This window comes from Macaca mulatta, chromosome 4, assembly GCF_049350105.2.
Source record: "Macaca mulatta isolate MMU2019108-1 chromosome 4, T2T-MMU8v2.0, whole genome shotgun sequence".
In the NCBI taxonomy this organism is placed as follows: Eukaryota; Metazoa; Chordata; class Mammalia; order Primates; family Cercopithecidae; genus Macaca; species Macaca mulatta.
The window spans coordinates 94,826,500-94,970,678 of record NC_133409.1 but is presented as its reverse complement, the minus strand read 5'-3'; the positions used below and the strand labels follow the sequence as shown (position 1 = coordinate 94,970,678).

The window sequence follows — 144,179 nt, the reverse complement described above, 5'->3', positions numbered from 1 at the left end:
TTTAATTCTTTGTTTATTTTCACCTCACTTATTATGTTTGCTATCTCAAATATGTCTTTTTATTATTCTTACTATGTTTTCACCAATTCTGAGTCCCCTTGTATTGCTTCCACTCAGACATTCATTGTTATGATTGTCCACATCATTTCTCTACACCCACCCATATAGACATACTCACTACACGTTTTCTTGACACAGGTTTTCTTCTATGTACTCTTTTATTAAGCAAATTATTTTGTTGGATTTTGAAAATTCAAGGTCATATTTTTTTACTTGCTTATTACTGAGGGTTGTGTGTGTGGGGGGGCGGGGGCATATTGCATCTGCCATTTCTATTTTCAGCATTCCATAATTTTTCCTTGTGGTATTGTGTAGCTTCTTTGCTCATTCCTTTTATATTATTTCTCATTCTTGACTACAGTTTTTCCTTAACCATCTACTGCAGGAAATTCACGGTAAGGAGTGGCCAGGGCTAACTGGAATTCTTCCTATGGGATGTGTGTGTGTGTGTGAGAGAGAGACAGAGAGAGAAAGAGAGAGATTTTATATACACTCCAAGGTTGTTCATATTGCCAAATCTTTCCTCTTTTACCACCGCCAACCCCTGTCCCTCAGACACACCCCTAGAGGCTGAACCAGCCTCTTGTTCTACTTTCTCAAGACTTTGTGCCAAGTGAGATCAAGTGAAGTACTGCCTCTAGTCTCCACTGTCTGTTCCCACTGTTGCAAATATATTATTTTTGTTTGTTTTCTTTGTATTGTTTTAAACTTCAGTATCTGCCACTCTCAGATTTGTCCTTGGCAAGTTTTCTCTAATTTCTATAGCTTCTCTTCCCACATGGTTTTTTGAACTTCAGTGCTTTGCTAGGGTTTTCTTCTATTTTGTGATTCAGAGTTTCAGGCATGTCAGATTCACTGGGGATGGTGTATGCACTGTTCTCTCTTCTTCCTCATACTGCTTTAAAATGAGTTCCCACAGAAGAATGGAAAAACATTTAACTACATGCGCTTATTTTTAAGTTATAAGTCGTACTTCAAAATTTTCCTTATTTTCTCATTAATACTTTTCAGATATGTTGATATTTTATTTTGTTCTCCCTTAGGTAGACATAGGGAATCCTTGATATTATTGGTCCCTTTACTTTTTCTTCTTCCTGCTAGATAATTATACTTCTCTTGGCCTTTTCTCATAGTGACAAATTAAAAATTCTGTTGGTTTACTGTGGAAGCACTTATAACAGTGTATGGCACATATTTAGTGTTCAATAAATGTTAGCTTAATCTGAATCTCATTACAGTTTTTTGTTCTTATTCCTAAAGAAGAAAATAACCTACAACCTAAATTAAAATTTAAAATTACTTTATAATTATAAACTATGTTTTCTGAGATTATGCACTGAGTTCTAATGATAGAAATGTGATGGGTATTTCTTTGTATCTGAAATATTATGCATCCAGTGAGAGAGAATGTGAACTACTAAAATATACTTAAAGTGAAAAATACATCTAGAGTTCCATATAATGAATTATGAATAATTTTAATTTTGGAGTCACTTGTTTATTTTTTAAAATATATTGCACTGTTATTAGGTACTTGCTAAAACCTGAATAAGAATCATGTGGCCCTATTATTTTTCCCTAAAGACCAAACACAGTTTAGATAGGATACTTTTTCTGCTTTATATTTTGGTCTGAAGCAGTGGTAAATAAAACACATTGTAACAATGAGGCCGTATTATATAGATTACACTGGACGTGATATGATATGATAGTAATTGTCATATGTTATTAGAGTATTCTAATTGAACTAAATTTTTAAAGCTAGTCTTTAAAAACTAAATTTTAAAGCTAGTCTTTTCTGCTAGTTACTGCATTTATGTTTCCTCATTTGGCTTATTTTTTCTAAGTTTGTTCTTGAATAACTTTTCCTTATTTTATTTTCTTCGAGTGACATCTTAGATGTTAAATTCCCAGTTGGCAGGAGCCGTATCTATGTTTTATCTAGCCCGATGCTATGATTAATAAATGTTTTTGTGATTAGGATAATCTGTTACCTTCTGCCCTTTATCTCTGTTCCTTTTTCTTCCCCCACTGTCTTTGTACACATGTACGTAGTCTTTGCTGGACTTCTGTGCTGTTCATTTTTGCTGTTCTATCCAGGTCTGCTGGTGGCTATGGAATCTTTTTAAAGTGATAATTCTATTTTCAGTAGAAAAAATCAGTTAACAATTCATTTGATGCAATTTCAAACAGTCCTCTTTGGCTGCCTGGAGTAATCTGGCGAAGTATGAAAGTTCTAGTATCATTCAAATCTCTTAATTTGGACAGTTACCATGATGATATTATTCTAAGGGCAAATCGAACTGCTTTCCTCCTGGTGTCCTTTGTAAAGACAGGAGCCTTGCAGCTATCTGGGACAGAGAGCTACCTCATTTATAATTTAAGTCCTGGAACATACTATCCACATTCATGGTACTATACAAATAAAAAATAAAGAATGCCACGAGACAGCACAAATAATCAACTGTTACCAACTGTGAAACTCTAAAGGGGTGAGGAGGAGGATGGGAAGCAAAATCTAATAAAAGTTATGTATAAACTGTTCCATGAAAGTCATTCTTTATTACAAAAGCAGTAACACCTTTCCATCAACTTTGTACAACAATTTTAATAACTTTTAGTGAATGTTAGTAAATCATATTGACCCTTAAGGTCCCTGGATGGCTAGAAATAAACATGCACAGATTAACCATGTTGTTGCTCTTCAGCTCTGTTGTGCAAACAATTATAAACAAGGTCAGACCAGGGCACCATTGGTATTGTTTGCCAACCAATTTATTCCTAAGACCCTTGACCTCATTTTAATGTGTGCATTCAAAAGAATACTCCATTCAATATTGCAAGCTGCAGCCACGCAAAATTGGGAAGTTGGCATGTTTTTCTACCAACAGGGGGTTGGAAATTCTGTTAGAAACTCATTTAATGCAGTTGAATGTTCATGCATCATTTAAAAAACTCTGATTCACTCAAAATGCTTTTATTTGTCATGTAAATGTAATATGTCAGGTCTGCTATGAAACTACATGGAAGAGCTAAGATTGGACCTGGTAAGTGAAGTTTTCTTTCTTTGTAAATTTATAGCAACCTCAACTAATTTTCCAATTGCTTTATACCTTGGTCTTTTAAATTCTTTTTTATTATTTTTTTTAATAATGTGCCTTTTGTCAGATTTCAAATACCGTTGACAGCTTTTATTCTAAATATTACTTAATTTGAAGGTTTAAGCTTTTAATTTAAGAGCACATGGTTTTAAATGAAAACAAAATTTTTTGGAACTAGTTGGACTGAATAAAAATAAGCAAATTCACATGGTAGTTCATTTGAGTTATGGGTATATTGTTCAGGAAGCAGGAAGTGACCTGAAAGGTGAATACAAAGAAGAGAGAATGAATCATAGGCAAAAATTTAATCTAATGTGCTTTAAAGCCAATTATATTTTTAATACCATCTATCCTCATTGGGCCCTCAAGAGGCATACACATATTGCTAGAGCTGTCATTAGGATTTCTGGAATGACTTTAAATCTTTCTATGGCAAATATTTCCAATCATTTGTAAATTTAATTATCAAGTTAGCAAGCATCCAGATTTGATTAACATGTTTGCAAACATGATTATGCACCAGAAACAGCATCTACACTTCTTCCCTCAGATACCCCTTTAATCTCTTCACGGTGCAAGGCTTGTCTGTGCTCAAATTAAGAATCTGTATTAGAAGCCACAGAAGCAATATCTGTATATTATAGTAAGAGAAAAGACAAGGTTTGTTCTCAATTCCCCTTGCTGTTATTTTCTACCTTTGTAAATTATTGAAGGCAACACATTCTCTCAACTTATATTTTATGTAAGTCTCAAATGGTATCATAGATAGTGTATGCACAGACATATATTCCTGTATTAGACAAAAAAATGATGCTGCTACTAAAGTTTGGTTTAATGAATTTCTAAAGCTCCCTGTTAATTCTATGTCATGGTAGCTTTGCATTTTATGGAATTTGAAAGCACAAGCTCTAATTGCTAATATCCAAATTAATATAAGTAAACTAGAGAGCTCGGTGCTGCTCTTTGCCTTATGGTTGATTCATATGAAGTCAGTAACATCTATATTTTCTGTGCTTCTCTAGTATACCCTTACTGACACATTCATATTAATCAATTTAAAATACTAGATTTCTAGTCTAGTCATTGTTACACAATTGCTATTAATAATATGATCCTCAATCCATTTTATTATTTCCACGGTTTTCTAAAGATGAAAATACCCCTGAGTATTGTGCCACATATCTAACCAACCTTATTGCATTTAATAATTTTTAGTCTCAAACAGGGGAGACTAGATATATTTTTCTCTCTGGGTAGCTCCCTGAGACCCTATCTGAACCCAACTTGCTACCTGGCATGGTTGATGTGCCTCCATGGACTCTCTTGGAGGTGGAAAAGGCACATACTTATCATTGGTATGCTTTCTATTAAGAGGACAGCTTAGATCAAAAAGAGGTTTCAGGGGAACTATTAAGAGTGCTGCTTCCTTCTGTCACTGGTCCCTAAGCATTTTGAAAGGAACTAAAAAAAAAAAGATAGATACTTTAATTTTTCCCCCCAAAAGCCTTGAGATCACTGATGTTAAGAGTAGGGAGGAGTAGGTGATAAGAGTAAATCTCCAAGTGTATGTGTCTTTAGGGAAGGGATTTTGTGGTGATTGCTGACAGTGCTCTGAAGGATTACCCAGGGTAAGCTATGATGTAGTGTATTGCTGAGGATACTAGAAACTCGTGTATATGCCTGTTTTTCTAAGAGACCCGAATAAAGCAATCCAGGACTTCTCCTTCACCTTGAAACTAAAGCAAATAGTCTGCTCCTCCACTGAATAATTTTAGTCTTCAATTTAGTTAGGCTCATTTTAATTTGGCAAATATTTATTAGCAGATGAAGTTTAGGAAGATCTCATCAAAGTAAAACAAAATAACAAAGCAAAGCTTATGATTTAATGAAACAAAAGTCTTTAAGAAAGTCACAGTGAAAAACAGAACCTCAAAAATTGTGTAGAGAATTTCTAACATGAAGTTGCCTCTGAGTTTTACTTCCCCAAGAGATCATCTCACATCTTGTTGGGGGATAGCTGGCCCTCTCCTCACTCAGAAAAACAAAACAAACCCAAAAATCTGAGTCTGAGGACAGACAAAGGCCAAAGGTTAGAATTTCCAGCAGGATTTTACTTAGAGAGGGGACGTGAAAGTGATTTTGCTATGACATTTTTGTTATCAATTAAAAACTTTGCCCTTTATTTTGAATTTGTCCTTGGATACTACCTCCTGGATCACCCTCCTTGGCTTCATTTATCACAGCTAGCAAGTAAGTCTTTTCTTATCTCAGCCTATTGCCACAGCCTAGCTTGAATTTAGAAGTCTAGGTGCTTTGCTTGGAGAGGCATTGGATATCATTCTTTGAAACTCAATTTTTCATTATCAGGTAGTCCCAATGGTAAGGCAGATGCCTTCTATAAGAATTCAAAATACCAAAAGGTACAAGGTACCACTTCTGAGAATCTCCTAAAAAGTTCTGACTACCCAGAGGCAGCTAGCCCAAGGTAGATACTAAGCTCAAGAGAACAACAGTTACCTCATTTCTAAAAGGGAAATAATAACTCAACATATCTCATAGTGCTATTGTAGTGTAGAATGAGGCATGGAATGCTGAGGCAATTGCCACTCTCACATGGGTGAGAAAACCTTTCAGATCCTTAGGTTACATGCCCTAAGTCCACCACCCACACTGATACCCAAACAGAGCACATCAACCAAGCAGATAGGGACATTGTTGGTAGCATGATTTGTCCCTTTATCTTGCTATGGGATTATTTGTATATAAAATATGCTACAACTTTGCAGCTAGGATATCATATTTCACAGTTTCTATTTCTCATATGTCCTTCTGGCTTACTGATGCTCTAATATCATCAGTACCCAGGAAGTTTTGGGCCACCCAGATTGACTCTGAGGCCACTGTCTTAGTCCATTTTGTGCTCCCATAACAGAATACCAGTGACTGGGTAATTTAAAGAAATTTATTTCTCACAGTTCTGGAGGAGGCTGGAAAGTCCAAGGTCAAGGGGCTAGCACCTGGTGAGGGCCTCCTTGGTGGATCATTCCATAATGGAAGGCAGAGGGTGAGAGCACATGAGAGAGAGACAGAGAGAGAGAGAGAGAGGAGAACCTGCTTTTATAACAAACCCACTATCCTGAGAATGTTATTATTATCTCCATGATAATGACATTCTCAGGAGAGAATCAAGGAGATAATAATGACATTAATCCATCTCTTAACGAGCACACCTTTCAACGTTGTCACATTAGGGTTATGTTTCCAACCCTTAAACTTTGGATGGCACATTTAAACCACAGCAGTCACTTTCTGGATTATCAAGAGTTACATAGGAATTGTGCTCACTTGCATAAATCCTAGAAAAAGGCATACAAATAGAAAGGATTTTTGGCTCTCCTCTTATCACTCTGTGCCTAAGGAAACCTAAGGATTATATCCTGGAATTCATTGAGGGTATAAATGTATGGATCCTGTGGCTTTCTGATTCTAGCGGCCCCCTTTAAACTTTTTCATCGATGCTCCTACTGCGCTAAACTCCATTAAGTTCATTTCATTTCCGCTTAAGCAAGATCCCTCAGGACAGGAAATACAAATATTATTTTTATTTTTATTTTTATTTTTATTTTTTGAGACAGAGTCTCTCTCTGTCACCCAAGTTGAAGTGCAGTGGTGCGATCTCGGCTCACTGCAACCTCCACCTCCCAGGTTTGAGCGATTCCCCTTTTTCAGCCTCCCGAGTAGCTGGGACCACAGGTGCAAGCCATCGTGCCTGGCTAATTTTTGTATTTTTAGTAGAGATGGGGTTTCACCATGTTAATCAGGCTGGTCTCAAACACTTGACCTCAGGTGATCCACCCTCCTCGGTCTCCCAAAGTACTGGGATTACAGATGTGAGGCACCATGCCCAGCCCCCTACAAATATTTATTTAGAGAAGTTCTGGCTCCTATCAGCACTGGGGCCAACATCAGTAATGAGTCCCCCAGTAAGCAAAACAAAACAAAATACATTCTGCATCCAAAATGAGTTAGGATTATCCATTAACCACACAAAGAAATCAAGGAATGTTAGGCCCCAAGAATGGACCTGAGCAAAGCAATGATGCTCTATGTCTAAGTATGTTTCTCATCTTTTTAGATGTATTATCTGGACGAATGGTGAATAAGTCAGACTAGTCTAATTTATGTTGCAGTAAAAAATAACCCCAAATTTCAGTGATTTACATCTGTAAATTGCTCATGCTATGTGTCCATTGTAGGTTGGCTGCAACTATCTGGAACTCTGTTGGTCTTATGGCAGAGATGACAGATGAACTATGGTAGACTACACCCATGATCTTAAAGCTTCTATCTGAAAATGACACCTGTGACTTTGGCTCATATTTTATTTGCCAGAGATATAGTCGCAAGGCCACCTCAGACATCAAAGCATAATCCTTCTCCAGGGATGGGCAGCTAATATTTTGAAAATTAATATAACTGATAATTAGGTAGTTATTTGCTTTAGGGTTTTTGCTTAGAAGATGACTTTGATTATGCACTCCATTTTCATATACTATGTCCCAAAAGACAAGTTTGAAGGCATTGCAACCTTCATTCTGGAACAAATACCCTGTGTTAGTCTGCTTGGGCTGCCATAACAAAATACCATAGACTGGGTGACTTAAACAGCAAAACTTCATTTTATCTCCACTTAGTCAACAGTTCCAGAGGCTTGAAGGCTGAGATCAGGGTGCCAGCATGGTTGGTTTCTGGTGAGGGCTCTCCGCTTACGTGGAAAATGACCACTTTCTCACTGTGTGTTCACGTGACCTCTTCTTTGTGTAAGCACAGGGAAGGAGCAGACTCTCTGTTGTCTCTTCCTATAAGGGCACTGATCCCATTATGGAAGCCTCATTTCAGGACCTTATCCAACCTTAGTTACCCCACAAAGGTCCCATCTCCAAATACTATCACATTGGGGGTTAGAATTTCAGCATTTTAATTTTGGGAAGACACAATTTAGTTCATAGCATACCCACTCCCACCTCTTGCAATCAACTTGGCCTCTGGAGCAGCAACATAAATGTTTAATTTCTTTTTTGGGTGAGCATGAGCCATTGGGATTTACTACTCAGGCTCCCATTGTTTCCAGGGCATTCCTGACCGTAAGGACATCTATCCATTCCCAGCTTGATGTTGCTTCTTTTGGGTGAACAGTAGTTTACTCCTTCCCCGGAACTGAGCCCCTCATACCAATATTCCTCAGTGATATAGTTGGATAAAAATATTTTCTAATTCACCCTAGAAAATTTTCTGTTCCTGAGCCTCCTTTCATGTGCCCTACAGTTAACACTGATTGTTTTCCCTGCTTTTTTCTGTTGTCTCTATGTCACAGAACCCTTGTTAATTCCACCAGGTGGGAATTCACTCAATTATTTTCATGGATGGCTGCCATATTTATCTTGTTTCCTACTGACTCTGTTATCTTTATTCATTCCTTTTCTTTTATGTCTAGACAAGAAAGTCATTTACAGTTATTCATGGCCTTCAATTTTCCTGCTGGTCTTCTGTTATTCTTTTCCTATTACACATTCAGATGATTTTACTCCTCTGTTCAAAGCTCACAAGAGGCAACATCCCAAAGCCCTTGGGATAAAATCAAAATGCCTGACCATTCCCACAAAGTGCTGCAGGACCTGGCTCCAGCCTTCCTCTCTGACTGCACCTCATATTATTCCCTCTCTTTGCTCACTCTGCTTGAGCTGCACAGGCCTTCTCTCTGTGCCTTGAACAAACCAAGCTCTCTGTGCTTCTGGCTCTTTTACTTATTGTTCTGTCTTCTCCTAGCTTTTTCCATGGCTGGCTGATTCCATCCTCTGCTCCTCACTGAGACTTCCCTGGCCTCCTAATAAAGGCCTCGTTCAGTTACAGGCTCTCACAGCACCCTGATCACATTCTTTATAACCATAATAACTACTTATAATTTCTTTATTTGTTTTTACATGTATTGATTTCCATCATCAGAATATACTGTAAGGGCAAGAGTTTTGCCTTTAGCGTTGCTGTGTGCCAGAACTTTGTATACTGCCTGACACTGTGGTGTGTTTCCTAAAAGAATGATTAAAACATCTTAGCACTGTTACATTAAATAAAATAAAAATTTATTTTTTTCTAACTTCTATACAGAAGGCCTAGTTTGATCCTCGGGGGTCTTACAGAATATATCTAATCTGCCTTCCATATACCACATGACACTTTATTAAATATTACAAGATTTTTGGGTCCTGTGTGCATTCTTTTCTATAGACTTAACATCTTCAGCTCCCTCAGCTATTTTTCAGGTAAAATGTGTTTATGACCTTTCAACACCCTGTTGACTCTGTCTTTGATTTATGTTAATACTTACTAAATTCTTTCTTTTGACATTTGGGACATTATTACAGCTACACCACCCATTTCAGCATCCTCAGGGGGACATAAGAACAATGTAGATATTGAGAAATGGTTTCAGTAAAGTGGGACCCGGTCTCCCCAGCCATAATCATGGGCTGTTTCCTGGAAATGATTAGCCCTATTCCTGCTTAACCATTCCGGCTTGTTTGTCATGTTCAATGGGCTAAGGGAGAAAAATGTGAAGGGACATAGGAAGAGGAATGCCCCTCTCCCTGCTCTAGGGCCAAACAACTGAGATCACCCTTTTTCAGCCTTCTCTCAATGGAAGTGGGGGAAGTTTTCTATCTGCTTGTTCAGCACTAAGACATTATTTAGTCTGCAATTACTAGCAGGTATAGTCACTGTACTTTAAAAAGCACAAACTTGGGTTTTTACCTTGCTCTCCTGAACTTTTCCTTCCTTCCATGTAGTTTATTTATCTGCATCTCTGAGTCCTTGGTTACTTTTCTCTCTTTCTCCATGTGGCTGCATTAGTTGACTCAGATAGATTCTTGAGGCCTAGCAAGCTTTCACTTTCTCTTAAGTGGAAGCATAGATAGTCCCATGTGGATCCCAGTTCTCCTTATCCTTCATCTGACATCTGCATTTGATTTGAGGATACTTACATGGCCATCAGTATGTTCCTTAAATAAAGATAGCCCATTAGTTCAATCTGCTAAAATCTTTTTTCTTGTTAATTCTGATTATTTTATCCCACATATTAAATCATATTCCAGTTATACAAATTTTTCAAATGTTACCAGCAGACTATCGATGTCTTTAATAAAACTTGTTCAACAGATATAATTGAGTGCAGAACCTTCTATTATGCCATTAGACTCACTCAGTGTACCAACATTCCTAACCCCGATCTCTATGTTTAATGCTTTGTTAAGTCAGATCTGCCATGTGAAGAGCATTCCTCATGTATATTTATCTTTAGCCTAAGACCAGAATCTCCATGTTGAATGAACCATTCATTGTGAACCTACTCATCTCAGTATTGATTCATCTTCTTACAAATCCATAATATATAGATTGTATCACATACATTATGCAACAATCCCTTAGCCGTTTGGAATCAATCAGAGAGACTTTGAGTATATCTTTAAAGTGCTTTCTGATAATGAAATCTATATAATCTTTTCTTAACTTTTAGGTTAGAAAACTCTGAAGCAAATTACATTTGAAGTTTAGGCCCAATGTCTGTGCACTATTTTGTGGGTAGTTTATCTGAGTCCTCCTATTATTCATGGTTCTGTATTTTATTCTTGATGGAATTGATACAGAAAGGGGGCAGGGAAGTGCTGGGAAGGGAAGGGCGTGGTCCCCGACTAGGGCTCTACCCCTGCGCCCGTGCCCATGGACCTAGAGGAGGACACGCACTCCTACCTTTGTGCCCAAATGTTGTATTTCCGAAGGCCACCCTGGCCTGCCACACTCCTATCTTGTGCCTATTAAAACCCCAAGACCCTAGCAGGCAGACACAAGTGGCTGGACGTGGAGAGGGACACACTGGTGGACAAAGACACAATTGGCTAGACGTCACGAGGATGTCGAGGGTAGCACACTAGCAGAAGAGCACACAACAGATGCCGTCAGGCCGTCTACCAGTGGAAAAAGGCAGAGTTTGGCCAGGGCAGTCGGAGGAGAGCCCAGGCCGCCAAGCTGCCGGACTCCAGGGACTCCAGGGGAAAACCATTTCCCTTCTGGCTTCCCCATCTTCTGAGAACTATTCCAGTCAGTAAAACCTTGCATTCATTCTCCATGCACACATGTGATCTGGTTCTTCTGGTACACCAAGACAAGAACACCAGGGCACGGAAAGCCCTCTGTCTTTGCGATATGGCAGGGGTTTAATTGAGCTAACACAAGCAGCCTATGGACAGCTAAACTAAAAGAGCACCCTGTAACATACGCCTACTGGGGTTTCAGCTACAAACATTCACCCCTAGACACTGCTGTGGGGTCAGAGCCCCACAGCTTGCCCATCTGTATACTGCCTTAGAGGTTTGAGCAGCAGGGCACTGAAGAAACGAGCCACTCCCCCTGTCACACGCCCTGAGAGGGGACAAGGGAACCTTTCTGGTTTCAGAATGATGTTGTCAATGGCCTCCAATCTGTTTTGGATAGAAGAAGGAATAAATTAAAAATGTGTTTGTGGGTATGTACTTAAAAATATTATTAGCCTCTGTGTTACTAATTCTGGAAATTTTAAACTGAAGTATGGTTGTATCAGTTCTTCATCTAAAGTTAATCCAAAAGCACTCTCTAGGAATATTTGACTCTACCAAATAAGAAAGCACCCTCTGAAATTGCTTTATCATCTCATTCTTTTAAAGAAATAAAATTTTCATGAATAAATTTAGAAGAATATAGATATAGGTATATACTTTGAACTGTGGTACCAATACACTGACTATCAAATCATCAGCATCCATATTCTTTATCTGGATGAACAGATTGTTAGTGATTTATCATTGCCTAGTCTCATTCTTACAGCAGTGATTTTTTTGGGGATATGAAGGAAAAGGTTAAATGGGAGTATCTTGAATTCTCTTCTCAGTTTACTGAGCCTTAAGGCATGAATCTGTTAAGGAATGAGTCCTTAAATAGTTCTTAATATGATCTTCTTTCTTAACCCCGTGCTGAACAACCAGCAAATATTTATGAATAGGTATTATGTGCTACATATGGTTTTAGGCACTGGAGACAGGCAGGTAGGACAGAGCTGTGGATAAACCATATTTAGCTTTGATTGTCCCTTATGTAGAGAAATGGATTAACCTCAGCTGATGGCAGCTGTTGCTTCCTTGCCATTTGAGTTCCCAATACTGTATCATGCAGAAGTTAAATAACTCCACGTGTTTCTAGAAATTTCCCTAGGGAATGCATGTTTTCATGATTACTACTACTGTTTGTATTCATGCATGCTTTTAATGCTTCCCCTTAACCTAGATATAAAATCCAGTCTCTTCCAGTTTCAACCTTTCCACTGTCTTCCTCATGTTGAACACATACATACACACATATGTGTGCACACACGTAACACATCCATACTGAGAGTAGATATTTCTGAGTGTGTATTTATTTATTTGTGGGGAACCAGATGAGAAATAGATTGCAATGATATAAACAACCTCAAATTGAGCATTTCTTCCTGTTGACCACCTCAGAATTTAGTGGCTTAAAACAATGATTTATGGTTCTTTCTCATAGTTCTGTGGGTTGATTGTGATCATCTGAGAGGTGATCACACTTGAGGTGTTTCAATGTGGTTGAAATTACAAGTCAGCTAAGGTGCAGTCGTTTGAAGTCTGCACTGACATGGACAGCAAACATAGCTCATTCACATGGCAAGCAGCTGATGCTGGCTGTTGGCTGAGAGTTTATTTGGGGTTTTCAACTGAAGCACTTGCAAATGGTTTTCAAGTGGCCTGGCATTTGGTTATGGCAGTCCAAGCAGACTAATATAAGGAGTAGGTTCCTTCACCTGCTAAACCACTGGCTAAAGTTAACTTCTTCAAAATTCGTATAAATTGTACTCCCTCTCACCTGTAAAAATAAGATACTTTATTATCTCAGATATACTGGCCAGTTATTTTGTTAGACCTTGTTTAGAAATATATGTGCTACCTTTTCCCTCAGTAGCCTAAAGTGCAGGGCTGGGGTTTCTCAAATTAATCCTTTGTGTGAAGAATGACTTAAGTTTAGACAGTTAGGTATGTTAATCACTGATGTTCCCAGTTTCATCTTATTGATGAAAGTGTCAGAATAGCTTGAGGATGTTTTCAGCAGTATCAAATCATCATTAACTAATACAACAAGTAGAAGTCATATATGTAGGCAGGTTTAGACACTCAATATTTTAATGTTATATTTCTATTTTATACACACACACACACACACATACATGCATGCACACACACATGCACAAACACATAGTCGGCCATCTGTGTCTGTAGGTTCCCCATTTGTAGATTAAACCAAATATGGATTGAAAATATTAACAAAAAATTGTGTCTATACTGAAAATGTATAGTTTTTTAATCATTATTCCCTAAACAATACAGCATAACAACTATTTACATAGCATTTACATCACATTAGGTATTATAAGTATTCTAAAGATGATTTAAGGTATATGGGAGGATGTGTGTAGGTTATATGCAAATACTATGCCATTTTATATCAGACACTTGAGCATCTGTGGAGTTTGGTATTCTTGGGAGATCCTGAATCCATGGATACCCAGAGATGACTCTCTTTCTTTCTCCAAAGTAGAAATATGAATGTAAATTAGAAATATACATATATATATTAGAAATATATATATATATATATTTCTAAGTATGTCTCTAAATACTGCTGCTAAAGTCATAACAAGAGGAAAGGATCTCATGAGATGTTATTCCAAATTATATCAAACAGGTATCTTAATGCTGCTCTTTAAAAATCTTTATTAAAACAACTTGATAAACAACTCAAGAGACCTGGGTCTGTTTACTGTAAGCTATATAACCATCATTTTGAGGCACAAAACAGATATAATTCACATAATGTTTTAGAGCCAAGCTGGAACTGTGGTTTTAGAAATTCCACCATATTTTGATGGTATATGAATAAAAGGAAATTGGAACTGTAAAGGATATTGAATGCATAGTTATCCCAAAGAGATTTCTTAAGATTGACATTCTCCCTTAGGCAGAGGGCATACTTTATTTTTAATGTTAGCTTGTGTTAGTCAGCAGATAACTTACTTAGGTATTTAGGGATGTGTTTTGCAGGTAAAATACTTTTGTTGACTCAGTGGCTTGTTTCATACTCAAACTATGTGGTAACAAGCAAAGACCCACTGATACTTCTTCACTTTATTGAAGGGAGGAGACAGATGGATTAAAACATTTTCAGGCTCAGGTTCTATCGTTCTACTCTGTATGATGTAGAAAGGTAGGTCACAATGAATCAACAGTAAAGAAATATGAGAAAATTTATATATATATGTATATATATTCTGCATAAAAGTACATGCCCTCTGGCCTGAAGTAGATGATGATCATGTTGTATTTGTAATTAGGGAGAAAAGCGGATTATAAAACACTGTGCATATTATGACCTTACTTCAGTTAAAACATAGTAGTACATATAATCGTGTAAAAATATATTGAATTATTAACTCAAGGGAGGTCTACAATTTCACTTTTCATATAACTGACTAAGGATTGTGTGTTTGCATATGTGTGTGTGTGGGTGTGTGTGTGGTGGATTTATATGGAAATCTTTGTACCAAAATAAGCTCTCTTGGAGTGGCAGGATTGTAGGTGACTTGTGTATATACATTGTTTTATGTCTCAATTTTTGAACAATGAGCAAGTACTGCTTTTCTAATATGATAAAGTTATTTTTTAAAAAGTAAGCCATCTGTGTTTTAAATTTGTCTCTTAAACTTCCTCTATAGTTCGTTTGTCTCTATTTTCCATTTAATCAAGGATTATCTTTCTCTATATAGTTAGATTACCAAAAGCAGGATGTCTAGACTCCATTACATCAGACTTTCACAAGAATGCCTTCACTGAATTATGATAAAATGGTGTGCCCTCTGTTGATGTGAGACTTGTCCTCTTGCCCATTATATTTATGCCTTTGGTAAAAAAATGTAATTTTTTGATATTATCCATTGTATGACTGTGTATTTATACAAGGATTGTTACCATAAATTCCTTCATGAGAACAGTTGCAAAAGCAGATTTCTGCAGATGGAAGTTTTATTCTTTTTGTTATTAGGGTAATAAAAACAGTGTAATACAACAGGTTTCTCTTTTACCTTATCTACTAATAAACTTAGTGTTGAATCAATTGTCCAAGAATTGTAATTTTCTCCAATTTAATTACTGAAAGTTCTGCTACTTTTGGGTGTATTCAACTTATTTGAAATACAAATGTTAGGTTGCATTGTGTTTAAATATGTGAGTTATTTTACACACTTTCAGATGTAGTTGTTGTGAAAAGCTTATAAAATTGCTGTTAAGGAAAATGATGTACAAAACTACTACCTATACACTGCATTCATTCTTTCCTTTATTCATGTGCCAGAACATCATTATATGGGAATGCATCAATAAGAAAAACAGAAAAAGATTTTTACCCTCATGGAGACAAAAAGGGAGCTCAGATAATAAGCATGCTGAATAAATAAATTACATATTTTGTTAGAATATGAAATACGTTATGAAAAAGAAAAGTATGGTGTGAGGTATTAACATTATTAAAAATGCTTTATGCCACAGTAGTAATAGGTAAAATACCCTTAGTTTCAAGAATCTCAGTTAATAGTGCATATGCTTTCATTGGAATATTGTTTAAAATGTGTTAATTTGTCATTTTGGAACATGGTATTATTGAGCAACTATCTGCCAAGCAATGTACTAGTTGTTGGAGATATATTGGTAATATGACGGATGTGGTCTCTGCTCTCATGGAATTCTAATGTGCAGTGAAGGCAGATATAGCTGTTGGATACTATGAGAAGGAAGATGGGATGGGGAAGTGCAAGTTGTATGCACGTGTTGAGGTAGGGCCCTTGACCTTGTTTGTGGGAACAGGAAAGGCTTCCCTTGATGAAACAATTATAAGATGAAAGTTGGAGTGTGTGCTGGCCAGGAAAATAGTGGAGATCTCATCCCTGGAAGACGGAATCTATATCTAAACCCACAGAGGTGAAAGAGAGTAGGACAGACATTCAGAGAAATAAGAGGCTGTCATTGTGGCTGGAGCAGGGAGTCTGGCGGGGACGGGGAAGGATGGCTTCCCAGGAGAGAGCTAGGCAGGTGCCAGGTTAGGAAGGAGCTTTAATTTACACTGAAGGGTTTGAGTTTATGCTAAAGGCAATGGAAAATGAATGAAGGATTTAGAGCATAAAGGCTTTTGGAACAACTGATGGACACTCACTTGAAACAATTCCATCTTTCTCAGGACTGTCCCTTTCCAATCAGCTCTGTGGACTAGTGTTCTCTCTGTTGTTAGAGGCAATCTCAGCCAGTTTCCATAGATGCTCCACTCACTCCTGGTCAAACCTCTTATCTGAAATGATAATGCTTCAGCTCCTTCTTAGAATTCTACCTAATGAAATCTGATGTCTGCACCCACTTTCACACTGAAACTTCCCATTCCATGGTCATCCATGACATCACTCTTTAAACTTGGCTGGCTGGTATTCAGTATTTATGCGACTGATCAGTAAGTTGTGATGTTTTCAGCAACACCTCCTTATTGAAATGATCTCTTCACTTGGCTTCTCTGATACCACATTTTCCTAGTTTTTTTCTTTTCATTGCATTTTAGGCCATTTATTGTGAGTTTTTATTTGCAAATTAGCATTCCCTTCTATTAAACATCAGTTAAATTATTGGTGTTACTTGGAACTATTTCCTGGGCCCATGTCCTTCTCACTCCTCGCATTCTCCCTGGACAAATGCATCCACTTCCCTAGCTTCATTTACCGACTATATGCCAATAACCCCAACATCTGTATCTCAGACAGGCATTGTCTCTTCAGTTCCAGAATGTTTGAAATAGCTATAACGGAGAATTGGAAAGAGTGCCAACCAGAGAAATATAGCATTATATTTGGACAGTGTTGATATTGGTGACTGTTATTTAATGTTGGCAACAATCTGGCTTGTTTAATAGACACTGAATTTTCTATATTTTTCCAGGTGGGTGGACAGAAAGACAATAGGAAAAGGAAATTGATGACGTGGTCGACAACACTTGTGGGGTGGTGGACTAGCCTGCATAGGAAAATAAAACCTATAGGAAATTGATTAAAAAATAGAGAGTAAAGATTGGCAGGTGGTTTGGAGATCCTAAAAAACAGCTTATTTGTAGTAATGTATAAGAATGCTGGAAGGTTACTACGTTGTGGTGGCAGAATATGAGATGTCTGAATTTATTTCAGAAGTGGAGGAGTCAGAGTCTATGATACTGGCATAAAGTGGATGGCTGCATATGAGTGCAAGAGAATGTCTCTGGAGATGGAGATGACAAGGAACCAAGAAGCCACATTATTGAATGAGCCATCATGTGCATATTGCATCTTGTTTGTAGGATAATACCAGATCCTGGGTTGGAGATAGACTTGAGAGGATGAAGAATGACCCAGAGGTCTGGAGATGACATGGATGAATTTGTTGCATTACTGATACATAGCAGCAAATGTATCGTGTTATGCAATATACAGCCAAGAGATTTTTCAATTTACACATATTCCATCTTTTTCCTCTATTTTGTTGTGGTTGGTAAGAGGATAAAGTCAGAGGAGTGTGATATTTTTCTGACCATCTTAAAATTATTGTCATGTAATTAAGTACTGCAGTTTCAGAGGTCTTTGCACAATGCACAAGAAAGTGTAAATAGTTTACTGGAACTTCTTTAGAATCAGTATTTTTAAAATATTGACAGTATATATCATTCACCTGTGTTTATGCTTTCCCAGACTTGTGAAGTGATGATGAAATGGTTTCTCTTTCATACCTAAACCACAAGGGTTAAAAAGCTATGATGTTGAGGAAGAGAAAAACTTTTAGGATGTGCTGTAGTAAGCAATTGAGATTTTTTTTTTTTTCCAGAAATTTATTTAACAGTGTTGCCTCAAAAAATATGGGTAACTTTTGACTTTTTTTTTTTTTTTTTTGACAGAGAGTGAGGTAAGAACCTCTATTTTGAGCACTGGCAAAGGAGAAATCCAAGGTCGGTGTGGTTTTCCTATTGATCATGTGTTCCTGGGCACACTGGCAGACAGCCAAGCTCATCCTGCATTCTGGCCATTTGAGTCTTCGTGAGGGAGGGAGCAGTGTGCCCAGGAAGCAGGGCAGTGTTTCCAGCTGGTGGTAATAGTGGGGATCACATTACAATTTTAGGAAAATCTGATACACTGAGGGAACCACATTCCTGACAGCAAGTACTATACTTTCAATAGAGTACAGTGAGGTGTTAGGATTCTCATTTTCCTGGTAAAGGTTTTATGTAAACTGAAATGTCTTTCTGTGTATCTATTCACCTAACACTGCCAAGAGAGAGAAGAGGATTGAAACATAAATCTCATCTTATTACCACACCTAAATTGTTCCCTCTGATTCTGTCTTGATGCCTGACTCTTGCCTTGTTCCCCTGGCATAATAAATTTCTTAACCTAGATTCTCGATAAAATCCTCCATAATTTACTTTTATCTTAGAAGTTGTCATAAAAATTCACTGACAACGCACAGCGCAAGGTGGTGTGGAATGAGCTACCTTGATCTATTTGTATAGATAGAGATACACAACTGCTCTCAGATGGAAACATAGTGACTTTCCTGTTTGTTCCCATAAAAGAATATCTACCAATTCCAGTGAGGTTTCAGAGTGGGAAAATATGTGAAAGCCTTTTTACATATAGGAATTGGGAAATGGAGCTGGATAAAAATTTATTTATCTGTTAGTATGGTTGTTTATTTCATTTTGTGCACGTCTGATATTAATATTTAAACAACTAAGGAAATCATGTAGAAATGAGACATTCACATATAAATCTGCTCAGATGGCACAGTTAGGATACTATTTTTAGAATAATAAGCCTAGTGGTTAAAGTGTCATGCACTGAAGATTAAGTACTGGAGGAAATTAATCGGGAGACAAGCACAGGGTTATGCGGAAGAAATCTCAGCCTCTCATTAGTGGAGTCAATCAAGAATTTTCAAGGCACAGTTTTTATCCCAGGCATAATCTTGGGGTCCCTATCTTAAACTTCAGGGAATTCTTCCACATTTGTTATATTTATATCCTTTCTTAATTAAAGTTCTCAAGTCTTGAAGGATACAAAATTAGAAAGCATCTTTGAGGTACTCAGTACCTATGGGATGTCTCTATATTTCAACTGAGCGTGTGTGCTTTCATTTTCAGGCACCCCTCAAGTGAGAATATGTCAAATGAGATGTATCAGTAACTGTTGTTGACTTGGCTAAGTACCTTGAAAAGAGAGAAAAAAAAAGAAGAAGAACGAAAACAAAACAACAACAACAAAAAAAAAAACAAACAGCAACCAGACTAACAATTGTTTTTTTCCTGGAGTGTGTTAAGGCAGAAAAGTTTGAGGAAGAAGTAAGGCAGGGGGAGCTGATGGATTTGGGTAGAGAAAAAGACTTTCTATTTCTTTTATTGCAGAGTCTGAGGTAATATTTTTCTCCCTGATTCTTACTTTCAAAATGAAGTACCCAGCAAATACTTGAGGGGTTTCATTTGGATTTCAAAGCTGATTAAACATTCTGGCCCTGAGAAAGAAGTGGGTAATTGTGAAGAAACTGCTGAATAAAGCTGCTTAAGCCCCAGTGCCCTGTTTACATGGATGGATCTTTTATGAACAAGTGCTTTCGTATAGAAGTCATTGATGGAAGCCACAGTGTGAAAACTGAAAAATGAGGCAAAGAAATACATGTATACTGCTTCAAGTCAGGCAGCAGGACAGAATGAGAACAGTGAGGGTGGAGAGGTGGCTGCCACAGATTGCAGGGGCCATTATAGGCTTGGACAGAGATCTCAGGGATGCCTGCTGTCTCCTGCCTTTGGCTCCCAGGGGAGCTGGTCATGGCTCTCCTCCAGCTAACCCATCCCATGAAGCAGAAAACTGTTTATTTTTCTGTTGCCAAGGAAGAAAACAGAGTGAGCGGAAACAGCTAGTTAGGGGAACATCTCCAGGAAATATAACATCTTCCCCCAACTTAGTATAGCCTTGAATCAGACTTTCCTGATCTCCATTATCACCTCCTTATCTTATACCATATTAAGTTTCCTAACTGGTCTCCCTGCTTCTGGTCCCTCCACTTTAAGTGTATTCTTCATCCCCCCACCAGAGACCCAGTTAAACCATTTTATTTCCTAACGTAAAATCTTACAATAGTCTTTTTTGCCTGCAGGAAGGAGGAATCTTCTCAGAGAAGCTCCCAACGTGTCCCCCTGTTGATGGCTCCTCAACCGTTTTCTCACTGCACTTTCCCTACTTCCCGCTCCGTCACATGAACACTGCAAAAGGCTGTGCCTCTGTTCTCCATAGAATTCCCTTCCCTTCTCACTAATAACTGCTCTGTTTCCTTCAAACCACAAGGGCTAGTGGCTTCCTCCAGGAAGTCTTTCTTAATCTCTTTACCGTTTCTCCCAACAGGAGCCCAGTGCCGGTCACCTGTGCTTCCCCAGGAGCTTGTCTGCTACAAACAGATTACTATGGAAGAACTGGTTTCCCCACTGTATAGTGAAACCTGGAGGGCAGGCAGGGACTTTGTCTTTTTTTTTTGTCTGAATACTTGCTTTATCTGGCACAGAGCAGGAACCCTGTGAGATAGTCAATGAAAATAGATTCATAGAGGCATGCTTTTGGTTTATGGCTGTAGCTGTTATTTTCCAAGCCTAGCATTATTTGCAATTCTTCCTTTTAGGCAGACACTCTTGATTCCCTCACTGAAAATTAATAGCTACTATTCCTAATGCCTTCAGGCGAAGTTTTCTCTGTACTATAATTTCTCAACATTTCATAACCAATTCCCCATTATTTGAAAATTCATAGCAATGTATCTGTAGGTTTTCTTCTGTCTATAGTAAGACAGCTATAATATACTGTCGGAAAAATTATCTGGAATGTAGAAATAAGCAAAAGAGAATACTGGGTGTTCTTTCAGAACAGAATTGAACTTGATTTTTTAAAAAATTATTGGGTTATTTTAAAATCATATATTGGCAGAGGTTAACTTGTAGATTTTTGTCAGGTAGAACCTATAACCCCAAAAGCTTTGGTTTATGGCTCTGTTAGACACTAACCAGTTTCATATCTAGCTCAGAAATCTGTTAAATTGTCTATGTGTACCTAGCTTCTTCAACTCTCTTTGGACCAGTTTTATCATCTTGCTGGCTACCTCATTAATTAATGAGTTATATTCAACCCTTGACATGTATTCATTTTATGTTTGTCTGAAAGTTGTGATTATACCCTTTTGACAATTATTCCTTAACAATAAATAGTAGAAAAATACTAGTCTTTTGGAGAATCGAAAATTTAATTCTGAATCTACTCTTACTGGTTTTATTTTTTTGTCAGTCACATGAAAGAGCCTTAGTTCTTTATCTGCAAAATGAGGATGCTTGGCATTGGACAAGAGTTAAATATCACATAAAATAAATTTGCAAACTCTAAAATGAAACAAAAATAGTACATTATTATTTTCTATGGAGTTGCTATTTATGTATCTTGTTGTAGACTTCTTGTGTATTTTTGACCCAGTGAGACTTACAGTGACAATCTCAGGAAATCAAACACAATTAGAAGAATAATTGAACATATTTATTTTAAATCACTGCTCAATTTTCTTACCTTGTACAGATACAAGGGGACCGATGTCTATTTTTATGGATATAGAAATATAGGAGTTATTTAAATAAACTAATCAGTGCAAATAAACTTTTCCTGGTTATTTGTTTTAAGCATAAAATGTCTGTGAGATGGGGCTTGATGTTTACTTAGCAGAAGACTCTCTAAGAGCCTCATTTCTTAGTAAGAATCAACTTAGTTCTTAGGACAACAACTTTCACCTCTACAGTAAGCCCTAGCGGCAACCTGGGAAGTGGAGATGTGGTTTTGTGTGTGTGTTTTTAAATGGATATGGCAAGATTTTGACTGAAGAAAAGATTCTTAGTCTATATTAAACATTTGAAAAATAGTGACCTAGAGGATTTACATTTGGATGAAGGAAGATTGAAGGTAAACTCATTCATGACCATTGTAAAAGATGAGGTGGGACTACATAAATGTGATTGGGGGCATAGACATTTTGTTTCTGTCTTTTAAAAAAATCTTAAATATGGATTATAAAATGAATAATTAAGGAAATACACTTAAAGCGTGTTCTGATATGAGATAAAATTCAGCAAGAAGTATAGTTTTAAAGATTTTAAAATAGCAAAAGTATATTTAAAATGTGATTGTGTTAGTTTAAAAAATATATTACTAAGAATCTCAAATAAAAATGTCAAATTTGTACAATCCATTCTTTTTTCAGTCTGTTTTCTCTCACATTAGATATTTACTTTACAATGTTAAGTGGCTTAAATGAGTGTCCCTCTCTTTCTTTGTCTCTCCCTCCCCTCTCTTTCCCTCTGTCTCTCTCTCCTACTTAGCACATAGTAGGAGATCAATAAGTATAGTCACTCATACTGTTCTGACTCCTCCATGAATGTGAAAAACCCTAGGAGTCCTCTAGCACTAAGAGAGAGGAAAATATGATATTTTAGTCTACCAGCATACTGAATTTGAGGCAATTTAGGTCTATCGTAAGTAAGTGTTTTGCTGCAGTTGTTATATCAGCTAACTATCTCTCTCAGGATTTTCCTTGAATGATAAAATAGCTAAATAATAAACATTTATAAAGCACCGCTGGTATGCCAGGAATTCTGCTAGATGTCAGTTCAACTGAGAAGAACATATTATGTAAGCTTTGAAGGGTCTTTTAGGAAGAGAGACACATAAACTCAAACCTCCACACTATACTGTGGTAAGTACTGTATATAACAGAGGAATGTAGCTGCCTCGTGGGAGCACAGGGGAACAATGTATTCCACCTGGGGGCGGGGTGGATGGCAATTTTAGTGTCACTGGGAGGATGATGAAGAATAGCCTTTGAATCCTGCTTTCATTCATTTCTTGGAAAATTGTTCGTTGCACCCGTTACTGTGTGCAGAACACTATGACTTGCTGCTCCACTGACTGTTCAGTGAATGTTTAAGAGGGCCCTCAGTGCGAGGAGAACTTGGTGAAATGCTAGACTCTTGAAGTCACACAGGATAGGATTTTGATCTATTATTTGGGAATATGGAACACATTTTGGGGGAAAATTTTGCCCTTGAAGACTAGAGAACATCGTGACACACATGCTAAGGCCTAAAATCCCCTAGAGCCATGTGAAGGGGGTTTTAAGGTACTGCTAATTACCTCTGATTAAAAGAGCATTTGCTACTCCTGTTATACTCCCCTAAATCCTGAAAAATGGATGCTCTTCTTTCTGTGAAAAAAGGGCCGATAGATTTGATTTTTCTCCTCTATGTTAGTACTCTAAAGTCGTAGGCATCAGATCATCTATTTGGAATCCAATTAGTGAATATTTAGGGCTCTGATCTTCCCGTAGTAATCCTAAAAACATGACTGTTCTATATAGCAAGGATTTAACATGGATTTTGTAGCTGGTGACAGTGCCAGAAGCATCAGATTATCTGTGACAACAACAGAAGCTTTCCTCTTTCTCAGCTGGGATCTGCCGCGACTGAAACTACCTGCTGTCCATATTTGACTTTCTAGAAGCTCTATATTAGGGCCTGCAGTCGGATGATTCCAAACCAATGAGCTAATACCCTGGTGTTGTTTCTTGAGGCTTTCTAGTTGATTTATATCAAAGGTGTGACTGGAAGCCTCCCACCTAAGGCAGTTTTTTACTTTGCCTGCTAAGTGTTTTCAGTCTTGCAGGAGTGCCTGAAATATACCTGATAATCCTTTATTTCACTGGTAAAAAATAAATAACCAAGGAAGTCACATCATTAAAACATTGCTTTAATTTGATAAGTAATTTTCAAGTTTCTATAGAGTATTTACTCTCCAAATGTGAAAAGGAAATACAGATAATTTAGAAACCCCTTTAAACCCAAATTAGAGAGGATATTTTTAGCAGTCAAAAGGAAGTCATCCTGTGAGTCAAGTAATCAGGATGACTGGCAGGATAAACAGGAATGCCTTCTATCGATAACAGGGGTTGTATTTTCTTTACCCATTACGTGCTTTAAAAATTGTTGGTTACATTTTCTGAGGTCACACAATATTCTGATTTTAAAATATTGTGGGATGTTTCATGGATACCCCCACTGATGGAGAGAGATGAATGTATAAATAAAAGGACTGTGAAAGCAAGAAGGAGATTGTCAACTGAAACATGTAGGAGCCAGCTTCATTACTTTAGAGATTCATAACACAGAACAGTGACCAAGAGCCTCTGTGAAAAAGGAGACAAATGTAGTTTTATGTTTCTGACACCTATCCATTGAAGTGACACACCAACAAAATTCACCTGGCTATTTTCATTCTTAAAAATAGAATTCCCAAATGGATTTGACGATATGTGTCCTTAAAGACAAGGACACCATTCACTTAAAGAAACCATTCACTTTTATTTCTAGTTATGAATTAGTATGCCAGTGTTTCAATCAATTAATACTAGAATGATTTGATTCTGACATGCAAGCTGAGTAAAAAATTGAATAAGGCAAAAGTCTCCACAGAGCTATATTTTTACTATCTTATAAAGTCTAAGGGGACAGAAAACTTATAACTCTGCTTTTAAGATAGGAAACAATGCTGATAATAAGAGAAGACTGAAAATAAATGAGAACTTGCTAATGCAATAAAAGGGGGAAAGTACTAAGACACTCTTCTAATAAAGCAATTGGAAAATATTCCAAAGGAGATAAATGAAGAACGTGAATAGGAAAAGATTTGTGCCTCTCTAGCGAGTGGGTCTCTTTTGTTTGCAAATCATATTGCTTAAGAGAGACTGGGAATGAAGCCTCCACCTTACTTTTGAGGCTAACAAGACTTTTTAATATTATGAACACATATTATGTAGAGCTTAGAAAGGTGGAAGGAAGAAAAAGGCTGATTTCAATAAAAGGAAATGCTGAAAGAAGACAATTTTTTGTATAAATTACAGAAAAAGGGCATACATTAGAGAAAATTTTCTGTCCACAGTTTCTGGAGTGTCCACCCTGCAGCCTGAATAAACCCATCCTTGGGAGAAGGTGGGGTGAAGTGGCACAGGGGATCAAGTAGGGGTTGAGGCACCGAGCACCCCTATGTGTGGATTCAGGTGTCCAACAGATCAGACCTCCGTGTCCACACTGAGGCTGGACAGCTGTGGGACTTCCACTGGGCTACTTCACGTCTTAAGCCACATTGCCTACACCTGAGAAATGAACTCACAGTTCTTACCCCACAAGGCTTTTTGAAGATGAATTAATATAATGCTTGTAATGGCCTTACCACAGTGCCTAGTAAGCTCTCAGTAAGTGGTAGATGTTATTACCATTATATTTACTACTGCCCTTATCACAGAAAGGAAAGGGCCTACTCAATGAAATCTGATTCTCGTTATTGCCTTAGTTGCAAGATTGACGTCAAGTCTCTGTAAATATTTGCTCCCCAGAAGATCTCTGGGATCCCACGGTTTGATTTGGTATCTGTGCTGGCTGTGGATACATGAGATGACAGGCAAGAAAAGCTTGTGGGAGACTGAAAAGTTCTTTGCTAACCCAAGGTTCTTATAAAGTCTTTGGTTATGGCCAGCTTGTTTGACAAGAAGGCCTTTCACTTCTTCCTGACAGAGTGTATCTTTTCCCCACCTTTCCTCAGCTTTCTACACTGATTTAGCTGTTTCGTTGGAAAGACAGAGGCCTGTCTTGATAAAGACCAAGACCTGCCTGAGTCCGGATCTGACACTTCCTACATGGGTTATGTTTAGCCAGTTACCACTTCTTTTGGAGCATCAGTTTCCCACATGTAGCATGGGAATATTAACTTCTATTTGCCCAGGTTGTTTGAAGAGAAAATGCTATGATGTGTGTAATGCGTGTGGCACAGAGGGAGTGCTCAACAAACACGTTTCCTCTCTGTCTTTCTCCATGAAGAAACAAATTCCCCACAAATACAAGCCCCAGCAAATTCTCAGAGATTAGTGTCATTGTACAGGTTATCCACACAGTGGCTTAGGAGGGAAAACCTTTCAGCTGCGGGTCATTGTTATTTTTCTTCAAAAATTCATAATAGTTATTGGGCTTACTAGTAAATACCTTTTCTGATAACAAGACTCTGGTCATAAGGATAAAGGGTGCTTAAAACGCTGAAGAAATAGTAGCAAATTGGGTTTGGAAATCTCTGTTTTATTATGATTGAATTGGAGACAGACCCAGATTATTTTATTAAATGCTACCTTTAGAAGAATGGAAAAATATAAATCCTAAAAGCAATTTATAGTTTTCAGGGTGTTGACCATTTTTTTGGTTTCCTTTTCTTTTCTTTCTTTCTTTAGTTAGTTCACTTCATAGTGACAGTGAGAAAATTTTGCAGGATCAACACCGTTACTCGATTTGCAGTTGACAGTTTGGATGTTTTTACGTGTATCTACTGCTTTGAAGGAATTCTTGACCTACTTCAGAATTAGTTTTTCCAGTAAAGTAAAGCTTTAGTGATCATCTTAGCTACAAATATTTCTTAGATGACTCCTCAAAGATAAAATGTATCTTGATCAGGCTTACTCTACTTTAGCTGGTAGTCTATTTTTTTCTTTTTGAAATTATTTCAGTTTAAAAAATATGATTTTAAAAATTAGGTGGGCTGTTTTGTTCATGTTTTCTTTTGTGTTTGTAATTTAAGGAAATATGTTATGGTATATTTCTCCACCATTTTGTTGTTATTTCTTCAAATTAGATTTTTCTACCATAGTAGCAAAGTATGACAAGCTGCAATTCACATTAAAATAAATACTTTATTTTATGCACATGAATATATCTAAGAACAAAAAGATGTCCATGATTAACAGATTCGGGTACCAAAAGTTAACATTCTTTTCAAAGGCTTTGCTCATTATTGGGCTTCTTTTTTGGGCATTAACTTTAGTATATTTGCATATAACAATCTTCCAAAGGGAGCTTTGGGCTGAAAATCTGCATCTGTTTTTATATGCCATGAGCACCAATCAATCCCATCCAAGGATAACTTTCAGAAGCACAAATCTCTTGGAGGTAATCTTAGAGAGAACTGCAGTAATTGGCCAAAGTTTATAGAGGATTACAGAATTTAATTGAAAAAGGAAAAGAAATGTCTATTACTAAGTGTTTCTTATGTGTTGGGCAGGTTATTCTGCATTTTAGTATCCCTTAACTCCGTTAAATTATCCTGGACATTTAGATTTTTGGACCCAGTTTTACATCTTCAGGATCAGCAAGATGAGACAAATCTCCGAGGTTCACAAAGTTAGTAAGTAGTGAATCTGGGACAACAATCCGGACCTGTGTGACATCGCAGTATTCCTCCTATATTGTCAGTGGAATATGAAAAATCTGCTTTTATGTAGTTCTTTATGCTGTTGCAATCCATGAGGGAGTTTTGCTATATTTGTACTACTGTAACACATTTTAGATGTTCTTGCACCTATGTGTGCATGCATGTATTCACTAATTCATCCTCTCAACAAATAATTATTGAGTGCCTACTATATTTTAGGAACTGTTTCACAATCTGGGATTAACCGAGATTGTGAACAACACAGACAAAAATACTGATCACAGCACTTATGTTTTTCATGAGTGTGTATACCAATGTTATGAGAAATAGTTTCTTACTCCAATATGTGACTTTCCTTCTTAAAATCTCCAACTTGTTGGTGACACATAGCTACTTGGAATAAAAGCTACAAGTTCCAGCATGCCTTACCATTGAGTGTGGTCAAGAGATTAAGTGGGAGTCTAATCTAGTGTGCCTACTTTCAGGAAGTTTCTTTCAAAGAATGCTGTTGAGTCCCATTGCCACCTTTCTTTCCTCCTCTTTCCTGTTGCTTGGAATATGAATATATTGGCTAGGACTCCATCCTGGAAAAGGAAGACAAGGGCCATATGGATGGCAGAGTAGAAAGTTGGAAATAGCCTGCCTTGCAGATGACAGAGGAGCTTCTGAGCCAGTTCTGGAGTGCCTACATCTAGATCGTTTAGAAAAAGAGAAATCAAATTCTATCTTACGTGGGTTGCTGTTACTATCAGCTAAACCTAATCCATTAAAAAAAAAAAAGTATGTTTGAATTTGCAATGGATTTTATTGTTTTTCCTTTCTCAAAATGCCTTTATATCTTCTGCCTTTTCCCAGCACTACCACACCTCAATCCCAACCCTTATACTCATGCGCAAAGTTTTCTCAGGAAAACATTATTTGATCTCCTGAATCCAGCTGTGCCTGGATCTACCCTTGTGACTAACACATTTCCTTTTTTTTGCTTAAGCCAATTTCAATTTTCTAAGGAAAGAGTTTTGACTGAACAGTATGTATATGTTGATTTAATGCATGTATTTATTACTTGTTTATGTTGCAAACATGTTATATATTGGCAAACATGTTATAAACATAGAGCAACGATTAACATGTAAACATACTGTATAGAGATCTACCCCTAGTCCTCCCATTTTACAGTTGAAAACTCTGAGCTGCAAAGAAGCTAAATTATTTACCCTAAGTCTCAGTAAAATCTTGTGACTACTTCAGTTCCAGTCGATTGCAAATTGCATCTATTTTCTTGATGTCATCTTATCCATTACACATCTGAATTTGCAATGGTATAATACAAGTTATATTTTTCACTTTTATTAGTTGTACTAGTATAGTTATGCTTGAGAGGAAAAAAATAAAACCCAGTATCTGTGAAGATAAAAATAATTCTGAAGAATCTCCCCTCCCCCATTCTTGAAATTTTTATTGAACAGTAGAAAAGTAGAAGGATGAAACATGTCATGGAGCTCAGTTTCTTCCCAGTGCAGAACTGATTCCTTGAAAATCCCTTCTAATATGCTATCCAGTCTGGGTTTAAAAGCCCCAATTGCTGAAGCTTTTATCAATTCCCTTGGAAGATTCCATCTCACATAGTAGTCTGGAGCATACCAAACAGTTCCTGAAACCCAAAGTAAGCTCCTTTATTGCTGTTGCTTGTGAGATTTTACTGCCCAAACATAGTTTGCTTTTTTTCTTCATGAATGCCCTCACTGATGATTGGTTCTTGTTCTTGTCTTTGAACATTCCATTAGTCGCATATTTGTACAGATTGACTCCGTTCTCTCTTGGTAAATCCATTTGACTTATAACTGAATTCTGAACCCTTTCCAAAAAATTGTGACATATTTGATATACTTTTGTCACCTCTTGGAGGTAAAAAAAAAAAAAAAACAGGGGCTTCTTTATGGAAGTACAAATTTGACATAGAGGATGGAGTATAACCCAATAAATTATAGCCATGTATCTAATGTAAATATTGACATATATATTTTTAATGTGATTTTTAAAAGTTGTGTTCAAACTTTGATAGACCTGAAATACCTTTTGTTTCTAATGTTCTGGTTAAATAAAACACTTTTTATATTTTCCTTGGAAAGGTCAAAAATTAACTTTCAAAAACTAATTAATAAAGTTTCTAGTAGCTGCCCATTTTACTTAAAATAAAATCAAAATTCCTTGCTATGAACTATGAGGTCTAATTTAACTTCACCCTGCCTGCCTTCTTCTTGCTTTCTAACCCAGTGGTCCAGCTACCCTAAGCTTAAATACATGACTAGATTTTTCTGCTTTTCGTCTCAAACTCTCAGCTACCTCCTGCCCCACTTTATTCTCTGTTTTCATCCCCTTTACTTCTTACTTATCTCCATTTGCCATTACTGATATTATTTTCTATTTGCTCTGCTAGATTCTAAGCTACTTTGCATGGGAGCAGGGGTCACATACTGGTTTCCATGACCAGTTTTTGAAAAATTAACACTATGCTATTACCTGTATATTATACATTGTTATACATTGTTTACCTAGTAGTATGTGTTCTAATATTTGGGAAACAAATACACACACATATATATGTCACACACACACACACATACACACACATATATATGTCAATACATGAGTTTGGAGTAAAAAACATAAATATTTTGAAAAAATGCATGTCATACATAATCAAATTCTATTATGATTGTTGGTTACTATATGGATTCAGAGACTTATAAAATATTATTGTTGAAAAGAAACTAAGACAACATTTAGTTTAACATCTTATTTTCTAGATGAGGAAGCTGAGACCCAAAGAGAATAAATAACTTGTCATACAGGTCATAAATGACAGATCTAAGACTAAAGGCCTTGTCTCCTGGGTTCTCTCGATGCCTCTGTATGTCACCTTCAGTTTGTTTTCGAATCGCTCAATATTCATTATTACATTTTAATTGCATCAAAATAACTATTCTAGAATTAACAGGTAGCATTGGTCTTCTCCTCTACCCTGCCCCCAGATTTTCCTTCTTGTGCTTTACACTCAGAAGAAAAGATGACAATACAGATGCCCTTACCTTTATTTTTATTAAGTACTATTTGTTGATAATACATATTTTTTTCTCACAATAGGAACCTGGTTGTATTTTTTTTAAATTGACTTTGGTGCTGAAAGAGCTCTGGTTTGTTAAATGCTGCCGCTAGACCTCTCTCTCCGTGCCTTCTACTCCTACTTTCTGTAACTTTACTATAGCTCTATTCATCACATCAAAGAAGGACATGAAACACAAAAAGGGCCAGCAAAGCTTTGTGAAACTGAGTAAAATGAGCATTGTATGTTAAGCAAGTAAAAGAGGTGGGAACAGTGTAGGCTGTATAATGTCTGCAAACTGCTTATAAGAGATAAGTAGCATTTAGTGTTGTAGACAATGTGTGACCAGTTAGTGTTTAAAAACTGCTTTGAGCCCGGGAGAGTAACTTGTAAAAATAGCAATTAGATTTATTCTGTGAGGTGAAGAAAGGAGCATGCTAAGGGTGAATCGGAGGGAGTGTTGAGCGCTGTATCCTTAAGGACACAGTACCCTATCCCATTTGTTGACTTAAAAGTTATATAAAAATGTGTAGAATATTAAAGTGTCTAGAGATGTTTAATGGTTTTTAAGGTAACTTTTAATAAGGTACATTCTAGTTTTATTTAATCACCAGTTAGGGAAACCACTCGGGCTGAACCATTAGAACATAGGCTAATAAAATACAACACAAAGCTTCTTGGTGGATGTAGCAATATTGTAAGACTTGATGAAAATGAAAAGAGTCTAAATGAAGCAATAACAATTGGGAAACAGGACATTTCCTGGGGATTAATAACAGGCTGGGTGGAGTTGGTGGACCATGGCTATTCTGTGGGCTATTAACCTCAGTTGATCATTAATTCCCAAGAAATAACCTGATGGTGAGGCCATTACTATAATTATCACCTTAAAGCGGGAAGGATGGTAGACTCGAGAGTGAAGTTAAGAGAATGGTGATTATTTCATATAAAGCGAGTACTTTATAGACCATAGGGCTATAAGGTTTATTGAGTCATTTCTCAGTTTGTAAATGGGAATGAAGCATAAAGTATCTCCCTTTTTAGAGAAGACTGAGTAAAGGAGTGGGACAAAGAAGCATGCTAGTAGCACAAATGGTAAAGGATGAGATTTTTTGTTCAAACTAGCTTTTTGTAAAATGACTGATGGAATGTTGAGAGCATATCTGGTGATGCAAGTTATCCAACAATGGCAGAGTTAAGTAGTGTTTTGGGTTTTATGTACATACTGCCTTATTTGCATTGGTCTTTTTTTGACTTTAAATTTGACGGATTGAAGTAAAGGTCTAGGAGTGAGGTTAAAGGCTTGGTTTTGCAGGGAATATGATTTTGGGCACTTGTATTCTCTGGGTTTCAATTTGTTCATCTGTAAAGATGAAGGGATGTATCTAGGATCTCTAGAGACCAGTCCAGCTCTGAAGCTTATCTGATGTGTATTTAAGGAGTCAAAGATCCTCCTAAGATAAGACCTACAGAGCTGTGGAATAGTGAGGTAAACCGCTGACTGGTAGAGGAAACCAAAAGCTTCTCCTAGAGGATAAGCAGCTTTATGTAGTTGGGATTGAAGCTTCCTAATTCAAATTATTGATGGTATTTATTTTTGAGACTAACTCATTCTAGGTTGTAGACTTCTAGCAAAATAAAAATTATTTAAATGGCAATTCCCTACTGTTTTAATTGAAAATTTAATTTTAAAAAGAGTTCTACAGGCAGCTGATTTCCTGTTCTCCCATTGTGAGGTCCAGTGGTGACAAAGGGTGGCTTTACTGCTGGTTAATATTTCAAAGCCAAAGACTTCTATACATTAATGTAATTTGAATTAGAAGATTAAAGCTCAGACACATGGGATGAAATGAGGCTACATAGTTTGCCATGCTGACTCACCTTCTCCACCTTAACATTCTGCTCGTTTCATTCTCTCATCCACTGGAACTTTATGACATGTTCATTAATTCAATCATCTGTTCTTTCAACAGTTGGTAAGCACTTTCTGGAGGTCAGGAACTGTGTTATGTGTTACGAAACTAAAGGTGAATAAGACATAGCTCTTGACCCCTAAGGAATCACAATTTCATACACATCAATATATTAAAAGAAAGGAAGAAAGAATATTAGTGGCTTTCATAAAAGAACTGGATGCACAAAATAGGAAGCAGTCTACCCTTCCCAGAGATGTCATGGAGCTCAGGCAAGGTATCACAGAAAGCCTTTGATCTTAAAGGATGAATGGGGATTATTATGCTGTGACTTAGGTGGGGAATGGCTTGCTCCACAAAAATATAAGAGTTGAGCACATGAAGGAGTGGCAAGTAATTAAATATGACTGGAACAGAGAGAAAGTGGAGATGAGACAGAAAGGGGTCATAAGGTCAGGTCATGAAAGGCTTTTTGCATATTATCAAAATGAGTTTGGACTTTATCCTTTGGGTGAGGGTGGAGTAATTACAATAATCTCATGTTCCCATTTGGGAATAACTTCCTGCTCTTCTTTTTTGTTGCCATCATCTCAAATTGTCTAGTTCAAACCAGATCCTTATATGGCATTTACTTTAACTAGGAAATTGGTTAGAAACTAGAAACATTAGGCAGTAAAATAGCACTATTTGAAAAGGCTTATATTTTCAATTGTAAATATTTAAAAAATAGTGTCAGAGCTGGAATATACTAGGAATAAATATAGTCTAATACTGGTGTTGTCTCAAATTTAAAACATACTTAATTTAACTACCTTGGAAAATAGTAGGTGATATAGCTATGGCTAGTATATTTTAAAACTCACTGTTAGAGCAGAGTTTCCCTAATCAAAATTATTTCATAAAATAACAGACGTGTTTGGGTATTTTCAGGTATAATATGCAATATAAATACCTTTAAATGTTGATCAGAAAGTTTGAAAAAGAAGTTTGGTGAATGGCTAAAATACTGACTGGGAGCCAAAAAGATCTTATTCTATTTCCTATTACTTTTGGAAAAATCTTCAGATTTTTCTGTGTCTGTTTCCTCATCAATAAAATGAGAGTGTTGAAATTTATAGCCCTTAAAATCTCTTCTGGCTCTAAGATACTGTGATTCAATTGCAGCCTAATGTCCACAGCAAAGCATAGGAATCAATAAATGTATTTATTCTCCCAGTGATTATATACTGTTAACGTTCGTTGAAGATAGTTGTTCTTACATGCTCCACAACACAAGTTCTACCAGATCCTAAATAAGTTTTTTTTTTTTTTTTTTCCAGTGAGGGAATGGATGTGTCAGTACTGAGGCACCATTTCAAATACACTGTAAGAAGGAGCTGCAATTCTGTCTCCTTCTTGAACTTCGGCTGCACCCACTTGTCTAACTTCCAACTCTTGGTGAAACCGAACATTTGTTTTCTCTGCTTTTGCTTCTAGAATTAAAAAAAACATCCCATTCTTTGTTTATTGGCTTTAAAATAATTTACGTCGTAAACTTGGTTGAGCCTTCAATATAACACCCCCAAACTTTTCCTTATCTCTAGGTGTTCCCACAGAAACGATTCTACATTTTTAGGCCTCTTCTAAAGTTCCTAGCACAATTCAGCAAATTGTCTTGACTTGCTTTTTCACTGAGAAGATAGAAACTCTCATTATATGGACATCCCCCTTCACAATTTCTTCTTTTCCCCAACACATTTACCTTATATTTCTATCCATCTTTCTTTCTAAAATGTTTTCTTTCATTTCTCAATGGAAGGCAAGCGTTTCCTCTTTTCTGCGGTGTCCTGATCCACTTTTACTCTTAGATCCATATCCACCTATCTACTTAGAACTTTGCCTCATCTCTTACTTTTTAAATTCTGCCTTCTTGTGTGCCTCGCCGCTGCTCCTTCCCATCCATCCTCAAACATGCTCAGGTATTCACATGTCAGAAAATCCCTCCTGTCTCTGTACATCGCCCTGAAAGTCCTGGACTCTGTATTCCCTAATTCCATTTCTTTTAACCCCTGATCAAGGTGTTTTTAACCATATCTGCTTCTATAATTCCATTTATTTCTCAAACTCATTTTAACTTGCTTTCATATCCCTCTTATCAGATGGTGTTCCTGAAAATCACTGGTGCCTGAAAAATGCCAAATTACTTGCCTTTCTCCATCATATTTGGGATGACATTTCTGAGCCCTTTAATATTTTGAAAACCACTTGCTGCTTAAATATCTCTCTTCTTTTACTGTCCTGGGAAAGGTCAAAAACTGAGTTCTCCTTGCCTAACCTTGGGATTCATTTCTGACCTACATTTCACCCTAAATTTTGAATGAGCCAAGACTTTTCTCTCTTTTTAGCAGCTTTATTGAGGCATAATAGATATGCCATAAACAGTCCATGTTAAAAGGTAAGATTTGATAAGTTTGAAGATGAATGAACTTGTGAAACGATCACCACAATAAGATAATAAGCATAAGCATATCCAGCACTCCCCAAAGTTTCCTCGGCTACCTCTTCCTCCCCTTCCCTGCCCCATCTCCATCTCTAGGCAACCACCAATCTGCTTTGTGCCACTGTAGATTTCTTTGCATGTTCTGGAATTTTAGATACCTTTATACACTGTAAAGTATGTACCTTTTTTTTTGGTCTGGCTTCTTTCACTCAGCTTAATTATTTTGAGATTGATCCATATTGTTGTGTGTATTATTAGTTCATTCCTTTTTATTGTTGAGTAGTATTCCATTGTATGGAATCCATCATTTACCTAACCATGATTTGTTTATGTCTAGAAGTGAATATGTAGAAGTGACATGGCTGGGTCCTGTGGTAAGTGCATGTATAACTCTTTAAGAAACTGCCAAACCATTTACCAAAGTGACTGCAATTTTACATTCCCACCAGCAGTACATGAGAGTTGCAGTTGTTCTACATTCTTGCCAACACTTGATACCATCAGTCATTTTAATTCAAGACATTCTAAGAAGTGTGGAGTGGCATCTTACTGAGGACTTGTTTTGCATTCCCCTAATGAACAATAACGTTAAGCATCTTTTTGTGTACTTGTCTGTCATCCATATATCTTCTTTGGTAGTGTTGTTTTTTTCCTTCAAATCTTTTGCCAGTTTGTTTTTAATTGAGCTGTTTGTTACTGAGTTTTGAGAGTTCCCACATATTCTGGATACAAGTATTTTGTCAGATATATGATGTGCAAATATTTTCTACCAGTCTGTGGCTTTTTCTTACATTCCCTTAACAATAATTTTGGAGAAGCAAAAGGTTTTTTTATTTTAATAAAGTTTATTACTTTTAAAAAAAGAATTTTTTGATATGATATTTTATCTAAAAAATATTTGCCTAACTGCAGGTCACAGGACTTTTCTTCTGTGCTTTCTTCTAGAAATTTTAAAGCTTTATATACTAAATTTAGGTCTATGATGTGATGTATAGATCAAATTTCATATTTTGCATGTGGATATCTGATTGTTCTATCACCAATTTTTGATCTCCACTGAATTGTCTTTGCTCCTTCATTGAAAATCAGTTGACCATGTGTATGGATCTATTTCTGTACTCTCTATTATGTTCCATTTATCTGTCAGTCAGTCTTGACACCAGTACTGCACTATCTTGATTACTATAGCTTTGTAATAACTTAAAGTCAGGTAGTGCAATTCACCAGCTGTGTTCTTTTTTCCTGAAGTTGGTTTAGCTATTCTAGGTTCTTTGAGTTTCTGTATGAATTGTAGACTTATTTGTCAGTCATGGATATGGTGTAACTCTCTATTTAAGTCACTTTTAATTTCTCTCGGGAATGTTTTGTAGTTTCGTTGTATGTTGTACATTTCATATACCTTGTTAGATTTACCTCTCAGTGTTTAAATGGCATTGTCTTCTTAATATACTTTCCCATTTTTATGGGTAGTATATTAAAAGACAGTTGATTTTTATATGTTGGTCTCATATCTTGCAACCTGTTAAATTCACTTTCTGGTTTATAACTTTTTAATATATTCCATAGAATTTTCCAGACAGATGTCATGTCAATCTGTGAATAAAAGTTATTTTGTTCTCTCTTTCTGATGTGGATTACTTTCATTTCTTTTTCTTGCCTATTATATTGGGTAGAACCTCCAGAACAATGTTGAATAGAAGTGTCATAGACTACATCACTGTCTTGTTCCTCATCTTAAGGGAAAAGTATTTAGTCTTTCATAATTATGGATGCTGTTAGCTATAGATTTTTCAAAGATCTACTTCATCAGGCTGAGGATGTTTCTTTCTATTCCCAATTTGATGAGATATTTTTGTTTAAAATCAGGAATACATATTTCATTTCGGATCTTATAAAAAGTTTTTTTTTTTAATTTAAATAGATGATCATATTGTTTTCCCTTCTTAGTTTGCCAACATCATGAATAATATTTACCAATTTTTCAAATGAGAAACCTACGTGACATTACTAGGATAAACTCCATTAACCAACTTTTTCTCATTCCCCGCATCACCATCCCTTCCCAGCCTCTGGTAAACACCATTCTACTCTCTACTTCCATGAGATCCACTTTTTGAGTTCCCACATATAAGTGATAACATGTAATATTTGTCTTTCTGTGACTGGCTTTTTTCATATAACATAATGACCTCCAGTTCCATCCATGTTGCTGCAAATAATGAGATTTCATTATTTATGGCCATTGTGTATATATACCATGTTTTCTTTATTCATTCATTCATCCATGAACTCTTAGATTAATTCCAATCTTAGCTATTGTGAATAATGCTTTAATTAACATGGGAGTGCAGATATTTTTTCTATATACTAATTTCCCCCCCCCCCTTTTTTTTTTGGTTATATACTCAGCAATGGGATTCCTGAATCATATAGTAGCTCTATTTTTAGTTTTTTGAGGAACTTCCATACTGTTTCTCATAATGGCTGTACTACTTTACTTCCCAACCAATAGCATATGAGTGTTCTTCTTTCTCTGCATGCTCAACAGCAATTGTTGTTTTTCTGTTTTTCGTTAATAGCCATTCTAACTGGTATAAGATGATGTCTCATTGTGGTGTTGAATTTCATTTCCCTGATGATTAGTGATGTGGAGCATTTTTCCATATACCTGTTGGCCATTTGTATGTTTTCTTTTGAAAACTGTTTATTCAGGTCTTTTGCCCATTTTAGAATTGGATTATTTATTTACTTTTGTTGCTATTGAGTTATTTGAGTGTCTTATATATTCTGGTTATTAATACCTTGGATGAAAAGTTTGCAAATATTTCTCCCACTGTATAAGTTGTCTCTTCATTTGGTTAATTGTTTCCCTTTGCTGTGCAGATGCTTTTTAGCTTTATATAATCCCTTTTGTCTATTTTTGCTTCTGTTTCCTGTGCTTTTAAGATCTTACCCAAAAACTCCTTCTCCAGACTGATGTTCTGTAGTGTTTCCCAGTTTTCCTCTAGTAGTTTCATACTTTCAGATCTTACAATTAATTTTTTAATCCATTTTGTATTGATTTTTTTATATGGTAAAAGATGGGCATCTAGTTTCATTCTGCATATGAATATCCAGTTTTCCTACCAGTATTTATTAAAGAGACTATACTTTCCTCAATGTATATTTTTTGCACCTTTATCAAAAATAAGTTGGCTGTAAGTATGTGAATTTACTTCTGGGTTCTCTATTTTATTCCACTAGCTTATATGTCTATTTTTTTGCTAGTACCATGCTGCTTTGGTTATGATAGCTTTGTAGTATAATCTGAAATGAGGTAGCGTGATGCCTCTAGCTTTTTCCCCCCACCGCCAAGATTGCTTTAGCTAATTCGTGTCTCTTGTGATTCCATATAAATGTTGGGATGGAGGTTTCTATTTCTGCAAAGAATATCATTTTTATTTTGATAAGATTGCATTGAAACTGTAGATTACTTTGGGTAGTATGCACATTTTAACAATATTTATTCTTCCAATCCATGAGCATGGGATTTTTCCATTATTTTGTGTCCTTTTCAGTTTCTCTCATCAGATCTTTCACTTATTTGGTTAAATTTATTACTAGTTATTTTTTGGTTTTTTAGTTATTGTAAGTGGGGTTACATTTTGATTTCTTTTTCAGATTGATCACTATAAGCTTATAGGAATGCTACAGATATTTGTAGGTTGATTTTGTATAGTCCAACTTGACTAAATTCATTTACCCATTCTAATAATTTTTCGAGGGAGTCTTTAGGTTTTTTTCAAATATAAAATAATGTTGTTTCCAAACAAGGACAATTTGACTTCTTCCTTTCCAAATTGGATACCCTTTCTTTTTTTTTTTTTTTTTTTTTGACTGTAGTTAATAACAATTTATCGACTTATTTAAAAATGCTGAGTGTACATGTTCTCACTATAAAAATAACTATGTGAGGTAATACATATGCTAATTAGTGAGATTTAGTCATTTCACAATGTGTATATATACTTCACATTGCACATGATAAATACATACAGTTTTATATGTCGATTAAAAAATAATTGAAAGGAATTTTTATTTTTTTATTTATTTTATTTTATTTTATTTTATTTTTTTTTTGAGACGGAGTCTCGCTCTGTCACCCAGGCTGGAGTGCAGTGGCGCAATCTCGGCTCACTGCAAGCTCCGCCTCCCGGGTTCACGCCGTTCTCCGGCCTCAGCCTCCCGAGTAGCTGGGACTACAGGCGCCCGCCACTGCGCCCGGCTAATTTTTTTCTATTTTTAGTAGAGACGGGGTTTCACCATGGTCTCGATCTCCTGACCTTGTGATCCTCCCGCCTCGGCCTTCCAAAGTGCTGGGATTACAGGCGTGAGCCACCGCGCCCAGCCTTGAAAGGAATTTTTAAAGTATGTGATACTTGATAGAAAAATAATAAATATAATCCCAGTTCCTCAAGAGTTCATATTTCAGGTTATATAACTTGTGCTAGTATCTATGTATGATATTGTATAAATTTACTGTGCTGCTTGTAAATGTGTACCAAAAAATTGAAGCTGTGTAGTACGCTCAAAATAAATACTTAACCCTTGTGAAGCACACAAAAATTTAGGATTTATGCATGCTAAAATTTTATTTTGTCAAGTGTTAGAAATTTATTTGGAGAAACATTCTATTTTCCAAACAATAATAACATTTTTTTCCAAACAATTCTTCAGTTTTACAAAATATCAATGTTTTAATTTATTCTGTTCTATGTATACATTGAATTTTTTTTAATTTAAAAAAAATGTTTATTTTTCTTGTATTGGTAAAATATATGTAACATAACTTTTACTATTTTAGCCATTTTTAAGTGAACAATTCAGTGTCATTAAGCACATTCCCACTGTTGTGTCACATTATGGCTATCCATTTCCAAAACTTTATTTATTTATTTATTTATTTATTTTCTTTTATTTATTTATTCTTTTTTTTTTTTTTTTTTTTTTTTTTTTATACTTTAAGTCTTTTTTAAATCTTGCCTTATTGCTCTGGCCAGGACTTCCAGTACTATGTTGAATAAAAGTGGTTGAAGTAGGCATCCTTACTCTCTTCCTAAACTTTATGAAAGTCTTTAAATTTCCCCCCATTTGTATGATATTAGCTGTGGGCTTGTTATATATGACTTTTATCTTCTTGAGGTATGCTCCTTCTATATCCAAATTGTTTAGGCTTGTTTTTTTAATCATAGAGATATTGAATTTTTTCAAGTACTTTTTCAGCAGCTTTTGAAACGATCATGATTTTTGTCCTTCACTCTGTTGATAAGATATATCATGTATATTGGTTTATATATGTTTAACCATCCTTGCATCGCTGGGATGAATCCCACTTGATCATGGTGAGTGATCTGTTTAATGTGTTGTTGAGTTTCTCATTATTAATTATTCTGCTGTTCAAGTTTTCTATTTCTTCATGATTCAATCTTGTTATGTTGTGTATGTCCAGAAATATATCCATTTATTCTAGGTTTTCCAATTTGTTGGCACCTCGTTGTTCATAAGAGTCTAATGATCTTTTGTACTTCTGTGCTATTAGTTTTAATGTTTCCCTTTTCATCTCTGGTTTTATTTGTATCATCTCTTTTTTTTCTTAGTCTAGCTAAAGTTTTGCTTATTTTGTTTATCTTTTCAAAAAACCAACTTCAAATTTTGTTGATCTTTTGTATACATTACTCTCAATTTCGTTTATTTCTGCCCAGATCTTTATTATTTCTTTTTTTCTACTAATTTGGGATTTAGTTTGTTCTTGCTTTTCTAGTTCCTTGAGGTACATCATTAGGTTGTTTATTTGAAGTCTTTCTTTTTTTTGATATAGGTGTTTATTGCAAGAAACATTCTTATTAGTACTGTTTTTGCTGTAATCCATGGGTTCTGGTATGTTGTGTTTCCATTTTCAGTTGTTTCAAAAAATTTTCAGAATTTCTTTTTTAATTTCTTCATTGACTCATTGTACATTGAGGAATATGTTTAATTTCCATGAATTTATACAATTTTCAAAGTTCCTCTGGTTATTGATTTCTAGTTTTATTCCATTGTGGTCAGAAAATATACTTGATACAATTCTGACTTTTTAAACTTGTTGAGACTTCTTTTATGGCCTAAGATATGGTTAATCCTGCAGAATGTCCTATGTGCTGATGAGGAAAATGTGTTTTTTGCCACACTTAGATAAAATCTCCCCTCCCCTCCTCTCCCCTTCTTTCCCCTCCCCTTCTCTCCCCTCCCCTCCCCTTTCCTCCCCTTCCCTTCCTTTTATTTTTCTTCTTTTTCTTTCTTTCATCTCCTCCTTTCTTCCTGCTTCCCTTCCTTTGTGGTTAAGGTATTTTCTCTGCTAATATGTTTTAAGTCATTGCCTTTCATTTTTAGTATATCCATTATAAGTTTTTGCTTTCTGGTTATCATGAAGGCTACAAAAAAAATCCTATAGTTATAATGATATTTAAAATAGCCAATATAACTTGGATCACAAAAAGAAAAAGACACAAAGAAATATATAAAATTCTGTACTTATTAACTTCCTTTTTGCCCCCACTTTGATTTTTTGATGTTAAAACTTACATTTTTTATATTGCTTAACTTTAACAAATTGTTTTAGTTATTATTATTTAAGTAGTTTTCTTTGTTAGTCTTCTTACTGAAGATATAAATTGTTTAAATACCACAATTACAATATTACTATAACAATCATATTATTGTTCATTTGTTTCAGTTTAAAGGACTCCTTTTAACATTTCTTGTAGGACAAATCTGGTGGCAATAAATTCCCTTAGCTTATGTTTGTCAGGGAAAGTCTATCTCTCCTCATTTCTGAAGGGTAACTTTGCTGGATACAGTATTGTACAGTATTATTGGTTGTTTTTTTTTTTCCTTTTGCATTCTGAATATTTTGTTCCACTCCCTCCCGGCCTGTAGGGTTTATGCTGAGAAATCTGCTGCAAGTCATATTGGATAACTTTTATGTGGCCCTTGCTTCTTTTCTTTGGCTGCTTTCTGTATTCTGTCTTTATTTTTGATATTTGTGAGTTTGATTATAATATGCCTTGGAATATTCTTATTTGGGTGAATCTGATTGGTGATCTTTGACTTTCCTATACAGGGATATTTGTATCTTTTCTCCAGGTTTGTAAAGTTTTCTATTATTTCACTGAATAACCTTTCTGCTCTTTGTCTTTCTCAGTTCCCTCTTGAACTTAGATCATCTGAATATTTACGCTTTTAAAGTTGTCCCACAGTTCTTGTAAGCATATTCATTTTCTTCTTCTTTTATCTTCTTTGACTGTGTTTCCAAATAGTCTGTCGTTGAGGTTACTGACTCTTTCTTCTGTTGAAGAAAGAACATCAACTCTGCTGTTGATGTACTCTTTTGCATTTTTCATTTCATTCATTGCACATTTTTAGCTCCAAGATTTCTGTTTGATTTTTAAAACTTATTTTAATCTCTGTATTAATTTTTTTTTCTGATAAATTTCTGAACTGGTTCTCTCTCTCTCTCTCCTTTAAAAATATTTATTAAACTTCCTTAAAACAGCTATTTTGAATTCTTTGTCTAAGAGACTGCATATCCCCATAACTTTGGGGCTAGTCTCTGGCACCTTATTTTGTATGTTTGGTAAGGTCATAATTTTCTGAATGTTCTTGGTGTCTGTGGATGTGCAACGATCTTTGCACATTTAGGGATTAGGGATTTATTTTAGTATTTGCAGTCTATCTTTGTTTTCGCTTGTCCTACAGAGATCTTTCCGAGGATTCTAAACTGACGGACTGTTGTGTTTCAGAGCTTGTGACCTGTGCAGGTACCTGCACTAGAGGACACTCTAAACTCAGGCTTGCCGTGAGTCTCACAAGGGCAAGGTGGACATGGCTTTCTGGTCCAGAAGGATCTGGGGAAGACTTAAGGAGAGTACTGGGGCTGTGTGGGAGTGCAAGCCAGGGACTTAAGTTTAGAAGACTACCCCAGTGACTAAGACAGGCGTGACTCCCAGATCTCTGCACAGGTGGTGTGGGTTGCCAGATGCAGTGAGAGGGGCTAGAATTGAGATTGGATCAGCTTCAGGATTTGCAGTGGGAAGGACGCTGGTGTGTCTGTCTCATTAGTTTAGAGGGTGCACCACCCAGCAGGTACCTGCACAGGTGGGATAGTTCCCTAACTGTAGCAGGAGGGACTTGAGCTAAGACTGGGCCCCCTTGGGATCTCCTAAGGGACAGAGGCAGGAAAGCCTGATTAGCTCAAAGGGTCACCTGTCTCCTAGAAGGACACTGCACAGCCAGGATAGTTTTCTAACCACAGCCTGTAGCTGAGACTGAGTCCCCTGGGATTTGCTATGGACTAGAGGCTGGAGAGTCCATCTTGTTGGCTCAGAGAGGCACGTGTCTCCTAGCAGGTCTCAGCACAGATAGGGTATTTTCCCAACTGAAGGCTAGATATAAGACTGGACCCCTGTGAGGCCAAGGCTGGAGCACCTGCTCCTTGGCTCAGAGAGATGTGTATTTCCCAGGCAGTCCTTGCACAGGTGAGATAGTTCACTGATTGCGGAAGGAGGGGCCAGAGCTGGGAATAGGCCCCCTTAGGATCTGTTGTGGGCTGGAGGCTGGAGAGCCCAGTCTCATTGGCCCAAACAGGTACAAATCTCCCAGCAGATCTTAGCACAGAGGGGTTGCTTCCCCAACTGCAGTGAGGGGCTGGAATTGTTATTGGGCCTCGTCAGAATCTGTGGAATGAAGGTTAGCAAGCTCATAAGGGAAGCTCAGACTCTCTGGCTGTGATATACGGGCAAGTCTCCTTCTGGGTCTTTGTGTGAATAGCTCTGAGCTAGGACCTCAGCTGAAGAAGGCTAGAACAGTGCTTCCGGGCAACTTTCAGGTTAACTGCAGAGACTAATGTCAGCCAACAGAGGAGCCTTTTCTCCAAGACAGTAGTGTAGGCAGTTCTTTCCGGACCTCTTGGCAGATGATTTTTGGTGCAGTTTCAAGGTCAAACAGTGCTGTAGCCAAGTCCCAGCGGGGACTGGACCATTTCTGGGATTGAAAGCAGAAGCAAGTTTGGTCAGGCGGACCAGCCACCTGGGTCATGGTCTGCATTCTCTAAACCAGGGGTCTCCAATCCCCGGGCCACAGATAGGCACTGCTCCATCCATGGCCTGAGAACCAGGCTGCACAGCAGGAGGTGAGTAGTGGGCAGACAAGTGAAGCTTCATCTGTATAGCATGTCCCTATGGCTTGCATTATCACCTGAGATCTGCCTCCTGTCAGATGGGCGGTGGTATTAGAGTCTCATAGAAGCGTGAACCCTATTGTGAACTGCACATGCCAGGGATCTAGGTTGCGCTCTGCTTATAGTAATCTAATTCCTGATGATCTGTCACTGTCTTCTATTAGCCCCAGATGGGACCTCTGATTGCAGGAAGACAAGCTCAGTGATCTTGCTGATTCTACATTATGGTTAGTTGTATACTTACTTAATTATATATTACAATGTAATAATAATAGAAATAAAGTGCACAATAAATATAATGCACCTGAAACCAGGCTGGAGTGCAGTGGCACAATCTCAGCTCACGCTAGCCTCTTTGATCTACCAGGCTCAAGTGATCCTCTTGCCTCAGCCCCCCAAAGCTGGGACTACAGACATGCCACCATGCCTGGCTAATTTGTGTATTTTTTGTAGAGACAGGATTTCGCTATGTTGCCCAGGTTTGTCTGAAACTCTTGAGCTGAAGTGATCCACCTGCCTTTGCCTCCCACAGTGTTAGGATTACAGGTGTGAGCTACTGTGTCCATCTTGATTCTTTCTTAACACAGCTATATTGTCTTTTATATCCTGAATCTTTTTTTTTCACTTTTTTTTTTTTGTGGATTTCAACCTTCTTTTGGATCTAATTGAGTTTCTTTGCAATTCGTATTTTAAATTCTTTAACTATCATTTCAGATGTTTCCATCTGATTAGGATCCATTGCTAGGGAGCTAATGAGATCCTTTGGAGGTGACAAAGCACTCTGGCTTTTTGTACTGCCGGAGTTATTGTGCTGATTCTTTCTAATCTGAAGGAGCTGTCTTCTTTTTTTTGGATTTTCTATCATTTGGATGGGGCTTTTAATTTTTTTGTTCTTTTCTCCCTTGAGGGTATGACTATGGTGTATGTTATGTATGTGTGTGATTGATTGGCTTTTGTGTTTTTTTTGGTTGCTTTCATGGGGCCAAGGCTCTCTCTGGGTTCCTCGGCTGTGAATGCTTTCTGTTCAATATCTTTCTCAGATGCTGCTTGTTATGAGGATGTATTTTCATTTGGTGATGCAGTTTAGGCTGCAGTCCTGTAGATGGCACTTAAGAGTAAGAGCTGGCAGATAGTCTGGTGCCTATTGGATGCACCTGCCCTGATTAGGTTGGCAGGAAGAGATCGTGATGGGATGCCTTGAAAGTCTCAGAGGAAGGGGCAGGGGTGGGGCTTCACCAGCTCCTCATCCTAGACTGGCAGTAATGCAGTTTGCTTCACTGTCACACTCCTGTCATGGGGCTCACAACCATCTGTTTATGAAGGCTTTGTCCTTTGGTTCCTGACCACACTATGGCTCTGTGCTATAGATCTGCCTGTCTGACAGTTATCACTAGAATGGGGGTCAGAGCAGAGCTTTGACCCACAGTCTAGGGCAGGTAACTTCATGGTTTCTCCTCCATTGCTGGGGTACTGCCACTCCATGTAGAGAGGGGGAGTTGAAACCCACCCTTCCTGAAAGCCTGAGCAGGCACAGCCCTGATTTTAGTGGGGGTGGAGCCACCAGAAAGGCATGAAAAGTGCTTTTGTTTAGTTTCTGCTCACTTGCAGTGGGTTTGCAGCTGCTGAAAAAGTGAGAAAAGTGCTTTCTTTTAGTGCAAGCTCACTAGGCAGGGTGAGAAGATCCACTACTGTGTCTGCAACAGTGTACAGCAGATATTTAAAGAGGACTCTTTCTCCACATCTGTTCCCAGATGTCAGTGGTGCCCCCTTCACTGTTTGGTGCTGCGTCTGTGTTGCCTTTATTTCAAGGGAGCCTTTGGCGGCCTGTGCTTCCCCCTCGCTTAGGGGTGGCCTTTGCCGAAGATTACATCTCCAGGGATCTACAACTCCCAGGGACCCACTGGTCTTCTGTGCTTGCCAAAGTCAGAGCAAATTGTAGGGTGTGTTTGTGGGTGATTTGGTGATGCTGCGGCTCAAGGATGGAGGATCTCTAGGCAGGACAATGATACCAAGGTTAAATTATTAAAATTTGTTGTGTGGAACAGAATGTAGTTTATCTTGACCAATGTTAAATGTTATACATTCATTTAAAAACAATATGTTATACTGTTTTCTGGGTAGCACATTCTATGACTTTCAATTATATCAAATTAGATGTTATATCAAATTATTGTTCAATAATTGTATAACTTTAAGATTTTGTTTCTATTTGTTCCTCCTGTTATTTCACTAGGGGTGCAGAAATCTCTGACTATATTTGTGGATATATCTTTGCATTTCAGATTGTGGTCATGTATTTTGAGCTCCAATATTAGGTGATTAATGTTAAGGATTGTTATTTTTTGAAGAATTTCTTCATTATTGTAACATGAACTTCTTTGTCATATTCTTTGTAATATTCTTTTTTCTATGTTGTCTGATATCAATATAACCACTCTTATTTTCCTTTGATTTTTTCAAATTTTTCCCATATATTTTACTTCAAAACTATTTATGTCTTTATATTTAACATGGGTTTCTTATAGGCAGCATATAAATTATCTTACTCTCTTATCCAATTTTATAATTTCTGCTTTTAAAATGGAGTATTTCAACCATTTAATTGTAGTGTAATTATTGACAAAGTTTTGTTTAAATGTACCATCATATTCCTTGTTTTCTACTTATCTCTACTTATTTTTTATTCACTTTTCTTCATTTTTTTGTTTTTTTTGGTTTATTTTTTATAATTTCATTTTTTTTGTCCTTTTTTGGTAGCCATAACTCTTGGTTGTGACATTTAAGTGATTCTTTTAGGGTTTAGTGTACATTTTGTGCTATTAATGTCATACATTTTACTTTATGTATGTTATAAATCCCACAATACATTGTTATTGTTTTGCTTTAAGCAGTTGTCTTTTAAACAGATTTAAGTTATAAGAATAAAATCTTTATATTTACCCATGTATTTATCATTTCCATTGTTCTTGATTCCTTTGTGCAGGTCTAGGTTTCTACGTAGCATCATTTTTCTTCTACTTGAAAGAATTCCTATAGTGTTTATTGTAATTTAGTTTTGCTGTTAATGAATTCTTTCATCTTTTGTAGGTGTGAACAAATCCTTGTTTCACCTTGGTTTTTGAAAGCTTTTTTTAGATTAGAGAAATCTAAGTTGTTTTTTTCTTTTAGTACTTCAGAAATGTTTCTCTATTGTCTTCCTACTTTCATCGTTTACAAGGAATCTTGTACTATCCATATTTTAGTCCTTCTGTGTGTAATTTCTCTTTTTCTCCAACTGCTTCTAAGATTTGTATTTTTATCATTGGCTTCCTGTAATTGATTTATTATGTGCCATGGTATAGTCATATATATGTTTGTACTTGGGCTTTGTTAAACTCTGTGTGTATGTGAGTATATGGATTTTATCAAATTTGGAAAGTTTTAGCCATTATTTTTTCAAAATTTTTTTTGGTCTTCCCTTTAAGGGACTCCAATTGCTCATATATTTGGTCATTTAAAATTATCTCACATTTCACTAATGCTCTACTCCTTTTTGCAAGTCTTTTTTTCTCTATGTGTTTCATTTTTATAGTTTCTGTTACTATGTTTTTAAGTTCACTAATCTTTTTTTCTGAAATGTCATCTGTCATTATTCTCAGCCTGTGTATTTTACAAAGCAAACATTGTAATTTCTACTTCTGAACGTTGAAATGGGGTCTTTTTTATATCTTTTATTTAAAATGTTCAACTTTTTCTCTACCTTTCGAATATATTGAATTCAGTTGTAATAACTGTTTTAATGCCATCAGTGTCATACTTGGGTTAATTTTTATTGGTTGACTTTTTTCTCTTTATTATAGGTTGTATTTTTCCTTCTTCTTTGCATACTTTATCATTTTTATGGGTACCAGGCATTGTAAATTTTGCCCTGTTGATTGCTGGATATTGTTGAATTTTAAGAATATTCTAGAGCTTTGTATTTGAATGTGGTTAAGTTACTTGGAAATACTTTAATGTTTTAGCTTCTTGCTTTTAAACTTTGTTAGGCAGAACAAAGCTATTATTTTTTCCCATTCTTGAGGTAATACCCCTCTTAATTCTTTAACTGATGCCCATGAATTATGAGGATTTACATTTTGGTGATTGGGGATAGGCATGATTTCTGGCCATGTGTTATTCCTGGGTGCTATTACTTCTTATTCTTCTGAGTGGCCCTTTCCTGGCCGTGGGTAGTTTTCTTAAACACAGGCACTCTTTGGTGCTTAACCAAATACTCAGTGGTGAACATCTGCAGTTCTGTGGAGTTCTCTTTCTGTGTATCCCTCTCCTCTTCAGTGTTCTCCTCTGCAAACACCAGGAATCTTGTCTTCCCTGGACTCCCAACTCTGTCTCCTCAACTCAGGGAGTTCACTGGGCTCTGCCTGGATTCTTGTCTTTGCATCAGAACCTGGAAACTACCTCTAGGAAGTAAGCTGGGGCAATCATAGGTATGATTCAACTCATCTGTTTCAAACCCAACCCCTCATTTCCAGTGTGTTCAGAACCATAATTTTACATATTTTGTTTGGTCATTTGGTTGTTTGTAATAGGAGTGTAAATTTGATCCCTGTTATTACATCTTGACTGAAAGTCTTGTTTGTCCCCTTATTGTTTTTTTAATGCCAAAAACTTATTTTGGTGTGTGTCGAGAACTCCTCATGTAATTAGAGTTACTGATGTCTACTTAAGTCTGCAAGTCTACCTTCGCTCCTCAATTATTACCTCTAAGGACACAAAACCTTTATTGTTTGTCTTCATATTTTCAATGTTAATATGGTAGTGCTTAACACATAGAAATTTAATGCTTTTTGAACTAATAAAATTAAAATGGGGTAAGCTTATGCTTCTGTGATGTGGTATATTAGTATATATAATATATATTTTACATTATATATACATGGGTGTGTGTGTGTATATATATATGAATATATGTGTGTGTGTGTATTTCGCTTACATTGCATTTATAGTTCCGTAATTTTTTTGTGTGTGTATAGCCAAGAAATGCTTAGTGAAATTTTTTTTTTTTGTAGCAAATAAAGGTTGATGAGGTTTTACTTTAGCAAAATGAACAACAAGATTGATGCTTAAAATGTAAAGGTGTTACGTGTTCAGGCTTTACTCACTCTGAATATTAATAAGTATGTAAGTATGATTGTTGAATATTTAAAAGGAAATACTAATTCCAATACCCGGAAAGGAAAAATCCATAATAAATGTTAAAGTTAAATATCTCAGGTTTAATTTCTTATCATTTTATTTTAAAAATAAAATTGTGTTTTTCAATTACATTGCAAAACAAATGTGTAGAAATATATATCTGTGCCTGTTGCTGTCACGTTGGAAAGAAGTCTTGTAGAACAGTTTTGTCTGCTCCTTCCAGCTTCGTTCAGAGTTCGAAGGGAGTAAGGCCTGAGAGAGAGCAGATATTTCTCTAGTGAGCATGAAATTTGGTAACCTTAGGCCTGACCTTTAATCTGCTAAAGCGGAGAGACAGAGGCATTTCTCTGGGACACTGGAGAGGATATAAACCATTAAAGTCAACAGTGGATGAACTCATTCCATTACTTTTAATGACATTATATCTGTGTTTGTGTGCTCAATGTAATGATAACTTAGTAAAGGAGAATTAATTCCACATATTATCTACATAAAGGATAATGAGGGAAATCAGTTTCCTCTAAGGAAGTTTCATTAAATTTGGGTATAAGCCAATCTACTTTAGATTGGTCCCTGGCTCTTGGATGACTTTCAAGCCTTGAGGCTCCTAGAGAACGAACAAGGCCATATTTGAATGTCAGAGAAACAGACGCAGAAGCTTTCAGAGGACTCTTGTCACTGAAATTCCCTTTCCTTCTGGAAAAGCAAACTGCTAGTTTGTTGACCATCAGGTACAAAATAAATTTTTTTTCTATAAACCAACATTGTATCAGCTGAGATAGTTTTAATTCATATGATTTGTGACTAAACTATTTGATTTGTGGATCTGACAGCTCCTTGAGGTATTTCAAGTAATAAAAACAACAAACAAGCTAATAAATAGTGAATTAGTAAATATTCAGTATTTGTGTATTGTATTTTTTTGTGTTATATTTTTTAACACAGGAAATATTTTGTATTTTTTTAGCATAGGAAGGTTAAAGCAATGTTTCCAAGTTAAATGCCTGTTTTGAAAATCTGTCCTTGTTAAATTAGTGTTACTAAGTATTGATATTTTATATAATGCTAGTGATTCTTGCAGTGAAATTTAAAACATACAGTTTTCTTGTGGGTTTAGAATATAATTAATTTTTCAAATTTTTACCTGAGCAAACAGTTTGATGTCTCAAAGACAGCAAGGCAAATTTACTAAAATATGCTTATTTTAAATTGAAAACAAAATTTTATCAGAGGTAAACTGCACTTAAATTGCTTTAATCAAAAACTGTTAGTGATCCTTGTTTCAATGTTTCTATGTACATGGAGCAGTCTTATGTGCTAATATATTAGTAACTCAGACTAGATGGGGAAGAGCAATTCTAAAATAATAAGCATGTTAAATTACAGAACTTAACTGTTGCAATGAACTGAATTTTGTGTCCCCCAAGAATTCATATGTTGAAATCCTAAGCCCCAAGTTTATATATTAGGAGGTGAAGCCTATGGGTATAGGATTAGAGCTATTACGAAAGAGGACCCAGAGAGCTGCTTTGCCCCTTCCATCATGTGAGGACAGAGCTGTAAGACACTGTCTATAAACCAGAAAGTTGGCCCTCACCAGACACTGAAACTGTTGGAGCCTTGATAGTGGATTTTCCAGTCACCGGAACTCTGAGAAATAAGTAACTATTGTTTACCTGTCACTCACTTTACGATATTCTGTTAAGACAATGGTAATGCAGTTTATTGCTTATAAACTATTAATAATAATATTTATAAATCAATGTCAGTTACAGAGCTAGTGCCTAGAGGAATTACCTATAAATTAAAATAATAAAATCAAAGCATTGTGGGAACCACTGAAACAAATCAGTGTCGAAAGGATCTTGCTATTAGGTTGGATACTTTACTAAATGATACCAAAATAATTGAATGAACATTTAAATACTTCTTACCTTAAATTAAAAAAAAAAGAAAAAAAAATAGTTGCCTATATTTCCAAGGTTTTGCAAAAGTTTTAATCTCAAATGCTTATTTGTCATTTATATTTGGTTACCAAATTAATCTATATACTCTATTAAGAAGAACATCCTTATCAAAGATAACCTTCAGATTCACCTTGTCTGAATTTGTTCAAATTCCCAATTTGTGAAGCCCATATGAATAAAGTCTTGCTGTATTTCCACTTCCAGAATAAATAACACAGCAATGGAATGCAAGTTTTGGGGGGGAACTTGAATTATTCACAACACAAGTATTTGAACTAATCCTATGTGTAGATTTTAAATTTACAATTATTTCTGTGCTTAATCGCTTATAGATTTTTGGGATAATAGAGAATTTATTAATAGAACTTTAGGAAAATGAACAAATGTGGGAATGACATGCTACGACTAGAACAGGATTTTGGCCCAGTAAAAAATAATTATTGATAGCAAAAAGAGTGTATTACCTTTCACATTGCAATTGTATGGCAGAAGGCAGTCAAATGGGAGCTAGAACAAATATATCAACTATTTATACATACTTTATCTTTTAAGAATAATATTAAAATAAGGCCACACGCGGTGGCTCATGCCTGTAATCCCAGCACTTTGGGAGGCTGAGGCATGTGGATCACCTAAGGCCAGAGGTTCAAGACCAGCCTGGCCAACATGGAAAAAGCCCATCTGTACTAAAAATACAAAACTTAGCTGGGCGTGGTGGTGTGTGCCTGTAACCCCAGCTGCTTGGGAGGCTGAGCCAGGAGAATCGCTTGAACCCAGGAGGCAGAGGTTTTAGTGACCTGAGATCATGCCACTGCACTCCAGCCTGGGTGACAGAACAAGACTCCATCTCAAAAAAAAGAAAATATAAAAATAGATATAGATATTTTAGGGCCAGAAATTTTAGTTTCATCATATTAGACAGAAGTAACTATTATAGATTACCTAAAGGATGCAAAAACCATCTTTTCCATGTGCTATTCAGTGTCCAGTACTGTCCTTGATTTTTCTTAAAAATCATCTTAAGCACTATCATTATCAATAACCTCTAAGTGAGTAGAAGTAGGTCTTTTATTGCTAGAGAATTTCCTGCGGGCTAACTCTGTCTAAATTATGGGGTTATGAATCTCTGAATGCTTAGGTGGAAGCAGAAATTTATGTTTATCACCATGAACTCACAACATGTTTACCATCAGCACTGAGACATTATATACTTCTCCAAAGGAAGGCCCTGGGATGAGGCTTTGAGGGACAATGGTAATGATAATGATGACAACGAAAGTTGTGGGCAGTTGCTACTCATTCAATAAGCATGTATTGAATGTTTACTGAATGTAACCTACTATGTTCGAGTTTTTAAGTTCTGGCTATAAAGGTGGAAAGTCCCATACTGTTCACATTCTAATAAGGAGGTACAGAAACCATGGGTGAGTAAGTGTATCTATTGTATATCAGGTAATGATAAAAGCTGTAGAGAAACAAGAAGGTGAATGGGAAATGCCGAGGGGTGATTTGTTACACAGGACAATTAGGAAAGGCTTCCCTTATCATGTGATGTATGAGATCTGCTTTGTTTACAAAGTGGGGAAGAAAGCCAAGAAGAAATCTGGAAGAAGACATTTTCACACAGAAAAAAAGAGTCAGCACAAAGCTACTGAAAATAGAATGCTTGGCTTGTCAGAAGAACAGCAAGAGGGCCAGTGCAATTGGGAGGGGGAATGAAGGGAGATGAGGTCAGAAAATCCAGGAGAAGGGGTGGGAGGGTCAGATTATAAGACCTCATGGGTCACTGAGAAAACTTGGGCTTTTTGAGCAGATGTATGGCAAGGTCAGAAAGAGCTTTTAGCAGCCTCACCTTGCCTCCTGTGTATTAGCCCCTGATCCTATTGGGGCTAATTGGAAGGCTTTCAATAACCTAGGATAGAGTTGATGAGAGGGTGATAGTGATCAAGAAGAAGAGAAGCAGAATTCTGAAGTAAAAGCCAGCAGAATTTGCTGATGGATTGGATATGTGGCGCGAGAGAAAGCAAAATGTCAAGGATAAATCCAAGGTCTTTTGGCCTGTGCAGCTGAGGGGATAGAGTTGCTGTGTACTGATAGAATTATAGGAAAGATGATAAGGAGTTTGGTTAATAGGCATGCTAAGTTTAAAATATTTATTAAACATCTGCCAAAAGATGTCAAGGCAGATGAAAGAGATGAGGGAGGATCATCAGTATATTAATGTTCATTTAAAGTTATCAGATAATATTACCTATGGAATGAGTGAAGACAGAGAATTATGTGGATTGAGCCCTGGCCACTCTAACATATCAGAGTTTCCAGGGAGATAAGGGAGAGTCAGCCATGGAGAGGGAACGGGAGTGGCCAGTGAGGTAGGACAGTCTTGAATGATGGTGACCCTGAAGCCAAGTGAATAAAACATCTCAAGAAAGGACAAGTGATCAATAAAGTCCTGGCTTGTCGGAGCTCTGGCCACCTCCACATGAAGGGTTTCTATGTGGCTAAAGCAGTGTTCTGTATCCTCTTAGCAGTATCATGCAGTCAGGAGTCCCTTCAAGAAATGACTAGAGTAAGAATCAGTTAGGAATCCAGCCTTAAATACAGTCTCCAAGGAATGTAAGGTACAGACCTTGATGAACTCTTATCCTCTCGTCATGCAATGGCATGCAGGACTCTATTTTGATCAATCCTGAAATCTTGAGTGCCTCTAATTTTGTTAATGAAAGCCAACTTTTATATCTATCATACAAATTAACAGAATCTTGTTTTTATCAAGGGAGAAAATGGTTTCTGACATCTAGTATGCAAATTAGCAAAATGTCTGTTGCAGATGAAGATATCAGCAGGTGGAGAAAATGCAGTAGTCACTCCTGGAGTGTGGCCCTTATGGTTAGAATAGGAACTGACTATCCTTGGACTGTGCATTCTTGACAGCATTTTACCTGCTCATGCCTAGAATTAAAACTTAAAATATTTGACATTGAACCTATTATAATGCTAATAACCTGATGTACTTTAACTAAAATTATAGACATTATTCTATTAAGCTGTCTTAATAGAGGAACAAGAAAGTTTCCATGGCTGTGAAGAGGAAACACTGGGATTTGAACCTAGATATGGCTAAATTAAAGCCCATGGTTTCCATATGAGGCTGTATGGTTCACCCCTAATATACAGTTCCTGCATTTCAGAACCTACACTCAAAATAGGCAGGCAAGTTGTGGATATGCCTAATTAATATGGTTTGGCTTTGTGTCCCCACCCAAATCTCACGTTGAATTGTAATAATCTCCACATGTCAAGGGCAGGGTCAGGTGGAGATAATTGAATCATGGGGGCAGTTTACACCATGCTGCTGTTCTCATGACAGTGAGTGAGTTCTCCCAAGATCTGATGGTTTTATAAGGGGCCTTTCCCCCTTTGCTTAGCACTTTTCTCTCCTGCTTCCATGTGAAGAAGGATGTGTTTGCTTCCCCTTATGCCATGACTGTAAGTTTCCTGAGGCCTCACAACCTGGTGGAACTGTGAGCCAATTAAACCTCTTTCCTTTATAAATTACCCAGTCTTGAGTATTTCTTCACACCAGCATGAGAATGGAAGAATACAATAAATTGGTACCGGGAATGTGGCACTGCTGTAATGATACCCAAAAATGTGGAAGCAACTTTGAAACTGGGTAACAGGCAGAGGTTGGAACAGTTTTGAAGGCTCGGAGGAAGAGAGAAAAATGTGGGAAAGTTTGCAACTTCCTGGAGACTTGTTGAATGTCTTTGACCAAAATGCTATAATGATACGTACACTTAAGTCCAGGCTGAGGGAGTCTCAGACGGAGATAAGGAACATGTTGGGAACTGGAGTAAATGTCACTCTTGCTGTGCAAAAGACTGGTGGCATTTTGGCCCTGCCCTGGAGATCTGTGGAAGTTTGAACTTGAGAGAAATGATTTAGGGTATCTGGTGGAATAAATTTCTAAGCAATGAAGCACTCAAGAGGAAGCCGAGCATAGAAGTTTGGAAAATTTGCAGCCCAACTATGCAATACAAAAGTAAACCCCATTTTCTGGGGAGAAATTCAAGCCTGCTGCAGAAATTTGCATAAGTAACAAGGAGCTGAATGTTAATCACCAAGACAATGGGGAAAATTTCTCCAGGGCATGTCAGAGACCTTTGTGGAAGCCCCTCACATCACAGGCCCGAAGCCTAGAAGGGAAAAATGGTTTCCTGGGCCAGTTCCAGGGGACCCCTGCTGCGTGCAGCCTACAGACTACATCCCAGCTGCTCCAGCCATTGCTAAAAGGGGCTAAGGTACAACTCAGGATGTTGCATTAGAGGGTGCAAGCTCCCAGCCTTGGCAGCTTCCACATGGTGTTGGTCCTGCAGGTGCACAGAAGACAAGAATTGAGGTTTGGGAACCTCCACATAGATTTCAGAGGATATATGAAAACTCCTGGATATCCAGGCAGTAGTCTACTGCAGGGATGGAGCCCTCATGGAGAACCTCTGCTAGGGCAGTGCCAAAGTGAAATGTGGGATTGGAACCCTCACACTGAGTCCCCACTGGGGCACTGCCTAGTGGAGCTGTGAGAAGAGGGTTGTTGTTCTCCAGACTCCAAAATGGTAGATCCACCAACAGCTTGCACTATGCACCTGGAAAAGCCACAGACACTCAATGCCAACTGTGAAAGTAGCTGGGGCAGGGGGCTGCACCCTGCAAAGCCACAAGGATAGAGTTGCCCAAGAGTGAGCCCATCTCTTGCATCAATGGGAGCCCACCTCTTGCATCAATGTGACCTGAATATATGACCATGGAGTCAAAAGAGATCATTTTGATACTTTAAGGTTTAGTGAATGCCCTATTGGATTTCACACTTTCACGGGTACTGTAGCCCCTTTATTTTGGCCAATTTCTCCCATTTGGAATGGGTGCATTTACCCAATGCCTGTACCCTCACTGTATCTAGGAAGTCACTAACTTGCTTTTGATTTTACAGGCTCATAGGTGGAAGGGACCTGTCTTGTCTCAGATGAGACCTTGAACTCGGACTTTTGAGTTAAGGCTAGAAGGAGTTAAGAATTTTGGGGACTTTTGGGAAGGCATGATAGTGTTTTGAAATGTGATGACATGAGATTTGGGAGGCACCAGGGGCAAAGTGGTGTGGTTTGGCTCTGTGTCCCCACCCAAGTCTCATCTTGAATTGTAATAATCTCCATGTGTCAAGGGTGGGACCAGGTGGAGATAACTGAATCATAAGGGTATTTTCTGTCATGCTGCTGTTCTCAGGATAGTGAGTGAGTTCTCATGAGATCTGATGGTGTTATAAGGGGCTTTTCTCCTTGCTTGACACTTTTCTCTTGCTGCCACGTGAAGAAGGACATGCTTGCTTCCCCTTCTGCCATGACTGTAAGTTTCCTGAGGCCTCTCCAGCCCTGCGAAACTGTGAGTCAAATAAACCTCTTTCCTTTATAAATTACCTGGTCTTGAGTATTTCTTCATACCAGCATGAGAATGGACTAATACACTAACCGTCATACAAGGCATTATATGAAAACTCACGTGTAGTCAATATCTCTGCTGTTCAACTTTCTGGCTGGAATGTGCTACGAAGGCTTCACGGAGGAGAAGGACCTTACATCAATTCCGAGAGATAAGTAGAACTACAAAGTGTAGAAAGAGGAACTGCGTTTCAAGATCAGGGAAGAGAGTTCTGCACAGTGTTATTACTGTAGGAAATGACACAGCATGAAAGCTAAAATTCTCCATTTACAATTCACTTCTCTACATTTTTGGTAAAATTTTGAATTATTTCTCATGGCATCAGGAAGAGACTTGATATATCTGCTTCTTAAGTGTCTTAGTCAAGGTTCTCCGGAGAAATAAAACCAACAGGATACATCTGGAAAGAAGTTTATCATAAGGCAATGGTTCATGCAATTATGGTGGCTAAGAAGTCCCATGGTCTGCTGTCTGTAAGCTGGAGATCCAGTAAAGCTGATAGTGTAATTCAAAGGCCTGAGATCCAGAGAGCTGGTGGTGTAGATTCTAGTCTACACCATCTGGAGTCTGAAGGCCTGAAAACCAGGAGAGCTGAGGGCAGGAGATGTCTCAACTCAAACAGTCTGATAGAGAGTAAATTTAAACTTCCTTGGCCTTTTGGTTCTACTGAGGCCCGCAATGGATTGAGTGATGCCTATCCCCATTGGGGAGGGCAAATCCACTTTACTCAGTTTACTGATTCAAGTCATAAACTCTTTTGGAAACACCATCACAGACACATCCAGAAATAATGTTTAAGCAGATATCTGGGCATCTCATGATCCAGTCAATTTGACAGATAAAATTAAATATCATATAATTACTGGCCTCCCTCTATCAAGGAAACACAGTGTCTCTTTCATTGTTACCCATGAGAAGTTGGACAGAGCTCTGGAATTGAGAATTTATAACACAGAGATGTTCATACATTTCTCACAGGGATGTTCTGAGTATTAAATAAAATGGTGTATGTGACAGTGCTTTGTAAAGTGTGAACGCCGTATAGATATATCATAAATGTCATAATCCAATGTCATCAAGTACAACAATGATAGAGGAAAAGGCAGAAACAACAGTAAGTATTTCTTGCTTGTGGTCCCATGACCTAGTTTGGCTGAAGGATCTTTTGTATGTTAATATAATAGCTTTGAAAAGATTTGAGCTCTATCGTTTGTGTCAGACATTTCCATTCATTTACAAAAGCATTGTTCTGTATCCATCTCAGCCGCCAGCAGACCTGACAGAATGCAAAACAGTGATAGGACCCCAGAGCTGTTCTTGATTGACCCAGTGTCTTCACAAATAAAATAATCCAGCTCCATTAGTTTTCATTTCCTGCAAAACATGAAAGCTGATACGTTCTGGGCTCTCTTGCTATTACAAGGAAACAGTCAAATTGAATAGTCTCTTTAGCCAACAACAGAACAATCCAGTAATTTCTGTTCCAGAAACCTGCCACTTAGAGGTAAAAGTCTCCCTTCTCAGCAAAGGGTAGTCTCTTTTCAGTGGCTTTCCAGCATGGTACCAGGTGCTTGATCTCCAGCATTCTGCACAGGGAGCTCCTCTTTGCAGCTCTTTATTCAGCTTATTGATCTTTTAAAGGTCTCTAGGGAAGTTCCTTTGGTAGCTCAAAAACTTAATGTTCAGTTTAATCAGTTAAGAGGGTCTCAAAGCAATGATTAATTTCTAAAGGGTATTCACATGGTAACTGGTCTCACATTCTCTAAAAACCACAAACTTCAGTGCACCAGAAGGTCAAAGTCTAAATAATATTTTATTTCTTCTTCTTCATTTGTCTTTGCTTTACGTGTGTCATATTAGCCTTTCGTATGTAATAACTAACTCATTTAGTTGGGATATTCTGTAAGAGACTAGTGGAACTTATTAGTGATGGATTGAATAATGGTAGACTAAAGTTATAAGTATAGGTAGACTGTACCTGAGGAGCTGGTAGACTTCAGGGTATACAAGTTCTGCTCTGTACACACCATATCCAACAAGCTACTCTGTCAGTTTAAGGATTTTCTCCATCAACCGTGGACATTCTTCTCCCAGATTTTCTGCAAGTGCATTTTTCCCTTTCTGCTTTTCTCTAAGGCATGACAACCTTGTGTGTTTACTAGATCACAAATAATTCATGTCCTAGTTGAGCCATGTCAGTCTCAGTCTAAGTCCACCAGTCAATGCCAAACAGCCGCGGAAGGGATGTTAGAGGAAAAGGATGTAAAGGAACTGGGTCACTTGGTAACCTCATCCCATCTCCTCCTGTTGGTTACTGACAGCCTGTGGCTGCAACTTGCACTGAGATGCAATAGAGGAGTGCTTTTCAGCCTTTAATGTGCACGGGAACATCCAGGAATCCTGTTAATCTTCAAATTCTGCTTCAGTAGGTCTAGGGTGGAGCCTGAGATTTTGCATTTCTAACAAGATCCCTGGGGGTGCTGATGCTGCTGGGCCACAGGCCACACTTTGATTAGTGAGCAATTAGAGGACTTATTGGTGTGGGAGGCTCTTAAACATTCCAGTGAGACTCAGGCTCCAGTAATAGTATGGGGCCTAATATGTATAACAAAGAAATATTGTCTTTTGACAGCATTCCCCTGGCCTGTCCCCTGGGATCTAGCATAAAATGATTTCATTATATTTATCAAATACTCTCTGCAAAACATATTGCTATAAAAATCAGTTAAGCGTTTGTGACCCAATAGAAGAAATAAAGAGCTATAATTGTCTAAAGAGTGATATACGAGAAATTCACCAGAGCTATCTGGGTGCACAGGATCTTATAGCCTCTTTCATCCATCAAAGGTTTTTCTCCACAGATGTCAGCCAGGAGGTTATCTGTATCGTAAACACTATGCAAAGCTTTCTGGATCCTTTCTCTGGGACAGGTTGCCTCCATTGACTGTGTTATCAATCAGGGCATAAACCACAGCCTTAATGTTATCTGAGACTCAGAAGTTCACCCTGGCACGCTAACTGCTGGGGAATTATGAGTCGTGGGATTGCTCTAACACAGAGAGTATTGTGCTGTGAAGATTATGGAATCTTATTAGAAAAGGCTCTGCCCCAGATTTGTAGCAGTTAAAATCAGAGTATTTCTTTAGATACCATAGGGAAGATGAAAAATGTTGGAATCTGCTTATATTGACTCATATGTACTCCCAGGATGCAGAGCCAGCAGCAGGAGCTGCAGCAGCCCTTACTTATTAGTATGGATTTCCCCTTTGAAGGGTTATTTAAAAATATTTGTACATATTTCAAATCCCTCAATCTGGTTTGTGGCAAATGGTTGCTTAAATAACTTCTTAATTATTTTGTTCTAGTTTTTGCAGAAGGACTGTTGCAGATATTTAGCACAAAGCTTAGGTTGTTGAGGCCTTTACCTACCTCCTCAATAGATTTCAGGAAAAGAAAATCAAGGGGTGCTAAATTGTTACTCTCTTTATCTAGTATGCAAAAACAGAATGGACTGTGGACCTCAGTACAGGAAAGACATACTTGCACAGCTGCATGGTAATGATCTTTATGTGTGTTAAAATTATGTTCCTGCTATTTTGTCATAATATTCCACAGTGAGGCTTTAGAAGAATCACGTGCTTATAATAATTTTAAACAGAGTCGCTTTGAAGATCTCAGGTAGCAAATTATCTCATGAACTTGTGGATAAAATGTAAGCAAAATTATTTGAAATTAATGGCAGATAAATAGAAACAAATTAAAGCGAATGTTATTGTGCAGTAAAATCGGGTAGAATCACTCGTTGAAGGAGACACGAGTCGCCAAACTTGGACTTAAGCAAGTTTTGATGAGCAAATGTATGCCAAGTCTTGGTTCCTACTCCTATGTTTGAGTAGCTGGAAAGACACACGTCAAGTGTGGAGGGATGCTGGCTTGTGGAATTTATGGACTAAGAGTGTATGAAATCCTGGATGATCCTGAACGATCATGTGGTCAATTTGTTCCTTGTAGCTATACTGAAGATGAGATGGTGTCATACCCTAATTGATCCTGTGGTGGCTGGTTTGAAGCAGCTGGGCTAGGTACCCAGAGACAACCTCAGTCCTGTGTCCCTACTTTTCTAATTAGTTATGTAATCTGCTGCATTTTATTCTATATATTTACACATAATATATAGAATATGTGTGTAAAATATATATGTATATATGTATGTATTTGTTTCACAAGCATAGGAAATACCAGTAATAGATGGTGAGAATGACATTCAGCATTGCTGAGCTCTCCTCCTACACCAGATTATACAAGAAACAACCAGTTGGGAAGCATCATAATGCTGAGCTTCACTCACTGTCTCAGCCTTTTTTCACCTAACATTGTGTATATTGGGTAAATATGACTCATCACAAAGAAACCTGAGTATTAGAATTTAGGAAAAAATCCAGTTTGAGTGATTGCAATATCAGAATTTGGATTCTTCTGATTATGATTATGTTGAGTGGTGCTTTCGACATATTAAGGGTGCTTTTTGGTAAATTAAGTTTTCAGGGCAAAAGAAGGTGAGGTGACATATGTATATGCATATATGTATGTGTGTTTATGTGTGTATATGTATAAATGTATGTGCGTGTGTGTATGTATACATATACCTCACACCACATGAACCCTTTGGAAAGTATCCTGCTGAGGGTGAGAGCCTACGTGATGTAACTTCCTCAGTTTGGGAAGAAGAGAGATATCAAGGAAAGCAAAGAAAGATGAGATACCACTCCGAGATTTTATTGTTGTACAATAAAATCCGTCATCTCCACCCCGTGAAGATCATGTTGTGGACACTGTTTTGGCAATAAAAATAATAGTTACATGTCAAAACACTTCAAATGGCCATGATCCGTAGACATCAGCTTTATACAAAACATCACATGGTCATTGAATGAACAGTGTACACCTACACTTTGGTTTAAGGAAATGAAATGAAATCCCATAACTCCAGACCCGTGGACGGAGAGTTCAGCCAGGCCCAGTAAAAGACACCATTTAATCTAAGCAGACCATGGCCTCAGGCAGCCTACAACCTGCGTGAAAACTTAATAAAACAAAAAGCAAAAATAACAGAGCTTGGAGGTTAAATAACCCAAATAGCTCATTTCTAGAAAAAAGCAATTTGAGAAAGAGTGAGTTCATGCAGATTCCCCAAAGACACACAACTGGTAAGTGTCAGAGCAAAGATGAGAATCCAGGCAGTCTGGCTTGAGTTTATGTCCTTGACTCTATGCAATATCTTATCTCTACGGAAGCTGTGACCTCAGAGAGGTTGCTTTGACATTTGTTTTTAAGCTCTATGGTTTCTTTCCTTCATTTTACAAATAATATTGGCTGCCTCCACACTTCTTTCTGCTAGTTGAGTGGGAGGAGAGAGGCATGAAACAGCCAATGATCCAATAAATTATTTAATTTCCATTTTGAAAAGTACTAGGAGGCAAAAGAGACTATGGAAATATATTATGGAAGTGAGTGATGGGGTCCAACCTAGGTCAAGGGTAAGGGAAGGAGTCCTTGAGGAAGTGACATTTGAGCTGGGCATTAATTCCAGGCAGAAGGAACACCTGCATGAAGACCTTGAGGCAGGAAGTGGCATGGCACCTGAGAGGGTCTGAAAAAAGACCAGAGCAGCAGGCATGGAGATTGATATGACATGAGCTTGGGACACCTGGAGGAAATGTGGGGTCAGGTAGGGCCTTCAAGGCAACTTTAGAGTGTGATGTTTATTCCTAAGTGCAATGGGCTGTTAATATTCATTGAAGTGTGTTGATCTCCATCCACATAATAAATACTATAAATAATATATAATATTTCTATTATAAAATAATATATAATTATTTATAGTATTTATATAAATTTATATATTATTTCTGGAAATAACATATATATAAATATGTGATACATATATTTGTATATATTATTTCTAGAATATTTATATGTATATGATACATATATTTGTATATAAATATTATTTCTAGAAATAATAAATAATAATATATAGTGTTTATTATGTGGAAAATAATAGAGGAAAAAACTGAGGTTTCAGGATCTCTTTTTCCCCTAGAATTTAGATTGGAGTTTTCCAGATGATCTATGGTAGGAGTCAGCATCCTTTCAAAGCAGGATGCTAAGCTACCACTGCCTCCTATCCTGATTTACAGGGTAAGGGCCAACTCTTATAATGAGCAAGATGGGAGCCATTAGCTGTCCAAGATGTTGGAGATCAACTTCTGCACCTTTTGGCAGGGTGCTCCCTGCTACCTATTGCCTGGGGACTGTAGTTTCCCTCTCCTCCCCCATCTCACCTTTGAAGTTATATGGAACAAAGTTTACTTTCAGGCTGTCTTTGCTCTTTTATTTTTGATGGGTTTGGAGGATCTGTCAGTCAAAGCCTAAATAAAAGAAGTCCCCAATGCATAAACTTTCATTTCTAAAGCTTTTATATCAGAAGGTAGAGTGACCCTTGGATTTATCCCTTCAATCATCAAATAGGCTTGCTTTCCCTGGTGCCTGAATCTGTGCTCCAGGCATCACCATTTCTCCTAGAAGTGAGATGATAAATGGTGGTTCTGCTCCTGGGCAAGCCTACAATTGCATTAAATGGCCTCTGAGCCTGGGGAAAAGGGGACCATGCAGCTCAGAGCAGAGGAAATAAGGAGTAGAATCTCCTTCCCTCTCTCCTGGGTATAATTTTGAAATTAGAGTGATGAAAGAAAATCCTGTGTGAGTGGGAGCAGGGAGAGCTGCAAGGATAAGCATAAACTCTGTTAATGAAAGGGGGTTCCCAGCACAGGGCTTCCAAGTGAGCTGGTGGCCTCCTGAGCTATGCATGGAAAGGCTGTGAGTGGCACTGCCCAGCGCTACAGTTAGGCGGGCACTGAAGCTGCTCTTCGACGCTGTTTAGAGTCCCCTTGTGAAACATGGAGGACTGGGTGACAGCTCTTTGTCTCCTGGCTTCCCAGAACCGATAGCATGCAGGTGACTGGAGTCTCTTTCTCCCATCTCCTCTCTCTCTTTCACCTGTTTTTGCAAAGTTGTATAGTAGAAGCAGTCTTTACCATTTGGGGAAAAAGCAGCCTGTGCAGTGGAAAACACAGCGAAAATCACCGCGTGCAGCTCCAGCAGCAGCCCCAGCCTTGCTCAGTGAAACAGCCGGGGCAGAGGTGGCAGCTGTGGGTGTGCTGGGAAGTCATGGGAAAATCCAGAGCAGAGCCAATGCAGGGCCCCTCAGTGCTGCTGCAGGGGGCAGGAGAACCCCACTAATGATCCTCAGTCCTTAGAGTCAGGGAATAAAGCCAGGCAGCTGAGCAGATACAGCAATCCCAGAGATAAGAATCTAAGCTCCTTGGGAGCAGAGGCTGTGTCTTGTGTCTCCTTGAATTCCCAGAGCCTATGTTGACCACGCAACAGAATGCATCCTTCATTGCTGAAAGGAAGAATCGGACACAGGAGACGGGAGGGAGCCACCAGAACTGTGGAGAGGGTGGAGGGCAGAACGCTCAGACTTAGAGGCATGTGTTGAGGAGGAGATAGACTGAGACTGTTCTGTCCTATATATGAAGGCCTGAAAGAGATTTCATTTACCTGAGCTGACGGAGCTAGCCACTGAGAAACAACTATGTGGAATTATATTGGAAAATTACAATTAATATTTCACTTTTCTCAAAAATATTTTATTTTGGAAGACCTCAATATCTTAAATGCTGGTTACTGGAGTTACCATGTTGACGTGAAACAGCCTGTTTTGGCACATCATTTTAAGGTGTGCACTGGGAGGGCAGGGTTGGCGATAAGCACACCATCCACTTTAGGTCAGGGCTTCCGATCGCATCTGCCACTGAACACCAGTCTTACTGGATACCCTACCAAAAAAAGAAAGGATCCTTGGCCAAATAATCTAGGGAACGGAGTGGACCAGATGTTTCTTCTGGAGAGCCTTCATTTAAATAGCACATGAAGGTCTGGACTTCAGCGAGCAGACTATTTCGTTTAAAGCAACCTCTCCTGAGCTTCGACGAACATAGAACCCCATTGATATACACAAGTATTTCCTACATGTTGGGCAATATTGCTGCTGTGGCTAGTTAAAGCAGATTTAAATTATATCTGTTTGGGGCCATTACAGAATCACAGGAAGCTGAAATTTTCCTTAGACCATTCTGAATGACCCCTGGAGCATAGTCCTGGGGCAATGGCTCCATTTCATCATGGATCTGGATCCAGAGTCAGATAAAGCCCGGTGAAAGAAAAACCTGTCAGCTGTTTATCTGTCACTAAATAAACAAAGGCAAATTGCCTTACTTTCCTGAGCTCCATTTTTCCCACCTGCCCGCTTGTACTTTTCTCAGAAGGGTGTGTAGAGAATGAAAGGTATGTCTTATCCAACAAAGCCTAACTGGGATTTGTTGTAGTTAAGCAGAATTAACATTTCTTATTTGCAGGCATAATCTTCTTTGCTATTCCTACCAGCAGGACTCAGAGAAGTCAGACTGTATTGCCTGCATTTACAGAGGTAGAAAGCAGTGCATAGAGAGATTGGGGGGATAACAGAGTTCCTAGCTGGGTGTGTCCTTTTTTGTGACACTCTAAAATGGGCTGTTGCACATACAGCTCACAAAATAGGGTCTTGACCAAGAGCAATACAGCTGAGCTCGCTTCTAACAGTCTCTGCCTGTAGCTGGGATTGCTAGCTTTGTAGTGATTTGTCAGGTGTAGGTCCTGTTTTCATTACTGTGCTCTTTGCACAACCAGAAGGCGGTTTGAAATAAATGGGGACATTTATCCACTAGGTGGAGCTACATCCTTTGTTCTCTGATGGATGCTTTTCCCAACGCTAAAAAGTATTTGGTTTGGGTGGGAACTCAGCAAAGAGAGTATACATCCTTTTTTTTCTCTCACCTTGTTGTGGGAGCTACAGTACTCTGATTGAAGAATGAATGGAGAATGGGCATGTTTTCATGCTGGGAATAAGAGATATGATGTGTTAGAACGTCCTGTGAAATGTAGCAGATAGCTGAGTGAAATCAGACTGCCTCACTTTGAATTAGGTCCCACGACTTGCTAAATGCATGGAAAATGGAAAGTTATTTAACCCACCCGTTATTTCACCTCTTATCTATTTTTTTATTTGTTAAATAGTTGCGTTATAAGGTTTCTTGGTGGAATAAATGAAATGTGTGTAGAGTGCTTAACCAATAATCTGGAACATTGTAATTCCTCAGTGTGTTAGTAATTGGTATTATCTGTGGTTTAAGTTTTCATGTGATTCAATGCCTAGTAAAAGACAACTTGATATTTTCATCAAAATGTGAAATTCAACAGGATTTGTATTTCTGGGCTGCCTTGATTCTTTTGTTACCATTTGGGTTCCTGCATGCCCTCAACCTTCTTAATCCCTGCACGGCCTTCCTCTTCCCTAAAGCGGTGCTCTTCAAACTGATGTGTGCATCCAGTCACTAGGAGGACTTGTTAAAACTCAGATTGCTGGGCTCCACCCCCAGGGCTTGTGATTCTGTGGAGCTGTGGTGGGACTTGAGAATTCACATTTCTAAAGAATGCCCAGGCAATGCTGATGCTGCTTGCACACCTGCTCTGCCTACCTGTGGGCGGGCCTCACGTGGGCACAGTGGGCTGTGACTGGGAGGCAGGGCTGCGTAGGCTTCTTTGTAGGCAGGCTCTCTTTCCTGGTTGGCCTTGGTGTCTAAAATGCCTTCCTCTAAAGATGTGTTTACTTGAAAAAACAGATAAAGTCATTGTGAGGCTTGCAACTCCTCTTTATCATTTCTTCTTACCAACCCTGTCCCTCCTCTTACAGTTTTGATCTGACTCACACTGAAAACACACTGGGCTTCCCAGTGAGTAGCTTAGAGGCCAATGGCTAGGCAAGAAATAGTAGGCGATCCATCCACATTAAAAAAATGACCTTCAGCACAGTATATGACATGTGGTAAATGTTCAACTATATTTGCTGAATGAATAAATGTGCTATGGAAGCTGCTTATGGGCTAATGATAGGAGACCTCACCAGCTAGAAAACTTTCCATTTACTAGCTGTGTGACCATGGCAAAATTATTTTATGAACAAAACACAGCTTACAATGATGAGGTATTACTGTGATTTACAGCTACATATTGATTAATACTACTTCTATTCTTTTAGGTTGAACCATATAAAATCGCCTCTATTTGACCATTTTTGATTTACAAAAATGACAGCTTTATATGGTTCAGCCTGATAAAACTTCTGTACTTTAAATTAGACACATGCTTAACTAAACTCTTTTTCCAATATGCTTTCAATTCCAGGGAGCTGGATTCCTTCTTCTGTTTCTCTCGCTGCACATCTTAAATGTTGTGGGAATATTTTAAAAAATAAGCCTGATGTTGGCTCTGTAAAAATTCAGTTTTATTCCCAGTCCAAGATGATCCTTCATCACTATTTTCTCATTGGAAGAATGATTCTCCTTCATTTAGAAGCAACTGGCAGATGTTCCCTGCTGAGCTGGCTCTTGGTTTTGGTGGAATGCTGCAGTGTTGAAATGCCACATGTACAATTGACTTTTCTTACTCTTCCCACTCCCCGTTCTGGAAATTGCTTCCACTTTCCCCGCCCCTATTCATGGGGTACATTAATCTGTGTTTTAATCTTCTGCACAACCACCTATGCCCTCTTCCCATGCCTCTCTCTCTCTCCCTCCACACTCTCTCATTTAATTACAACTAACTTGAGCATCAGCAAGTGAGAGTGATTTGCCACATGACTCTAAAGTGATTGCTTTAGTTATGCAAGAATCAATGTAAAGGTCTGAAACCCATCTGCTGTTGAGTCTTAGAACTTTTGGTGCCATAAAGTCAGTAAGATACAGTACTCTCCCAGTCCATAGTCATTCAATAAATACTTTTTGTGCACGGATTATATTAAGAAGCTCTGACCACTTGTCCTTCGTTGGAATATTTGGTAAATCATTTTAACAACTGACAGCAATTTTTTTTTTAATGTGGAAAGTAGAAAAAAATATGAGAACCCTGGTTACCAAAGCCTGTGGGAGAAGCACTGTCAGGAGGCATGGGGCTCAGAAGAAGGCCACAGACATGTACAAAGTGGACAAATTTCACCTATTGCACAACTTTGCCTCATTTGATTATCTATAACTACAATTGCTGAAGGAAGAATTAGGCATATAAACTTGGTATTTTAAACCAAATGCTCGCTATGCAAATCTCTCTACAGAGTGAATGGATACGGTGTTCATTCTGAAGTCCTGTGGTTCACTGCTAAATCACAGTGTGGCTTTGGGCAAGTTACTTTGTTTCGTGGTGCCTCAGTTTCCTCATCTGTAAAATGGAGATAACAGTAATAACTTCATAGAGTTGTTGTGAGGATAAAATGAGTTAAAGTGTCTGAAGTGCTTAGAACAGTGTCTGGCAAATAGTGAGAACTATGTAAATATGAGCTATTTTTAGTTTCAGAGAATATCTCAGAAAATGCTAAATAATAAAAATATGTAAATAATCAAGAACTGCATTCTCCTGTAGGAGCTTTTGTAACCTTGATCTTTTAAAGGTCTTCTGCATTTTTTTGCCCCAGAAATAAGCAGTTTGAAGATCATTATTTCTTTTAAAAATCATTCAGTACACTAATCCAGTGGGTTTATTATCAATAGATCCGTTTTTCCTCCCTTGATATTTAAGCTAAATCTCTCTTCTTAATTCCAGTCTATTTTTCCTCATTATCATGCTTTCACTATGCTGGTGACTTTTTTCTTTCTTCATGTTTACCTCGTCCTGATATTTACAGAAGTACAAGAGAGAATTTGTGAACTTGGACAAACTCTTCTGGAGAGAACTCCCCGGGGATCTTTTACAGACATCGCAGTTCTCTTGGTTAAACTGTCTGCAGGCAGCATGAACACAGTGCCACGGGTGTCTTTGGAAATTTATCATGAATGCAAGCAGAGAAAACCCAAAAGCCACCCATTCCTGAATTAGGAAGAACAGAATTCTAGGCTTACTTTTAAATTTCCTCAAGGACTTTAAATTCTGAGGTCGAGTGATGAAACAATTCACACCATCTTCAGCATTTGTGTTGCCATGTTTGGAATTGTGGGGGTTGACTACAATCATAGTTCACCAGGATTTCATAGCAGGATTGTGGGGGCTCAGGGACCCTACCCTCATGTAGATTATTTGTGCACGTTGGAAATATATTTAGTGCTTTGATATTTTATGATTATTTTATTTACTTACTGTAGCTGTCATGTTTGGGAGAAAACATATTATACTTAAAAGATTCATTTGTGTTTTCCTTGTATTTTATACCATGCTTCAATTCTGAAGTCTTTTAAACTCCAAAAGTATATCCAGATTTCAACATTGAGTTTTATGAGACAAATTATTTTTATGTCTGCTGATTTTTCATAGTTTTTCCATGTATCATATTTACTTATTGGAATATTTATTTCAAGATGTCATATTCAGAGTCTAGTTAGGGTAATTTTAAGAATCTGGTAAGAAGTTATGAGTTGGTTACTTTTCTCAAAAACAAAAATTACCTATCTCATTTTAGATACCTTCTATAGAGGAGAAAAAAGTAGCACCAATTTTATTCTATTACAAAATTGATCACGTTAGTAATATGGATACTGGAGAAATCCAGAATCTGAGACAGTATGCAAGAGTTGTACAACTAGACACAAAAGCTACATGTTGACGTATTCAAGCAAAAGGTCAGAATAAGAAAAGAAATGGAATTCTTTGGTGGTTCAGTTTTTATTCTACGTTTTCTCCTTAATATGTATCTGAGGAGGTGAAGATATGACACCAAGATACTACAATTTGAAGATATAAGTCCTCATTTTCTGCCCTATCTTATTTTTAAGTCCTGTGTGAGCATAGGGGTACGTGAATCAAAAAAATAGTGCGAAGAGAATAATATCAAATAAATATCATCTTGGTCCAGCCAAAATCCCTAAGTCAAAAGTTACCAGACTCTCTGCTTGTGAGCTTGAAGCCTTGCAATCTACTAGACTATTTAAAGAGAGAGTAAGAAGGGCACTGTGGGCCGGGCGTGGTGACTTATACCTGTAATCCTAGCACTTTGGGAGGCCGAGGCGGACGGATCACAAAGTCAGGAGATTGAGACCATCCTGGCTAACATGGTGAAACCCTATCTCTACTAAAAGTACAAAAAACTTAGCCGGGCATGGTGGCAGACACCTGTAGTCCCAGCTACTCGGGAGGCTGAGGCAGGAGAATGGCATGAACCTGGGAGGCGGAGCTTGCAGTGAGCAGAAATCGCACCACTGCACTCCAGCCAGGGCGATAGAGTGAGATTCTGTCTCAAAAAAAAAAAAAAAAAAAAAAAAAGAAGAAGCGCACTGTGATGAAACAAGGGGCTGATGGTGATAGTAGTGATGGTGGTGGGGGTAATGGGCCCAGGGCCTAAGGATATGATGTCCCCTGGGATTGCTGATGAGTGGTGGCCTATGCCAGTGTCCTCTGTGAGAGTGTAGTGACCAGCAGACTCTAGATGTGCTCCCTCAGTTATCCACAGCTGGCATGGGCATTTGGAAAGGAGACAGGTAGGTCACCTTCCTATTATCCTCTCCTCTATTTAAATGCTCCTGGTCAGAGCCTGAGTTCAAAGATGGTTCAATGAGGCGCTAGGTCAGCAGACATGGCCTAGCTAGTGTGATGCTTGGGGTGTTCTGAGAGACCTGAAAATAAGGAAAAAGATGTTTGGTCTTGCCTAACTACCTGCCAAATCTTCTGGCCTAAACAGTAGAATTAGGGCTTGAGGCTCCGGTAGGCAGATGAGTAAAGGGGTATTGTAGCCTTGACCTATTGATATGATTTGTTGCCTTTTGTTAAAAAATTGAACAACTTGTAATCAAGATCTTAACACTACTATAACAAAAGTAGCCGCATTGTTATTCCTGTGCAAGGAAAAACTGAAGCCCAGAGAGCTTCAGCAGGTTGCTCAATGTCACTAACAGAAGAGTGAACAAGATCAAACTTGGAAAGTCCTTTTACGTTGCTTTCTAATTTGTTTTTCCAGGCTGCATGCATCCTTTTTAGTCTGTGGTAGAAAGAATGAACCATTCCGTGAATTTTCTATGAGACCGAAATAGACCTGATTGACTAAAATATGTTTTTTTCCTAGGAGGAGCTTTGCAACATTAGGACAAATGCTGAACATATCTGAATTCTAATTGTGAAGCACTAATGTTGTGCATTAGTGCTTAGCCTTGGGAAATTCTTACTTTGGGTGCCAAATTAAACTAATCTACACTTACTAACTAACTAAACATTTTCTTAGCATGGCACAATGCTCAGATTTCTACCATAATATTGTACTTTACACTTTCCCTACTATTTTATAAAATTGTGTAAGCAGTGAAATATTTCAAGCTTTGAACCATGATTCTCCATGGCCTCCTGGAGGATTGTGATGCAAAACTTCTAAAGATACTGATGTTAACTGTCAGGTGATATTATAAACTGTCCCAATGGATGGTATAACCTGCAGAGTAGAATGTCATTATTATGAGACACATCCTGAAACATGATGATACAGTAACAATTTTTCCTGAGCATTCTTATATTGCTATTACAGTAATCCCTCAACCCAGCTAGATGCTTTGTGCAGTGTTCTTTAAACAAAAAATGTCATAGAAAAATTAAGCAAGCTATTTATCATATGAGAAGTCCTATACAAGCTGGTTTGGGAAGGCCACCCAAAGTATTTATTCATCCATATTCTTGTCTAGGTTCAGTATTCCAATCTGTTATCTTATTTATTCTCAGAATGCAGTGTAGCTAGATTGCCTCTATTTGAATTTGAAGGCTCTGAGGTTCACCTATAAGCTTTAGGAGGTCACCTAGGTGAACTGGTAGATAGTGACTTTCATTCTAAGCTGGTGCGTGGCCATTTCCGTGGAAAAGCCTGTCTTGATTATGAGTTGGGAAAGAGCAGAGCACATTTGAAGATGATGGTTTACCTGGCTGAGCGTTAGCCACTCCATGCTGGATTTGTTACACAGGATGTTTCATTAGCTGCGGGAAGTATAGCATGTTTTCTGACAAATATCCCCTAGAAATCAGATTCCAAAGTCCCCTTTGTCCTTGGGTGGTTTAACACTCCACCCGTTCTCTGCCTCGCTTTGTTAGAGCCTGGACCCCTGCCATTCCTATGATAAAGGCAGTGGGGAATGTCTCACCTATCTTGGTAATTTGAGCTTTTGTCCCATTTTCCAGGCAAGATTTCAAACTTTTAATTACCCACTTAGTAAAACCCAGATGTCCCATTTCAAAGACCTATTCCCAGTAGGGAATTTTCATTTCCAAGCAATAGTTGGATGAAATCCTAGAGTTTTACTGCATCCCATTTCCAGTACTTTAGCTTTGCTTTTTATTTTTTTTCTGAGTAAATAAGACCATAAACTTTTAATTCTGTAAACCTATTTTAGATAGAATTGGGAGTATACCACAATCTACTACACTGAAGCTTTCCATCTAAACCTTAACTGGTTCTTTTCAAAATATTTCTTAGCATGCATTTGGTTCATAAACCTTCTTGGAGTGCTAAGAGGATAAGTGACTTTCAATTTGAAAATACATTACAAAGTGTTCCATCTCTTATAGTTTAAGGAATACTCTGGCCAAGGTCTTACAACGTTTACCTGACAGTGATTTTGATAAACGGATTCATCACTGGGTTGGAAAAGGGCCAGAATGAGATGGCTCTTGGACCAATTTACTGTGGCCATGTGTATTGGCAGAAGAGTGTGGGTCTGGTGTGACCTTGTTTACACAGGATATTTCCACAGCTGTGCTAGCCGAAAGTGTCAACTTCAATTGCTTATCTCCATTGACCAAACTGGCTGGTCTAATCACCTGTTGATGGTGTTCCACATCAAATAGTCATTTTCCAATTTCAAGAGAAGATACTTAGGAATTTAAATTGGTTATATTGATGTGTAGGTAAAATAACAAAGTAGAGATTTAGCTCTGATAATCACATTACAATTTAAGTCAAAGAGCAGATGATTAAAACTGCTATTTCCAGGTGGCCTTTATATGACCTGTGGATGAGGTACTATGCATGGTAAGGGCAATTTCAGGAAAGGATATAAATTGTGATTATTTCTGAGTAAAAAGTGATGTTTTCTTTACCTTTGATGCTCTTCAAGGTGCTTCCACAGGTATGCAGGATCACAATGACTTTATTTCCCATAGTTAGGAAAGGACCAAATGTGATGGCTGGTAGAACCACAGGCTTCTAAGGTCTGTGTGAATGGCATCCCAGGAAGCACAAATATGCAGAGGACTGGAGTGATGATGCAGAAGCTTACACGGCTCTAGAAGATTTGCTCCTCACTTTCGCTCCCTCATTTCTGACTTCTTCACCTACTTGTCTCCCCTCATTCAGCTCCAGCCACTTGGGCCTTCTTTCTGGTAACGGAACAGCAACGCACTTAGGCCTCAGGGACTTTGCACTCACTATTTCCCTGGCCATCCTATTTGACAGGGCAACTCTTCCCACCTCTCCTGTTCTGTTCTCTTACCTTATTTTTCATCACTTTTCACTACATCACATACTGTGCCTGTAATCTATCTTGTTTGTTGTCTGGAACTTCCTCTACTCACCAGAGAATATGAGTACAGTGATTTTAGTCTGTCCTTTTCCCCAATGCTATAGCCCTAGCATCTGAAACTTGTGTCTGGTACATAGTAGTTGCTTCATAAATATTTTTTGAATAAATGAATGAAATGAAAGCTTCCAATAGACTATGAAAGATGGCACAGAGTTATTAGCACATTAAGGACGTCTTGACCTTCCATACACACTCTGTTTAAAAGATCCAAACAAACAAACAAAAAACCTGATGACTTAACTTATTTCAATGGTGGGGCATGTAATATGTTCCATGTGTGGCTAGGTAGGGCTCTAATTTGGAATAGAAGGTTCTATCTCTGTAGTTTGAAGCTAAGGGAAACTTACAGACACCTGCAAGTCCTTTTGTTATTTCTCAAATGACAAGAATTGTGGTGGAGAGACTTGAAACAAAAGTAACTTCAGTTGATGTGGCAGCTTAAGAGTCAACAGCCTAATGTCATGGCTTTTATGAAAAATAGGATGTAACATTAGAGAGGCAATAGCCAATTTCTCATTTATGTCACAGATCTAGCCATCGTGATTCCTCTGATCCCAGGCTTTGCCTGCCTCCCTGCTACCGCACATGGATTTGTACAAACTCGCTTCACTGAATCCGTTTGCTCTCTCCTGGAATATTGCTTTTGTGAAAACAATGTCAGTCTTGCCATTCAGTCCAGTTGATAATTTGGCATCACTTGGCCAGATCTTGAGTAGATTCATGATTTGTCAAACAAATATAGTTACTCAGAAAACATGTTTGCTTTCATGGTGTTTTATTTGCTGTATGTTTTCTGTGAAGTATATTTCAAATAATTGATAACATGTGTGGGAAATAATACACAACATTGTATAACTCTCTGTGTCTTAGTTGTGAATGCCCAAATATTTGTTCTGTAGGAGTAATTTTTACAGATAACTTAGCATCATGTGCTTGGAAATTGTTAAGTGCGTATATATACAGAAAAATGCAAATAATGTTAACATCTGAACGTTAAAATGTATTACTTTTGTAGGATATACTGCCTTCTGAAGCTCATCTCTCCCACTGTTTCTTTTATTCTGCTGTAGAAATTTTGCACGACTTGTATGATTAAGTGTTGTGATGATGGAAGCTAATCAATGGCATTTTGTTTGGTTCTTACTGGCAGATTCCCCTGCACATTGGTGGAGAGGTTGGGGCATCTTTGGGCAGCACGTGCTCTGGTCTTAACGCGTTTGAGTTAGTAGTATTTCTTTAACTGTCCAATTTGTTTTATGTTACCAGGTGGTTTTGATTAATGATCCACAAGAGGTGAATTTGTGTACAGAAGAGAGAAAGAACTATAACTGAGATGGTTGCATTTAGGTCAGTAGAAATACATAATCTTGTTACTGATGGAACATTTATTCTTTCCATATTGAGGGGGATGAAGTAGCTAATTAAAATTCCAACACTTCCTTTCTCCTTTTCGATCTTTCTACATACTTGTAAAAGTCTACAGAACCATGAATGAAATGATTTTATTTCCAGACACTACAGAGATTCATCAAAAACAGCTTCATTGCTGGCAAGTACTGTGAGGTACAAACAATTGTCTGTGAGTCCAGCTGTTTTTCTCCAGCCTTTTCAGGAATAGAAAGCAATTGGCTCTTTCCTGCCCTGTATCAGACGTGAAGGAGCCTAAAATATGTGCCCCCACCATTTCTGTTGTTTTAAAAAATATTTTTGTTTAAACAGTTTTTCTTTCTTTTACTTAGCACAAATATAGTGCTTACTACATGTCAAGAAGCATTCTAAGGGTTTTACACATATGTACTCCTTTCCTTCTCCTTTCTCTTTTATGTCTTTTTGTCCCTTTTTCTTTGTTTCAAATGCTTTTACTTATTACTAATTTATGAACAAAAATCTTTCTTTCAGTACTGGATAAATTCAAATGGTGCGTAGATTTCTCATAGGATGTATTTATGCTTAAAACAATGAAGGGGATATCTCTGTAAAGAGAGTGGGAAGGTCTGTGGGGTTCCTGGATGGCAAACATAGTCACTGATCCCTGCACCCACTTTATATTTTGGTCAGATTTGGCTTTGGCTTTTCCCAATGTCATCCCTCCACGTAGTTTTACTTGCAAATTGAAAGGCTTCACAGTGAAATAAAGTTGAAGAAATACTGCCTCTAGTAATCATCTTTCCAGGAAGTTGCAATACATGCATGTGGATTAAAAGATTCCACAATCAAGAAATCAGTTTTTAGTAAGGTGGTTCATCAAAAAACTAAAAATAGAATTACCATAGGATCCATCAGGTCCATTTCTGGGTATATATCCAAAAGAATTGGAAGCAGGGACTCGCACAGATATGTGTACACCCATGTTGATAGCAACATTATTCACAATAGCTGAAAGGTAGAAGCGACCCAAGTGTCCTTTGATGAATGAATGGATAAACAAAGTGTGGCATATACATATGGCCTTAAAAGGGAAGGAAATCCTGATACGTGCTACAACATGGATGAACCTTGAAAACATTAGGCTAGTGAAATAAGCCAGTCATTATACTGTATAATTCCACCTGCATGAGGTATCTAGAGTAGTAACATTCACAGGGATGGAAAGTAAAATGATGTTTCCCAAGAGCTGGGGGAAGGAAGTGATGGGGAGTTATTGTTAAACGGGTATAGAGTTTTGGTTTGGGGATATGAAAATATTCTGGAGCTGGTTAGAGGCGATGTTTGCACAACAGTGTGAAAGTGCTTAAGGCAGTTGAACTGGACACTTAAAACTGCTAAGATGGTACATTTTATAATGTGTATTCAACCACAATTTAAAAAAACAAAAAGGAGAAACCCTTTTGTAACCTAGCATTGTCTGCTTTGTTTGACCATGAAACACGTTTTTTAAGAAACAGTTATTAACATTTGGAGGAATAGTTGGAACACAGTTGTGAAAAACCTCGTGTGTACACCCAGCATTGCATTTAATTAATGTGAGGTGTAAAAATTTTACTTTCTTGCCTAAAACCTATGACTCACATGACAATGAAAACTCCTTGCTTATATACAAGCCTACCTGATATTTGAGCATAACTACATGATTAAGTCCTCAATGTAAACAGTGGCCCCAAATTAAGAAAAATGTGGCAGTTAAAATCTATACAACGTGATGATGGGTGAAATGAAGAAAGAAAATAGTTAAAGATAATCCAGAAGTTTTAATTGGAGTACCTGGTAGATGCAGCTGCCATCAAACCAAAGGAGTTAGGAAGAGCAAGGGGTAATGAGATTTGCTTTGGTCTTGTTGATGAGCTCTTTTGGGTGCTGTTAGAGCTACAGGACAAGAAATAATTATGATCAGGTCCACAGAAGACAAGGAACTTAGGGATCAAGGGCAAAAATGAAAGGGTTAACCTCGGAAAAAGATGGATGAGTTCTCTCATACTTAAGTAAGAATATCAAAATTCCTTTTCCTAAGGTGATTCTACAGCTAATGAAATGAAATGGAAGTAGCAGAGAAAAATAATACATTGGTAAGAATTCCTGGACTGCATCCTCTGACTTTGAACTATTTTCTTTGATTTTAGGCCTTTTTTTTTTTCATTTTGAGAAACTCCGTTTAAAGGACTTTAATTGCATCTATTATTATAAAGGCAGTCAGAGAAATTAGGACAATGATTTAAAAATAATTCCTTCTGACTTTCCATACCCTCATAATGAAAGCGATACCAAAAAAATTAGTCTTCACATGTTGGTTGTAAAGAATGCAACAGTTTATATTCAGACAAGAGAACAAAAAAGGCATCTTTGATCTCTGGAGTAAATTATTCAAAATGCCATAGCCTTGCACCAAATGAGTTAAAATTGCCTAGTTTTGTTCACAATTTGAGATATAATACTTATTACAGTAAGACATTATCAAGTTTAGAGTAAAGGAAAAAACGATATTCATGCTGGGTCTGTTACTACATGGCAGACAACAATAGTGGAATTTGAATGTGTAAATGAGGATGGACGACGGGGCCTATGTCCCTTAGGTATAGAGCTTAGCACGATGCTGAGTACACAGTAGGTGCTCAAAAAATATTTGTTGAACAAATGGATCAATGATCGAATTGGTTTCTGAAGGTTAAGAACTGTTATCATCAAAGAGCTGAGCTGCAATGAAATGTGTATCCTGAGTGCACTTTAATATTTTCACTGATATCTAAGAGTCAGGGGAGGGATCCTGGGGTGGAAATAGTGTTCGCACTCAGGAGAGAAAGGGATGGTTTACTGTACTTCCACAAAGGTCAGTCATGGGGAGTATTAATTGTGAGGGAGACTAAAGAACATTTGGGCTGAATGTCAGGGGAAGTTTTTGAAGAGTAAAGTGTGTTAAACTACACAACACAGCCAGACGTAAAGACCCAAGGGAATGGATGGAAGTCTCAATGGCTGAACAATTTACAAGGAGACTGGACCCAGTCCTAGAGAAGTGGGTGGGGACTTAGACACTTTGGAGGGTATGTACTAGAAGAGCTTTCAGGTTTTTATGTTGTCTCTCTGTTGTGAACAGCTGTATTGGAGTTTTCTAAAATGCAAAGAAAAAAAAAAAGGCATGCGTGTGGTTTGGTAGAAGGGTCTTTGCAATTTGGAGAATATTACAGTGTATAACAATGCTAAAGGAGTTTGTGTATTTCAAAAATGATGCTATCATCAGGTAAGATTCTAGAAGAACAAGCAAGAAGCAGATAATTCATTCTGCAGTGCTTTGAAATGGTGTATTTATCAACTATTCATATAATTAAATATAAATGCCTACAACAAAGGAATAGAGTCCAATTCTAATTAGAAAAAGTGAATTAGTGATTTCCTTTCAGGTCTATGATTCTCGGAAAATTAAATTTGAGGACAGTGATGCCACATAGCTTAAAAGTACTCAAAATCTCTAATGTCCCCTGGAGCTAAAAATCCTCTAAAATCAGCCTACATAATGAAGCCTTTGTTATAGCTCAAATTTGCTTATATTATATATAGAGAGTGCTTTGTACTGCATATTTTGTAAGTTAATTTTAAAAGTTGAGCTTTTCTCATCCAGGAAGTGAAACTGCAGGTCACTTCATAGAACCCAAGAAGGAATTTTGTTACAGAAGGAAAATACTTTTAACTAAAGAAAGTTCAACTCAGCCCCACTACAAATCTACTGCCTTCAGCTTCCTGGTGCTATTATCTAAATTCACTTGTTATTTTAAAAAGGTCCACTGCAAAAGAAATAATATCTTTTCCCAATTATTACGTAAATAATTTAATGAAGGCTAGTGATTTATTTCATGGGACAATAGTATTTGTGGGAATATATTTGTATGTCATCATTTTTACAGAGAGTTAAATATATAGATATAGATACACATTTAAGAGAGAAGGACGGGGAGACAGAGAGAGAGAAAGAGGGAAGAGAGAACTGAGATAGCCATTTTGAATTTACTAGAACCTTTCTGGTGACTCATGACCCAACGGTGGGTTTTTTTTCTTTGGTTAATGAATATATCATATGGGGAATCTTTTTAAAATTTGACTTTGCTAAATAAATATAATTAACATTTTTAATATTTTAAGTACATCATGTAAAGAATACCAGAAAGATTACCATCAATTATAGGCAATGTTTTAGGTGGTCTGACTTGAAATAATTTTGGTCATCCATGACATGATCAAAATTAATGCTATGGAATTTTTACATTTCCAGGGTGGGTCATGATTGAGGAGTCAGAGAGAGGGACTCAGAAGAAGAAATTGTAGTGGTAAGAAGAGTCAGGAGGGCTAAGCCCTCTTGCAGTTCTGAAGGCCCACTGGACATTTCCCTGTAGAGGTCTCAATGACAACTTAAAAATCAATCTTATCTTCTCTATCAAAGGCGCTGCTCCTCTTCGAGTCCCCGTTGTAGTTAATGCTAACCAAATCTAGGTGCCCAGCTGAAAACTTTAAAGTGAAAGCAGAAGGACTTTGAGGGTCATGTGCCCTCACCACCGGCAGGGATCTTCCATGCCTCTCTGGGGGCCAGAGAGACAACACTGGTTTCCAGAATGCCAGTACGCAATCACTTCAGTTTGTAAGTGTTGATTTGAATGCAAACTACTTTGAACGAAAATGTAACCGGTGTTTACAAGAAGTATCTACAGGATGATAATAACCACTTTTTTTTCCTTGAACCAAACTGTACCTCATCTTGGGTAATTTACGAATTGCGATTATGAAAAGGTGATAATAATATGGATTTTTTACTAAATTTTTACTCAACTTTCTCACCTTTGCTTTATCATCTTCAGTTGGCAATAAAATTTTATGAGTTGAGAAATGACAGTATCTTTGACAATCCCTAATTTTTTGACCGACTTTGACCTTGTGTACCAAACAACCTTCTTGAGGATAAGAGTAACAGTAGATTCCCTGTTGAGGTTCCCCACAGGCCTGTCTACAGCAGAGCTGTGGCTCCTGCAATTTGATCATGCTCACTCCGAATTCCATCAACAGTGCCATCAATTATTCTTTAAGTCACGAGACTGAGACACTCAGTGATTTCCAAGACTTTTCAAGCTTACCCATTTCAAAGATTAGGTGTCCTGGTTTTCTTTTCTGGGCAATGACTCTATATTGTAGATACTTTAGTTTAAGTGTTCAGAGATTGCCAAGTTCTCTTTTGACCTTATTTTGTTTATGATGAGATGAGGACACTTGGGCATAAAGAACTCTGAAAAGGCTGACTGCATTAGGAACATAAATTAGAATAGTCCCATAATAGTATTATTATATTATATTACATATAATAATATTGAGTCCCATAATACTTCCATCATACACAATAATAATGATATTGCCTTATATATGTTTTCTTGTACCATGAACATAGAAAAGCATGTCTCATGGGAGAGTTCTCTTTCTGGCTTTTTCCACAGAAAAAGCAAAGAGCATACTAAGAGCTTCAATATCTAGTGAAATGCATTATTTTTTGTGAACAAAGAGGGAAATTTGCCTTTAACTTAAATAATATTTCAGCATTTAAAAAGAAAGCTGTAAGAGTGGCTTTCAGAAACCCTATCTTACCTAAGATTATGAAACGATAATGGCATCTGCCCAACCTGTTTGATAACCTACTTTCTTACAACAGAACCAGTAGGCATGTCCCTAGGTAAGCCACCAGTTTCCAATCCTACCCACCACCCTTGACTAAAATTAATTCCATTGCTTAGAACGAGAGCAATGACAGAGATACAAGAATGAAAACACAACAAAAATGTGAAATAACAGTGACTTTTAATTTCCAAGTTATTGGGTTGGGTAATACATTTGAGAAGTTTGCGCATAACCTGATTCTTATCTAAAAATGGATTTCTTATATCTGCAGAACAAGTTTAAGGCCACCGTTCCCCCGTTCTACCCCCAGACATGCTGGCTCTGCCATGGTACTAGGGGCTGTCCGTGCTTCCGGGGGAACAGCCATATGGTGTTCCTTTAAAGCCAACACCAACCATTAGAGAAAAATCAAGCTGAATTCACCAGCTCAGAGACATCTGACAGTCACAAAAGCTCTCTTCTTGCTTTCATGTTCCTGGGAAGTCCTGACTTTCAGTATTCTATGGTATCCCATCTTACAGAGCTCACAAAAGCATGGTTTGGTGTGGGAATAATGCTGACAGGACCGCCCGCACGTTGGCTGTCACTCCAGGCCCGTCTTCACTCAAAGGCCATCTATTCTCCACTGCCCATCTGCAATTAGCGCTCGTCGGCTCTGTGGAATTTCTCTCTCCAGATTTTCTAGCTGTAATTATAGTTTCTCATTTACAATGGAACATTACACTCTTTTTGGAGCTACTTCATATACTTGGCAGCCGACTAAGGTGATCATATGTCCTGTTTCTCTTTCTTTCTGTCTTTCTTTTAAAACCGGGACAGGTCTTTGTTTTTGCTGAAGTTTGCTGTTTCTCCTTGTTACTGATGTGCAGCCTCCTTTGTGCTGACAGCCAAGAAAATTCTGGACCGCTGCCCTGTTTGCCTCCCGAGACTGATGCAAAGTCTTCAAAGTAAAGTCAGTGGGTTTTTTTCAAAATAGAGTTTACTAGAAACAAGACATCTTCATGCTTATGAGGACCTTGCTCTCCACTGCAAAACTTTCAAAGACTGACAGGCTGGACTTGGCCTCTCTGAGGTTTGCAAAGGTACTTGAAACCACTTGAAAAAAAAATGGTTTCAGCAAGGGCAACAATGAAGTTAAGACTCAGTTTTGTTTTAGTTTAGTTTTTCATTTGGCATGATAAAAAATGTTAAAAAACATTTTCAGTTGAATTTTCTTCAGGCAGACCCTGAAGACGACTTTTTGTCAGTTCCCAGTAAGAGTGTGATCACGAAATAATTGTTTAAGCAAAATTCCCTCAAGCCTATGTATTTTGCTGCTGTCATGAAACAGAATATCTAGTTGCATGTGATAGGCTTTGGCTGCATGAATTATTATGGCTCCTTCTCTTATACTCAGTGCTCAGAAGGTGTGTTGTTGTCATTTCCTGAAGCCTGCACACATGAGCGCTGCCTTATTTACCTAAGAACTGATCTACCTCATCACTGAGACAGAAACAAACATATCATCCACTCCTCTCCTCCAGACCATTTGAATACATGATCCATTTATTTGGTGTCTGGCTCAGGTTTAAATGAGTCATTTAATAACCCCTGTTCACAGCAAGTTAAGATGCAACCAGCTGGCATCCACAACTCACAGGATTGTTAACTGTTCCAGCCAGGATCAGAAACCGCACTCCAGCCTTCCTGAAGGGCATTATGCAGCTTTGCTCCAGCTATCATGGCAGGAGTTTCAAGCAAATCTGTGCTTTAGGTAATAAAATGGCCATGAGAACTATAAGGGTTTTGGAAAAGAGATATCAGTGTCTATTCTAAGGTTTAGAAAGGCCGTTGATAAAGCTGTTTGAAGCTGATTATCATCATAGACTGAGAGGCTCCATTCCCCTCCTGAGGCCTTTGGGCACTCCACAAGAAGCACGACTGCCTTAATCCATATAAAGGTCATTTTGTATGAAAGGTCAGTGGCACTCAAGAATGCAGGAGAGATGACAGAGTGGTCAGAAGAAAGACTAAATGCTTCCACATAAACTGCGTTCTTTGTATTTTTAAGGACATCAGCAGTGTACTATTTTTTCCAATGGCACCCCTTTCTAACATATCTAATTAATTATTTATTATGCTTATTGTTTATGGTCTGTCTGCCACTTCACCCCACCTCCCATTCCCCACCTGGAATTCCCAACCCCAATTCTCTGCCCTCATTAGCCTACCTGACATGTGGGAGGCACTCAAAACAATGATTGAATGACTATATGGAGTGTATTCTTATTTTTAAAAACAAAAAAAAAATGAAGAAATGTATAAAAATATAAAGAAATACATAATTAAAATATCAGTTTCTCCTAACTTACTAAAAAATTCTATTAACATTTTGAAAAGGCACATACACTATGGATCTATGCATAAATGTGTATATATCAAAACTACTATTAATCAAAGCCCCTCCCTCATTTATTTTGAGAATCCCCAAAGGGATGCATGCTTCCATCTCTCAGTTTCAGTCAATCAGCATCAGTGGTTCTTAGCTGGCATTGTTTGGCCCACCCCCCAGTCCTCACCCACCCACCACCATCAGGACGCTTGGCCATTTCTGGAGACATTTTTGGCTGCCACTACTGGGGTAGGCGTGCTGCTGACATCTAGTAAGTAGAGGCCAGGGATCCAGGGATGTCATTAAATTTCCAACATTGCACAGGACAGTCTCCATCACTTCTACCATCGAAGAGTTATCCAACTCAAACTGTCCATGCTGCTGAGGCCAAGAGGCCAGTCTACATTCTTCCTTTCTTGTGCCGGCTCCCTCTGGTCATGTTCCCAAGTCTGTGTGGCCTTGCCATGATGTCTCCTTCCGATGTCTTTTTACTCATTACAGCAAGACCAGTGCCCTTGCTGAGGGTGCCATCTCCACACCTTCTCAGCATTTGCAGTCCACAGATGGCTGGTGCCAAATGGGCATCCATGCAAAGACAATAAGAAGTGCCTCCTCACCACCTCTGTGCTCTGCACATGGCCTCCACGACCCATAGGCAGCTGTGCTTGTGCCCGGAGACCCAAAGAGGTTGACTTCTGACCCATCGTTCATCATTCAGGGCTTCACTAAGTTTGTCATGAAAAACAGTTTTGGTTCTCATTTCTCTAAATGTAAGAGTTCAAAGTGGGTTCAAGGAGCCGGCTCAGAGACCATTAACTTGAGTGACATTTTTCTCCTAATAAGACCCTCCCTAACTTGAAACTACAGGTCCCTCTCCAGATCCCCTTTGTAAGAATGCGAGTTGGAAGATTCTGGGAGAGAAAAGCAAAGGTAGATAGCTTTCTGCAAAGCAGTGTTTGCCCCTGGCCTTTCAAAAATGCCCTATGTGTTTACTTTTGCTTCTGTGAATGAGAATCCATTTTTCTCATTAATGTTTTCTATTTTTTTTTTTTAGATATAAAGGAAAGCTGTTAATTTTTATTTACTCAAATCCTCTTTCATATCTTGCAATAGCCTCATAAAATTTAATTTACTTAACTTTCTCCTTTCCTTAAATAAATGTATTCCTGAGAGTTTTGTGCCTTGGGTTGCTATTGTGAATGATGTTTTAAAAATTATATATTTAAATATTTTGCAATTATAATATCTATGTCTCTCTCTATAAATCTAAATAGCTATATATCATATATGCAATCACTTTAAAAATTATTTTGTTAATGGAAAAACTTCTTCAATTAATTATCTTAGATTTTCTAGGTGAATGCTTATATTATCTGAAAATAGTGATAATTTGTTTTTTCATTTTCAGTACCGTGTTAGCCTATGAAACACCTTTGTACAAAAATAGGATTTAAAATTGCTTTATCTAGGCAGATATCTCAATATGAGTGGGTGGCTTGAAGCCTTTATAAAACTTTGAACAAAGTGCCCCTTCTTCAGGGTCGATGCAGTCCTGCCCCACACAGTACACAGTGTGTTGAGCAGAGCAGTGGCTGTGTTTTAGCTCTCACTTGCCTCTTGCCTGGAGCCCTAGACCAGGAACAACCCACTCAGATGAAAGAGGTGGTTTCACCCAGACCACATAATTTGCTTCTTTTCTTTTCTATTTCATGTTTTATTGCTTTGGTCAAAATTTATAGAAAAAGGTCAAATAGTAATGGTGATAACAGTTAACTAGTTTTTTCTTAAATATTATTGAGACTGCATTTAGGATTTCACTATTAACTATGCTAACTTGAGATAGATACTTGCAAATTTGAGATATTCAATAGCAATATGAGTTGGTTTCACCTGCATAAACAAATTAATGGCTTTTCTATTTTGCAATAGTTACCAATTAGAAAATGGAAAATAGATCCCATTAATGATGGTAAAAAACATATTAACTGGAAATAAACTAGGAAGAAACGTGCATTATATATATGAAGATCACAAAACTTTAGTGTGGAACATTAAAAAAAGCTTGAATTAGTGGAACAACATACTAATTTATAGTTGAAAGGACTCAAACTTACAAAGATAATCAATTCTCCATAAATTAATATATAAGTTCAATTCATTACAAATACAAATCCCAGGAGGACTTTTATGTAAACTGACAAGCTGATTCTGAAGTTCATCTGGCAGAGTAAGTGCTTGAGTCTAATTCATAGCTAATACACTTCAAAAGGGGGTACTTACCCTATGAAGATTCAACATATATACACTATAGTAAATGTGAAAGTGTAGCACTGGTACAGGAAAGACAAATGCATCAATCTTATTGAAGAGACTCTAGAAATATGTATGTGTGTGGGTGTTTGTAAAAATTCACACATATATATATGTTAGCTTTCCAAATCAATGGGAAAATATAGACTACTGAATAAATGAACAGTATGAAAATAATTGTCTATCAATCTAAAATAAAATTGGCATTTCCATCTCATATCACACACGTAAAATACCAAATGGATTTAAGACCTAAGTGTAGCAAACTAAGTTATGAAAGAATTGGAATAAAACATGAGAGATTTATGTATACATATTATTTAGGATATGCTAAGGTTTTCTCAAGAAGGATATGAAATCCAGATGCAAGGTATGAAAAATAGAGCTTTAACTATTAAAAAATGTTAAAACTGGTAGTAGGAAGATAACCTAAAACATGAAGACAGTGCAGATTAAAGACAGAAATGGAAACACAGAGCTTGCATAGAAGGCAAAGAGTTGACTATATATATATATGTATGTATATATATGTGTGTGTGTATATATACACACACATATATAGTCAAGTTGACTGTATATATACACTATATATACATGTATAGTCAATATATATACATATATGTATATATAGTGTGTATATATATATAGTCAACTCTTTGCCTTCTATGCAAGCTCTGTGTTTTCATATATATATACGTGTGTGTGTGTGTGTGTATATATATGAAGCTCTCCCATAAAGTAATTAAATTTAAAGCACATTGAAAAGGGCATTTTATGAGTAATCTCTTAATTGTCAAAACAGATAAAGAATTGATGCCCAGAGAAGTCAAGTAACTTGCTCAAGGTCACATAGCTTCCAAGTAGTGGTGGCTGGATTTGAATGCAGGGAGTCTCTCTATAGCTGAAACAAACACCATGATTTCCTGCCTCCTCAAACTGAAACTAATCAATATTGGGGAATTTAGGGAGCACTTTGGGAGGCTGAGGTGGGTGGATCACCTGAGGTCAAGAGTTTGAGACCAGGCTGACCAACATGATGAAACCCCATCTCTGCTAAAAATACAAAAATTAACCCAGCATGGTGGCAGACACCTGTAATCCTAGCTACTCAGGAGGCTGAGGCACGAGAATCTCTTGAACGCAGGAGGTGGAAGTTGCAGTGAGCCAAGATTGTGCCACTGCACTCCAGTCTGGGCGACAAACTGAGACTTGGTCTCAAAAACAAAAACAAAAAAAAAAAAAGAAAAAAATTATCATACACTGCATGAGTCGAAATGGACACAAACTTCTTGAAAGAAAATTTGATAATCACTTTAAATATTTATTACCTAAATTATGTTTAACCTTTAAATCAACAATTCCCTTGTATTCACCAGTTTGTTAAATATGGAGTTATTTAATTACACACCAAAAACATTACAAATAAGGCCATGGCATAGAAACATACAAGGATGTTTGTTAAATTTAATTTAACAAAGACTAATTATACAAATTGACTTTACTGGTAACGCCCCTCAAACTTTTAAGTAATAGCTAATTTCATCACCACATGGATTTTTTCAGAGCATAGTGAAAATCTACAAAGTGCATTTTATAAAACCAGCATAACTCCTCAGCAACCAAATCTAACAAAAATGTTACAGCAAAATTATAGACCCATTTTGTATATGAAAACAGAGTTAAATATGGAGTTATTTAGTTATACACCAAGTATGTTACAAATTGTACCATGGTATACACACGTAAATACAGCCTTCTGTGTTTCTATGCCATGGCACAATTTGTAATGTATTTGGTGTGTAATTTGATAATATTGCTTCTCTCTCTGTTTGAAACTGTGTGTATATAAAGGTTTATTTACACAAATGAATCATATTATATACTACACATCAGCACATGTATTTGTTTCATTTAGAGTTTTGGAGGGATTCACACCCGTTACTAGTGCTTATCTTCTGGAAAATGACAAATAGGGAAATGGGGGAGGCAGGTATGGGGACTTCCGTTTATTTATTTATTTATTTATTTATTTTTTGAGTCAGAATTTTACTCTCTCACCCATGCTGGAGTGCAGTGGTAGGCAGGTATGGGGACTTCCATTTAATTTTTTTTTTTTTTTTTTTTGAGTCAGAATTTTGCTCTCTCACCCAGGCTGGAGTGCAGTGGTATGATCACGGCTCACTGCAGCCTCAAACTCCTGTGCTCAAGTGATCCTCCCACCTCAGCCTCCTTAGTAGCTGAGACTACAGGAGTGTGCCACCATGCCTGGCTAATTTTTTTTGTGTGTGTGTTTTTTTTTTTCTTCTAGAGACGGGGGTTCTCACTATGTTGTCCAGGCTGGTCTCAAACTCCTGGGCTCAAGCGATCAGCTGGTCTTGGCCTCCCAGAGTGCTGGAATTATAGGAGTGAGCAACTATGCCTGGCCTCTACTTTTTAATATATAGATATCTGCACTGTTAAATTGTTACGGGGACCCTGTGCTAAATCCAAAATAATCAAGAGATACCTTTCTAGTCAGAGTTTTTAAAGAGGCTGTTTTCTATTGGTTATGAATGAATTTTGCATGTTATCCTTTGTTTTTTCCTCATCTATTGAGATTACATAATTTTTCTTATTTGGCTGATTGATTGAAAATGTCATATTAATAGATGATTAATATGAATAGAGATTAAATGATCCTCACTTAAAGTCTTAAGGAGACTTAAAATCTTTTTTTTTTTTTTTTGTCTTTTCCAGAGCTCAGTGTTCCATCATTATATGATTAGATGTTATGGTTTGTATTTATTTAAAAATTTCAGATTTCTTTTCATATACAAGATGGGTCTATATCTTGTTTTGTAATATTTTTGTTAGCTTTTGGTTGTTGAGGAGTTACGCTAGCTTTGTAAAATGCACTTGGTAGATTTTCATTCTTTTTATATGCTCTACAAAAATTCATGTGGTGATAAAATTAGGTATTATTTAAAAGTTTGAGGGATATTACCAGTAAAGCCAATTTGTATAATTAGTCTTGGTTAAACTAATTTTTTTGTCTCTTCAGAGTTTCTCCTACTTTTTGAATTATTGTTCACATCTATTTTTCTAGAAATTTAAATTTAATCCAACTTTTAAACTTTTATCGCACATAGTATACTCTTATGATTTAGAATTCTCAAAGATCAGATGGCTGTAGATGTGTGGTATTATTTCTGAGGACTCTGTTCTGTTCCATTGGTCTATATCTCTGTTTTGGTACCAGTACCATGCTGTTTTGGTTACTGTAGCCTTGTAGCATAGTACAAGAAATGGGGAAAGGATTCCCTATTTAATAAATGGTGCTGGGAAAATTGGCTAGCCATAAGTAGAAAGCTGAAACTGGATCCTTTCCTTACTCCTTATACGAAAATTAATTCAAGATGGATTAGAGACTTAAATGTTAGACCCAATACCATAAAAATCCTAGAAGAAAACCTAGGTAGTACCATTCAGGACATAGGCATGGGCAAAGACTTCATGTCTATAACACCAAAAGCAACGACAGCAAAATCCAAAATTGACAAATGGGATCTCATTAAACTAAAGAGCTTCTGCAGAGCAAAAGAAACTACCATCAGAGTGAACAGGCAACCTACAGAATGGGAGAAAATTTTTGCAATCTACTCATCTGACAAAGGGCTACTATCCAGAACCTACAAAGAACTCAAACAAATTTACAAGAAAAAAACAAACAACCCCATCAAAAAGTGGGCAAAGGATATGAACAGACACTTCTCAAAAGAAGACATTCATACAGCCAACAGACACATGAAAAAATGCTCATCATCGCTGGCCATCAGAGAAATGCAAATCAAAACCACAATGAGATACCATCTCACACCAGTTAGAATGGCAATCATTAAAAAGTCAGGAAACAACAGGTGCTGGAGAGGATGTGGAGAAATAGGAACACTTTTACACTGTTGGTGGGATTGTAAACTAGTTCAACCATTATGGAAAACAGTATGGCGATTCCTCAAGGATCTAGAACTAGATGTACCATATGACCCAGCCATCCCATTACTGGGTATATACCCAAAGGATTATAAATTATGCTGCTATAAAGACACATGCACACGTATGTTTATTGCAGCACTATTCACAATAGCAAAGACTTGGAATCAACCCAAATGTCCATCAGTGACAGATTGGATTAAGAAAATGTGGCACATATACACCATGGAATACTATGCAGCCATAAAAAAGGATGAGTTTGTGTCCTTTGTAGGGACATGGATGCAGCTGGAAACCATCATTCTCAGCAAACTATCACAAGAACAGAAAACCAAACACCACATGTTCTCACTCATAGGTGGGAACTGAACAATGAGATCACTTGGACTTGGGAAGGGGAACATCACACACCGGGGCCTATCATGGGGAGGGGGGAGGGATTGCACTGGGAGTTATACCTGATGTAAATGATGAGTTGATGGGTGCTGACGAGTTGATGGGTGCAGCACACCAACATGGCACAAGTATACATATGTAACAAACCTGCACGTTATGCACATGTACCCTAGAACTTAAAGTATAATTAAAAAAAACAAAAAAAAAAGAATTCTCTCTGTAGAGTGTAGGCCTTCAGTCATTTCATTTTTGTTTATTTGTATTTTTCTTTTATTGATTAGGTTGTCTAGAGATTTGTTTATTTTCTTTTTTCTCCCTAAGAACCAGCTCTAAATTTTTTAAGAATTTAAATTTGAATATTAGCTTTAATTTACATTTTTGGGACATTTACTTGTGACATTACTCATTAGTTTGTTTTCTTAAAGAAACCTTTAAAGGAAATATCGTCGTGCTTTATTTTTCTTCCTTAGATTTGCTATATAGATGCAATGTTAATGATTTCATTTTGTTTATGCAAAACTGGTCATCCACAAAGTTAAAATTATACCATTAGCTACTGTCCCCATTTCATGGAGAGTGGCAATTTTAATGAATATGTAAATATGGTGATTACTTTTAGAATAAAATACATATATGTTTACAAATAAATAGCTTGCTTTTTTGTTGCTGCTCTTACAGAATCATAGAGGCATTAAATGGAACTGATTATGGAGTTGGTATATAAAATAAAATAGTTTACTTAGGAAAGAAAAAACATCTCAGTATCTTAATGAACATGGCCAGACTGAAGGAAGGAATTCTATATCTCTAACTAATATCTGTACTGTGAGGAAGACAAAAGATTTGTATTTACACAAAGATAAAAAGAAAGTGGCAACCATCTGCCACTAATACTTAACAATACGGTTTAGTGTATGATATGCAGGAGTTAACAGTTAATCTGTTTAGCAAGCACAGGTAGACCATGGTGCTTTAAGTATGAAATCTTAGAGCAGAAATAGACAGCATGGTAAATCCTACAAAGGTAAAAAGAAACTGCATACTTTCTAATTTTGAAGACAGTCCTTCCACTTTGTTTCTTACTCGGTGAGAAAATGCCTGAAGGTCTCTATGACAGTAATTCAGCTAGCTCAGTATTTTTAATTCATCTATTTGTACTGTTAGATGGAAAGATTCATAGCATGGAGATTGGAAAATGCTGCCCTTTTGGAAATAGCTTGAATTCCTGATAAGTGAAATGCCATGTGATGCCACAGGAAGACAATGAATTAGCGCAGGGCTATGGAAAAGTTCTTAGTTTGGGAGTTGGTTGGAGCTCTGCTTAATCCTGCTCTCTGACCCTAGGAATGTATCCCTGAGCAAGACAGTTAAACTGTCTTCATTTCACTATCTTCATTTGATAACGCAAATGATACTACTTGCCTTTCAGAGTACTTGTGATGATTAAATATAAACTATGTGTAAAACATTTTTAGAAATCTCGATAAAACACTTTTAAAATGCTGTTGAATAAGTAGTAAATCTATTTTTAATATGATGATGTAACTATTATTTTTAAAAAATTCAGTGTCTTTTGTGGTTTCCAACTGAAGGCATCCCTGACATTCCTCAGTCATATCCTTGGCACGTTTCTGTCATTCAGCACTGTAATTAATTTTACGACACAGGCAATTCAGTTCCACAAACATTTACCAGGTACCTGTTCTGCTTAAGACTAGAGAGTAGGTGATGGAGATACAAGAGCTAGAGGAATGAGGCTCCTCCCTTAACAAATGTAGATTCTATCCATCAGATTCACAACCTGATTACTTGACCCAAACAGTTCTGATTAGCAAACACCATATGTTGAGCACTGTCCTCTAAGTTTAATTTGCCTGAGGCATTATTCCTCTGAGTACCATAGATTTTTACTGCTCTCTTACATTTAACTTGTCTTACTTTTATGTGAAATCAGATGTGAGAACAGGAAGAACTGGGAAGAACTCTTGGCCCTTCAGTGGTCCAAAGTGGAAACAGTTATATTTTATTAAAAATGAAGGGGTTTAGCAAGCATTTTAAAATAGAAATGGTGTGGGAGCTCAGCAGGTCATGAAAATGCCTTCAGAAGAATTTGCTGAAGGACTCTCTTCAGGGGTAAAGATCAAAGATCAGCCATTCACAGCATAAAGGCGGCAGTGTTTTTCATTTTAGCTTGTTCAGTATCATAAATAAACAGGGATATTGTGTGCATAGATTGGTTGTGGCTCTCCAGATTTGAGAGGGAAGGAAACACATAATTTCAACATGTGAAGGAAATGTGATGGGAATATAAGAAACTTTCAAATCTAGGAGTGTAGGGAGTGGGTTACCATTTAGTATATATGTGAAATCTTCCAAGATTCTTTGAATTTATTCTTTTTCTATTGTGACGTGTTTGACTTAAAAGGAATTCAAGTTCATCTATTTGAAACAAAATTTGCCATCACTATCTGTTTTTTTTCCTCTGTCAGAAAATAGTAAATCAGCTTTTAAAATGAATTTGTAAAATCACGATTTTCATACATTCATTTGAATGCCCACACAATACAACATACAATGATAATATAAAATAAATATGTTAAGGCAATTTAGGTCAGAAAATATTGATTTGTGAATCAGCAAGGAAGAAAATACTAAATAAGATGTATAAAAGTTTGGTAGAGTTTCTGAGCTGTATAAAATGTTGTGATAAGTAAGGAAGTCTGGATTCAACTATTTTTAGAGCTCTATGGACACATAACTGCTTGGGTAGTGTGATAATAAATAAATAGTGTTGATAAATAGATAGGTGGAAAGTTCAGAAGATGTACTCACACTGTCTATTTTGTGCAAATATTGAGTTCACTAGTGCTGTACAGGATTTTCTACGAAACACTAATTTGGAGATATTAATTGGTATTAAATACTTCTAAAGGTTCTCACTGTTAAATGAGTTTTAATTGAGTTAAACAGGTTTGCTCAATGCATTTAATATACAGTAAACCTTGTGAATTTTCCATGAGTAAATGTAATACCCATTATTTCCTAAATTTGTTAATAAAGTTATGGGTATATTCTTTTTAGATTGTTTTTTTCCAGGACTATGCTACTTTGAGATAGAGTATTATTGACACAATTCTCATATTATAGACTTATTGCATTTTCTTGCTTTTTTCTAAGTGTTTGCCTTTTGAGCTTTTCCTAGATAAAATCACAGAGTGGAGTCATAGAGCATCTGCTAGCATCACTTCATGTGACTGATTAAGTAGAATGTTAATGCGGTCTCACCCAGCAGGATTCAAAGCATAGCATTAACTCAGAGGGAGTGCATGGAAATACTCTGTGCTAGTTATATCTGTTATCCCTGTCCTGGGGAATGGACTTTAAGAGACTATGTCAAATAGGAGTAAGTTCATGAAAAGTAATACGATGCTGAAGGGGCATTCAAAACTTTCTATTTTGGGAAATGTAGAAGGAATTAGAGATGTTCAACCTGGATATGAGACAATTAATTAAAAACTACTATGGCCTTTAAATATTTGAGAGAATGGCATTTAGAAGAGTGTGCCAAAATGGGTACAACCTGATCTAACAGAGATGTAACCAGGTGACAGAGTTTTGGGCTCAGTATAAGAAGATACATTCCTGCAGTCAGAATTGTCTGAGAATAACTGTCCCCTTAAGACGTGGTTGTGTTCAGCCTTAAACTCAGCAGAAATACTGTCAAGAGAAATGGGGGCAGTCTTAAAAAAAAATTACAGTATGAAATGACAAATTGAATCCTTTGAACCTAGAAACTTTGTGAATTCTACTACAAAATTTCATTTAAATGAGCATCATTGCAAAACAGAAATTTTCCGTGCCTTGATTCAAGATTCTTATTTCCAACAATATACGAAAAAGATGATATTATTTTAACAGGTGTATTCGAAGTCCTTTAGGACCGTTCTATAAATATTTTTGTAAACAACTTGGAGTACAGAGTCTCTAAGGAGTGAATGGTTCACTTCTTTGAAAAATAGACATGAACTGACAAATGACTTCTGGTTTGATAAGTGGCTTATTAGTGACGGGGTAGTAAAAGCCAGAACAGAATCCGTACTATATAACCAGAGCAGTGCCACTTATAGACATTAAAATTCTATTGTTTTTGTGTACAAAATTCGGGTTCTGTCCTAATGATATTAGTAAATTCACCTTGAAATAATAATAAAAGCCTCACGGTGACCCTGTGGGATAAGAACTATTACAAATGACAAAGCTGGAGCTCTGAGAAATGAAGTAACTTGCCCAGTCAGTGCAGAGAACATTTCTAGTTCGGAAGATACCATTTTCTTCTGATTTGGGGCAAAATGAAAATTTATATTTCCTGGCTTCAGTTTGCAGTTAGATACAGACATGTGGTATGAAGTTCTATTCTAGTCTCGGAGTTTGAGTACTTATATGAGACAGCATGGGAAATGCTGGCCAATAATATCACTCTTCTTTCCTATTACATAGGCTTTTAATCATGAGATTCTGCTATCATGCTCCTAGCTAATTGAACAAGGACTGACCTGACCCAGGGGAAGCCATTTATAGATTGCCCGGTAGTCCATGAGGGGTCTGCCTATAGATTTCTGTCCAATTACAGTGCCCTAAGCTGGGATGGTGTCTCATCAACCCAATGGCATGCTCTTTCTCAGTGAGTATAGACATGAGACATATAGAGAAGTAATCAGCAAACACTAAAGCAACAGATGCTGAGGGACTCAGAGAAGCAAAACAGTCAGCAAAGCCCTGAAGTGGAAAAAGTAGAATTGACAGTGCTGTGTGACTGTTAAAGAAAAGTAGTTCTCCTTCCTTGTATCCCCATGTAATTTATATTGAAACATCCTGCCCATTAACCAAGTCCATTAGTTTTCTATAGTTATGTACCAAATTGTCACAAACTTAGTGGTTTAAAACAATAAAAATTTATTGCCTGACAGTTCTGGGGGGTTAGAATACTGAGATGGGTCTGCTTTGGCTAAATCAAGGTATCAGCAAGCTATGTTCCTATCTGGAGGCTCTGGGGGGATTTCATTTTCTTGCCGTTTTTAGCTTCTAGAAGCTGTCTTGATTCCTTGGCCCATGGCTAGCCTTCCATCTTCCAAGCTAGGATTGGTCAGTCAAGTCTTTCTCACAATGCCATCTCTCTGGCTCTGCCTCTTCAACCTCTTCTATTTAAAGACCCCTGTAATTACATTGGATCCACTCAGGTTTTCCAGGATAATCTTCTTTTCAAGTCGGCTGACTAGTAACCTGAAGTGCAACTAAAACTTTAATTATCTTTTGTCATATCAGATAATATATTGCCAGGTTCTGGAATACATCTGGGGATTAAGATTTGGACACTTTTGAGAGTCATTATTCATGTTTTTTTCACCAACTGTACATAGGTGGATTTTTTGGCAAATATTAAACTGCACGTATTAAACTCAGGTTATTATTTCCTAACAACCATCTACCACTACTACTAAACAATAAAGTTTAATCTATGATATGCAGGGGTTAATAATTAATCTATTTAGCAAGCACAAGTAGACCACGGTGCTTTAAGAAAGAAATCTTACAGCAGAAATAGACAACATGGTAAATCCTACAATATATGGCCACAATATGTCTCAAATTTCAGCATATTAGATGATAATTTGTTCAGTACTCAGAACCATGGAGCATTACAACAATCTGAGCATTATCAGATCCCAGTGATAAATGAGGTATCAGAGGCAGAGTTTTAGTAAATTCTTTATATACTGGTGTTTTAAAACATAAATATGAGTATTCCATTGTACACTGAGGGTCACACAATTGTTAAAGAGAGTATCACAGTGTGAGGGTTCAGATCGATTGAGAAGTTCTCTAGGTACAGTTTCTCAAGTGAGACAATAATTCCCTCACATCACTTTCCTGAAAAGCATTCTCTTTCTCTGATAGCATCTATCAGGTAATGAGAATCTCACTACTCTCGTGAGTCAATGGATTATTTTGATAGTTGTCTGGGGTGATTTATGCATAAACATGGAAAGTGAACATATGCATTTATCTCTGTCTCATTTCTAAAGGGATGGGGACTAAAACAAACAAATGAAGAAACAAAGATACCAGCCCACAAGGGCAAACAAACAAAGAAGAAACAGTAGACAAGAGAGAAAACACAATTTTGGAAGATGAAAAATAAATGGAGAAGTGACAACTGCTTTAGCAGAAGTTGAAACATAAGTGCCTACAGATGGGTGAGAATAAGAAGCAAGGTAAAGAATTCTGCAGATCTTCAAAAAAAGCTGAGGACTTAGAAAGGTGCATGGGGCTACTTCAGGGAAGATGGATTGGATGTAAGTTGTTCACAAAGCAGTTAGACTCTCTGATCCTCATCCCCACATGTTGATTTTCTGGATTCAGTGACACCAGGTATAATGGAGTAACCTGCCAATGACCCCATCCCAAATTCTAAAGTCAACATGCTCTACCTGTTAACACAGAACTTCCAGTCCGATTTTTTAGTGTGTTATTTGTAATTATGAATAGATAGCCAAGAACCACATTTGAGGAAGTCCTCTGATATAAAACTCAGAGATCAAAATGAATAGAAAAGAATTGAGCACAGAAAAAAAACCCAGATAAAATAGATAGTATAGAAAAAACCTTTAAAAATACTGTTAATTTCAAAGAAAAAAACAATTTACCCATAAAACAAGGAAAACTAGAGAATAGTAAAAGATTCATGGAAATTATCAAAGAAAGAAAATGTGAATATACTCTAGAGGAGAACGACATGTGCTCTGGATTGAAAGAGCCTACCAAATGCCCACCACAATGAATAAGAAGTAAATAAACCAAAACCCACACCTAGAAATATCAGAACTTTAGAATATCAGGGCCAAAAAGAAGAACCTAGGGGCTTCTCAAGTAGGGTAGGGTGGGCATGAAATGGTGCATATACATAAAAATGAAAAAACAAAATGCCAGAAGAAACTGAAGCCCTCAGTCCTAAAACTGTAAGGAACTGAATACTTCCAATAACCTGTGTGAGCTCAGAAGTCAATTCTTCCCCAGTTGAGCCTCAGAGAAGACTGAAACCTTAGAAGACATTATGATTACTGCTTTGATTGCAGACTTATGACCCACAGAAACTAGGTTGTTTTAAGCTGTATGGTAATATTGTGACAAAGCAAGAGATAACAAATATACCTGGAAACATTATTCAGTTGTAAGGGTAAAATGAGAATGTTTTCTCACATGTTAGATCTAAAGAATCTTGGATGAAATTCAACTTTCCAGAGCTCTATGTCTGTCAAAAATAGATGGCATTCAAAAGAATCTAAGGCATGAAAGAGTAATGAATGACAAAAGTAGACAAAAATCGGGCTTGCATGTGGTAATTATGGTGCGAGCATTTTGTTGTGAGCAGTATTGGACATCTGAAGAAGAACCATACAATCTAGTTTTTGGTAACATCATACAATCCAAAGCACTGTACTTTGCAAATAGAACACAAATAAATAGGTGGGTGAAGAAATTAATGAAATAGAAGTATAAGAAACTCAAAGCACCCTAGTGCAACAGCATTTGTGGTCAGATTTGTTCATATAACTAACACTATGATAAACGATGGTATCTTCAGCTGCCAAGAGGAGCATATGGGTATTTGTATAAATTTCACTTGTCCCACTGCTATCCCAATTCCCAAAGGGACTAGGAATGCTTTTTTTGTACAATATGAATTAGGTGATATATTCTCCTTCCCTTATATAGAGGTTTAACACTCACTGCACTCTAATTACAGTTCTTTCCCTCCTTAGGGCCTTCTCACTTACCATGCCCTGGGTTTTTGAGCAGATATTTGCATGGTTTATGCCCTTACATCACTCAGCTTTGCTTAAGTATCACCCTTCGGGAAGCTTTTCCTTGTTGTGGTGCCTCAAGTACTAGTCCCTTGTCCTGATGTATTTTTCTTTAAAGTGCTTATCATTATTTATTCATTTTACACACCTCCCCCAAACACATTGTAAGCTCTTTGAGTGATAGATGTTTTTATTCATTTTTCTATCCCAAGACCCATATAGGTGGCGAACAATTAATATTTAAGTGAATGAATTAAATTTCAAAGCCAAACTTCCACATTTCTTCAGTTGAAGAATGAGATATAATAAGACAATAATCTAGACTGGGTTTCATTCTATACTATTTGAAGATCTTCTAAACATGCACATTTTTCTACAAAGAATTAAATGCAAGAAAGTTATAGACAGATCCAGTTCTAAGGAAATTCAAGGTAATTAGAATAGACCACATACTTTTTATTCTCTCCACAATTACAAATTTATATCATTTTAGCAGCAAATACACTGTACTGACTGTGTCATCTTAATAGTCATGAAACAGGAAGGTAAAGGCAGGGGTAAAGATTGGTATTATGTTATTTGGTTTTTGAGATTCTGGTCATTATTGCATCTAAAAGTGATGTTTTCCTTAATGTATTGGAACTTTAGGCAGAATGGAAGAAAGCATTTACCCCTTTCTGATCATTCCACTTAGTGGAAACAAAAGCGTTGCACTGTTGAGAAAAAGAAAATCCCAAGACCCCCAGCTGACAAAACAGACCATCATCCTGGCCAAGAGCACCATAGAGAAACCATGAAAACTGAGTTACTGGCCATGATGGGATGCAAGATCAGGCATGCCTTGCTATATCCCCTTCTTTGTTAAGTACCATTAGGCTTTCTTCTCTAACAGAAACTAGACCTTTTGAAAGACTCTTTCCACTCCTGGTATCAACCAACCACCTGAGGCTGCCCCTTCCTTTTTGTCGTTTCCACACAAATGACCAGCATTCCTTTTGGATAAGAGACTACTGACCATGCAGCAGTTCTGGCCAGTAGATGGAGGATGTGCACTGAGTGCCTTTATGTCCTCAGTCATGATGTCAGAGGGCTGAAAACTTCACTTTCAGTTCCATGGAGAAGATGAAGCACAACTGCATATAGGCATCCTTCTCCTTTCACAAATATTCATGACTCCTCCTATATATTACTATACATACTCACCCACTCCATTCAGCATCAATTCCTATTCCCTTTGCTCCCTGTTCAAAGTGTCTGTTTTCCGCTTTTGCCTGGAGTTAAGCTTCCCAACCTGTCAGAAAGGCTACCTGCAGGCTGCAACCTTTTATGAGAAGTAAAACTCTCCTTTCCAAATTTATGAACCTTCTCATTCTTCATTTGACACTGTGCATTAGGGGAAGTAGATAGAATCTCTGAGGTAATTCCATCCCCCTGCTAGTTAATTCTTTTTAAGTTAGATCTCTACCTCATTGCCTGGCATTAATAAATATTTAATAATGTAAAGAATAGATGAGAATTGAAGAACTAGCGTCTAAACGTGTTGAAAAGCCAGCAGGCCACAGGCAGAAAAGGTGAGTTTGCAAGCTCTTCCCAGTGTTATGCCTCACAAGATGCAGCCAAGCAAAGGAAGGCTGACTTTTCATAAGCCATTGTAACTGCAGTGCAGATTCATGGTAGGCTTGAAGATAAGACAAATGGTGTTGCTGCCTCTACTGGTAATACTAGGTTCCTAACTCAGTTCTTTCAATTCACCTGTGTAGTTCTAGATTTTATAAAATGTAACTATACCCAAGTCTCTTCTGGCTTGTAATAGAGAAAATGTTGAAGAAAACCATAATGATGACTATTTTGATTGTGTTATATAATATTATACTCATATCTTGGTTAATTCCCGCTGATATTTTACAAATTTAAAGTTTAGATTTTGACTAGGGTGATGAAACATCCCAGTTTGCCCAAGACTTTCTGCTTCTATCGTTGAAATTCTGCATCACAAGAAACCTCCCAGCCCCAGACAAACCGGAACACTTGTGTCAGAGGCATTTGAACCAGAGCGACTCCATCTTGAATAGGTGCTGGGTAAAATAAGGCTAAAACCTACTGGGTTGCATCCCCAGGAGGTTAAGGCGCTCTTAGTCACAGGATGAGATTGAAGGTTAGCACACAACATAGGTCATAAAGACCTTGCTGATAAAACAGTTTGCAGTAAAGAAGCTGGCCGAAACCCACCAAAACCAAGATATCAACATAAGTGACCTCTGTTCATCCTCACTGCTCATTATTTGCTAATTATAATGCACTAGCATGCTAAAAGACACTCCCACTGGTGTTATGACAGTTTACAAATGCCATGGCCATGTCTGAAGTTACCCTATATCATCTAAAAAGGAGAAGAACCCTCAGTTCCAGGAATTTCCCATCACTTTCCCAGAAAACTCATGAATAAACCACCCCTTGTTTAGCATATAATCAAGAAATAACCATAAAAGTGGCTACCCAGAAGCTCAGGCTGCTTCTCTGCCTGTGGAGTAGCCATTCTTTTATTCCTTTACTTTCCTACTAATTTCCTTTGCTTTCACTTTACTCCATGGACTCTTCGTGAATTCTTTCTTGTGCAAAATCCAAGAACACTCTCTTGGAGTCAGGATTGGGACTCCTTTCTAGTAACAGTTGACTACCCTAAAGCATTCTCTTGGGCTGCAGTCCTGGCAGGACCATGATAGGTTGTTTGGAATTGAAAATGCCGTTGTTTAACCTTCCAGAAAATCTTCATTTCTACTGCAATCACCTATACTTAACTATTGCTGTACCATGACCACGAAGAGCAGATCATACACTGCTTTAACCCAAGGATAAACATTCAACACTTATTGAACCCTCTCATTCAGTAATTCTCCTCTTAGGATTTAGAGATAAAGCAAAGATGTATATGTAAAGACATTCATTACAATATTATTTCTAATAGCAAAAATTGGGAATCAACTTAAATGTCCAAAATGGGGACTAATTTAGTGAAATACATTCATGTAATAGAAGACTACATAGCCATTTCAATTACATTTTCTTGCAAGCTATCTAATGATGTGGCACAAGTCTTCAAAAAGAGTTTTAACATGATGAGAGATACAAAATTGTGTACACTTAATAGAAAAAAACTGGAAGGAAATATACACAAAATGTTAATAGGTTATCTTTGGATGATATCAAGATACTTTTTCATTTATTTTTGTGTCATTGCAAATACTATTATTTTATCTGTAATCAATATAAGAAAATAATTGTTGAGAAAACTGTTAATGCCTCATATAGAGGATTTTCAATTTTGGTTGCCTAAAAGGTGTCTGGGAATTTTACTAACCCAGATTTCTTGACTCTACTTTCAAATATTCTAAATCAAGGTCTCAGTTGAAGCTCTTGCACCTGCAATTAAAAAAAAAAATACCCTGAAAGATTCTAATGCATGTGCCATGAATCACTTGGGAAAACAATAACCAGGAGTGTGTCTGTCTATCTTCAATCTATTGTCCATTCTTTTGTCTGGCACGATAGTCTAACATGCAGATAGAAGAGGTAGTCCTATAATCAGTTTGACGTCCAGGCACCATCATCAGTTGCCCAACCTAAGCTACCTCAACCACTGATTAATGATTTAAAATTTACCATTAGATGTCCTTTCCTTTAGCTTGTGATTTACCACTGAGGGATTACTTTTGGAGCTCTGTGGCTGTCTGCACACATGCATGCAAGCATCCACAACATACAAACATGCATGCATGTACACACACACACACACACACACACACACACACACAGAGATTCCACATCAAACCTCTGAAATCAGTATCTTGAAGTAGGAGGCTGAATGTATGCATTGAAATGGCTCATTAGGTGTTTCTGATATTTACTCCCTTTAACAGCTACTGTATCTCTGTAGCCTAAGATTCAAAATCTTGTTAAAACACAAATGCCCTTGAAAGATAAGACTTTGAAGCTGTTACCAATTATAAGCATCTCAGTAAAATTGAATTTGTCAGGTTTTTTGTTGAAAGTCGATTTTCATGAAGATAGAAGGAACACAAAGATCTGGGTACATGAAGAGGAATGGAGAGTAATTTAAAAACAAACAAACCACAAAAGCAAAAACAAAAAAACTCCCAAAAGCCAGCACACAAAGCAGCTACTGGAACTCCCAGAGACTAAGTGCCAATCTCATTATTTTGCATAGGCAAACCCCTGGCACTGCAAGGTTGGTTTTACCAACTCCAAAAAATAATTAGGTGCTATTGGTGAGTAAAGTTTAAAAGTTAAATTGCTCACATCTTAACAATAGCTGAATAGTCAATGCAGCAGAAAGTAGCCATTTCATTAGCACTTTTTGCAAGACTAGTAAGTGGTTCATTATCAATTATGCAGCACTTATGCAGATTTGCTTTAGACTTATACCTCCAAGGCCACGCTTCCCACATTTCTTAATTTTCTCCTGTATTTAAATGGCTGGGCTTCAAATCTGTGCCTGGGATGTGTTCTCAATCCATCAAGGTGGGTCAGTTCAAAAGGAAAAGTGGCAATTTCTGCCACCAAAAAAATATTTTTTTAATAGAATGCATTTTAACTTCTTACCTGCTAGGTTCCAAAGCTAGCTCATTCTTTTGAAGAATAAAGTGAGGAATAGGTAAGTTTTCTAATGCTGAGGTGGAGGTCACAGGAGCTTTTCATCAGAGAATAATGCTTGCCTCAGAACTGGCCTGGCATCCCCTTGAAGACTCAAGATATGCTGCGGAAGCTCTGTGTGTATGTCAGGGAGCAGAAAATAGTTTGAGCAGCTGTAATTTGTGCTGGGACCGTCCTGTGTTCAGAAACTTAATCCATTTCCTCATCTTCAGTATACCAAAGGATGAGGAGGAACATTTTTCTTAAAGAGTGTTTATAAAGGAGCCACTTAAATATATAAAGACAAAGAAGAATGCTAATTGTTCCATAGAGCATGTTCCTTCTTAAAAGAAACTGTAATAATGAGAATAGGAAAAGGTCAGTTGGAAAGATAGTGCATGATTAAGTAAAGAATTAATTAGGTCTATTCAAACTCTTCTCCTTCCACCTTCCTGGTGTAGGCTGCAAAGTGACTTGTGTTAATGGAGCTAGTTAACAAAGGCAAGAACAGCTGGGAAAGTCAGAGAATCGTTAAATAGTGTTATTTGAAGAAGATATAACTCTTGCTTGAATAGATTTTGGTAATGTATGTGTGTGCTTGACCCTGATGCCTGGGCATGTTGTACAAAACATCACACTTGAGCTGTTCAAGTTGCAGGAGTACCCTGTTCTGTCTTCTCTGAATACCTGGAGTATTCATGCTGATGAATTTCACTCTTGGACTCCTGTTTCTAGGCTGGGTCTACATCTACACCACAAACACGACATAACCTGAACATAGGCTCTAAACAGGCTTAGGAATGAATGAGCAGTTCTATTGAGCCTCGTTGGACAATCACTTCAGTGAGAGCTTCACACAAATAAAAGACAGTGATATAGAATGTTAGAGCTGGACAGCAACTTCTATGTCACTGGGACTGTTTTACAGTTGAGAAATCTGAGGCTTGAGAGGTTATGATAATAATGCTGACATAAGAACAATGTACAACCTAAAATAGAATATACACTAGATAGTTGCCTATGTTATCATTTACTTACAACTTCCTGAGTTGGGTAGGATTATTACTGCCATTTTAATAAATTAATAAACTCTGGCTCAGAGAGGTTAAGTAACTTTTTGAAAGCAACAAGGAAATGCCCATGTCAGAAATTGAACACTGTTTCATTGAATCCAAAGGGTATGCTCTTCTTTATATGTAGGTGTTTCTCAAAGCTGGCTGATGTTCAGAAGCACCAGAGAGTATAAAGCTGGCTTTGAAAACACTGTCCTCTACCGCACTGCCCTGCGGGATCCTGCCTGAGGTCTGGAGGCACTGAGGGAGTCAGACTGGGTTTGCATAAAGACATACCAGCTACTGGCCTACTCGATTCCACCCACCCTTTTGTTTTATGGTGTGCATCCTAATTTATCTGACCTTCGAGCCAGAGCCAGTAGTCTACCTTCCATCTCTATGCTATTTGCAGTTAGTCTCACTCTGAACCCTAACCCCAGGCAAGCATTGATCTGCTTTCTGTCTATAGATGTCTCTTTTTTTTTGAAATTTCGTATAAATAGAATCATAGAATATTCTCTGGCCTCATTCACTTAGCATAATTTTTTGAGGTTAATTCGTATTATAGCATGTTTCAGTGGTTTGTCCCTTTTTGTTGCTGACTAGTAATCCATGGTGTATGTCTGCTACAGGGAAGAAAGTTTAAACTCTTCAGTTTAACATATAAACCTTTCATAACTTGGAGGGAGATATCCCTCCTTCTCCCTCCTTCTATTGATGTCAGTCCTCCTACATTCCCCACCCTGATATTTTACTCTAGCAATATTAAGCCATTTGCAGGTTCCAAGCATACTATGTTCTCTTTTCCTATATGTCTTTCCTAATAATAATAATGTAAGTGATATAATAAAGCTAAATCTGCTTTGAACACCCTTATGCTCCCTGTGTCCAACTCTAATCATATTCTGCTCCAGTTATATTTGTTTGACTCATTTCTTTTTCTTCTTTTTTTAAAATGCAACTCAGAAGTCTCCTGCTTTCAAAAGGCTTTTCTGACACATAGCCATCCTACCTTTAACCTTGGACTGGCAAATAACTGGCAGATGCCCCAGTGGTCCATAGTTTCCTCTTCATATCACATGTATCATAAGCATTTGTTCATTAGTTTGCTACTCTAGACTTATCATATTGTAAGGTAACTGAAAAAATGAACCATGTCTTTCTGTCGTTAGCAATATAGCACATGGTAGGAATTTAATATGTTTGAAAATACAAAATTCTCATCTACGGCTTGTGTATCTTATGGCTCCTGAACTCAATGGAAGAAGAATCTCAGTACCATTGACAAGTAAAAAAGGTTTTTTTACAGATAATTATTTCCAAATGCAGTTGTTCTGTGGAATAATGATAGTCTAGAGTTACCACCACCCATATCACAAATTACTTGTAGACCCTTTAGGAATCACGTTTTTTATGGTTCTTATTTTATTTTTAGTGAGTATTAAACTAAAAGTACTTAAGTACTATCTAATTCAATCACTGTGTTTCAGTGATGTGTATTACTGAGGTCCAAAAAGTGAAATGACCTGCTGAAATTCACACATCTCGTGGCTGAACTTGTACTGAAAACTGGCTTCCGTAGACTCTGATTTTTACCGCAACATGCTGCTTCCCCTTTCCAAAAGACGGTAACAATGGACATAGCTCCAAAGGTAAGAGAAGGTGCTCTAAAGTCAGACTGACTGTGTTCAAATTTTAGCTTCCCAGTCTTACATTCTGTGGGACCTTGTGCAAGACACTTTACCCCCTGTGACCTCGGTTTCCTCATCTGTCAAACATGGATATTTAATTGCACCAATTGCACCTACTGCCCCTGTGATTTAGCTATTGTCTCTTGGCCTCAAACCTTCCCTTCTATACCCTACTTTGGGATGTTTGGACTGGGACATGTCTCTTTGCTGTCTGCCTTCCTGCTAGGATCTATCAGTAAGGGAAACTAGAGAGAGAGACTGAGAAACTGGAAGTAAAATGTGTGTGTGCGTGTGTGTGTGTGTGTGTGTGTATATATATATATATATATAAAAATATATATATAAAGTTTTTCCAAGATAGGCAGGAACAGCTTCATGGAGGCTCATCAGGAATACTATCACTTTAGCCAAACATTGTTCTATTCTCATAAGGCTTAATACTCCACAAAGTCCCTCCTGTAAGCCTTTAATTTTAATAATTGCAAACACTTTCATCTGTTTCCCTATACTTAGGAGGGGTAGCTGCTTTCTGTTGTTACCACCACCTGTTCCGTCTTTTCAGTTCTTTAATACCTAGTTAGCAAATCTTCTTAATAAATTATTTCTGTTAAAATAAGAAATGTGATTTCTGTCTCCTGAGTAGACCCTGACCAATATGTCTTGTTTACAGAGTTGTTGTAAAGATTCAAATTATTGTCCATGTAAAGGGTTGAACAGTGTCTGGTATGTAGATAGGGTTCAATAAATGTTGAAGGTTGGTATTGCTAAATGCTGTTCAACTGTAATAGAAGAATTGTGTATCTGTTATGAATTTTCTTTTATTTATTTTCTTCCTCATGAACAATAAAGGAAAGGCTAATCACACAGGACTCATGTTTTGTTTTGGATTTCTCTAGAATTCATACATTATTTTGGAATTCTTTAAATTTCTGTGGGAGGCACAAAAATCTTGGACACTGGATCAACTTTATAGGGTTGCTTAGTTCCCCCAATAGCAACTCTCATTCCACTATTTAACTACTGAAAACAACAAAAACAACAAAGGAAGCAAACAAAATAACCTTCTCAAAGAAGCGTTTTGCCTGTGAGTTATCCACATTAATTTCCAAAACAGAAAACTGAACAAATATGAATAATTAACTCATTCTCTTTGAGGTTTGTTTCTTATGAATTCAGTTTTAACTAGTACTATGGTTTTCACAGGTATGTTCCTTTCTTTTTAGGTTCTTTGGGGTTTTTAAATTGTCTGTTTTTAAAATTTCTATTTCCTACATTTTCTGCTAAGCATCCCAACATATTGTTTGCTTGTACGTAGTTGCTTCTCATTGTTTCAGATGCTTCTCTGGGTAAACAAGAACTCTAGATTTTATTTCTCCATTCAGTGATCCAAATGGACTGTTTCTCAAAACCTTTGCAGTAAAGCTGGTCAATTTTCTACTTATCCTTGAACCAACTTGAAGAGAGAAATATGGACAAATTTGTGATTACTGGTTTCCTGAGAAGTGTTATAAATCATCCTTCATAATATGGAACCATAGGAAAATACACATTGGGGTTTTGCTTCCATTTCTAGGCGTATTTATTACTTCTGAGACTGATTGGTCTACTAAAATATCTAAGTTGGTTCTATGTTTACTGATTAGTCAATATATTAGCATTTTGGCTGGTGTTTAGGAGGTAAAGATGCTGTGTGTGTAGAGAGAGAGAGATGGAGACATAGAGAGAGAGATGGGGAGAGAGAGTAAGGGGAAGAGAGCAAGAGAATGAGTGTGTGTGTGTGTGTGCGCGTGCACGCGCGCATGCACGCACATGCATTTGGAGATGAAGTCAGAGCTCAGAAGGAGTTAATGGCTGACAACAGCAATAATTACCCTGTGCTTAATTCTGGTAGCCTGTTTTGGTTATACTTTTTAATTTATTGTTTTAACTTTTTTGAGACAGGTCTTGGTCTGTCACCCAGGCTAGAGTGCAGTGGCATGATCACAGCTCAAGCAATCCTCTTGCCTTAGCTTCCTGAATAGCTGGGACCACAGGCTTGTACCACCATGTCTGGCTAATTTAAAAAATTTTTTTTTATAGAGATGGGGGCTCCCTATATTTCCCAGGCTTGTCTCAAACTCCTGGGCTTAAGCCATCTTCCTACCTTGCCCTCCCAAAGTGCTGAGATTACAGGCATTTGCCACCATGCCCAGCCTAGTCATACTTTAGTAGCCAAAAGACTATAACAGGTGGCTGCTTCAGCAACAATAGTGAATATGCTGGTATCGTCCTTTGAAATGTTACACTTAAACAGTCTCATCAAACTTTGTCCAGTCTTAAGAGGTCCATCACAGTTATGAATTTCATCACTTTCATTATCAAGGAAAATTTTTTTTTTTTCTGCTTCTGTTTCAAATTTAGTTCCTGCAATTGCAGTAAATCTGAACTAAAAGAATGTTAATAAAGTAAACAACTTGAATTAAATCAAAGCAACCAAAAGGAAACATTCTCTTCACCATCAAGGATTTATATTCCATAAGGAATAGGAATATATTAATATAGATAGATAGATAGAAAATTCTAGTGAAATGTTCTTCTTTCTCCTTTGCTACAGAACAAAATTTAGCAACAATGGCCCTCACAATACTCTTTATATAAAGGAAATATTTCATTACCAGGAAAATTAGAGACAGTCAAAAGACAATTCTTATTACCTGATGTGTCTTCTTCTCTCTTTTATTTTCCTTTGGGTGAAGTCCTTTCCATGAAATTTTCCCTTTTATTTGCTGCCTGTGAAAGGGTTTTGTTTAATTGCCTAGCCATGTGCTGTTTTGACTCTTTTTATAAGCTTGCCAATTTACTCCTCCTGTCTGTTAACATTTAATTATTCAACTACCTCAATTAAAACTCATTCCAGCTGCTGAGGAATTGCTGCTTGGCACTTCCCTAGTTCTTTTCTTATGTGTATATTATGAATGGTTAAGCTCTGGGGCTTTCTGGACATATATTTTGTAATTTTCTAGTCTCCCAACACTAATTGGGAACAGTGAGAAAAAAATCTGTAGCTAAATCATTAATAAATAATGGTTCAGAGGTTGAAAAGAATCTGGAAAGAAGAAAGAGATCCAAAAAACGAAAACTCAAATGCTCTGGTAGCCAGGCAGGAAGAACAGACTTAATTGTTATACTAGAAGAACTTTAGGTGCCTCATTATTACATAACAGAAGAATGAGCTATGAGGTTGGGATTATTAAAAATACTGGGAACTTTAAGTTATCTTGCTTTTTGTCTTGACAATATGTGCATGTGCAATTAAAGTCTGGTGACACTCTGCCCTTGTCCTGGTTTATATCCTCAATCTCTCAGAAGTGTCATGGTGATGGCTGTCATCCATCCAAAAGCTTGATGATATTTTCTCTGGAGCCCATCTGTGAACCATTGTATCAGATGGGAGGGTCACCACTGAGCAACATGTTAAATTAGATTTGCATAAAACATTCCATCTTCTCCAGGTTGAGCTTGCAGCCTTTACATGTTTTCATCTTATTTGTCTTAGCTTCAGCATTATTTCTATAGAATATCTTTTGGTCCCATTTTAGCAGGTGGGACATCTTCAGATCTGCTGCTGCTGCTCCGCCCTGCGAGTTGAATGTTCACCACACAGACTGTACTAGTTCTTCAGAGCATTTCTGAGGTAGAGAGTTCTCTGCCTTTCACATCCTCCCCTGGGGATGATGTTGGGGAATCTGCCTTTCGCATACTCCCCTGAGGATGATGGTGGGGAATCTGGTTTTCCAAATACCTGATACTGAAGAAGTCTGACCCTGGTTGACATTTAGCAGAAAACTAAAGACATAAAGTATCATCAGACCGTGTTCTTCCCTAGGGGCTGGTTGAGAAGTCTGTTTCCTGTTCTCAAGTCCTCCAATTGTCTTCTCTAAATTAAGACTATTTTTTTCTTAGATTAATTCTTCTTTCAAGAAAGAATTTTTTTTTCTTCAAGATGAAGACAAACTGTTAAGTATTGTAAATTGTGAGGCTGAAATAAAAGCTCTGTTCTAATTTAGTGGTTAAAAAATAAAAAAAAGTGAGAGTTAAATATTTCTCTAAATGATATACAGATGAAAATCTACTTTAACGTGTTTCTAGGACAGTCATTTGTTCTGTCGTAGTGACATTTTCTAATGATGATCACATTTTCAGTATGCAAAACTTGGGATAAATGTGCCTTTCTTTGGTCATTTACTGCGTGAAAACAATTTTTACTTCGTAGGAGATAAAATGAAGTGTCACGCAAAGATGCTTGCATGCCTTTTTTCTCATGGAAATTGAGTGCGATGAGTGCATAGAAAGTCAATTGTGATTGGGAGTTAGAGCAGGCATTCTAGAAGTGAGGAAGAATGAAGGACAGCTAAGCACAATGCTATCAAGTTGTTAAAAATTGAATTTTAAAGATTCCTGAGACAGCTTACATCATTCCTCTTGGACTACAATACAAATATTACATAATTAGATACTCTTAAGGATTGCCATTTATAAAGGTGGAATCTGCAAAGGCTTTTGTTGCATTTCTAAAGGATGTGTTGAAAACTTATTCCCAAATAAAAATTACTAAGGACCTTTTCCTTACACATGGAAATATTATTTTTCTACATTATATATTTTTTATGTTAAAATAACATAAAATCAACATTTGTTTCAATGTTGATGACAGGGACTTGGAATACCAGGATTTCACACTGACTCCCAAATAAAAATTACTAAGGACCTTTTCCTTACACATGGAAATATTATTTTTCTACACTATATATTTTTTATGTTAAAGTAACATAAAATCAACATTTGTTTCAATGTTGATGACAGGGACTTGGAATACCAGGATTTCACACTGATAAGCCTTTTTCAGTAAATGTGGTGTAGGTATAAGGAAGTAAGTGTATCCTTTCTACTTTGAAGGACCAGAGAGCTAAGACGCCAGCAAACTTGTAATGAATATATTTTCTTGTCTATTCTTGTAATCTATAAATTCTAAGTCACTTTTAAAATGTCAATTTTCTTCCTTTTCTCATGAAGTTATCATTTATATTTGTTTTTCTTTTTTCTATAACCAGGAAGCCAACGTTGATATGTATTAATTTGGATCATTCTGTTTTATAAGACAAGTGCTAACAATTTTTTTTTAAATCAAACTAGTTACCATTCTTTCACTGTGTTTTAAAATGAGAATATTTATCTACCAGGTTTTCTGTCTTGTCTTTAACCCAGTTAACACTACTTGAGAGCAGTTCTGCAGATGGTTCAGAAACATCTTTCCCAAGGATGCTTATTTCAAATTCATCACTTCAGTAATCATTCTTCATATTTTATGCTATGGCTTTTGTGAATTAGTCATTCTTCTACTGAATATCTCTTCTTAATTTTGAAGTCATTGAATAGTACTTTATGTATCCCAAGGCCACTGGAACTTTTCTTTCTCCAAGATCATCTATGCATAATGTAGTATCTTATTCAGATGTCAGAAGTGTTTTGTTCATTAATAGCAGCCATGCTTTAACAAGTGAGTTACACGGTGGAGGGGCACTGATCTCTGGGAAATGGTATGAAGAGAATGTGCTTATGTGTGAGTGAGGGAGTGAGGTGGGTTTTGTATTTTGAAAGAACATAATCAATATACCTACTCTATTTTCTTCATAATATAAACTATAAAAAATAATGCTGAATAAAATCTTAGTGGGTAGGGATATGCAAAAGATAGGGTAGAAAACACTTGAAGGGGTTTGGCCAAAAAAGAATAAGCAACTGCTTTTGGGGCAAGGAGTGGATCACCAACCGAAATGGAGGTAATGGCTTATACTAACTGCATGTTGTTATTTGGTGACATTAAGTTGTTATCTTCACAACTGTCATAAATATTGATAAATATTGGTTTATAAGCATGTCATTGGGGAAATGGAAAGATGCTACAAATGAGTTAGATTGTCATAAATATTCTGTGACTATGGGAATAGTTAATTCTCAATATGCAGATTTTTGGTTTCTCTTGACTGACATCATCTTCCTGGGTCATTTCAAACCGCTACTGTGTATTCGGAGAACATACATCTGGGTTACTAAGAAGAACACACTGTAAGATAAATCTTTTTGAAGTCTGAAAAAAATCGGTTGATCACTCAAAAGTAAAAAGGGAGACATTATTTAAATGTATGTTCTCAGATCATTTTTCCAAAATATTAGGGAGAAGAATCTGCAATCAGATTCTACTGGCTCTCTCTTTTATCCAAGAATGAACTGTTAATATTACAGTGCACTGCAACTTTTTTCTAAGAGTCCTCATTTTGGATTTTTCTACATCTTAGTCAACACCGATCAGGGATCACAGAGAGGGTTGATGAGAGTTGAAAATTAAATGGCTGCTAATAAGAAGCTATATTTTAAAAAAAGAAAAAATAAATATTTTTATGACAGAAAATTTGAATGGATTTAAAAAGTTACAATTTGTGAATTATCTTTGATACGTGCTTACCACCCTACATGTTACTGTAAAACATGTCAGAAATTCACCATTGAGTTTCCTAAGAAGAAAAAGCATGTTCTTTTAACTGAATAGTTTAAGATAGAATCTCAAACAAACCATCATGTTTATTGTAGTTACTATTTCTGACTATACAATTAGCCCTCCGTACTCAAAGAGTTCTGCGTCCATGGATAAAACCAATCTTAGACCAAAAGTATTCGAAAAGAAAAAAATATTGCATCTGTACTGAACATGTGCAGATTTTTCTTTCTTGCCATGATTCCCCAAACACTACAGTATAACAACTATTTACAAAACATTTACATTGTACTAGGTATTATAAGTAATTAGAAATTATTTAAAGTATACAGGGGGATACATATAGGTTATATGCAAACATTACACCATTTTATTTCAGGGATTTGCTAATCCTCAATTTTGGTATTCCTGGGAAGTCCTGGAACCAGTCTCCCATGGATACTGAGGATGATTGTATGTGATTTAAATCTAAATCTAAATAAAAGACTATTTTACATATATTATTATGCAGAAATACACATTAACACAGAAAAACATACAATACAAATATACTGAACACTTGTATATTTAAATAAATTTTATACATATATACATATATTTTTGGTATCTTGGTCCAAAAAGTTGTCATTTTTCCAGAAATATGTGTATTTCTAAATTGTTTGACTTTATGTTCACTTGATTCTCCCAATGGAAATTTACCCTGATGTAATTTTAAAATACATTTCTTTAAAATCATAGTAAAAATAGTTTAGCATAAACATATCTTTTGCATTCAGATACATTATTTGCTATCTTATTCTTTAGGGAGCTGTCTTTTTAAAAAATGTAATAGCTAATAAATGAACACCAATGATCATTTGGTCATATCAGCTTTATTAGTTATTCAAGTGAAACGTAATAGAAGGAATAACTTTTTTAAATAAAAAGATTAGACATACAGACTTCCAGAATCTATACATTCTGCTTTCCCACAATAGACTAACCAATTGCATGATGTTAAATATGACCACAAAAGGAAATATTATTATTGTAGAGAATGATAAAGGAGAAGAAAGGAACTGACAGCTTGACTTTCAGATTTAGAAAAATGTCTCTTCTATGACTTTTCAAGGACATTTTCTTTTGCTCTACATATCTTTGAGAAGTAAAAATAAAAACAGTAATTACTTATTCATGAAAAAAAATCAGCTCCTTCCTTGAGAAGCGAATAAATGAAACAACAGGTCATATCTCCCCTGGTAGAGCTGCGTGTTAGGTGCCCCTAGTGTTCTCTGCTGCATGAAGGCATTTAGCCTAGAAGAGCAGCTCCTACTGCAGTTTATTTGAGAAACAGCTGATAATTCACTTGGACTCTATGGCTTCCAGCTTCCTCTCAGAGCTGAGGCTGTCTCACAACTACAATTCTGAACTCCTATTCTGAACGTGTAGGCTCACAGGAACTCTCAGTTTTCAGACTTTGTATAAGGGGAAGGAGCTATAGGGTAAAGACCAAGCAGGAACTTCAGAATCTGTCTCTTCTTGGGATCACTTCTCAGTGAACATCATTCTTTTCAAATTTAATGAAGGCTAATCAGTTAGACATGTATACTGGAGACTCAAGGCTAACAGGTTCCTTTTTAAAACAATAATTGAGTTATGGAAGGCTCTGTCTGCCTCAACTCCTTCTGCATAAGGGTGCTTCACTTCCAGCTCCTGCTGAAAGAGAATTATTTCAAGTCATGTTTCCTATCACATCACTTCATCCTCTCAGCCATAGCTGATGGAAAATGTGCAGTTATTCCATCCAGGTTGAGCCAGTTCTTAGGGTGATGAGCCACCTCTGATGCCACCTGACAGACACACATGCACAAACACATGCACACAATAAATTAGTTCTAAGACACTCTCTTTTCAATTTAAGCCAGGGAATACCAAGACAAGGAACCCATTAGCAAGGGGAGCTGAGCCTAAGCTGTCTTATATAGAGATGGGCAGGTGGAGCTACGCGAACATTTTAGTTTCCTATTGTAGCTGCAAAAATTTACAACAGCCTTAGCGGCTGACAACAACACACATTTATTCTTACACAGTTAGGAGGTCAGAAATCCAAAATGGGCTTCACTGGGCCCAAACCAAGGTGTCTGAACTCCCTCAGGAGGATTGAGGAAATAATCTATGTCTGTACCTGTACCTTTTTCAGATTCTGGAGCTGCATTCCTGGCATTACTTGGTTCCTTCCTTCATCCTTAGATCTACTTCCAACCTTGGGGCATCTTTGTCTGTCTGATCTTCTGTTGCCCTCTTATGGGGATCCCATGATTATATTGGACCTATCTGGATAATCCAGATAAACTCCCCATCTCAAGATCCTTAATCTAATCACATCAACAAAATATCTTTTGCCATGTAAGGTGACATTCATGGTTCTGGGGATTAGAACATAGGTATGTTGAGGGGCCATTATTTGGCCTACTATCCCAGGTAATGTGCACACCCAAGTTATAAGGGAGCCAAAATTATGAGTTAGCAAAGTGTATGAGACACAAGAGACATATGATGTAGTAAGGAAGGAGAAAGCAGCTGTGTCAAGGGAAAGGCAGGGCTGGCCAGAGTAAAAGTTCATGGGCTTCTGTGGCTTTAGTCTCTGCAACCATAAAAACAGTCTTCAGTTCTTGCTGGTCCTGAGACCTGAGGTCAGCTGTATCCACCTGTGAGTATATCCTGAAAACAAATCCCTGCTGCTGGAGGTAACTTGAGGTTGTCTCTGATATTTGTAATCAAAAGGACCTGATGGGGGCCAGACGTGGCGGGTCACGCCGGTAATCCCAGCACTTTGGGAGGCCGAGGCAGGCAGATCACGAGGTCAGGAGATAGAGACCAGCCTGGCTAACACGGTGAAACCCTGTCCCGTCTCTACTAAAAATACAAAAAATTAACCTGGTGTGGTGGCACGTGCCTGTAGTCCCAGCTACTCAGGAGGCTGAGGCAGGAGACTCTCTTGAGCCTGGCAGGCAGAGGTTGCAGTAGCCAAGATTGTGCCACTGCACTCCAGCCTGGGCAACAGAGCAAGACTCCGTCTCAAAAAAAAAAAAAAAAAAAAAGAAAGAAACCTGATGGGAAGAAAAGGAATATTTGTGATACTTTTCCTCAAAAGCGGGTGGTAGGGAGGGAAATTGATATAGTTTGGATGTGTGTCCCTCTCCAAATCTCATATTAAAATGTAATATCCAGGCCAGGTGCAGTGGCTTACGCCTGTAATCCCAGCACTTTGGGAGGCCAAGGTGGGCAGATAACGAGGTCAGGAGATCGAGACCATCCTGGCTAGCATGGTGAAACTCTGTCTCTAGTAAAAATACAAAAAAAAAAAAAGAAAGAAAAAAATTAGCTGTGTGTGGTGGCGGGCGCCTGTAGTCCCAACTACCCGGGAGGCTGAGGCAGGAGAATGGTGTGAACGTGGGAGGCAGAGCTTGCAGTGAGCCAGGATTGCGCCACTGCACTCCAGCCTGGGCCACAGAGCGAGATTCCATCTCAAAAAAAAAAAAAAAAAAAAAAGTAATATCCAATGCTGGAGGTGGGGCTTGGTGGGAGGTGATTGAATCATGGGGGTAGATTTCTAATGAATGGTTGAACACTATTCTGTTGGTACTGTCCTTGCGATAGTGACTTCTCTCATGAGATCTGTTAATTTAAAACTGTGTGGTAGCCCCTCACTCTCTATTGCTTCTGCTTTCGCCATGTGACATGCCTGCTCCCCTTCAACTTCTGCCATGATTGTAAGCTTCTGGAGGCCTCCCCAGAAGGAGGTGCCACTATGCTTCCTGTATAGCCTGCAGAACGGTGAGCAAATTAATCTCTTTTCTCTGGAAATTATCCAGTTTCAGGTATTTCTTTATAGCAGTATGAGAGCGGCCTAATACAGAATGTTTGCTAATTGTCTAGACACATTATTGAATAATTGTTCTACTTGCTTTCTCAGAAAACGGATTTTTTTTTCCTTTTGAATTTTAAATGGCAACAGTGTTAATTTGAGGAGAAGAACCCTGGCTCTTCAAAACAAAACTTGCTATCACCTAGACTTTGGCCCTTAGTAGCTGCTAGATTTGGGGAAAGTTAACTGACCTGAATATATTTCTGGTTTTCCTTGCAGATACACTGGGGATTGTGGAAGAATTATATGTGGATGTACATGGAAGTCCTTTGAGACCATAAAGAGTTACTGCTCTTTGTCATGACTGACATAGAAGCCTGGCCCATGGACTTCTTGGAGTTTTAGAGTATGGCAAGATCCTCCAGAAGGTTATACATATTTTTCGTAAATAACTAGAAAGATGCCCTATTGGGGTACCGCAGTTCTCCAAAAGAAGTAAGGTTTGTAGACAGATGAACTTGGAAATCAGAGTAGAAAAGAGAGAAAAAAACTATAAATGGCAAAGGCCGAATATGATTTATGGTATGCAATCATTTCTCAGAACACTGTATATGGGATAGGTATACATGGCCTTTGTTCGGGTTACGGCTTACGGTTATTTGATTGGTAACTCAAATGATGGATATTGCCAGTTGTCTCCTGTGAGAGAGGTAGAGGCCACTTAAGCTATGATTTTTCATATCACATAAAAAAATGCCTAAATGTCTGATGGCTCTCATTTGCCTATATTTCAAACTTGAAAAGAGAATGAGAAACATGAAGGAAATGATATAAGTGTGCTTTGTCCAAACTAGGCAGGAGAGAAGCACTTGGAAATGAATGGGACAATCCTGTTCTCTTCTGAAAGATGTGGAAAGCATTTTGTCTTTCTCTGTTTGAGAAAATAGGCGTCCAGCATTTTCTCTGTGAGCATGAAGACACAGAACTGTAGGCATCAGCCAAAATGAGGCTTAGCACATAAAATCTGTGATGAAAATTCCAGAATTTACATAAAAACTCCTGACATAATCTTGGCACTAAGCAGAACGTCCAGCTGAGTGATGGCAGCAGGCTCGGCAGCTCTCAGGAAAGGGCTGATGAAAGCAGAGCCCACAATGTTTTGATGCCTAGAGCAGTGGTATGAGTCCAAGGTTACTTCGTTGGAGAAAAATCTTCAGTGCGGCTGCTAAGGAGCTCTCAGGGTGCAAACTGATTTAGAAAGTAGAGAGTGGTGAAACTCTCTGAGGTACTAATTTTGGAGCACTCATTGAAAAATCACTTCAATATTCTGTTCCTTTTAAGAAAAATTGTTGTTTTTACAAGAAGGTATAAGATATGAAGTACCTTATAGGTATGGTCCCTCCATTTTCACAGTGACTATTGTGGACTAAGTATTTGTGCTACCTCCTCAAATTCATCTATTGAAGCTCTAATCCCCTCCCTTCTCCAGTGTGACTGCATTTGAAGATGAGATCTCTAAGGAAGTAATTAAAGTTGATACAGTTTGGCTGTGTCCCCACCCAAATCTCATATTGAATTGTAGTTCCCCTAATCCCCATGTGTCACAGGAGGGATCCAGTGGAAGGTAATTGAATCATGGGGGCGGTTACCACCACGCTGCTGTTCTCATGATAGTGACTGAGTTCTTATGAGATCTGATGGTTTTAGAAGGGGCTTCTCCCTTCGCCTGGCACTCATTCTCTCTCCTGCCACCCTGTGAAGAGGTGGCTTCTGCTATGATTGTAAGTTTTCTGAGGCCTACTGAGCCATGCAGAACTGTGAGTCAATTAAACCTCTTTTCTTTATAAATGACCCAGTCTTGGGTGATTCTTCATAGTAGCATGAGAACGGACTAATACAAAGGTTAAGTGAGGTCATAAGGATGGGGCCCTAATTCATGAGGATGTAGCCTTATATGAGGTGACACCAGGAAACTCTCTTTCTCTCTCTTCTGCCATGTAAGGATACAGCAAGAAGGCAGTCATCTGCAACCTAAGGGGAGAGCCCTCCCCCCGGATATCAATCCTGATGGCACCTTGATCTTGGATTTGAAGCCTGCAGAACTGTGAAAAAATAAATTTCTCTTGTCTAAGCCATCCAGTCTGTGGTATTTTGTTATAGCAGTCTGAGCAAATTAAGACAGTGAGTGACTCAACATGCTGTCTAGATGGTGAGACACAAAAGTTTAAAGTAAACTGGTAGTTAACTTTAAGTTGGAAGTCTTAATGTATTCCAATTTTCTTGTGTGTGTGATTTATGCGTATTAATAGTTGAATCTAAACAGGTTTTATTGACTTAAAGTGGATGAAAGTATTATGGTAAACATCAGAGATATGGTAAAATATAATAGATGTGGACTTGAATGTTTTTGTTTGCTTATTACTTATTTATGCACAAAAATTTACATAGTTCTTTTCTGACCCATTTTTCTCTTCAAGGAAATAGGAATAAAGAAGTATTAATACCTGTGAAACCCGCCAGACCTCCTTCAGCAAATTCATAGGGAATGTCTAAAAAATGGGTACAGGAAAACTGAAAAATTCTATTTTATTTGGCATCTTTCAAGGAACAGAGACATCACAAAATGACTTCAAGCTACCCAGGCAGTGTTTGTATATTGTACGTATGGAAGTAGGGAAGTGCACAGAGCCTTATAATAAACAAACCCCTAGAGAACTGGAACATTACTCACAATCTTTCAGCAAGACAGTCTGCTATTCTTGTACCTGGTGTCTTCTTCTGCCTCTCTGTTCTTGCTCTCTTGGTAAGCTCATGCATACCACCTTCTCTCTAAAAGTCTTTGTGCTCTTATCTTCTTATTCTCTGTGCATCTGTGTCTATTTGCCTTTTATTCAAACTTCTCAAGAGAGAATCCAACTGAGTGGGCTTGTCCAGTATTTAGATCTGTTGCTGGGTAGTGCTTGTGCTGAGCCAGGTGATAGGCCACTGGTATCTCTCATGTCATACTTTGGGACACACTTTGATTCATGGTGGTCAGACTTTCGTGGTTATATGACATAATCCTGGCCATCTCATTGATGTGTACACATGTTTAAGATTTGTTGTTAAATGGACATATATGTGTAGATAACAAGCAATACATGGAGCTGTACACATCGAGATCTGTCTTTCACATCTGAACACAAATAATGCTTATATCACCTTCCATTTGAGGCTCTATGACCTTCAATATTGACTTTCGTTCTTGCTATTATGAAGAAATGTTCATCTCTTTCTGTGTTTTTCATTTTGTCCACTGGCCTTTCATGTGATATCATTGATGGGCATGACCTGTTTCACTCTACCGGAACAAGCAGGTTGGAGAGAACCTGGGGCAGGAACCTGTGTTGAGTCAGAGACAGGCATGGAGAGGGGAGAAAAGGATGTGGATAAAGTGGGAGGTGGGAACAAGCCAATTCCTGGCAAGCACAGCAAAGTCTCTGTTGGTACTGCAATAGAAAGCAGTCAGTTATCCAATATCTAAATAGGTCTGCATCTCTCATTGGCTGTGTAACCTTGGGCAGTGTACCTAACCACATCAAGTTAGCGTAAGGAGTTTGGATTATATGCTAAGCATATTGGAAAGTCAAGGGAGGTTTTAAGCAAAGGGGTGACATGACCTGGATTATGATTAGAAAGTTCACCCAGGCTTCCAGGTGGGGAGCAGATTGAAAGAAAAGAAGGGGGAAGGCAGGGAGAACAATTAGAAGGCTAGTGCAGTGGTCCAGTAGAGAGATCATGTGGGTGGGGCCTCAGTGGGTGGATGGGTGTCAGTGTCAAAATCATCTAGAGGGTGACAAGAGTACAGATTCAGGATTTTCTTTTGGCGGTAGAGACAAAGAGACTTTCTCATTGATTAGAGCAACAACAGCCACAAAAAATTAACAACAATCTAATAACTTCTTAAAATCACAGGATAAGCCTGGGTAATCCATGCAGTTGGAGAACAGTCTTTCCATTCATTTTCTGTTTCTCTACCTCCTTTGCCATCAGTGTCCCCATGCAGTTCTTAGTGGCTGAAGAACTCTCCAGGAGGACATTGTGATCAGTTTATTTCTTACGTTGCTTCCTATAATCATTTCTTATATCTTACAGTCTCCTTTGGCCCACGGAGTGACTAAAGTTTATTTTTTAAAGGTGTTTTCCAATAAATGTAAATTACTTCATAGACAATGTCCATAAGAAATAAAACATTTGCATTTTAACATGGAATAATTCTTGTTGAAAAGGGCCAAGATAGTGGCCAAATCAATAGGATCGTTATTTAAATCAGAGAGGATCCTTTAGTGTTCCTCAAATGACACCACTTAATTTAAAGCTTCAACTTTTAGTCAAAGTAGGACTGTTCCATAATGTCATTGGATAGTTCTCCTCATCAATTCTGTACATCAGACTTTATGGTGGAGCTTTTAAGAATACATTCACCTGAAAACACACACACACACACACACACACACACACACACACACACCTGAAAACACATATAAAGGCACACATATGCTGCATCCCACTCCTGGATCATAATTTCAGGGGTGAGTCCAGGCAGTGGTATGTTCTCAAGTTCTATAGCTCAGGAGTTGGCCTGTAAAGGGTCACATAGTAAATGTCTTAGACTTTGTGAGCCATGGGGTGTGTCCCTAGGGACTTGACTCTATGGGGGCAACTCAAAATAGGTAAACAAGTGAGTGTGGCTGTGTCTTCATAAAACGTTATTTACAAACCAGTCAGTGGGCCAGATGTGGCCATAATTTGCTTAGAACTGCCCTAGGTGAGGGCTTCACATAGTTCCCCAGCTCCAGGATGTCTCTGCTGGTTTGATTCTGGTTTTGAAATTTTGTGATTTGTATCAATCCTTGATTATCTGTTGCATCAACAATTTATCTTGAGTATTTACTACTTGCCAGCACTTAAAATATAAATACTGGCTCCTATCTTCAAGTAGTCACAGTTGCTGGAGAAGAAAAACAAAAATAAAGACAATTAAAAATGTCAGGATAAAGATAAGCATCAATTTCTATGGGGGGCAGGAGTGGAATTGAAGTGAATACTGGTGATAAAAGAAGGCTCCTCGCAGGAGATTACTTGAATTCTCACTGGTAAGGTTAGCACTAGCCCAAGGTCCCAGAGTCAACTCCATCCTGAAGTAACAGTTTCCCTGGAAGTCCTGGCCTTTGGCTTCTATTCCTCAGTCCCAAGCTATAGCCCTATTGCCTGCAGGCTCCTCCCTCCTCTTGACATCAGTGGTTTTGGGTAATCCCAGGTTGTTCAGCACTCTGATGTTCCTGACAATGCAACCTGCTGGACCTGCCTCTCTATGGCGCCAGGGATTATTCTGGTACTTGGTCTCTAAAGACTGGCACCAGCCTTGCTTATGTCAGGTTGCCTGGCTCTAAAGTGTTGCTTTCTCCCAAAAGACCTCCTCCCACATGCAGCCTCTTTCAGCATCACTCAGTCAACATACTGGGTCTTCTTCTAGCCCATCTTCTGCCTGGTCTCTTATTAACACTTTGCATGTCACACTCTTCATTTCTCTATTATTCCTTTCTTTCTATCCAGCTTGTCTATTTGTAAGCACTATTCTATATGCCTGCTGCAAGCATGGTTTTGAAGCCATTGCTTCTCTCCAGAACTGCTCAGCAGGAAGCAGTATACCTTCTAGAAGTTTCGGTGCTTGTGTGGATCTAAATCTCAGTTTATAATCTTGAGAAATATAATCCTTAGGAAATTTTTTCTGTACTTTCTAAAGTTGGCTATGAATTTTTTATACTTTTACAACTGTAGTAGTGGGCAGTTGTTCTGTCCCCTGTGATGTCCCTTGGTATCTTTATGAAATTTAGCAACACCACTCACAGTAAGGCTTCATTAGCACTGGGTTGAAGCATATCCAGGAAACAGGCCCCTTACTCACTCTTTTGGCCCAAAAGCCGTCATGGTGCACAGGCATGGTGAGCCTGGGGATGTTTCCTCTAATGATATTCAGAAGTTGTCCGAGCTGAGTGAAACATGACTTTGGTGCCGGCTGAAGCATCCTTTCTGACCAAAGTGTCAGTTAATTTCCAGAAAGATTAAACTATCCCCACATACACAAATGTTCAAAATTCACAGGCCATCTGGGGTTCCTGTATCTTCACATGAGATACCCCAGATGGATTGTAAATTCATCCCTGTGGGTAATAGAGTGCAGTTGCTCCTCAGTCTTCCTACTTTTCCCAGTGGCATCTGATACTGTGGCCATCATGAGGTTAATTTATGTGGCTTGATACACTTTATCATCTGTCACTTGTACAGCTCTTGCTGTGCCATCTGGTGTCTCAGAGGCAGTTTCAGGAAGCAGCATGCATAACAAGGTATCTGCAATTGTGAATTCTTTCAAGCATTTATAGGTAATAGCTAAAAGATATTTCGAGAAGCCAGTGCCCATCTCTGCCGCGGATCACCACTAACATGGGTAATCTGACATGAGGTTCAAACAAAGCCTGCTATACTTTGCAGGAAAACACATCTGAATTAGTCTGCAATCACCAATATTGATGGAACCTATTTATTTCAAGACCCTGAATATCTCTATCAGGCTGAGAATATCTTACTGGGCTCTTGTGCAAATCAGGAAAAGGCAGAGACAATGGCTTACTCTCAAACATGATGGATGATGAGACAAAACAGCACATACTAGCACGAAAAATTGTTTAAATCAAAAATCCTGCAGCAAAATGCCTAAGTGCCCCTATTATAATGATTTCATATCCATGTCTCATTTTCAGCAATGTGTTAGGACCTCAAGAGAGCACAACAAAACATTAACTAGGTAAAACCATGAGAAACAGATAGAAAATATACTCAGAGGAAGTGGGGATGTTGAATCGACACAGCATGGACTGTCATGTCTGTCAATCAGGCTATGATTTGCATTCCACTGTGCCAGGATCAGGGGACAGGGCTGAGGTGGCGGGGGGAGAAATTACGAATGTTACGGTTCTTGCCCTCTGGACACCACAATTTATGTGGGGGTGTAAGATACAATTATATGCATTTTTAGTAAATACTTAGGTAGAAAGAGAACCAAATCAGGGAGTGTTTAAAAAGAGACAGTATAGCAGAGTATGGCAAAGTTCTTGAAAGAAATTAGTGTTAAGCCAGGTTCTGAAGAAGTGAAGAATAACCTTTATAAAGGAAACTGAAAAGTGTGCAGGATGATGCAAAAGTCAAGAGGCAAAGCCTGACCATTTTATGCAGGGTATGGCCGGCCGGGAACTTAAGCAAAACATAGGGGTCCCTGGTGAGAGATGGAGTCAGTGAACAAGAGGAGTTACTTAGTGCAGGTTGTAATATAATAGGCTGAGACTTTGAAACTTAATTTATTGGGCATCACAGAGCCATTGTACGTTTTCAGGAAGACATTGGAATGAAAGTAGAGTTTGAGGGGAAAATTACTGCAGCAGCAGTATGCATTGGAACATCAAATATGAGTGCAAGAAGAGTGATGACATATTCAAGAACCTTCCTAATGTTTACAGCTGAACTGCATTTAAATATAATGAACTGCAGTTAAAATATAATTATAAGGTAACTCTAGTGCATCGAATATTAAAGGTAACCCACTGTTTAAAAAACAATTTTCATGTCAATAATGAGTTTACAAATATCACCCCATGTCTTCCCACTTCTCAGCATTTCTCTCTATATTAGAAGACTAAGTAAACATGAGCCAACAGATACTGTCCGCACAGCCAAAGACGGTCTGGAGATCTGTACTCTGAGAACTGCTATAAAAATCACTGAGTTTAACTGAAAAGTCATTTGATTAAAAAGAACCCTTTGAAACCATCTATTCTGTGTAGGATCATCTCTTGGCACTTTCTGATTATACATTTCTAGAAAGGAAAATCTAGGTTTTATGTTTGAAAGACACCTCTCATCAGGAAAGCCTAGCTGAGCCAGTAGTATGTTTCTGACAGTGGTAAGAACAAAGAATTTCATCCGAAGGGGAAGGGTTGCTCTTGCCATTGATGCCTAGAGATTGGAGAAGTGGCCTGGCCAGGCTCATGCACTATTTTAATCCATTCTGCAGTTCTCCCTCAGCACCACACACTCAGAAATCTGTCACAGACATTTTGATCCCCTGTGCCTCTTCAGCCAAGGGCTGGCAGACAGTAGGGGTTCAATAAATGTTCATGAAATGACATAAGCTATGTGTTTGTATTGTCTCACTTTCTGGGAAAACAACCTTTTCTTTTCCCTGCTGAAATGTCTTTATTCGAATTTCTGCACTGTGGCCTGGGAATCTTGGAGTCGTTGTTGAGGAGATCATCTTCGCCATCTAACAGTTCCCCTCTGCTAGTATATATTCTGCCGGTTGGACATGGAATACTTTTTTCTTTGTTTTTTGGCTCTCGGTGGAGTAACACATGACTTTCTTGGGCAATCTCAGCCATTCATTCCTCTTTTATCTAGTCCAGGGGTCAGCAACTTTTTCTGCAAAAGGTCAGATGCAAACATTTTAGACTTTTTGGGTTGTATGGTTCTTTACAACTAACTCTGTTGTTATAGTGTGAAATCAGCATAGACAAAGCATAAACAAATGGGTTTGGCTGTGTTGCAATCAAACTTTATTTACAGAATAAGTAGTGGTCATATTTGGCCTCCAGGCTATAGTTTACTCATGCAATTTAGTCTATAAATTATAAGGTCCTTAATATATTGTTTTGAGTATTCTAATGTTTCTACTTGCTGACATTTAGTCAGTATCTACTGCCTTCCTTCTTTTTGATACCAACCATCACTTTTGCATTTATTTTGTGCCACTCATTACTTTTGGGCCCATGATTAAACAGGGGGACTGGGCCTTGCCAAACTTTGTTGTTTATGCGCTGTGGGCACTCAATTCCTTTAACACACAACCCGCTCTGTCTTGTGAAGTAAGTTTTTCTACAGTAGCAGGTGATTCTGGCAATAAATACAGCAAAATCCAATAAAGTTGGCAAATTCTTTCTTTCGAGCTGTCATTAACCTTGTGAGTTATTTCAGCAGAATATTATTTGTGTTTCTATTACAGTTAGTAATTAAGTTTTTCTTGGATCTCTTGATACTGTGGAGCCTTTGAATATTTATTCACTCATATTTTTGACCTTCTTTGAAGAACTAAGGGCCATAATGAGCAATTTACCTTCTCTCAGTTGCCTTTTCTTGACCTGGGCTCTATGCTTTATGCTTTCTGAGAGAAGGGAAAATTATAAAGACATAGAGTTTATTAAACTATCTTCTGTGAGGTGCCAAGTTTCTTTGAATCGTCTATGGGGATCCTTTAAATGATGATGTACTTATTTGCAGAAAAGACATTCCATACATCACCGTCATGTTATCTGAGGGTGACGGGCATAGATATATGTTTGCTATGGTTTGGATGTCCCTTCCAAAACTCATGTTAAAATTTAATTGCCATTGTGATGGTAATAAAAGGTAGGGCCCTTAAGAGGTAATTAGGCCGTGAGGGGCCTGCCCTCATGAATAAGTTAATGCCAATATTGCAAGAGTGGTTGTTATAGAAGTGGGTTTGGCTCTTCCTTGCTCTTGTGCTCTCTAGTCCATCCATCTTTTGCCATAGGATGATGCAGCACGAAGGCCTTTGCCAGTGCCAAGTTCTTGGACTTTCCAGCTTCCAGAAGCATGGGCCAAAAGTCTTCTATTGCTTATAAATTACCCAGTCTTAGATATTCTGTTATAGCAACACAAAACAAACCAAGACAGTACTGTGTAATGAAAACCTCACAGCTTGGAAGAAAATAGATAAAGGAATTTCTCCAGATTCTATCAGTCTTGAGGCATACAGTAATGACAAATGCCATCTTAGGACTCTTGTATTTGCAAGGTTTTATTTGGTTCTTTTATACTACTTTCATTTGTAAATGTTGAGTTGTTGCAGAAACCCATGCACATTTTGTCACAGTCTCCTTTATGAATATTATTCCTGTACTACTTCTTTCTGCATTTTCTAAGCTATCATGGTTGATCCCCCTACATCAGAATTAGAATATCTATTTATAACATTGCCCAGTTAATACATTAGAATAAATCTTATTAAAATGCACAATACTATTGTCAAAGAAATAGTAGTTTTATTACCTGAGATATAGGAAACAGGTTGACTAAAGAATAAAGAAGTAAAATATGAGAAGAAATTGTCATCCCTCCTTCACAACAGGGAAAAAAATAAACTTTTGCCTTTAATTGCTGAGATTTTCAGTGAATGGTTTTCTTGTGCAAAACAAATGAACAACAACAACAAAATCCTTAGTGAATACAGAGCTATAAATCTATCAGAACTCCCTAGTCAGAGCTACACTCTGGGCAAGGGATTTAGGTCTGTGCATTCTGATCCCAAGTTAGTTACTTGCATTTCCTGGTTTTATCTTTTAGAAACCCTTCACCATTACCATTTAAAATTTATTTTTAAGCAATGAGCCCTGCACACATTTGCTATTGAATAAATCAATAGTTCTAAGTCCTAAGTCTTTCCAAATTTGGCAAGATGGTCTTGCAGAGCTGGCAAATTCTGCCAATCCTGAGAAACTAGTGTGAAATACTAGATTTAGAGATGGCTAAGGGCATTTCCTATTTCATTAACATTTAGAACACATTAAGGACTAGTAATAAATATAGCATAGCCATTGGACTTCTGCTCCAAGATTGTGGGGAGGGAGACTTTAGTGGCAGCTTCCTGCTACTGAAGTGTGATAAGGTAGGAGAGGGGTCATGCAAACTCCAGATCCCAAAATAGGAACATTATACCAGGAAGGAAGTAGGAAAAAAATCTTTTTTTTTTTTTTTAAGTCTTACAGCTGATGGAGACATTATCATGAAAAATGTAGAGCTGACTTGTGGGCATGGGGGCACAGGGAGAAATGTAGTAATCACCCTGCTATTTCTCTTGGCCCTTGAGAGAATGTCAAAATAAACACATCGAGGTCTGTACGCAGAGGCTGTCAGCAGTCTGGGTGCTGTGCAGACCACATGTAAAGGGAGCTGTTAGTAGACAGCAAACCAGTCTTTGTTTCCATAATTCTTTCAAAGATAGAAGGCAGAAAAATTTCTTTCTTGCCTCAGAGAACAAATGTAGACAGTGATAATTACAGAAGCAGACTATTTGGAGATGAGGGTTTGCATTTAGCCTAATCTCCTTTTCTTAGCTATACTTTGCCATGTTTTAAATGTTGTGGGGAAAAATGGGTAGGGTACATCAATTTAGTTGGTAGAAGAGAAAATGCCCTTGCACTTTGTATTAACGTAACATCCATGGCATCAGGCCTACAAGTAATCTGTCTTTAAGGTAGAGTTCAGGCTATGTGAGCGAGCCCATCCTGTTAGATGGCTCAGTGTTCTGAGAGTTGTATGCTGCCCAGGGAGGAAGAGGGCTCTTCTCGAGGCTTCTACTATAAAACATGATTGAAAATGACAGGCAATAAAAATACAGATGACCTGAATTACATGGTTTGATTTGATTTGACTAAGCCCATATTCCATATACTCAGCTAGGATATACACATTTCAGAGAAGGAAATGCTTAGCTAATTAATGACAACTCACTCAACATGTATTTCCAATTTAAATACCTGTATTGAACTCTTACTTTATTACTATATTTCTTCTTGTTCTTCTTTGATTGACAATAGTTACCAGAAATTGGGCTGATCACTTTATATTTATTTAACGAAATCCTTCAATGAGTTCAATTCCATTATTTTCATCTTATAGATTTGGTTAGGTTACGTATCCAAGAGCGTACATAGCTCATAAATGCAGGAGGTGGCATCGGAACCCAGGTCAGTTTGACATCAAAACCCCTCCTTCTAATTATTCTGCAGTAGTTCCTCTTCTAAAATGACACACTCTTTTCTTCAGCATAGTTATGTTGGAGTTTTCATGTTGTAAGTGGTTTAGTCATTGAATAAAGGACGGGCTCTATACATATTCCTTGAAAGTACCTCTCCATCCTCAGTGTGCCTCTAATAAAGAGAAGCCTCTACGAACTGAGTGTAAGTGTGAGCCCTGCTATTTAATTCCCCTCCTTCCCCCAATATATTTTTTTCTACTTCTGCAAGTTGAAGAAGTGAGATTGACTAAATAGTGATTGAGGTTTTGGTGGAGTGAGTTTTGGAGAATTGACGAGAAGGTAGTAACAAAGAGTGAAACTTGGTTACTTAAGTATCTTAGGCAATGCCATTACTGTAGCCAGTGAAGCTGGCATTGTGGTTTCCCCCAAGGAACTGAGGTTTTTGACTCCCAGTACTTTGTGTTTTGACTCCCAGTGTCTTGTGTCATTAACAAAATGACCTACTGATATGCAAGAAGAATCATATTTCTTTCCCTTGCCTGCTTCTCCTTCCTCCTTCTCTTCCTAGAAGTATGTGTGCAGAGGCTTGTGGTGCACTGAGGGGGAAGATGCTGCAGGGCTCTTGCTGCAGATAGAGAGACCTTGGCTTACAGCCTCTCATTATGGACTGTGCTGAGTGTGGCCTTCTGGGACCTGGGCCTGCTACAATGTGAAGGCTGTCTGAATTAGTTTCACTGGTGTTCCCAACCACTTCCCACACCAAATGTGGAATGGCTCAGACTTGGAAAAGAATAGTGGAATTTAACAAACTATGAGTGGTTGTATAGAGTCGAAAACTTTAAGAAAGATTACCTGGGAGAAGAAAATGAAGGAATAGAAAGTGATCTTTATTCTTATAGGTAGGCAGTGAATGGGTCACTGGTTCAGGCGCTGCAGTAATTCTGGACAGAACCTACTCAATGTGTGATTTATCATTGTCAGAAACAAAAATTGCCTTTGCATTTATCATTCTACCTCCAAATTCCATTATGTCTGCTAAACTCACAATCTCTCTTTTGCTCTTCCCACTTCTGTACCTTATAAAAGCTATAGTGGGCAAGCATTTTCCTCTATGCTGACCCCAATAAGTTGAAAATACACATGGAGGTTGGGATAGAAAAACACAAAATTCCATAATGCTAATGACATCTGTTTATCTCAACATCTTTGTGGTGACATTGAGCTCCCCAAGGACCTGCCTTTATTCACTCAGCGGTTGATTCTTTGCCAGGAGGACATTCCACCATATTAATCCTGTCTGTGTAGATAGATTTTTAAACTACTAGTTAAAAAAACTACTTAATACCTCTATTGATAATTATTATATAATTCCATATTTCTTAGCTCTTAGCAACATAGTTCACATTCTTTAAAACTGCTAATATTAGAAAAATATTCCCAATAGTTCAGTATATTTTCCAATATATAAAATTTTCCATTAATAATTTTATATATTAAAAATGTATATGTGTACATCTATACACATTAAATTATAAATGTAATGATATTTAGTAAACTGTTCATGGTTCATGGTTAGACTCATGAAAAACTCAGGTTAACTGCTATGGTTTATCAGTATACAGTAAGTGTTGGACTTTGTGAAACATTCACTCCTAACTATGTCTGTTTGATGGATGTTGCTTATGTCTTAAGTATGGCTATATATTAGCAGATGGAAGAAACCTATGTACCAAAAGCTGAAATGTATATTCTTGACTCTAGCTTCTCTGAGTAGAAAAACTTTGGGGAATAAAGAGTAGTAATAGAAAATGCATTCTGAGTCTATGCTGTAGCTGTGAACAACAAAGAAAGTATTTTGAATGCAAACATATTTTCTTTCAACTGTGCTAAGGAATGTCACAGTTGGACTGAAGTCTTGTTAGCTATTGTGTCAAACTGGAATAATGTTTCTACCAGAACATGTCTCATTTTAAAAATTATGCATCGTAACTGTAAATGTTGGCAGACCCATATTTCAAATAGGGCAACAAACTAGTTTTAAAACAAAAAGTTTAAAGATTCTATAGGTGCAGAAATTTATTAGTTCTAATTTCTATATCCAGTTAAAAAAAGGTTTCTATGTGTTCTTCCAATGGCTTAGGTTGCCTATATAATTAATATTTCTAGTTTTCAATTAATCAGGAGAAAAATCACTTTGACATATGTCTGGCTCAAAATGGTGGTGGACAAGCTAATAGGTGAGAAGTAAAGTCTGTGAGAAATGGTGGGAAATTAGGGTTATTTATTTTGCCACCAGCTCTGTGTGTGGTGATTAGAAAAATAACAAGTTATCAAAGTTTAATCTTTGATCTAAAGAGCAAAAATTTGAGCCATGGATTGATTTGTACTTCAAATTTTGGAAAGAGGTGGATGAAAGGGAAAAAACCCTAGATTTATTAAGTATATACTAAGTATCAGGAGAAATTCTATAAGTCGTGAGTATGTTCTGTTTGTTAACAAATTTAAATAAATTACCATGTCGTTGACTTACACAGTATCATCAAGTACAGGCATTCATATTGAATATAATGAGTAATGCTTGGTAGTAAACCTAATATAGGCACATACCTCAATGAATGTGATCTATATTCCTCTTATTAAAGCCACTGTTATGTTGTCTTTGTGTGAAATTTATTATTTATTCATTTTAAGTTTAGTTTCCCTTCCACTTATGGGACAGATTTGTTTTTTTCAAATTGTGACTAGCAACATGCCAATATGCCAATATGAGTCTTTATGAAGGCCATGTCTTTATGGCCAAGGAACAAAAAATGCCCAAAATACTATTGAACCTAATATCATTTTTAAAATTCTGTATTCAGTGTTGCATGAGCTAGTTAGTAGTCAGGAATTCCTGGAGGACATAGGTATAGTTTTCTTCCACTGCTCCTAAGTTATCAGTAGAAAACAGCTGGGGAGTAATTTTCCTGAACCCCATTTCTGATCTGAAAAAAATTTTTATAGAGTGTTTAACTGGAACACGATCAGTTGATCCTGAATAGAGTAGCTGTAGTGGCTTTTATTGCTTCTTCAAAATTTCCTTGCTTGACTCTGTTAACGACAAAGCTGAGAATGTAGCCCCTTCCCCATTGCAGCAATGAGCAATTGATGACTGCACATTTTGTGTTACCATGGCAATTGCTCAGTTAATGATGCTTTCCCCTCCCTCTCTCCCTCCCTCCCTCCCTCCTTTCCTCCCTCCCTCCCTCCCTCCCTTCCCTCCCTCCCTCCCTCCCTCCCTTCCTTCCTTCCTTCCTTCCTTCCTTCCTTCCTTCCTTCCTTCCTTCCTTCCTTCCTTCCTTCCTTCCTTCCTTCTTTCCTTCCTTCCTTCCTTCCTTCTTCTGTGCTTCCCTCCCCCCTTCCCTCTCTTTCTTTCTTTCTGAAAGCAGTGAACGGTGAGGAATACAGATTTGGATACTAAAAGATCTAATTTCTATAGAAAGTCCCAAGATTTATTATAATTGCTTTTAAATTATATGATGATGCTTTGAACCGTTAACTCTGTCTTCTGTACCTATACAAAATATATGGATGCTTTATTTAGAAACATAAAATGTGAACTAATATTAAGAAATTTCCCCCCTTTTCTTCTCAACTAAAGGTTTTCTATAGATTACTTTGAAATGAAAATGTTACCTGGGTGTGTGAGCTGAGAGTTTGGACTTTTCATCTGACAATGAATGACACTGTATTTGACCTTGAAGAGGGTACTTGACCTTACCATTGCCTATATGTAGAAGTAGGAATGATTCAGATACCTAATGATTGTTAAAAATGCTTTGATGCCTCAAATGAAATAGCTACATGCTTTAGAATTAAATATTTAAAATGGATATAATTTCGTGATTCTTCATTATTTCATTGTGAAGAAAATGTGTTTCAGGAATTATAAAACTATCTTAGAGTCAAATATAATAAAGTATAGCATTGTTAATAGGCTTACATAGAAAATGAATACAAATCCAAACTTAAATTCAGGTTCACTGGGTTTTAATTTTTTAAATCAATTTCTTTTCATGGCTTTTGATAATCTTTCTCCTGTGATTCACCAAAGACAATAATAAGAGGTATTATTATTGCTGTTTGTGAAGGTAAAACATATTGTGGCATTAGATCAATGTCCTCTCATCAAATTTGGCTATGTCCTAGTTCAGAAGTGCTCATGTAACTTAAGAAAATGTAAAATACATTTGATTCTTAGTTTCCTCATCTGTACAGCTTTTGTGATTTATTAATAAAATAGGGCTTTCATGTTCTATAATATCTACATCAGAAGACATTTTGTAAGAATTAGATTAAATAAGATAATTATAAAATGCTTCTCAAACTCTAATGAGTTATACAATGTATGGCCTTATTTTGGAAGGCAGTGTGTGGTCCAAGTAGAGAGGGCATTAAATATTAGGCTTACAAGTGTTGACTTAATTTGTTGTGTAATGGAAAAGCCCTGGAAGATTTTAGAAAAGACAGTACAAATGCCAAAGTAGGACTTGGGGAAGATTTGACCTTGCAGCAGCTTGTGTGACAGACCAAGAAACAAATAGAATGATCGTTGTAGTATAGCGTAGTTAGAAGACAGTACAATATTCAGATGAGAGATAAAGAAGAGTCTGAACCAGGTAATTAACTGGGTCTCTTTCTCTCACTCAGGCTGGAAGACAGTGGTACAGTCATTGCTCTCTGCAACCTCAAACTCCTGGGTTCAAGCAATCCTTCCACTTTAGCCTCCTGAGTAGCTGGGACTACAGGGGCTTGCCACCAAGCCCTGCTAAAACTTTTTTGTATGTTTTTGGAGAGATGGGGTCTTGTCGAGCTGGTCTTGAATTCCTGGGCTCAAGTGATCCTCCTGCCCCAGCCTCCCAAAGTGCTTGGATTACAGATGTGAGCCACTGTACCCAACCAAGTACAATGTTTTTTCAAATCAGAGATAGATGCAAAAGATACAGCAATAGAATCTTTGGAATTTAAGTTTAAGAATCTTTGAAATTTACAGTTTAAGAATGAAGATGTTGCATTAAGTAAAGAAAGAATGAAATGTGGCTTAGAAGTTTCAAACTTAGGCATATATGACAAAATTAGAAAATTTAGGAGAGGAAATTGGTGCTTATAAAAGATGCTAAATTAGCCTTAGTGTATGCTGACTTTGAGGAGTTGGGAGGGCACCCCACTGGTTGGAAGGGCATCCCATTTAACAACAAGAAGCATTAAATGAAATCAGAGAAGTAGTCAGAAGATCAAGTGGTTAGAGGATGAAGAATCATTTGCAAGGGAGTAATAATAGTATTCCTGAGAATGAGGGTCTTAGATGAGAAAGATACTATAGAGACACAGGGATAGGTAATATCGTATTAAGAGGTTGTGAGAAAGTGGGGCTCTACAAAGGGGCTAGAAGGAAGGGTCAGAGAAATTAAAGAATTAAAAAATACTGTAATGGATGCCAAAGAATGAGAGATTTGATATTTTCATGTAGACGGACTGTTCAATTTTTTAAAAATATTTTATTGGAGGCCAAGAAGGAAGGGACTGTGACTAATTATTAGAGATGCCAATTTTGAGCAGATGATCGGTGAGGAGTGGGTGGTTGGAGATTGTATCTGTTTTCTTCACTATGTCACCATCACCTACTAGGGGCCTCACGTACATGAACAATTTAGTAAATATTTTTGTGAATGAATTCATGGTGAAAACCAGATTGCTAAAGTTCAATAAATGAGTTGGTGACAGGCAATTAAAATTAGAGAATGTAGGATGCTTTTGTAAGATATTTGCAGTGGTACATAAATTATATCATGGACATATTTTACTACTACTAATAGCTAAGATTTATTTGTAGCTTACTATTACTTCATTAGAGCTCAGCAATCCTATGAGGGAGGTACTATTATTATCTCTATTTTAAAATTGACAAAACTCAAGCATAGAGAGATTAATAAATTTGCTGAAGGTCATATAGCTGGTCATGGAAGAAGCTAGGATATATCTGCTCATATCATCCATCTACTTAAAATGCTTCAATAGATTCCGCATTCAATCCTAGTGTCTACCACAATATCTGTCACGCTGAGGTGTTTGTTACCTTCCTGCAGATGAAGGGACTGAGACATAGAAATCAAGCCACATGCTCAAGACTTGACAGAGTTAATTTTAGTGGTGGAGATAGAGGTTGTCTCAGGCACGTTGAATCCAGAGCCCCTGTTTGTAACCACTATACCACATTGCCTCCAATTACTTTATGTCTAACATGTATGGCTATGTATGAGATTGAGTTTTGATAAGGTATTAAAAAACAGAATTAGAAATAGTAAATTGGGAGAAAAGTAAGTGATTAAAGCAGCAAGCAAGTTGATGACAAATATTAAGTCTGGTTGGAGTGGCAGAGTGGGAGAAGTGTAGATAATTCAAGTTCTCGGAGAAACAGGAGTTCTGAGTGATGTTGAGATCTGAGACGTGTGCACTAGTGGATTAGTGATGATGAGTAGAACTGGAGGTTATGAATGTTGAACATTTTAACACTTATGACACGAGGGTGTCAAAAAGACTGAATGAAATGAATGTTTGGAAACAAACTTAGACAAAGAAGAATTCATTTTTCCAGGCACAGTGTCTCAGAATTGTTGATAGGATCACATGTTACATACTAATACTATTCACATGATAGAGGATGATTGTCTGGGAGTTTATCTGTGGCAGGTCCTAAATCCCATGTTGGCTTCTTCCAGTTCTACAGTTGTGAGTCCAGAGAAGTTCTTCTAGATGTAAGTTCACAGGATTTGCTTAAACAAATAAACAAACAAAAAACCTTCTACAGAACCTAGTCCCACGCCTTGTAGGTAGGAATCATTCAGTAAATATGTGCATAATGGAGATTGGGCTTGGTAAAAGGGCTCCTCTTTCTTATGAGAAAATGTTACAGCAGGTACCCTCCATTCATTAATACTTTCTTAAAAGATGTTGATTAATAATTTTCCCAAAGGAAGTCATTTGAGGGACATGTATTCAGTTTATATCTATGGGATTTTGTTTGGAATTTTAATGATCAAGGTTGAGATCTCATGGGTAACCGAAGACACCATGTATTCTGGTATTCTATTTAAATAGGACTCCCCTTGAACTTATTGCCACACTGCACCACTACCTCAAAGCCTGAACTACAGAAACTTGAAATTCTTCCCACTGCTCTGGTGCCTTTCAGTGCTTCCTTGATGAAACAACCAGTTAATGTATAAGTACAGCTACTGGACTGTGGACTTCAGAAAGAAGTGTTCCAAGGATTAGTAGTAGCTATAACTGAAAAGACATAGCCTCACTCTAAGGAAAGAACTGCATTTGAGATTCATTAATCTTACAGACTGGATTATTTTCCCCTTCACCCACATGGACACATACACATATGCACACAGGTACACATATACCCTTTCCTCAATGAATCTTTTCCCTAAAAACTTTTTTCTAAGGCAGACTGCATATCAGGATACATGTAGGACCTCGTGTGACATAAAACATAATTATTCTTCAACGGGAGACATTTCTTTAGACTCTGATTCATTACTGGTTCAGGAAGTGGGGAAAGAGGCAATGAAAGGCAAAAATGAGCCACATTTTCACATAACAGATAGTCAACTTCCATAGACTTTTGTGTCCTCCTTCAGAGATATTTTTCCCCTCTTTGAAACTTTTGCAGACAAAGTTTTTAACTATGCTGTATTAGCCTCAGTGATAACCCAGTGAGGGTCCATCTATAACTGCCTCTTGGATTGCAAGAGAACAGAAGTTAGAGTCAAACTAATAGCATGCAGGGAGTTCAGTGCTTTTGCTGCTTTGAAGCCTGTCTGTCAATTTTTCTTAAAATACACACGTACATACACTGCCTTCGGTGCTTTCACTGACTGATTAATGTGGCTCTGTTCCTCCAGGCTAATACATACTGCACTCTCCTTGTTTCTAGCAGCCAAGCCCCTCTGGTGTTGCCCGAATTATACCTGATTCTCTTCTACAAATTATTGTGATGATTAAGAAAGTTTGATGATATACCATTTTTTGGATTCCAGACCTCCTGTCAGATAATAGAGTCAGAAGAGTGGGGCTGCTACAGTTATTCCATATCAATGCTCTGAGTTCAAATAAAGTGTCAGGATGACTAAGTACAAGGGATTTGTGGAATGCTTTAATGTTGCCTCATTTCAAATCACTTCATAAGCAGCCTGGAAATGAGCTCAATAAATTCTGTTGGAGGAGGAAAAAAAAAAGGAGCCCTGTATTCACTACAGAAAAAGTAGGTTGCTATTTTATAATTAGGCCTCTGGGCTGGTGGGAAGGAGTCTTATTTCCTGTTTGAAATCCACTTTGTAAGCTCTGTGATGTGGAGATGGCTAAATGAGTGTGAAATATTATAATTAAGGACATCACAAGCTGTTTATCTTATCAACAGTATTTTTCCTTAAAGGAAAATTGACCTCATTGACCACTTGTGTATTATGACCACTGTTTTTTCATGATTTGCCAGTTGTAACCAATAGAGGTTTATCTGGCTCTAAGGGGGCAAAGAGGTGATATGAATAGCAGCCCAGCAACAGAAGTTAGTGAGAGACCTACATTGCTTATATTTTGCTTGGATCAGGCATTCTTTTCATTAACTGCAATAAGCTGTTTGTTTATGGAAAGAAGTGAGTTTGCAAAAATTTGACTGAACCTGGGAGGGCGTGCTACCATGCTGCCCAGGGCTAGGCTGTGAGTGCTGTCTTGGACATCCTGCCCAGAATTGTGTTTTTGTTTCAAGGCTAACACAGAAAACCAGTCTCACTTTGGGAAATGAGAACTGGTTTATTATCGTTTGGATGGAAAGCAAATGGCCAGGTCTGTAGTCTCCGCTGTAATTTAAAAGGCTCTATATTATGATGATCTTTTGACCTGCCAACTTTCTTGTTTTCATTCAACAGTGGGAGAGTGGGTCCTGCTCTTCTGTACTACTCTGATTGACAATTCTCACCAGGTTCTACTGAAAAGATCTAGATCATAGCCATTTGCCTCATAAGCCATTTGACTGAACTGAAAGATCAAACCATATATTCACAACACTTTGCCTTAGTGTTGATTTCTAAAAGATCCTAGTTCTCAAAAAAACCCCAGCAAAATCTAATATGTTCTTAAGATGCAGTTGGTGTAGCTGGACATTCCGTATTGGTTGGTACTTGGCAAAATGATGGACAGTGACAAGTTTTTATTCTAAATTCCATCCACAAACCTGCTTTGCACTAGAATCTGAAAGCCCCTTCTATATTCATGATTTCTCCATTTCTCCACCAAAATCTTTTTACATATATAAAAAACAGCTTTATGAAATAATGCTAAATTTCATCACATTAGAAGTGTTAAGGCCAGGCGCAGTGACTCACACCTGTAATCCCAGAACTTTGGGAGGCTGAGGCGGGCGGATCACTTGAGGTCAGAAATTCAAGACCATCCTGACCAACATGGCAAAACCCTGTCTCTACTAAAAATACAAAACTTAGCCAGGCATGGTGATGGGTGCCTGTAATCCCAACTACTCAGGAGGCTGAGGCAGGAGAATCGCATGAACCTGGGAGGCGGAGGTTGTAGTGAGCCGAGATCGTGCCATAGCACTGCAGCCTGGGTGACAGAACGAGACTCCATCTCAAAGGAAAAAAAAAAAAAAAAAAGAAAAAAGGAGCATTAATATCTTCTGATAAGGTTTTATGGATACCCAGGGCCACTGCTTATTGTTTTGACCTTTGTGTACTGGCTAAAAACATCAGGCCAAGAAGTGAGTGGAGAATAAAATCCAGTTTACAGTCACTTCATGTAGCTCTGCACCTTGGGACAGGTTTGGATTTGCATGGGGGCATGGGTTGCTTTTTCTAAATTCACTGCCCATAGAACATGCCTGTGCCTAATTTATACAAAAGCACCACATACGCTAGAGCTGGGCTCCATATTACTTCCCCTAAAGTAAAAAGAAATAGATATATAATAATAGCTTTTCCCTTACCACAGAGGTTTTTCTGAATACCAGGGCTCCTGAAATAACCGTTTATAGACAGAAGCTGACTTTGCTCATATGCATAATTATTAAACAAACACATTGTTCGTAGAAAATGCCAACACGTAAGCTATTGAATGACACCATATTCCAGAACAGAGGTTGGCAAACGTTTTCTGCAATGAGCCAGACATTAAATATTTTAGGATTGCAGGCCATCCGGTGTCTGTCACAATTGCACCTCTGCTGTTGTAGCACAGAAGAAGCCATAGAAAATCCAAAAACGAATGGGCATGGCTTCGTTCCAACACAACTTTATGTATGGATGCTGAAATTTAAATTTCTTGTACTTTCCACATGTTACAATTTAAAAATGTAAAACTCATTCTTAGCTTAAGAGTCACAGAAAAATAGGCTACAGGCTAGATTTGGCCTCTGTGGTAAGTACTTTGTTTGCTGATCCCTTTTCTATATAACTTCCAGGTAAGGCTTTTTCTTTATCTAGGGACTGGGATGGGGCAGAAGAGTTCTCTGAACTCTTCTTCTCTTCGGAATGAGCATCTTAACCTCACCGACATACTTTGAGACCCTGTCAGATTATCAAAGGAGGGAATGACAAAGAGGTGACATTTTAAAAATCCTAAATTATTTTAATTTTTATATCTATTTAGTTGTTTTTAGGAAGTAAAGCATAATATTTCAATATTGTTGAAATGCAAGAGAGGATCACCATGAATTGACATGTACCTGTTCAGAAATTCTTCCTGCCATCCAACTGCTAAGTCCTATTTGATGTCAGAATAACTCTTTTACTCATTCATTCACTTACTCATTTATCAAATACTTCTTGAGTTCCTGCTTTCTAGAGGACCCATGACTTGCTTAAAATGCGGGGAAGCACAAATCATGAGAGAAAGTGTGAACCCCTAGGAAGTCCCAGAAGCAAGAGGTGAAGTGCAACAGCTATAGAAGGCTGGGAAACAGCCACCAACACATGGCCTGGCTTGTGAGTTTGTCCTGTGAACAAATGTGGCACACACCGTAGAAGGAGAAGAGGCGGAGTCCCAAGCGACATCAGAATGTAAATAGCAACTCAAAGCTACCCCAAAAAACATCATTCAAGTGTTCACTTGGAGCTTTTACCTACAGAAACTGGGATCTTAGCAGCTCAATATTCTAGGAGGAAGGACAGTTATACTTTATATGCATATCTGTCAGGAACATAAGCCTGAATTGTTTTCTCTTTTCTCCTGGGAGTTCTATATTTTTAACAAGTACCTCTTTCCATCTATAGTTGATTCCCCAATTTTCTGCCATGCTCGATGCATTCTTTCATTATTTCCAGGACAGCTCTTCCAAAGTAACGCCCTACCACCACATCACCTCATCATTACCTTGCACATGGGTAGAACTCCCTGACAGAGGAATGTGTAATTGCACCTTGGTTTTTCAATGGAAACAACTGAATTGAAAAAGAGAAGAGTTCATGTGACTTATTATAGTTACCCCAAACCCTGGCAGCTTTCAGAGAAATGAAATACATGGAGAGGAAAAAGATTATTCTGACTCCAAAGTGCCAAAACATCAAGATGAAACATAAAACATGAAAAATGCAGTCCACTGTCCAGATACTTTGTCTTTTAAATGACATGCATGTTGTATTTGCAAATTTAGCCGCCTTCAAACATACATTAAAATCTACCTAGATTAAGAAAGTGACATAAATGTATTAATTCTATGTAAGATTTGCGGAGGTCTTCATATTTTCTGGTATTTTTTTCACATGCCATATTTGACTACTAACCAGTAAGATATTAACATCAATTCCTTTTGCAGAAGTAGTAATCAAGGGCCAAGATGTGAAGGGACCTGCCTCAACTCAATTGGCAGGAAGTCTAGGCAGGGGATGAGATCAGTCCAAGTAAGTGACAGGTTCCTCCAGATGTTATACCATATTATCTTTTTATTGGACAAAGTTGCACTAAGGCTGCCATTAGTGCCCTATGTGAGTGTGATTAAATAAACTATATATAAGCTACAGCCTTTGATGAATTGTTGTTATTTGTAGAGACTTTGGTTGAGAGTCTCAACTCATCTCATAAGCTCTCTGCTACCTCTGCCCCCAAAATGTTGAAACCTGGGCCAAGATTATTTTAGTTTTACCTGATGCTTCCCTCACCCAAGAACTTAAATAATATGGCATATTTAAAGTATTTGAATATCAAAAGCTTCAACAAAGCCAAGCGTCTCGTATAGTATTAGGCAGATCTACCCTGTGTATTGGATGTAATAATTTATCATTATGGGCAGATGCATAATTAGTATCATTTCTAATGATACAGAGATACAAATTTCATGTTTGATGTGATTCTGCCAAATAATTTAACATGGTACAGTTAAAAAATGACATGGATCATATATTTCATTAGTGGTCTGTGAGGGAAACCAAAGTAAATCTGATTTCAGCCAGGTCAAGATGGGGCATCCCCTGCATCCAGCAGCCTCATGTGAGAGTGTTTATTTAAAAGGGTGAGGGGGGTGGGGTGTATATGTTTGTGAGAATGTTTTAACGCTTAATTGCTTTCCAAATCTGGAATAAATATTTACCTAGAGAAAAATCTTTGAGACATTAAGGAAGACAACGGTTCTCTCTTTTAAGACAGAGAAACATATAAAATCACAGGCATTTGTGGGCTGTCAGAGCCCCAGGTGATAAACACTGGCACTTTCATGCACATTTTTGCATCTCTGCTGGTATCCTCTGCACTAACATCCTGCAGAGCCTCTTCCCTCCCCTTTACAAACTTAGACAAACAATATGACCATCTTAACTTTAAAAAAGGGGGCAAACCACGTCCAGCGAAGATACAGTGTAGGGTTTTTTTTTGTTGTTGTTTTCTCAATCTTTTCTTCTGTTCCCTAATCCTGGACCTCACTTTCTCCACTGAGAAGCCCAAGAGATCATGACTGGTAAAGATATGAAATTAAATGAATGACAATCCTATCTAACTGGAGATATTTTCCCAGGAAAGTTGCTGTTTTGCTTGTTGAGTCACTGATTAATTCAACAACGTTTGTCAAATTATTATCTATCAGTGACTATGCTAAGCACTGGTGTGCCCACTTCCACTGACCACCCCTAAATTGAATAAACAAATCATAGCCTAGTGGGACAATAGACACATAAGTGACACAATTAAGATACAGTATGATAAGGGATGTGCTGTGCATCATTAAACCAAAAGGGAGGAAAAATTAACCCAGACAAAAGAGAGTAAGCCTAGGTTTCTTGGAGGAGAGAAACACATAGACTCGTAACGTGGAACTTCTACCTGCCAGGGCTTCTGCTTGCAGCTCATCTCCCATCATCCTAGGGCTTCCCAGTAGGGGACTCGCATTTGTCATTTCTCTTTTCTTGTTTTACCCTCAGCTATGGTGCTGCATCCTCTCTGGCTTCTGCTCACTGAGGGACAAAGCCTATGAGCTGTCACTGCTGAAGTCTGCAGGGGAAGCTGTGGTTGTAATTCATATGCTAGTGCTATTGGACTGACGGAAGCCACCGTCTCTGGGCTAGACCTAGCACAGACCTTGGCATCGAATAAAGGCTGCTGAAATGAATTGAATGGCTGCTCATCCCTTTTTATCCTGTGCTTGAGCCTGCTGCAACACGAATTTTGAATGATGGCTTTCCCCACTGTTCCTGCTGCCATCTACGGCATATGCCACCAATCAGAGAAGATGTATGCTCTCACTTTCTCGCAGGGGAAATAGCTCTGAAAGTTTTTTGGTTAGGTGTTCCCTCTCTTCAGAACGCAGGGGCATCTGGAGGGGCAGTGGATTCTTCTCCTGCTCTAGTCAGGAGAAAAATAAAAGCCTCACTTCTGACCCCGAAGCATTGGCTTTGGAGATAATTTTTGTGGCTCGATGCTCCCTTTCCAAGAATAAATTTTTTTTCAAGACTATATCTAGTCTGTCATGCAAATAGAATTCAAACGGCTTAGCAAAGCCAGCCCTCCAGATCCCTGCAGACACATGGAATTCTCCAGAGAATACACTTTAGAATCAAAGAAGTTTAAAAAGTAAAAGTAGGGGGAAAAGTACAGAATGGCAGGGCACAAAAAATGATTGCACGGAGAGCAGAAGACTTATTATCCCTACCTAATGTAATTCTCCTGCACCTCAACATTACAGATTCTCCAATTCAGCTTCTAAAAGACTCTTTTTGTCCAAAGGGTACTGGCTGGAATTTCTGAAGAAAACTCATTGGTTTTGGGTCTTTTCCCCACTTGGGTCACTGTGAAAACTAACTGATGTGACACTGCTTTTAAGTAGTTGAGCAAAAATAAGAGTTTGTGATTTGTCCCCTGCAGAGTGATAAGAATGGATAGCTAAGGTGATTGTCCTACAGGAAGTTTAATATATTCCTTTTTTAACAAGGGAAAATCCGGTCCCAGATGAAATTCCAGAATAGTATAACATTTAGAATATCCTAATATATAGCAATGATTTTTAAATTTGGTTCTAGAAGATGACTTGTAATTAAACATCAGTGATTGCTTTTATATAAAATATTTTCATACTTTTTTCCTGACGGTTTCTATTTGCAAATGTCTAGAACCCTTGGCTTGAATGATAACTTTCATGTTAGAATTGATCTCTTTGGGGTTTCTCTGAATATAACTTGGCACATTTTAGATGTACAACACTTATTTGTTAAACTACATTGAATAACATTTGAAATTATATCGCTTATTCGGCTTAAACCCTTGGACTTTCAAGAACAGATTACTGTAACTCAGCAATGTTTTAGCTATAAAATAAGAAGTATGCAGCCTGAACACAGCTGCTGTCTTTTTATTATTTTTCATTTTGAGACATTTCTTATGCCGTTGGCTATTTTATTAGTATCCCCTGTTGCAAAATATTTTTCTTTAGCATCAAGGTGGCTTACCCAGGGTTTCCTAATGCTCAGCATGCCCAGGAATTGTAATATGGTAAATATCATGTGGGCAAAGTGATTGCATTTAAAAAAAATTTGTCAGTGACAGCATTCTTTCCCTGTTATTTAGGCATATTGATAATATAGAGACAGCCTCCTTTAGGAAATGTGGCATATCTTTTCCTATCGATTATAACTTGGAATTTTTAAAAAAGTCCTTTAAAAAATCCATATCTAAATTTGGAAGGCAGAGTTTTGTAATTTCAAACACATTAGTCCATTTTTAGAAGTGCCTTGTTTGATTAAGCTCATTAGCTTGGGTATATGGGCAAAAGCCATTGAAACTAAATTAATTTTGTATAAAACAATTATTGTTTCTTATCAGCTTCTCTTTCAATGTGTTCTCCTAAGTGAATATTTTATGTAGGAACAAATACAAACACAGTTTTTATCATCTTGTGAAGTGTAAAGGATGATAGACTATGTATTTCCAATATAGCTTTTATTTATACAACCATTATTTACACAGTATATCGTTATATTTATTATTTATTGTTTTCACCATCCCTCATTCCTCAAAAGCTTAGAAACAGCTTACAATAATACAAACAATGATATGTGATGCATATACTTTGGAAAATTCATTAAGAATCTGTCAAATTAATTCAATACTGATATATTTGGAAATATAATAAATGCCTGTTATTATTTTGAGCTTTTAGGTCACTGTCCATCATATATATAGTGTATAAAATACACATATATATATAAAAAATATATTGCACTGAATACGAAATCAAAATGGCAAACCTCTTGGCTTACAAATGGCTAATTATATTCATTTCCTGATTATACTTGGGGGAGTCATTGATGATTACCTTCTGCAAATCTTGCTTTGTGAGGTCTATTGACATTCAAACAGAATGGGCTATAAAGTCATTTGTGGTAATTTCTCAATACCTTTTGTCTAATTTCCCTTCCCCATGTAGCCTATTACCTAACAGGAGGTCTGTCATGTCAAACTATTGAATTACCTTGCCCAAATCAGTGAACAATACAAAACAATCAAGCAAAACAACCACAAAAAAACAAATATGGCATATTTATACAGCCTTTTTTATCCTGATTCATAATTTGCTTTTACATATTTGACCTGAGGCTAATTGCAGAGCCCAGTGGAAGTCAAGGAAGCTGTTTTGAAGGCACAGCAAATCTAAGGTATTACCACCTGTCCTGTTCTTGGAGCCCTGCCCTGTTGGGAGGTCATGAGACCATGAATTGGGAAAGAAAGATGATGTGTCTGCCACATGTTTTATAAAACAGTGGTGTGTGTGAAGGTATTCATGTTTATGTATACGTTAAAGAGAGCAAACATCTTATTTGTGTATGTATGTATATGTGTATTGTATGTAAGTTTGTATGCATATGTGAAAATAAATAAAATACAAATAAAATAATTAAATGCAAATCTATGTCCTCCGTGTGCAAATAATGAAGACTTACACCTTCTTATATTTTTATTCACTATATAATGCTGTGTCTTTGTAGATCTACAGCAGATAAAGCCCACTGGACAGGTGTAAACCTTTATTCCCCAATACCAGAACATTTTTCCTCAAATGAATTCTATTTTTTTTTCCTTGCAGCTCTGAAGCTTTTCTGGATAAGAGTCAAGGATATTCTCATGACTAAATGGTAAGCTTTTTATTTTGAAACGAAGATTTACTCCCCTAGTCCTGCTCGTCACCAAACCAAATCATTTTGTGTTTCTTTTCTTTGCAATATTGCACATAGTGAATTTCCTATAA

The 144,179-nt window shown here is 37.6% G+C and overlaps 1 long non-coding RNA gene across 1 annotated transcript; it reads left to right on the top strand.

Annotated features, from left to right (window-relative positions):
* The first annotated feature begins 50,232 nt into the window (after positions 1 to 50,232).
* LOC144340726 (uncharacterized) lies at positions 50,233 to 117,622 on the top strand. The gene is made up of 3 exons (XR_013417017.1): positions 50,233 to 50,344; positions 104,951 to 105,112; positions 115,810 to 117,622. It is a non-coding gene; the product is annotated as an uncharacterized LOC144340726 (long non-coding RNA).
* Positions 117,623 to 144,179: the final 26,557 nt, after the last annotated feature.